The following is a 144,179-nucleotide window of genomic DNA, read 5'->3' on the forward strand; positions in this document are numbered from 1 at the left end:
CAAGGACATCATCAGAAATATTGCACAAAAAGGGCTTTTGCAGAGCCATATTAGTGCATTTCAAGCGAATTGGCATATCCATGACTACGATTCAAGAAATTGAAAACTCTGCAAAGTGCAACTACAAACCAAATTAAGACTGAAGAAATTAGAATATGAGAAATGATATTGAAAGAGGAATTGAAGAGCCTATTTAATGGAAGACTGCAGTTGCATCTAATTCTTTGGCCTTCATGATCTTCCATATCTTATCTTTTCGTATTCCTATTAATTTTCAAGTGTGTGAAATGTCAAAATGTGCTGACATTAATGCCGGGCAGTCAATAGTGCCTGACATGATTAATGATTTCCATGTAAACTTTTCCACATGTCTTCATTCTAGAAAATTACATGCGACTCCAAGTCTTTTCAAGTGAGCGGCCCTAAGATGCATCTACTATCGTTGATCTCTAACTAATCAACGGTCAATAAAACTATTGTATTTACTATTAACATAAAAAAAGTGACAATAGTCGACTTGGAAATTGTGACACTGACGTAATGATGTTATGACATTATTAATAACACACCTAACACAGTACACAAGTTGAAACTTGAAAGTGACTACTCAGCGGTAAGTACAGTCACTAACCAATACATGTGCAAATTTTGCTTTCAGATTAAACAATTTTTCAGTTTACCACTGAAGATTAGCCAAGACCATTATTATTCATTTTCCTACAAAACAAGTAATTCACCTCTGACATTATTAATTCATTTTTGGCAAGAGAAAAAATAGCCATCATTTATATATCCGTCAATGAAAAAAATATTAATTCGCCACATTTATAATGACTTTTTCTAGGGCAAGAAACAAATCGCCAACATATAATATTTTATTTCCCTATATGGAACAAAAAAATTGCCCTCGATATTAAAATTTTCCTGCCCCCAAGATGTTGGATTCGCCAGCATTTTAGGCTTTTTTTTTGGGAGGGGTTTCTTAAAGTTATCCTTGGAACCTATTGGTGAAGTAGAAAAATGGAAGCACAAGATGAAAATATGGAAAAAGCTAGAGAAGGGTGGTATAGCCAACTACATTTCAAAACTTCATGGTTTTGACCCTACAGTCACTAATAGTATGGTGGATTCATGGAAGGATGGAAGGGTGAAAGTGGATGGGATTTTGTTTTAGGTTACTAAGGAAATCATTTCACTAGTAACTAAAATTTTGGTAGAGGGGATGAAGTTTTATAGGGACAAGAAGATGTCAGTGAATGTTGTGAAGGAATTTGCGAAGAATATGGAGAAGAGAAATGAATTAGTAAAGTGTAAAACTTACTATGAAATGGATTCAATCAAGAAGCTATGGAGGTATGTTTTACAAGCCATTATAGAGTATATTTCCTTGGACACTAGATTTGATAGAGTAAGAACACATCACTTTGTTTTACTCAATCACTTTCACTATGGTATCAAGATTTTGTTCCCTTTCTATTTATATACTTCAATGTATAAGAGTATTTCTAGGCATAGGAAGAAACCTTAGTGAATCTAGCCCTACACGAGGGGTTATTACTTCTAATTTATGAGCATTTCAAGGCTTGGACCATAAGCAAAACCTCCTACAAGGTGTAGATGCTTCTATAGATATAGGAAGCTCTAGTTTCTCATCTGTGTCAAAGGATGTCCAAAGCATAAGTTAAGAGGGTGAAGAGAACATTACACCTGCAAAAAAGGCCAAGGGTTCAAACAAGAAGTCTCCTTCATCAATAAAAACCCCAACTAAGAAGAGCCCCAAAGGCCATGGGTTAAAATCATCTAGACAAGTAGATGAAGATTACAATGAGGAAGGGGATGATATGAAAATTGATGAAGAGGGTGAAGAGGAGGAATAAACTATGTCAGTGGGGCCGGTGGCTAAGAAACAAACGAGGTCAAAAGAGAAGTGAGGGGATTGTGGATTTTGGTCTAGAGCTTCGTACTATTCCTCTTTCCCCTATTCATCCCTAGGATCCAGACATGGAGAAGAAAAATGGTGAGGGAGGAGATGTGGTTATTAAGGATAGGCACATGGCATGGAGAAAATTTAATGTAAGAACTTCCAAAATGGGTATAGTAAGAGAGGTAATGAACCCACAAATTTTAGAAGAAAAACAAGGTCAGCTCCAGTTAGAGGATCTCATTGATCTAGCAATGGTAGCCATAATAGATAATGCAAGGGAGACTGGCATGAATTTGGTTAATAATTCTAGGAATAGCATGATTGAAAATTTCATATTGATCAAATGGATTTACCATGAGTTGGAGGAGTTCAGAGAAAAAATAGGCCAACTGGATCAGAAAAGGAAGATGCCAGATTGTGGGAATTTCAATGATCAAGGTGAACGACTTAGTTTGGCTGAGAAGAGAATCCACAATTTGGAAAATTACAACTATAATTTGGCAAGTTATATGCTTACCAGTCTAACCTCTATCAATGATAATATCTCATCCCTTACTAGAATGTTGAAAACAATGGGTCTTCTGGATGAAAATGAGGAGAAGGACAGAGAAAGAGCCAGGATGGAAGAGGAGGTGACTACTGACATTACCTTCAATAGCATGGAGTAGGATAGTTAGAAGAAGTAGGGCTAGGTGGCTAAGGAGATTAACAAAGCCTATGAAGTAGCAGAAATGATGCAGGAGTTGGAGAGAAAGACAGAGGAATAACAATGGTTTTTCTTTTCCTGTCTTTTGGAATGAAAGATTGTTGTAGTTTTTTTTGTCTAGTTGGTTTGTTAGTCTATAGTATTGGCCTTTAGGTTGGCCTTCATTTTTTGGCTGGGCTTTATTTTCTTATTATCAGCCTTTGGCTTTTTGTCTATCTATTGAACTGGCCCTTTGGTTGGCCTTCTTTTACTGGCTAGGCTCTTACTACTTATTATTAGCCTTATGATGTGTTTTAACTCTTGGGTTTACGATCCCTATAAAACCTATTTTTCTTAAAAAAAACATAAATGGATCATCTACTCGATCCTATTATGACTTAATGTGAATGCATTTGATCATTACCTAGATGATATTATGCAAGAGATCTTTACTCAATCACCAAGAGATAATATAATATGTAAGTACAAATTTGAATGAAAGGATAATTTCATGTGTGAATTTGAGACATGAATGATTAATTTAATTTAGTACAAGTAATATGCAAGTGTGTATGTATGCATGTAAAGAAGTTCACATAGTGAACTGATTTGCATACATACATGCCCATATGCATACAATCATCATAACCAGTTATCCTTAAATCTGACCAAAGCTATTATATATGAACAAGAGATACATGTTTAGAAATAAAGAAAAAAGAACATTTACATAGGTACCTCTTCTCCCCTTGAAGAAAATCCCAAAGCAAAGGGATGAATATCACAAGGGAATGACAATGAAATCCTAGATCTCCACTAATCTCCACTTATCTCCACCAAAGTTTAGAGCTCTCCACCCTTATTTGGAGCTTTCCACCCTCTTTCACATGCAACTCTCCACAATCAACCACAAAATGGGGAATGATTAATGTCGTGTTTTCTTTTTTTTCTTTTTAATCCATAATCCACAACCCACAAGATCTCTCTGTATACATACATACATACATATATACATAAATGTATATATACATACATACATATATACATACATACATGAAAACAAAAATGCACTTCTTAATAGTTTACAATTGTTCAACAAAATTAATGTTTTACAAGAAAATGCATGTGAAGAATTGTTACCTCAAAAGAATGAAGAACATGGTGTTGAAATAGTACAAGTGCTTGATGTCAGAGGTTTGCAAGTGAGGGTGTTGACCAATCTTGAAAAATTGAATGTTAAAATGAAAGCTATCGATGATCAAACACCTATGCTAGAGTTACAACACACTATGAAGTTTATTTTACATAAGGTATAGGTAGATATTCAAAAGTTTGATAATCAAAATTTAAGGCACAAGAGTAAAGGAGAAGGAGCGGCTTTAGAAGGAGAACAAGAAACAGTTTTAGAAAGAGACTGCATGACAAAAACAACAACTAGACAACATAGAGGATATTATGGGAGCCACTGGATAGAACCTAGGAAAGTGTTGTGGTAGGTACTATGACATTGGAATCAATTGCAAGTGTCTTTGAGAATTTATAGTCCAAATATCAAATTATTATAAAAGTGTTTCAAGTACTGGCACAATCTCCCTAGGATGATCCCAAATATCAAATGCTTATAAGAGTGTTTCAAGGTTGAGAACCACTTCAACATCCTTTGCATGGTTTAGAGGTAATGTCATTTTGGAAGATGCTTCTCCAAGGGAATGAGCCTCATGATTATGGCATTTACACAGAAGAAAAACTTGCTTCTTCAACTCCTTACACTCAACTCTTCACTGAAGTTATTCTTCAATTCCTTGCATATGCAATTTTATCACCTTGGAAAACTATACTTGATCTTGCTAGCTGGGAACAACTAATTGTTCATTTTATTGCACCTAATCAGATGATAATTCTAAAGGAATTTGTAATCAGCTCAGCTAATTAGCAACTAGATCCATTTAACTGGTTATGGCTAGTTTCTTTATAAAAATATTTTCTATGATATATTTTTGTAATGTTTCTTGTGAACTCTGCCCATTTTTCCTAGTCTACATTATTTTGTGGAGGATCTTGAGGTAAGTCACTTAGCATTGGTTGAGTGAGTTTTTTTGGATTCTATAATATGTATGTAGTTGGATAAAAAAAAATTGTAGCTAAGATGTAATAAGCACCTTTAAAAAGATCTGTAAATATACATGTTCAAAAGGAGATATAAAGAGATACCTATTTAGAAGGAAAAGAAACCAACATTTACATACCCTTGAATAAAATCACAAAGCTAGGACATGGAAACAAAATTGCAAATCAAGGGCACAACATAGAAACAAAATCATAGAGCAAGGGTATGACATGGAAACAAAATCACAGAGTGAGGGCATGACACTAAAATCATAGAGAAAGGGCACAACAATGAAACATAGATATCACAAGGCCATGGAAACCAAATTGTAGAGCAAGGACATGACAATGAAATGTAGAGATATATCATAGGAAAGAATGCACCAAACATATATGCATAATCATGAAGCCCATTCCCTTGCAAAAGCCATAACCTAGTTAAATATACGTATATATCAACCCACCTAGTCAGAAGCTAGTCCCATTTAACTGGTTATGGCTTGTTTCTCTCTAAAAATATATGCTATGATATGATTTTGTAAAATTTCTTGCAAACTTAGCTTATTTTTCATGGTCTACATTATTTCTGTGTAGGATCTTGAGGTAAGTCACTTAGCATGGGTTGAGTGAGTTTTATTGTTTCATTATTTAGATTCTAGAATATGTATGCAATTGGATCATATATGTAATAAGCACCTTGAAAAAGATCTCTTTCAATATATAAAGAGATAGATGTTTAGAAGAAAATCTAAAGACATAAATGTTTACAAGGAAAAGAAAAAAATCTACATACATACCCCTTTTCGCCCTTGAAGAAAATCACAAAGCTAGGGTACGTAGATCACAAGGGCAAAACATGACAATGAAATCGTAGAACAAGGACACAACATGATAATGAAATCGCAGAGCAAGGGTAGGGCAATCAAATGCAGAGATCACAAGGACCAAACAATGTTCATAGCTCTCCACCTCTTGCGTGCGCAACTCTCTCCAAAATCAAAACAAATGGAAAATGATTGTTGTGTTTCTTTTTTTGTTTTGTGTTTGCAAGGGTATCATAATTATGATGCCAATGTTGGTATGTGATGGTGTCAAGGACAATTGCAAAAAAACATGAAAATGACCACAAATTATACTGCTCATGCAAGTTTTCATTGCAATTTTGCCTCAAATGTTGTACTAAATACACTTGATGCCCATTGCAACCACCAAAAAATTTTGTTGCATGCATAATTTGATTGTGCAAAAAAAGATTTCCTTCTTTGGGTGGTTATAAGACAACTCTCCACTTATGTAACTATCATTTTATGATGGTTTTACTAGCTTTGAAAATTGTCTTCACACCATAGATTGTACCATCTAAGACTCTACACTATCATCAATAATACTTATTTCATACAAAAATTTCTAGGTAAAGACTTTGTAGAGATAGAAAATCCTATAATTACTAAGCATCTCCAAAACTACTAACTATTGCAAATATAGTCTCAGAAATAAAATAGATTGCCAAAGGAAAATGTTGGCCATTTTTGCCCCCCCATTCAGCCCATCATTGATAACTAATCTAAGAGATCTTCAATGGGATGAATTCTTTGTTTTGGGTTAACACACTAAAGTTGGCAACTAACATTTTGTGTTAGCTCGTTTCCTTCCTTTTTCAAGGGATAGTTTTGTTTTGGTGACGACTGACTTGATTTCTTCTTTGATCAAGTAGCTTGGTCTTTTCTTTTTCTAAGTAGCTTGGTCTTTTCTTTTTCTAAGTTGCTTGGTCTCTTCTTTGACCGAGTGAACTCAGTTTCTTCTTTTTTTGAGTTGCGTGTTATCACATTTTGCCATTTTGCAAGGGTCATTTTTGGTGGCCCACAAAATTGTGAAACCAATTTTTCCTCTCCACTATGCATTGGAAAATGTGTCAATCATTATATTTGTGACATATGGAAGGTTTCTTATTTATTAGGTTTCTTTTGATCTCAAGGATCTCACATTTTTTCATTGTTGCCTTTTTCTCTTGCGAAGATGTGATGGCCATCAGATTTGGACGCTTCATTTGGAGATTTCTAAATGTATCTCAGTCATCCACTTGATATGAAGAATATCTTTATCTACAGTTGTATTTTAATATTTTTTTGGAAGATTTCCACAACATCTAGGTCATTCATATTTGAATGAAGATCTTAATCGACAACTCTCCAATTTTGGGGCAAATTAGATTTATTCCAACGAGTCAACTCTGTAATTTTTGCAATGGGTTAACATTGCTTGTTATCCCACCCCATGTTTTTTGACAATGGTGCAAATTCATTTTTTGTGGCCATGCAACATTACAAGAACCATTCTTTTATTGTATAATGACATTTGGGGCCTTGTTTCATGACACTAATACACATCTATACCTCTTTAATGCATGCAATGATTAAATCTCATGGGATTTGATCTCTTATAGCTAGCTATATTAATTTTGTTATTTCTTATCACTTCACTACAATAAGTTTATTTAAAGATCAGATTTCATTTTGATATTTATTTATGGTTTCTCTACAATGTGACTCCACCTTAGTTGGGGTTTGAACTTCAAGTTAGATCTGAGTTATGCTTGATCTATAAAGACAAGTTGTAAATATCCTTTTTGAGTTCTTCCCTATTCTTCTCTGGTTCATTGCAAAAACATTATGCTCTATATATGTAACTCCCTTATGCCTTACAATAATATGATTATCTAGTTTTACCTATTCTTGAACCATTTTTTATATGTGCATATTGCTTGCCTTATGCTAGATGTTGTTTTTTTCTTGTTTCTCAAGTTTGTATGTTGAATCTACTTTCTTATAGATGTTATGTAAGTGAACTTACATTACTGATAGCATATCATTTCTTTATATCTTCATATGAGTCTTTATGAAATAAATTGAAGCTAAGAGTGGTGTATATTTTTAGGGTTTTATTGAAGTGTAGTGTAGTTGTAGGTAGAGTTGTAACCACTAGTTCTATCTTGGTGCATCACCATGTTTTTATTTCAACATTTTATTTACTTGCATCCCTCTCCGTTTTCCTCTCAAGTTATAGTTTAGGTGCATCTTTCTAGTAAGAAAGCTATCCTTCTTTGAAGATTTAACCTCAGAGCACAAGTCCCATACTTGGAGGTCATTTCCATGTTTCACAAGGTTGCTTGAGGGTTATACCTCAAGCATGGGTGTAGACTTTTATGTCAAAAAATTCTCATCAATTATACATAAAATCTATCACACTTAAACATAATGGGATCCATGCAAAGATGATCTCCCATACATAAGATTGCCTAGATCAAGAGGAGTCTTAGAGATAGACCACAACCAAGAACACTGAGAAGATATCACTTAGGATGCAAGACTCATACACATAACTGAAATAATATACTTGGATCACACACATATCCAAAAAACCACAACCCTATAAGAGGAAGAACCATAAAAAAAAAACTTTGCACAAGATACAAAACAATAAAGAAAACCAAATTAGATACAATAGACACATAGAAATATCCTAGGATAATCGTTCTATAATTGAACAAAAATCCATACAACAAAATATCATTTTATTGATCATAAAAGTTTGAGTGTATAATTGTTGAAAATAACTAGTTAATTGTGTATTGTCTTTGATGTTACACAAAATGTAATATCTTTGCTAGTCAGTTTATATTGAGCTCACTTAGGTGATGAAGACAGTTTCCTATGTCTATCAAGCATTCCAAATTTTTCCAAGTTCAGAAGATAGTGTCTACTAAGTTCACTCGAGCAACAAAGAGAAGTTTAGAGAAGATTGAGTGTTAACAAAGCTTACTTGATTAATGAAAGAAAAGTTGGATGGAACCAGTGTTAACCATACCAAAGGAACTTTGTGAAAATGCATTGTTAACCAAGTTCACTTGGTTAACATAGGAAAATCATTTCTAAGTTAGTGTCTACCAAGCAGGGTCGGTTGACAAAGGATTTTCTTGTTTTGGCATTTTCAATGAATAGCTTTGCTTGTTGGTTCTAGCCGACTAAGGAGATGAATATTAATTATTCTAAGTTATGTTCAAGCCAACTTGACAATATATATGATATAAATAAAAGGCCAAGTTGAGGATTGGGAGTGTGAAAAAGTGCATAGAAAATTTGAAGATGCTTAAAAGAAGCTAATTAGAAGGATGAGAAAAATATCTTTGTGGAGTTATAAAGATACATCTGATCAGAAAGGATCAAGTATAAAAGCTAGAATTGAGATCTTTGATCAACAATTTAGTTGCATAAAAAATAGATCATCTAGTTGTTACTCTGTAACCATTGCAACAATGATTTAAATCTCTTAACAGATTTGGCTTAACAACCATTTGTAAATCCTCTAACAAAGTGGCATTTATAGATTGAAGTGTCTAAAGACCTCTAAAAAGGTCACTCCTAATAGGGTGATTAAATCCTCTAATAGCGTCACACCTAATAGTGTCTTTTGTAACCTTTAACAGGGTTGGCTCCTAACAAGGCTAACTTTAGAAGAGTGAAAATCAGCAAGCAATTGTAATTGGTTTTTTTTCCAAATTGGGTTTCCATGTTAAATCTTGGTGTCACCTATGTTTATTTATTTTATGTGTATGGAACTAAGTTAAGTAAGGTTAATCACTAATAATATCTTAAGTTTTACATGTTAAGCATTTGCCAAGTTAAAATTGTTATTTTAGTGCTTACCGAGTTACAACAATTGCTAGTGTAAACTGAGTGCTTGTGTCTTTGTTGAGCATCATTATTTTTAGTGAATTTTGTGTTCTATGTTGACATTTGAGTGATCTAGGATTTACTTTAATGTTAATTGATTCACCTCTCCCCTCTCAACTACTCCTCTTATATTTCCAATAATTGATATCAGAGAATTTGGTACTTGCATAAAAGGTTTCAAGGACCTAAGCTAAAGATCAAGATGTCTTATAAAAGGGAGATCCCCAAGCTAAATAGAGATAACTTCAAGGCATGGCAGGAACTCATGAGGCTGAATGTGGCAACCATTGGAGATCTAAGGCTAAAGTATCTAGACACTAATACGTAACACATGCTAGAACTATAACTATTGAAGAAATTACAAAAAAGAAGAGTCATAACATTATGATAATTGATATTGTTTCATCTCTCAACTGTGCCAAATTTGATGAGGTCAAAGACTATGAAACTTGTTAGGTGGTTATTTTGCAAACTGACAATTTTGGGTAAAAATCTAGTTGCAATATAGGATGACCAATCATAGCATGTGAGATGGAGTCTCTCCTACCTTATAGGGAAGGCTCCCCCTTCTCACCATTCCTTGGATCAACTCAAGGTAAGGAAGAATTCAAGAGATTAGATAAAATGGATGTTACCAATATCCTTTCTTCTTATCTTTCAATAAATTATATACTTACTTATGGAGTGAGTAATGAGTGAGGTGAATCTCTAACTACACTTCTATCAAGAGCTAGAAATAGTGATACCGATAAACCTTCACTAACTCAAAGATTAGCTGAAAATGTACTGGTTTGGCTCTAAGTCCAATCATACTTATATATGAAAATGCTTTACAATTAGGGCACAAAGACTATAAAAGTAAAAATAACTTAACTATTTTATGAATTAAGAAAGAGGTATAAGCTACAAACAAAGCTTTTAGCTATACACTTCCACAATTTCTCCTAGTCCAAACTCTAGCTCTAATTACTTCTTAACTCTTTTATATTCAATTCACAAGATACAATTACCAAAAACACAAGATAACATGAATCAAAGATAACTTAGATGAATTATAGACAATGCTTATAACCCACACAAGTAACAATCTCACGTAATCAAAGTTAAGTCTCAAATGTTCCTTTGTATTCACTTTCTCTCAAAATTGTGCTATACAACAAAGTTGTACTTGCACAATATCTCCGAAGCTCTCTTGCATAAAGATGATGATGATTTTACAATGAGGAGGCATTCCTTTATATAGCCACAAGAGTTGTTAAAAAGGTGGAGGAAAAAGTGGGATCAACTCAACCTTCACCCAGTCTAACTAAAAGAGAAAACATAGGGTTACATGCAACCACACATGCAACTCCCATTACATCCTTTTACATAGATGTAACTTGCATTACATGTAATTACATTTTTTCATTTAATGAATCCTCTTAGACCTAAAATCATGAAATAAAAACAAAAACAACAATTTTAAAGATTGTTTCTTAGTGCCTTGAATTTGACAATGATATCATGCACTGTGGGAAGATCAACATTTTACATGGTCTTTGATATAGCTTTGCTCATCACTGCATCTATTCACTTATTGCAAAACTTTATAATTTTCTACCATAGAATCTAAAAAGTGTTTTTTTGAGAATTTATACAAGAAAAACTTATTCATTGTGTGTGAACCAAAGTCTTCAGAATCTATATCAACATTGATCCTGATTGTATATTCTGAGCTTACCCTTTCAACTATAATGAGATTACTAGATTCATTAGTAACATGGCATCCCATCTATTCCAAATCACAAGTAACACTTTTTTCAACTACTTGACAATCTCTAAGTGCTACCTGCAACTTTGTGATAAGCTTCCTCAATGTTTCTTCTTTGTAAACAATAAGTCCTTGAAATCTGAAAAAAATCACATGATAGAAGAATGTCACATGAGACCAAGGCATATAGATCAAAACTTTCCATTTCATCTCAATCATTGAGGATTTCTTTCAAATTATCCTCTTCTTGAGTCAAAGAAGAAATCAATTTTTTCTCCATTCCATTCATTGCTTTGACATGCCTAAGAACTACATATGTCTTAGTGATAGCTCTAACTCATTTAGATATGATCTCTCCTATCCAAGGCTTGGCGGCTTCAACCATCTTTCCCTCCTTGGATGTTTGGGACATAGAAAAAACACTTTGAGAAGATTATTGTTGAATGACCTTGTTAAGTGAGAAACCTCCTATTTTAGTTGATTTTTCTTCTCTCATATCTCATGATTACTCTTTGACACATTAGCCAATGAATCTTGAGCATCTTTCAAACAACTCAGACATGACTATTTTTTGATTTGAACCTTAGTGAACTTGTAATTAGAACAAGTAAGTTCTTCTATAGGTTTTTCCACCAAGGTCTCAAAAACTTCAACAAACTTGGTCTTATTTGAATCAACCAAAATCCTTGAAACAATCTTATCTTTCAATTACTTGGATTTGGTCTTCTTAATAGGGAGATTATTTGGTGGTACGACCACTTTTCTCTCTTTGTTGTGATTCTTCTTAACCATGTAGGCAACTTGAAACCTTCATCCATAGAAGTACATATAGTGGAGACCATTTTCATTGATCTAGATTATATTTCCATTGCAACAGAACAAGATTTAGTCTACATAGCTGAAGGCGTAGGAACATGCTAAGAAGTTTCTATCATGAAAATATCAAAACCCATCAAAGATGTATCAAGTTGGCAAACTGGACCACTTGTGAGAGTTGGAAAATCCTTAAACAAATTTTCCAAATTCTCATATGCTTCATTTGTAGGAATGTGAGGAGCAACAAAGGAAATAGGAAGGGCCATTGTATTAACTTCTAAGATTGGAATAGAAGGAGTGAAAACCATGGATAATGAATCCACATCATCAACTACCTCACCTAGAAAAGGTGCTACATGAATAGATAGTGCACAAGTTTTTGCAAGCTTTGGGGGAGATATGATTATGAATTCCCCTTCTTCATATGTAATATCCTTTTCTGATTATGTCTCTAGTTCCTCTTTTGATTCTTCCTCTGACTCTTGAACTAGTTCAGAGATTTGAGAATACTTAGAACCTTTTCCACATTTAAATTTGAATTTGAGGGAACCCTTAGCATCAAAAGATGAGGCACCATCTTTCCCTATAATCTCTAGTGGCTACTTCCTACCAAAAGGGCCAAAGCTTCCACAATCCAATCTCATCTTAGGATTAACTCTTTTAAGGCCTTTAGCTTTTAATCATTTTTTAGTGTTTACCAAGATGGATTAAAATCTATCCATGATAGATGTACCTTCCTTTCATTTCCATTGAATAGGAAAAGGGCACTTCTTATCAAAGTCGGCTTGATGAAACTTTGTATCAAGAATGTTGCAGTCATCCTCAACTTGGAAATCTAAAGGAATCTCCAACATGTTGAGATCAATTATCTGTTGTAGGGTTAATCTGCAATTTTCCATCTTCATTATGTCAAGATTTTTTCTCATATCAATCCAAATATCCTCAATGCAATGAACATGCATGAAAGGTCTTTTCATTTGAGAATTCATCTCTTGGTAATCAAAGTCAAATTTGGCCTTGAACTTTTTCAAGTGATCAATTGCAACTTTACTTCCATGTTCTTTACTTTAAGCATAGAATTGATTGAATAGTTTCCAATCACCAAGGGTTTAGCTAAGGTAATTTCAAAACCAAGTCTATCCATAGCATTTTGATCACTCTGCATGTTCATGATTTGTCTAGCTAGCTCCATCAACATGATTTGATCTATAGCATGCCTAGGTAAGGTATACAACTCACCTTTGAAATACCCAACTCTTAGCATATAAATGTTGGAAATTGAATGAAAATATAGCTGTATTGATTCAACTTTTTCTATGCTGCATCAGATACTCTTTTGATAGACACCTGTCTATCAAAAAAGCACCAAAAATGCCCAAAGAAGGCATCTTGGACTCTTTTATAATAAAATTTACTATTTTCCAAAGTGATTTGGTCATAGTGATCTCAAATAGGAACCTGAATATGATCTCCCTTGGTTGAGATCCCAAAGAAAGATCCCATGGCAGTAGTAATGTAGACAAGATAGGAGTTCATGTAGAAGGGCATTGAACTTCCCACATTGAGTATCTATTGACAAAGTGCAGTACTAATTAGTTATCCCAAAAAGATGCGCTCTTTGTTTTCCATGATTTGAAAGATAAAATTGTACTCATTTTTCATGCAATAATGCCTTGAAAAACTCCAAGTCATGTTTGAAATCAAAAATCTTCATTTGCATGCATTCTCTTGTGTTCCACCTTCATACATTCTTATTTCATTTTGTTTCATTCCATTTTCCACTTTCATAACACTTCATTCCATAATTCGTTCATTTCATCTTCATTCGCCGCATATGCATGATGATTTCTTTTTGTCATCATTTCATTAGATCTACAAAGTCTTCAGTCTGTTTCTAAACCTTTGTTGCTAATCAAAAATAAACTTGTATGGTGATTCCTTCTAACGATGTGTCTATGTTTTGGGATTTTCATGTTGTAGCACAAATGCAAGAGATGCCCTCATCATCAAAATCCAAAGGAAAGATGAAATATCAATACAATAAAGAGTTTCATTTTGTCACCACAAAATGTTGGTAACAACATGAAACTTTTTCAAGCTAGTCTAGAATCTCTCTAAGTTGAATTTGATATTCAATTTCTTAATGTTGATTGATTGATTAATTTCAATTCATATATCAAATCACTTTACTAAAGACTTTCATGAAGTCTTTTTCGTTTTTTTTTTTTGAGCCTTTGCTTGAATTTTGAGGCCTTCATCATCCTTTTCTTTGCTTTTGAGTTTGTGTTTATTATTTTTTAGTTCTTTGGTTTTGCTCATGTCATGGCTTTCAATTTTCTCTTTGATTTGGTCTAACCTAGAGCGTAGTTGTAGTTGTTAGTCAAGAGATATGGCCATTTTAGTGCTTCAAAAGTGGACCTTTTTGATGTAACAACATGAATTAAAAATATCATGTTATATTTTTAATTTGATATTCACTTTTTGAAATATATGACTTAAATTCACTTTATGTTATATTTTTAAGTTACTTTATCATTAAATTTTTCACTTAAATTGACTATATAAACTATATAGTTTCAATTTAATTTTTGACATTTAAATGAAATGCTCATTTAAATGTTACTTTTAAATGATATTTATGTGCTATATTTTTAATATGATATATAAATATGGTTTATGTCCCAGTAAAATAACATTTTAATGAAATTAAATTGATATATGTTTATTAAATAACTTTATGTTATCAAAAGTGGACATTTTACATGTCACTACATATAAAGTTCAACTTAAAAGCATAAGACTATCAAAAGTGGACCTTTTTGGTGTCATTACACCAAAAATGTGAGCTTTCACTTGAAATGTGTCTATGCATCAAATATATGAGCTTTAACTTAAAATATGCATTCCATCATAAAAGGTCTCATTTTAACCAAATGCATATTTGAAAACATGTTATGCCTCCTAAAAAGTCCAATTTTGGAAGAACGCATATAATGGACCTCCAAGAACCTAATTTCGGAGATTGTGACCGATTTTCTTGATGGTTTTGCATGAGATTTTCTTCAATAGAGTCATTGTTGCTTTGCAATAGATTTTCTAACATCAGAAATGGATTTATCTTGCTAAAAAATACTTTTTCCAAACTCCCTCCAAGTGCAAGTTTTTGGGAAAATCTTCAAAAAACACTATTTTTGGCTCACTTTTTTCCCAAAAAGGAATCAATTTGGCATTTTAAGTGTTTGTCACTACATTGTGATACACAATTTGAACTTTAGAAGCCAAAACATTTTTGTTTCATGCCTTTTTTGAATCACGTTTTTGCTAAAAATGCCTAGAAAATTGGGGTTTTAATCCACTTTTATGCATTTTGAAGCCACTTTTTAACATTTGAATCCATGTATTAGCATTTAGGAAAGTCCTTTTTGTATTCACAAGTCACAAATGACTCAAAAACATGCATTTTTTGGCCAAATTTTTGTAAAAATGACACTTATTTTTGCTTTAAAAAAGTCTTGTTTTTGTTAAAAAAATTCAAAAAATGGCATTTCAGCCCATACATTTGGATCAAAAGGGGTCATTTTTAAGTTTTAATGCCGGCTCTTGTCTTTAGAGACCATGTTTTTAGCCTTTTCATGTCAAATTTGACCATTGAATGTCTATTACAAAAGTCAAAAAGTTGTTTGAAAATTCAGATTTGAGAGAGAATTGGTCTTCATGTCTATAAAACTTGTTATTTTGGCTCTTTAACCTCCAATTAAGTGGACATTTTCAAACTTTCTCATCAAGTTATGCTTATCTTGCTATTTCCATGTATGTTATGGCTTGTTATTACACACTTATCCATATATATACCATGAAAAGTGCATTTCTCCTTTAAAAATGAAGAAATTGTTCATTTTCATATTTTTGGTTTTTCTCCAAATTTCAAATTCGAATTTTTTTGTTGAAGTGCTTTGCATCTTGACATGTTTGAGTCACTTTCCAAAGGTACATTTTTCTTTTTAGTTTTTGTGTTTTGTGCTTTCTTTCCTATTTTCTCCACTTGGAAGAAGTTGCAAGTTCTTTTCTAAGAATTTGTTGATGCTTCACTTCATGCAAAAGTGTCATCACTTTACATTTCCATTTCCCATGTCACAACATTTTGTATATCATCTGACAAATGTAATTACATGTTTTCCATCTCATTCACCATCCACACATGCATGCAATCCCATTTTCTACTTCCATTTTTACTCATCTCACTTTTCACATCCACTTGCATGACACGATTACACAAAAAGCCTTATGTGTAATAGCATCTCAAAACCCTAATTTTGACTTAAAGACACTTTTAAAATGTCAATAAATGTCATGTGCATGTATTTCTAGGCACTTAGATTTCACCTTTCTTCAAAGTTGACTATAAAGTTCATTTCGCCTCAAGTTGTATCGCATTACCATATTTTCATATGCACTTACACCTCCATGAGAAAATACATGCCATTTCACTTCATTTTTCATTACACATTTCATCTCATCCTTCATATGCACTTATATGTAACCTCATTCTCCATCTGCATTCACATGTCATCTCACTTTTCATTCCTCATTACATGTTGCATATACATGTAATCCACTTTCTGTGTAATGCCATCCAGAGAACCCATTTTTTGATTAAAGGTCACACTTTTAAAGTCAAAAGTTGTCATTTACATGCATTCCCACGTGCCAAGAACTTTTCTTGAAAAAAAAAGTTAAAGGCACTAATGGAAAGTTTTTTTGAGTTTAGCAAAAACCATCAAGAAGTTTTTAAGTGTCAGAGAATCAAGTTTGTGCTAATCTACAAAGGAGAATTCACGACAACTTGAGCGAGAAAAGTTGGATCACATCAAGTTTTTAAATTACAATGGCCAATTCATCAAAGAGAGTTAGAAGCTATCAAAAGACATAATACCATGGTTATCAAGGTGAATGTAGTGGCATGAAATACAAGAACTCTCAATCCCGTGATCATCTAGGATAGCATCACCAAATACAAGGCCTTTCAAGATAATCCCTAGGATTGTTTCAATTGTCTTTCATCTTTCTTCTTCTTCTTCTTTCATGTTTGTAATTGAAGAGAATGTATTACATAAAAATGTGTAATTACATGTAATATGACTTACATGTAACCCTATAATTTCTCTTTTGGTTAGACTAGGTCAAAGTTGGTTGAGTTGCTCCGACTTTTTCCTCAACTTTTTTGTCAACTCTTGTCCTTATACAAGGGAGTACCCCCTCATTATAAAATCATCTTTTATTTTTATCTTTATGCAAGATTTCTCTAGAGAAATTGTGTGAGCAAAACTTTGTTTTTGTAGCACTATTTTGAGAGAAAAGTGAATAGAAAGGAGCATTTGAGACTTAACTTTGATTAAGTGAGATTGTTACTTGTATGAGTTATAAGCATTATCTATAATTCATCTAAGTTATCTTTGATTCATGTTATATTGTGTTCTTAGTAATTTTATCTTCTGAATTCAATATAAAAGACTTAAGAAGTAATTGAAGCCAGAGCTTTGACCAGGAGAAATTGTAGAAATATATAGCTAGAAGCTATGTCTATAGCTTGTACTTCTTTTTTAATTCACAAAATAGTTAAGTTATTCTTACTTTTAGGAGTCTTTTTTTCCTAATTGTAAAGGTTTTCTATATATAAGTATGACTAGACGTAGAGCCAAACTAGTACATTTTCAGGTAGCCTTTGAGTTAGTAAAAGTTTATCAGTGTCACTATTTCCAACTCTTGATAGAAGTGTAGTTACAGATTTACCCTATCCATTACTCACTCCATGAGTAAGTGGATTCTTTCTTGAAAGTTAAGAAGAAATGATATTGGTAACACCCATTTTATAAAATCTCTTGACTTCTTGCTTACCTTGAGTTGATCTAAGGAATGGTTAGAAGGAGGAGCCTTCTATTTAAGGTAGGAGAGACTCTATCTCACATGCTATGGCCTATTTTGTGATTGGATTTTTTACCCAAAACCATCTACTGCAAAATATCCACCCAACAGAACTACTTATGAAATGTGGATCAAGCTAAAAGCCACCTATGAAGAAGATGACAATGTAAGAACAGCTAAAGCTGAAAGTCTCAAAGGACAATTTGATCAAATAAAGATGAGAGAAATTGAGAACATTGCAAAGTATAGTGATAGAATCAAAGCTAGTGTTTGTGATATCAAAGCTTTAGGAGGAAATATTGAAGATGAAATAGTGGTAAGTTTCTCAAAACACTTCTTCCTATATATGCAATCAGAGTATCAGAAATTTAAGAAATGAGATGCAATCTAAAGAATGATATAACATTGGATGCAATAGTTGGAAGATTGACAAAATTTGAGCTAGATAACTATGATAATTATGTTCCTAGTTCTAGCAATCTTGAGTCTGCATTTGAAGCCAAGTTGTCACTCAAGAAGAAAGCCAAAAGGTTAAAAACCAAACAATCTAAAAGTGAAGAGGAAGATAGTTATGATAGTGATCTTGAAACCATTGAGGCATTTCTTGCAATAAGTTATCCCAAAGGAAAAGGAAAGTTCAAAGGTAAAATCCCTTTGATTTGTTTCTCTTGTGAAGAAGTTGGATAGATTGCTACAAGATGTCCAAACAAAGAAGACAAAGATGAAAAGAAGCACAAAAAATTCAAAGGCAAGAAAGATTTCAAGAACTACAAAGACTACAAGGAAAAAGGTAAGAAATCTTGTTTTATGGATAAAGATTCAAATAGTGATAAAGATGATTAGATGGTATGTATTATTGTAAAAGATGAATTTGATGATGAAGGAGATAAAATGATACATGGATTATCGATAGTGGCTACTCATATCATATGGCTAGTGACAAAATAATGTTTGAGCATATGGAACATTATGATGGTCGAAGTGTGAGACTTAGAAACAATGAACCATGTTTCATAAAGGGAAAAGTTTGTATCTCACTAACCATTAAACTTAAATGTGGCAATACTTACTAGGTTGAAGGACTAAAGCATAATCTACTAAGCATGACACAGTTGAATAATATTGGATTCAAGGTAGAATTCATGAATGGAAAGGCCAAGTTGTTAGACAGAAAAGGGAATCTGGTTGGGTCTAGTAATCAAACAAAAGGTAACCTATTCTACCTAGATCTTATTGAAAGTTCCTATTTTATTGCTCAAGTAGAAGAAGGTTGTTTATGGCATAAAAGGCTATATCATGTGAACTTTGACAATCTAATTAAGATAAGCTAAAACAAAAGAGTGAGAGTTATTCCTAGTCTAAGGAAACCTGATATGGGCCTATACAAAAACTATCAAATTGGTAAGATGAGCAAGACAAATTTCAAAAGAAAAAACTATCATTCTAAAGAATTTTTGGAGCTAGTTCACATAGACTTATGTGGATCTATTAGAATCGAGAGTTATAGTAGAGATAAGTATTTAATTCTTGTTGTTGTTTATTATTCTAGAATGATGACTATAATGTATCTAAAAGATAAGTCTAAAGCATTTCAAATGTTTAAGTGGTATCTAGCAAGAGTAGAGAAAGAAATTAGAAAGAAGCTAAAGTGTTTGAGGTCAAATAGAGGTGGTGAATTCATTTCCAATGAATTTAATAAATTCTACATTGAAAGAGGAATTAAAAGACAAGTATTAACACCTGGTACACCACAACAAAATGGTGTAGCTAAAAGAAGGAACAAATCCATCATGGATTGTGCAAGAACCTTGATGATATAAAATAATGTTGCAATCAAATATAGGAAGGAAGAAATTAGTCCTACAGTGCATACCTTAAATAGAGTACATCTGAAGAAAGACTTAAATCAAACTCCTTATGAATTATGGTATGGCTACAAACCTAATGTAAGTTACTTGAAATTATTCGATAGCAAATGTTATATCTTGAAAGAATCTAGAAAAGAAAAAAGTTATGTTAAAGGTGATGAAGTCATAGTCCTAGGATACTCCTATAGAAGTAAAGCATATACATGTTTAAAATTTATCAAATCATAAGATCATAGAAAGTGCACATGTGAGAATTGATGAGTTTGTAGAAAATAGTGAAGAAGAAATCAGCAAAGAACCTAAGGATTACAGAAAGTTTGTCTACTATGAACCTAATACATTTCCAAATCATATTGGAAGTAAGTAGAATTTACCTCTCGAGTCCCCAAAATCTCCAAAGGGTACTGAGTTGCAACTAGTGCAACCCAAGTCATAGTCTGAAGGACATGATTCGTAGTAATAAGCTACCAAGTTATTACCAGAGAAATTTAAGTAAGAAGGACCTAAGTCACAGATAGTGGGACCCAAGCTTGAAATAGAAGATCTTGATGAGGCTAGTGGAACAAGTTCTAAATCCAAAGTACTTATGTTAGCAAGATATGTTAGAAGGTGCACCTAATTAAATCATTAGAGACAAGTCAGATGGAAAATTGACAAGAAACAAATTGAAAGGTACATGTTTGCTTGCTGAGTTTGAACCTAGATTAGTTAAAGATGCTTTGGATAATGAAAGTTGGATTGAGGCTATGAATGAAGAGATGGAATAGATAGAGAAGAATAAGACCTAGACTCTTGTCCCTAGACCCAAGGATAAGAATGTAATTGGCACTAAGTGGGTTTTTAGAAATAACCTAAATGAAGATGGATAAGTCTAAAGAAACAATGCAAGGTTAGTATGAAAAGGTTATTCTTAAGAAGAAGGTATTGATTAATGTGAAAAATTTTCTCCTTTTGCAAGATTAGAAGGTGTTAAAACTTTACTTATGCTACACATAGAGGATTTAAAGTTTATCAAATGGATGTGAAATTTTCATCCTTGAATGGAATTCTTAAAGAGTAAGTTTACATAGAACAACCAGAGGGTTTTGTAGATCCTAGCAACAAGGATATGCTTGGTAAACTACACAAGGCTTTATGGACTCAAGAAAGCTCCTAGAGCTTGGTATGAAAGACTTCATAACTACTTGATAAAGATTGGTTTCCAAAGATTAAATGATAATAGTAGCTTGTATATCATAGAAGGACCAGACAAGAAGATTGCATTAGTTGAAGTCTTTGTGGATGACACATTGTTCATAGGAAATAATGACTTATGCAAAACATTTTTAGAAGAGAAGGGTAAAGAATTTGAGATGCCCATGCTTGGAGAGATAAAAAGACTTGTTGAATTGTAGATTCAATAGAAGAAAGATGGTATCTACATTATTCAATCCAAATATATCAAAGAGATACTAAAATATTTTGGAATAGAAGATTAAGGACCAATTGGAATACCTATATCTACTGGACACAAACTTTCCAATAATGATGATTGCAAGGAGGTATAGTAGGCCACATACAAATCAATGATTAGAAAATTGTAACATGTAGTGCATAATAGGCCTGATATTGGATTAGCAGTTGGTATGGTGGCAAGATTCTTAGCAAATCCTAAAGAAAGTCACATGATGGAAATCAAGAGAATCATGAGGTATCTGAAGGGTACTAAAGATTATGGATTATGGTACAAGAAAGGAGGCAATCTAGATTTGAAATCCTTTACAGATGTTGATTGGGAAAAAAGTATTGATGATAGGAAGAGCACTAGTGGAGGAGTGTTCTTTCTTAGTAAAAGAATATCATGTTGGACAAGAAAGAAGTAGAATTGGATTTCTCAATCTACAATAGAAGAATAATATGTGGCAGTAGCAGTTAATTGTTCCAATGTTGTTTGGTTCAAGAAACTATTAATAGGTATGAAAATAGAAATCAATGATCTAGTGGTTATCTTCTGTGAGAACACTAATGCAATTAATATATCAAAGAATCTAGTGATGCATACCAAAACCAAGCACATTTGTATAAAATATCATTTTTAAAGAGAATTGGTCCAAGATAAAGAGGTAAGATTGGAATATGTGAATACTAAAGAACAAATTGTAGACATATTCACTAAGCCATTACCTAAGGATGCATTTTTTTATCTAAGAGGTAGATTAGAGGTCATTCCCTTATCTGAAGCTCACTAAAATGAAGTTTAGTGATGCATCAACCAGAGCATGTTGTAGATTAGTTAGTTGATATAGTATTGAAAAGGGCATATTGCATATGAATCAGTACATGAGGTACACTGATATTCACTAAATAGTGTCTTTGGAATAAGATGTCAAAGAGGGAGAGTCTCTTGTCATATCACAAAATATTTCTAAAAAAGGGAGTGTATACATTTCACAAAATAATTATAAAGAAAAGAATGAAGTTGGTCTAATATCAAAGAGGTAGAATTTGCTACCAAAATAAGTTGTTGAATATAGAGTTTGATGATAGAGAAAGAAACTAAAGGTAGAAGGAGTTTACACTAATAGAGGGAGTTCTTATGGATGAGAATCAAAATGAAACTAAGGATATAGAGTTTGATGATAGAGAGAGAAACTAAAGGTAGAAGGAGTTTACACTAATAGAGGAAGTTCTTATGGATGAGAATCAAAATGAAACTAAGGATATGTTCGTTACTTTATTCTAGCTCTAAAATTTCATTGAATTATGACATGTTGTGTTTCCATCAATGCCAAAGAGGGAGATTGTTGAAAATAATTAGTTAATTGTGTATTGTCTTTGATGTTACACAAAATGTCATATCTTTGCTAGTCAGTGTATGTCAGGTTTACTTGGATGATGAAGAAAATTTCTCATGTCTTTTGAGCATTCCAAAGTTTTCCAAGTTCAAAAGACAATGTGTACCAAGTTCACTTGGGCGACAAAGAGAATTTCACAGAAGATTCAGTGTTAATCAAGCTCACTCGATTAATGAAATAAAAGTTGGATGGAGCTAGTGTTAACTGAGCTCACTTAGTTACCAAAAGAAATCTGTGAAGATGTAGTGTTAACTGAACTCACTTGGTTAACGTGACAAAAAAAAATTTAGTTAGTGTCTACCGAGCAGGGTTAGCTAATGAAAGATTTTCTTGTTTTGGCATATTGAATGTAATAGATTTGTTTTTTGGTTCTATCCAACTGAGGAGATGAATATTAATTAATCTAAGTTGTATTCAAGCTAACTTGAAAATATCTATGATATAAATAAAAGGTTAAGTTTAGGATTGAAAGTGTGAAAAAGTGTAGATTTGAAGAAGCTTAAAGGAAATGATTTAAAAGGATAAGCAACACATCCTTGTGGAGCTACAAAGATACATTCAATCAGAAAGGATCAAGTGTACAACCCAAAATTGAGATCTATATTCAGTAATTTAGTTGCATCAAAAATTAGGTCATCTCATTGTTACTCTCTAACCATTGTAGTAGTGATCTAAATCTCTTAACAAAGTTGGCTTAACAGCCATTTGTAAATCCTTTAACAAGGTGGAATTTCTAGATTGAAGTGTTTAAAGACATCTAACAAGACCACTCCTAATAGGGTTATTAAATCTTCTAATAAGGTCACACCTAATAGTGTGTTTTGTAACCTTTAACAGGGTTGTCTCCTAACAAGGCTCACTTTAGAAGAGTAAAAATCAATAACTAGTTGCAATTTGTGGTTTTTCCCAAATTAGGTTTCCACATTAAATCTTGGTGTGACTTGTGTCATTTATTTTATGTGTATGCAACTAAGTTAAGTAAGGTCAATCATTGATAATATCTTAAGATTTACATTTTAAGCAATTTTCGAGTTATAGTTGTTATTTTAGTGTTTACCAAGTTATAACAATTGCTAGTGTAAACTGAGTGTATATGTGTTTGTTGAGAATTAGTATTTTCAGTAAAGTTTGTGTTCTATGTTGACATCTAAGGGATCTAAGATTCATTATAGTGGTAACTTATTCACCCTTACCCTCTCAATTACTCCTCTTATATTTCCAACAATAATGCCTTTCACTTGAAGCAATATAAATAACACATAAAGAGAGACTCTTCACAATCCAACCAAAAGGTCTCTTTCATTTTCAAAACATAACTCTTCATATTTCCATGCCTCAACACATGTCAAATGACACATGTATTTATATTTAATATTATAATTTAATCATAAATGTCCTCTTTAATTGCAGGTGGCCATAATGATAATAAAATCTAGAGATAAAGATATTTATCGTAGCTACAATCTCTATCATAAAGAGCCCCAAAGAAAGCCAAATACTACCAAAAAAAGAGCTAACAATGTCTAGCATCCCTAAAATAACCATAAAGATAAAGAACAACAACCACCACAAATGAACATTAAGCCCAAATTTTCCATGAGGGTTTTCAAACAAAGATCCTGCAACATGAAAAATATAGGATAAAAGATAGAATTCCCCTTTGTCTCCTTTCTTTTGGAAGAAAAGAGTCATATCAAAAGGAGAATGTTTCTTTTTTTTTTTTTCCTATAGCCAAAATCCAACCATATTCCACCTTTGCAACCTCTTTGTAATAACCTTGAACAGGATTCCCCTTAAATTACTTTTGATTTTCAATTTAGGGTTTGGAATATATTATACTATGAATGATTTCAAATATATTTTATATGAGATTTAGATTCACTTTAAAGATATACAATCTCTCAAAAAAATATGCATGTATGAAAGGTAATTATTTCATATAGAAGGAAAAATGTATTAATATTATGATACTCTCCTAATAATATAAAAATTTAAACTATTTCCCCTTACTTTTCTTTCCACTTAATATGCATTAGATACTCCCCTTACTTAGCCCTTAATATTGATTAGATATCCCTTTAGTCCTTATTTACTAGATGATCCCCACTAGAGCCAATTTGGTTGCTGAAATTAGATTTGGGAATTGGAATTTTATATTATAGCTTTTTATTCTGGATTTTGAAATTCAAACTATGGTTTTCAAATTTAGTTTGGGTCCATTTGGTTTACCAAGAATTCATAATGATAATAGACATTTTCTTTGTTTGGTTGTACATTTTTGGAATTGGGATACCAACCCAAATAATGAGAATAAACCTTCTTCCAATAAGATAACTATGGTTTTCTTTGTAATAAATTCCTCTTGTAGTGACATCATTCTTAGTTTCCAAAATTAATACAAAAAAATCATGAATATTTTGAGTGGGAAATGGGTGTGGATCGATGTTTTCACACAATTTTTTCCCTTGGTAGCATTCAAACATAGGCTCAAATATAGGTCCATAGTTAAATAGCAAGAGCAAAAAATATAGTCTTACAAGATCTTGATGAATAGAAAGACAACAAAATATAAATCTCATTAAAATGCAATTGTTTTGTTTAAATCATTTTGATTTTTCCTTTTATATATGATAGGATTACTTTAATTTTTCTTCATCCACATTTGGCACACATGATAGAACATCATATTTATTATTTTATTTGGTGGAAGATAATACATTTTCATGCATTTGAATGACACACAATATTATTTTAGTTTATTATTTTCTAATTGCATGGTTTGATGGTTTTTTACATCTTCTAACAAAATCTTTTCTATGTAGATCTAGAAATCATCATGTTCCTTGAGACGACATTTCTTTTAGACATTTTGTCACACTTTAGATAAGGTTGTCTTATATGACTATAGACTTCAAGATTTAGGTGCCAAGTTGACGTTGCATACATTTGTATTTGTATTTCATAATACCTCAAAAAAATCTTGTGTTGTACATTTTTAGTTGCATTCTATATACTAGGTTGATGAAGCAAAAACTAATTAAGATGCCTTTGGAAGTTGGTTTGAACTTTTTGTATGAAATGAAATTTCCTTGAATCATTCTCTGTCAAACTATTTAGCATGCTAGTTTTGTTTGATAAGAATTTTTTATTTTTCTTGTGGGAATTATAGTTTTGACAACCATTTTAGTTGGTTGGATGATTACAATGTTCGTGTTGTGGATTGCATTCTCCCCAATCAACAAGCAAGAAGAGGAAAACATGATCATATTATGTAAAGCGAATCTCAATTTTTTTTATTTCAATTAATTATGTAATTCTCATTTTTGTCAAATTGGAATTAGAATAGGAATCTGATTAGTTCCACCTATTTAGATGGAAGGTCAAATTCTAGTTTTAGGAGGTAACAGTGGCCAAATTCTAATTTTCTCAATTCCAATTTCAATTTTGTGCACAAAAACATTGGATTGAAAATTTTCAAAATTACAAATGTCAATTCCTATCTAATTCTTGAAACCAAACAAACCCTTACTTCTTTACCTTTTGGTCACCTTATCTATTTTGATCTTTCTTTTTACTTATTTATTTTCTACACTTATATGTGTGTGCATGTAAGAGTGTCGCTTATATGTGTATTCAGATGCTTCTCCTTTCAATTATCATTGGTTGCAATATGTTATATCTTCACTCCTCTTAATGTGTTTTTTTTTTTGCCCCTTTTGTCTCCAATCACCTGCATCATATATTTCTTACATACTAATGAAGGGCTACCTATTAAAAAGGCACATCTCATTTTAAGGTTTTGACTAAAATAATTCTAGCTAAATTTTCAAAAATGGATTTTTAAGGGATTTATTTAAAAGATAAGATGAAAGTATTTTATATTGTAGACACCCTAAAATTGGCAAGACTCTAGAAATAGGACTTTCATCAAATCAATAAAGATTAAGAACAAAATTAGAGAAATGAGAAAAAAAACAATGGACATTTGGATTAAACACAATATCAAGACATTCACGTAATTAAGTTACTCAATTAATTGCCAAATTCCTTGACCATTTTACAATTCAAAATTCCAAAAAACATTTCAAAAGGGAAATTTAATTCAAAAGGGAAAATCAAAAATCAAACAAAAAAGAAAAAAAGGAAATTTTGAAAAGAAATGAAAAATAAAGCAAATAAAGTCATTATTCTCTCAAAAGTGAAAATCCACCTTTTTGGACTTAAAAAGAAATTTAAGTCCAAAAGAGCAAGTCCAGCAGAGAGGATAAATCGTAATTCCTACATCTTTAGGAAAATCCTATAAATAGTAGGCAAAAAAAGAGAAAAGTACCCAAGTTTTATGCATCCTTACTATAGGCATATCTAGAGCTAGCAATTATCAAGTCATTTTTTAGCATCATTTAGCATTTGTTTTAACATCATTTAGTATTTTTTTATCACCATTTAGCATTATTTGGCATGGTTTAGTATCATTTATGTTCATAACTATAGAACTTTCATGTTCATCTCTCACTAAATCGTGCATTCAAATAGATCTCACTTAACCTTTCATAATAGATTTACACAAATAACATAATCTCATTCTAGAATTATCACTAAGATATTGATTTGAGATTAATTTTAACAATTGTAGTTAGGGAAATATGGGATGATTTTGAATTATTGATGTAATAGTTTGTTTCTTGGGTCTACTTTAGCTTTACTATCATCCTCACAACACTTCACACTAAGGTCTCATGAATACATGATTTCTCTCATGTACAATTTTTATTAATATAAAACATGCTTCTTCAAGACAAATGAGTTCCTCTACTATTATCAGTGCATAGTAATGTAAAGTAGGAAATATTTGAATAAAAATGTATCTAGAACTATGATGATATTATTTAGAGAATTATATCAAAGATAATATAATATATAATTATATTTTAATATTTGATGTGTGTGGTATTATAATACTAATATTTTAATAATATTAGTGCATCATTTTAAAATTGATTATTTATTGATAATTATATGTTATTTTATTTTATTTCATACTTTGATTTTATTATTTTTTTTTATTAGTAAAATATATTTCTAGAAACATGAATGACATAATTAGTGTTTTGAATAGGGAATATAACACTCTTCCTATCAACCCAATCAATCCAAAATAGAGGATCCATCAAACTTGAAGGGGCCAATGAAATCTTGAGAAACATGGACAACAACACAAGAAACTCTAACAAATCCAGTGGAAAAAGTTGGGACAACAATAGACTTCAGGACAAAACCAACTAATCCTTATAAAAAAAAATCATAGCATTTACACATGGATGTTGTTGGCTCCTGAATTAATAATTTTTTAATAACCCAATGATAGGAACAAATACATCTAGGGACGGCTAATTCCTATGTTCAACATACCTATTCAGACAGTAGGCCAACAATAAGGCTATACTCCTTGTTTTTCTTCAGGCTTTGTAAGACCTAGGTGGGTGAACCTTAGATTCTTCATATGGTACCATTTTCAAAGCATACAATTGAATCTATATAAAGAAGATTAAAAACCCCTAAATATTATATTCTTATGCAAATAACATAGACATGAAATAGCTAGTAACATGACATATGATCTTGATAAACTAAATGAGGGCAACTCTTTTCATCTCTTCAACAAGAAGGGAAAAGAATATTGATTAAAAATTGATTTCAACATCACCAAGACATCAAAAAAATACATAGATCATGTAGCTGATTAGTGCCTTGTCTATTGGGAAATTCCATGAATCACTAACACACATCCTTGGAAATCATTGATACATCTCATATATCAAGAGTTCTAGATCTATCCATTCACCTTGTCAATGAGACATCTGCATCATTTATATGTCTCATACTCGACCTATTCCTTCATAAAATATGTAACCTTATGATGATATACTAAGAATTTATATGAATCCTTGAATCACAAGAAAAACATATCAACACATACAACCTAAAATAGATTTGCCCATTGATTTTTTTTCTTTTTGTTCACAAACTACAAAAGATTAGAAACAACACAAACAAGAGACAAGATTTACTTTTAAGATAAACTTGCTGCTACATTTTTATTCATTTCCTTGAAACAAATACATAAAGGATGCATGAAATTAACTCATAAAACCATAGAATAGACCAGAGATACCTATAAAACTTCATTAACTATTTTCAAATACATAGAAATATTGGGCATGAATGGTGGGATCATAGCTAGAGCTCTGCTCAATAGTCTAGAAATAACCAACCATCAACAACCCTAGAGAAAGAGAAGAGAAGAGAATAAAAAGATAGGAAGAATTCTCGGATCAAATCTAATGTTGTCATTTTTCCACTTGAAAAACCTCCACCTGTTGATGAAAAACCTCTCTACCTTCTTCCTATAACTAAAAATCAAGTCTTATCCTTTCTTCTAAAGAATGCATGAAAAATATTTAGAATGATAGAAACACCAAATGCAAAAGATGACAGATTTGATTTTAAAACACATGCTAAAACACTCACCAAAATGACTTTAGAGGAAAAATGAAACTTTCATAAATATTTTCCCAAAATCTAGAGCCAACCAACTCTCATTTCTACTCTCTAACCGATTCGGAAGCTTAATCATGAAAATCAGTCATTCTCCTGAGAATGCCCCAAATTTTACAAAACTTTCTATAAATTTTTTGACTACATATCTAGAAATATAATCTTCTCCCATTTCCAATGGTATATTATACTCTATGTTTCTAATAAAAATTGCCCCTTTGGTATGCATTTGAAAAATCTAGGGCCATGACCATGTTTAGAGAACTTAAATGTTTGGAAATTTTAAAATTCAATATAATAAAAACAATGCAATATCTTAAATTTATTTAAATTTTTTATGTCTGAGAATGCACGTAAATTTGAAGGAAAATAATAAAAATTTTGATTTTTATGATTTCACATTTTTCCCTCTATTTGAATCTGGGTCAAACCTAGTTGACCACCTATGACATGTGGCAGCATCTGATTCATCGATCTTAGCACAACCAATGCCACTTGGGTTCCACATGGAATCTTCTTTACCATTTCCACAAATTCCTCCACAGCTTGATTTGAAAGCTTCCTGTCTCTATAAAAGTCGATCCCCTCTATGTCAAGGCCCATAGCTTCCACTATGATGTCCTCAATAACCTCCATTCTCTAAGTACCCACAAAAATGCTCCCATCCTTCCATGTTTTAATAATTGGTGAGTAATAGAAGGGTTACTACATTTTAGTTTCTCCATAAAACCTGTAAACTTCCCTTGTTCCAGAATATTCTAAATCTCCTTCTAATTTTTTCAGTCCTTATAGCTAGCTAGTTCGACCCTCTTTCTCCTTCCTCCCATTTTCTTCAATCTATTGCAAATTCTCACAATCTCAGTATACACATTAAAAAAGGAATCCCATTGTTGATATCAAAGCAAAGGAAATTGATAAATAAATGTGCCCCCAATCCATGTGGCAATGAATGAAAAGTTCCTGCCAATCTAATCATAATCTGCAAATCCCCAAATCTCCCCAAGTAATAATTGATTATTATAGCCTTATTCATCATTAATAAAACTTTTTTACTTACTTCCCACCTTATCATACTCGATCAAGGATAATCCCTTGAAAGTTATATTATCATCTTGATTCCAACTCATCTTCATATCACTTTTGCAAGCCACATTCGCAGCCCAATCAGCAACATGGTTAGTTTCTCTATAGTTATGAGTGATGACACAATTCTAAAATGTATTAATTAAATAAATGGCCTTAGAAATAATATTATAAATTTTCCAAGAAAGGTTGTTAGATTTATTGAGACAAATAATAATATTGAGGGAGTCTCCCTCTAGCCAAATTTTGTCCAAATTCATACCCTTGGCATAGTTAAGAACATAGAGAGTAGCACTGGCTTCTACCACATGATTCATTTGTCCCCCAATAGGGATGGCCATCACAACCAAACTATCCCCATTCATGTTTCTGATGATGACACCACAACCCACCATCCCTAGGTTTCCCTTCAAAGCCCCATCAAAATTAATCTTACACCAGCCCTAAGGAGGGCAATCCCACCTAGCCAAATTCCTAAGGTTATTCCCATTTTGAGAAACCCTTCTAGATTCCAATTTTGAATCACTTTTTCTTCCCAATCAATCTGAGGTGTATTTCTTATCCATGCATTCCTAATATTCTCAATCACCAGATACTTGATCTTATAGAACAACTAGATAGAGTTAGTCTCTTACTCCTAAACACCTTGTCATTTCTTTCCTTCCACACTCCCCAGCAAAGAAAAGGAAGGATAACATCCCAAAGCTTCATAATCAACTTATTACAAGTAGGATACTTCCATCCTATAAAGAACTCTTGAATAGTAAGGAGGGAGACCCAAACCAAATCCAGTGAACCCCATATTCTTTCCCATAACCTTCTAGTATAACAACACTAAATAGTCAAATGATTAACTGGCTCTTTTTCTTTCTTGCAAAGATAGCACCTGTTAACAAAACTCATACCTTTCTTCATCAAGTTATCAATGGTTAGAATTTTATCCTACAAAAGAGTCCAAAAAAAATTGTTTTAACTTTAGGAGTCATTCCTTTATACCAAGTTTTAGCCCAACAAGGCACATGATAATCCTCAAAAGAATTGGTATACAAAGAAGAAACAAAGAACATTCCATTGGAATTATATTTCCATATTAAAGTATCCTCCTCTTGAATTAAAAAGACAAAATTCAAGATTTTTTTGAGATCATTAAGATTGATATCCACTCTACTGAGGTTAACCCATTTTTCCTCTTCCCAATAATCAACAAATAAGATTCCAAACAGGTTCTTGCATTGACCCATGAATCCATTCCATCTCTTATCAGAACTGAGAGTATGATCACGAATCCAAATATCATCCCAAAAAAGCATAATTCTACCATTTCCAACCTTCCATTTGACTCTTTTATTTATAATCTTCTTTTTTTGTACATGTTTCCAGATTTCAAAGCCCCCTTGGGAAACCTCATTATTAAGGAAGAGGTTAAACTTGAGATTCTGCCTATTATATTTATCATTCCAAATGTCTCTCCACTCTCCCTCCTCTTGATGTCATCGCCAAATAAGCTTAGCAAGAAGAGAATCATTCATATTTATTACCCTTCTAAGACCAAGAACTCCTTTATAGATAGCCATGCATACTTTATCCTAAGCAATTAAAGCCATTCTTTTCTTCTTTTCCATACCCATCCATAAGAATTAAATCTGAATTTTCTCAATTGCTAAAGCAAACTTCCTAGGAATCTTTAAAATAATCAAATCATACAAAGGAAAATTTTGTAATGTGAGTTTGAGAACAATTACCTTACCATCCTAGTTAAGTAGGGAGCCTTTCAAGCCAGCTAATTTTGAGTGGATTTTTTCTATCAAAGAACTCAAAAAAGTCTTAGGAGGGTTGAGATAGAGAGGTAACCCAAGATATGACCCTAGAAGGGTATCACTCTCACAACCAAAGATTCTTTTAATTTTATTTTGTCTAATTTCATTCACATTGATAAAATAAATCACTCTTATTCCAATTTATTATCTGCCTAGTAGCCTGCCCATAATCTTCAAGATGTTTCTTAATGTTTCTCTTATTTCTCACAAAAGCTTCTCCCATAGCAATCAAGTTATCCACAAATTGTTGATGAGAGAAATTAAGATTCTTAGAGGAAGGTCTAAGTTGGCAAATTCCTCCAAAGTAACCATTTTTTCCACATATCTACTTAAACATTCAGCCATAAGAATTAAAAGGATAGGAGAGAGTAGATCTCCTTTCCTTAACCCATGAGAGGCATAGAAGAAAATAGTAGGGGAACCATGAACCAATACAAAGAAGGTGGAAGAGGAAACTAGCAAGAGGACCATGTCGAAAAATTTCTTATTAAACCCAAAAGCTTCCAACCCACATTTTAAAAACTTCCACTCCACCCTATCATAAGCTTTTGATAAATCTAGCTTAAGAAGGAACCCATCTTTCTTAGAATAAATCTATCTTAAGAAGGAACCCCTCTTTTGATAAATATATCCCACTTTATGTTTTAGATTAAGATAAAAATAGGTTTTGAAAGGAACCCAAAACCCTTAACAGGAAAACAAAAGATAAATCATTAAGTTCCACCAGGTTTTACAAGGAGCTGAAACCTGTAGTTTTAAAAGATTCAAAATCAAGTTTTATAGGGACATAAAACCATAAGATAAAACCAAAAAATGAGACCAAGTTTTACAAAGACCTAGAACCTAGTTTTAAAACAACAAAACTAGATAAAAAATTGAGATAATCGACTAGAAACCAGGACAACTACCAAGACAGAGACCAGAAACCAAAAACATAGAAAAATTGCTATTGTAGTTCTTTGATCATTTGGACCATCTCTTTTCCAACCTCCATAGTACTTTGGATGGTATTAACTACAGATCCCATAGTGCCCTCAATTACTTTTTTCTTGGAGCTCTATCTGGTTCATTTACTTGGACCGCCTAGAGATATGATTTCTTCATATTCCTTTAGTTTGTCTAGTATATTACCAACCTGAATTTCCAACTAGGTGGTCTTTATGCAATCAATTTCTTAGTTTTTCTCCATTGTTGTGACTTTTCTTTTCAAGTTCATTAATTCATTATATACCCAAGAGTTAGTTTGAAGGAAAGAGTCTACCTTAAGCTTTGTAGTATGTAGGAAAGAAAGCCTAGTATCTCTACCAGCATAATCATCTTTATCCTCCCCCATATCTTCCTTACCCATAGATTCATTATTCTCTTTCCCTATGTCTTCCTTCACATTTTCAGCATCCTTATTAAAGAGTTTCTCCTTTCCCTTCTCCATAACTTCGTCATCCCTCACTTCTAGGGATTGTTCACTCTGATTGGTATCCTCTTTACAAGCATTACCCAACCCAATATTATTAACATCACTTTCATCCATCTCCTCCTTGCCATATTCACCCTTGCCACTAGGGTAACCTTCCAAATTAGAGCTGAAATCTCCCACATCCATGTTCTCCTCCTCATCCACATTTTTTTCTTCATTATTATCTGAGTTACCAGACTCAGTACCCTCTTCCACATTTTTCTAAGGGGTTTCTTGCTTCAAATTCTATCTTCTCCCACTAACCTCTTCCTCACCTTTACTCTTCCTAGAGTAGGTTTCACTCATAGGGCCCTTCTTTTTCTCAGAAGGAGGGGAAGACACAATAGCCTTGTTCTTACAATAATTCTCAATCAGTAAGATTAACCCTTCATGAAGAGTTAGGCAAGATTTTTTTTTTTTATGAGCTTGGAGACTATGGAGTAAAGAAAATCTCAAATAAAAAGGAAATGAGATTCTATCTTTGTGCCTAAAGTCGTTAAAAAACACAAAATGAAATTTATGAACACATTTAGCTCTACCATCTAAGATAAAGTGCTCACAAATACATGAAAGCACATCCTACCAGATAACCTTGATTTGGCCCAGTTTGAAAAAATCAACATTCTTCTCCAGGTTCTTTTCCTCCTCATCCATTTTTGGGAACTTCTTAAACACTGCATTTGAAATACTCATTTCCTTGCTAAATTTTATGCCTTCCTTTGGCAATCTCGTCACCTCGATAATAAAGTCTTTAATCAAATGCACCATCACTCCATGTAGAGAACCCTATCCTCCACCCAATTTTTGAAGAAAGCTATAGTGACATGAAGTTTACATCCATGAATTCACTCTAGATAATTCTGACCTTCCCCTTCTGTAGAATTTTCCAAACAACTTTTTTGGCCTTCCAATCCTTGCAATTTTTAGGCTCCTGTTTACGTGGTTCTCCACCGATTTTAGAAGACTTAGTTATGCTAAGGAAATCTAGTGTCAAGTAAAGAAGGAGAAATAAAGAAAAAATTAGAACCAAGGTATTCATTAAAATAGCTAAGGTGCTCATTAAAAAAAAATGTGTGAAGCTAGGATTGAAGTCACATTAATGTACTTTCTCGAGAAAATAACACTGACTTCTGTATCTACTCCTCCATATTTCATTATATTTCTAATCTTGGAAAATCTTTCCCTCCATCACGTGAACTCTATCATAATTAATGAGAGATTTCAAATCCATATCCCTGCTTAAATCATCATGCCATATCATCTTGCACTCTCATTGGACAGCTTTGTTGGCAATCCAATCAGCTACTACATTACCTTCACAGAAAGAATGGGAAATAAATACCTTTTCAAATTTATTCATTAATGATTTTATTTCCTTTACACAATCTTCGATTAACTACATCACCAAACTCTTACCATTTAACATATTAACAATGTTTAAGGAATCTCCTTCCAACCAAAGATTTTGGAAACTAGTTTCCATAGCAATCCTCAGAGTATATAGAGCTGCAATAGCCTCAGCTTTATGGCTATTAGATATACCAATAGGTATAGCAATAACATCTATTATATTACCTGTATGATCTCTCAAAGCTCCACCACAACCTACTTTACCTGGATTACCCTTAGCAACACCATCAAAGTTCCCTTTAAGCCATCACATAGGTGGAGCCTTCCATCTAGTCTTTAGTCTAAGGTCTTCTTTCTTCATATTTGAATTTGTGGAAAGCATTGGGTTGTCAATTTGAATGTTTTTATTATAGTTCCTCTAACCCTTAAAATTTTCCTTTATTGCCCTAACAATTTTTTGTCCAAGCACCCAATTTGGCATTTCTTTATTTCAAAAGATTCTATTATTTCTTTCTTTCCAAATACCCCACCAAAGATGGGGGAGGGTAATTTTCCATAGGAAAACAACATCAGTATCCTTAGAGGAACAAATCCAACTTTTAAAACATAGATCAGCATTGTTTTGATGGACCTAGGAAATATTCCAATAGTTAAGAATAGAGCTTTAGACTTGTTGACTGTAAGTACAATTCAAAAACAAGTGCTCTCTATCTTCAAAACCTTCTTTACAAAGACTACACTTGTTAACCACATTAATGCCTCTCTTTTGTAGATGGTCCAGAGTTAGAATTTTATTTTGAAGAAGGATCCAATAAAAGATATTTATTTTTGGTATAAGACCATTAATCCATGCTTTTGTCCAAAATGGTTTATTAACTTTCTCTTTTGAATTGAAAACAGAGGAAACTTTGAACTGACCACTAGGATCAGCACTCTATATCATCTTATCCTCCTAAAGGGGATGCAAGAGAAAGGCATTCAACATGATCTAGATGTTGTGAAAAATGTGGCTTACATCAACAAGGTTGAACTAGTTATTATTATGCCAATAGTGTTCCACAAGAGTCCCAAAAATTTGTTTGCATCTATCAACTTGAGTTCTATCCTGAAAGTCCTCAATCAAGGGGTGTTCCTTAATTCAAGTATCATCCCAAAATCTAACTTTTAACCCATTTCCAATTTTCCATGAGTCACCTTTACTTAGGGTATTCCTAGTTCCTAAACAGCCCCCCAAATAGCAGAAGGGGAAAGAACATCAGGAGAAGACAAAAAAATAGGTAAAGAATGAGCATAAAAGAGATATCTATGTTTTCATATTGTACTCCATTCCTTATCATCATGATATACTCTCCATCCTTGTTTAGCCAAAAGAGATCTATTTATACTTCACATTGATCTGATTCCTAGACCACCTTCCCAAATAGGTTGAAAGATTTGATCCTAGGCTATCAAAGACATTCTCTTTCTTTCCTCAGTTCCAGACCAGAGAAGATTTCTTTGGATTTTATCAATAGTATCTACAAATTTTACTGGTATTCTAAAAAGACTCAAAGCATAAGTAGGGATACCTTGAAGGAAAGCTTTAAGGAGCATAATTTTACTTGCTTGACTCAAAAGGTTACCCTTCCAGCCTACCAATTTCGTGTTGAACTTCTTTATGAAATCTTCCTAGAAAGAGTTTGGAACTTTAGGTCCCAAAGGGAGACCCAAATAAATACAAGGAAAAGATCCTATAGAACACCCTAGAATTTTATCAATTTTGTTTTATCTTAGAATAGGGGTGTTAATAAAAAACAAAGAGCTCTTATTTCAATTAATCAATTGACCTGAAGTAGAGGAGTACAAATTAAGGGCTTTCTTTAGGTTTCTAGTTTCCTTGACATCAACTTTACCCATGAATATGGTATCATCAAAAAATTGACCATGAGAACAAGTAAGAGGTTGAGAAGAAGGATACAAATCTTTAATATCCCCTTGTGAAACCATTTCCCAATATATCTTCCCAAGCAATCAGCCATAATAATAAAGAGGATAGGCGATAAAGGATCACCCTGTCTTAATCCTCTAGAGGGGCTGAAAATTTTAGAAGAGCATCCATTCACCAAAATAGCTATAGAAGTAGTGGAGATCAGCTGAGATATAGCTCTTACAATCTTATGGTTAAACCCAAAAGCTTGCAAAATATTAACAAGAAAACCCCATTCTGCTCTATCATAGGCTTTCATAATGTCAACTTTCATGATAAATCCTTGATTGTTAGAGCAAGATAAGTAATGAATAATCTCATGAGCAGTAATAAAAAAATTAAGAATTTTCCTTCCTAGGATAAAACCATTTTTTTGATCAGAAATAAGAGAAGGGAGCACCAAAAGAAACCTAGATGCGAGAACCTTTGAAATAATCTTATAAAAGGAATTACAAAGACTAATAGGTATGAACTAGTCTGGAGAATCAGCCCCAATCTTTTTAGGAATAAGAGATGAGAAGGTAGAGTTGATCTCTTTAAGCATTCTCTTAGCCCCAAAGAATTCCTTTACAGCATCACATACATCTCTTCCAACCAGATACCATGCCTTTGGAAAAAAGAGCATAGTAAAACCATCTGGTCCTGGAGACTTATCCCCTCCTAATGAGCTAACAGCTTTAAAAATCTCTTCTTCCTTAGGAATGGATCCTAACAATTTGTTTTGTTCTTCATTAATTAAAGAAGGAATCTCCTTCAAGAGATCTTCTTGGTGACCTGCATGAATATTAGGATCAACTGTCATTAAAGAAGAGAAAAAAGAGACCATCTCTTTTGAGATATTCTTTTCCTCAATAACCTTTAGATCACCCTTTTTAAGATATGTTATACAAGTTTTTGCTCTGTGCTTCAGAGTGGAAAGATGAAAAAACCTAGTATTCTTATCTCCTTCGTTCAGCCAAATTGATCTAGATCTTTGTCTCCAATTGATTTCCTCCTTAGTGACAATGTCATGAAGCTCAACCAATTTTTCATTCTCTTCTCTAACAAGATCAGAGGAATAGCCTTCCTTCTTAATCTTGCTCTGAATACTTTGGAGGTCCTCCTTTAAAGTAACTTTATTCTCAAAAATTTTACCAAAACATCATTTATTCAATATTTTAACCTCCTTTTTAACATTTCTTAATTTAGCAGCCACTCTGAAAAGAGCAATTCCTTCAACATCTATATTCCACCATTCAGCTAGTTTACTCTCAAAATATGGATGTTGCATCCACATTTTTTCAAATCTAAAAGGAAAGCTTTTTTTGAAAATGATCTTTTTTGCAATAAATATCAAAGGGAAATTATCAGACCCAATTTTTTGTAAAGCCTCTGATTTACAACTAAACTCTCTAGACCAATTAGGAGAAATAAGGGTTCTATCCAATTGGGCCTGAATACAATCCTTACCAACCCTTTTATTACTCCAACTAAACTCAATTCCATGAAGATCTAGATCCATTAAACCCTCTTTATTGATGAAATCCATAAGATCCAATCTACCATCTAGTTGGCTCGCATTACCTCCCTTTTCTTCATGATCATAGAGAGGAACATTAAAGTCCCCCAAGAAAATCCATCTACCAAAGTAATCTTTACTCTTTATATGAGAAAGAGCTTCCCAAACCTTTTTGTTGTAATTCTTTAAATTCAGTTCATACACTTTTACAATATACCAAACATTTTTCTTGTCAATGCTAGTAATTTTGGCCACCATAAAATGTTTACTAGCATTTAAGATAGTACCTGAGTAATAGGATTTCTTCCATAACATCAAAGTACCCCTTGAAGCTCCTTCTAAACTACTAGATTTTATAAAATAATCTTTAAAAGACTTAATTTGTTCAACTCTCTCCTTTTCCTTTTTGGTTTCTTGAAGCAATAGAAAATCCAGTTTATGCTCTCTAACAAAATTCCTAACAAAATCAAGTTTGTGGCTACAATTCAAACCCTTTATATTCCAAGTAATAATTTTCATATTTGTTTTTTAGGGTAAAATCCAAAATAGTTGCTTGTAGTCCATCAATAATATTCTGCACACTTTCCATTTCTTTGGTTTTCCTTGTAGATTTCCTTCCAGTTTTCTTTGAAGTTCCAACATTTGGTTTCACCTTGGTTTGTTGTTCAAATTTACTACTATGAGTCTCCACTCTTTTAGGAACTGAATTATTCTTCTTTTCTAGCTTTTTCCTTTGATTTAGTTTTTGTTTCAAGTCCTTGCCTTCCTCTTTTTTCTCCTCAAATTCAGCATCATTCTTAAAGAGAATAATTTCTTTGCATAAAGGTGTCTTAAGAATTTTAGGGGAAGCAATGTGATTTTCAAACACATGAAGATTCTAGGCTTCTTCTTGCACCATCAATTTGTTGTTATCCAATAGAATTTCACCCTCCTCTAATTCCTAATTTGGGCTTCTTCTTGCACCATTGATTTTCTACTATCCAATAGAAATTCACCCTCCTCTAATTCCTCCATCTCTACTAGATCTTCCTAGTTTGTCTCAACTTTTTGATAAATAACTATTTTCTTCGTCATGTCTCATAAATAAAATAATGCAAAATAATTAAATAATGCATTAACCTAAGTCAACTTAAGTAAGTATAATAAGTAAATACTTATTTACACCAACACCCCCCCTTAAGTTCAACTTAGGGGAATGCCCTAAGGCTTATGAACTAGGATGAAGATGCATAATGGGTCCGACTACTAGGCCATGTTAGGTACCCATATACATAATGAAGATGTAAATCTCTCATAAAGTGGGGAAAGAGGGAAAACCTCATGAGAAAAACCTTCCCCAAAAAAGAGAGATAAATAAGGATGCATCAATGGATGGAGTAATCAAGACCCCCCCATTACGACATACATCCAGTATATACATAAGAGAATGAAAGAAGGAAGAGAGACATAATAGGCTTCCCCCCCCAAAAGAAGAATGCGGACAAGTGAAAGCCGCTCCAATGAAGAAGCTAGTTCAAGAATGAAAAAATGTGTTCCTCCCCTTAGGAAGAAACAAAGGAAAAGGTACACTTATGAAGATATATGCTAGCCCTGAAACCTACTCAAGTATTCTTGTACTGATGTTGAAGTTCACCCCTTCTAACTGTGCTGAAAAGAATGAATGCAGATTGGTCAAGAATGTCTGTTGAACCTATTCCACTGAACCATTTGTCTCCTCTACTGACAAAGATCCCTCCACTAATTTTTTTTCATAAGGATCCACAATCATTCCAACCTGAGAAGATTGATCATGTAGAGAATGGACATGAGGGTTAGAGTGAGCCCTCGCAATAACTGTACAAGGATCACCTTCATCAATGAGAAGATAGATGTCCTCAAATGTGTCTCCCAAGTCAACTGAAGCTGAAGCTAGAAGACTAGATGTACCATTCTTTGTTGGACCTTTCATTGTGGCAATATAAGCATGTGGACTAGACTAAGGTGACCTCTCACTACAACTGTCGATAGAACCCCACGTGTTTGAACCTGTTGAAGCACTATCGCTGGTGTCACTATCAGTTTCCACTATGTATGAACTATGGAGAGGAGTAGAGGATAAGCTCGATGAAATTTCCTCAAAATGTATATCCTTTTCCACAAAGATCTCATGAGTCTCTGGATCCATAAGTCTGTAAGCCTTCACATTGTCTTCATAATCGATGAAGGTACAAGACCTAGGTGTCGGTGCCTTACAACTCCTGGAAGATAGGTTAGCCCATGTCAGACAATCAAAGACTCTAAGGTGACTCACAACTGGTTTTCTATCACACCATGCCTCAAAAGGAGTCTTGCCATCTAAGGTTGGATGAGGAGACCTATTAAGTATGTGAGTAGCACTACTACTGGCTTCAACTTCAAGTGTAGGATTGAGAGACTTAGCTTTAATCATGCAACTTTCCATGGTCTTGAGAGTCCTAATCCTCATAGCTACAACATCTGTCTTGTGTGCACTAAATGCTAGTAAGTTCTCAAGATCAATCCCCTCAATTCTGCAAAAGTTCTTAAGTCTTCTATCTACATATCTATTCTCATTTTCCACCCTTAGTACTTTGATGGCTTTCCTTGACTTGTGTTCAACATGAGTCTTGAATTCTTGAAGCTTATTAACCAATTAATTATTATGATGAAGGAAGAAGACCCAAGTGAATCTTGAAAAGTCATCAACAAATGTGAAGATGTAGTGGCCTTGGCTAACTAAAGTCACTACAAAGGGTCTTGTTAATACCTTGTGAACTAGCTGAAGAACAACTGGAGCTCAAGAAGACTTCCCTTTATCATACTTCTCCTTGAGATTCATATCCACTGAACAAGATGAACACTCTCCCTTAGAAAAGTTGATATTATGTAGACCTTTGACCATATTTTTAGAGGAAATTTTTTGACGAGAGCAGAAGTCAAGGTGACCAAACTACTCATGCCATAAGTTGATGTGTGAAGTAGAGTGAGTCAACAAGGCTTGGGAAGGACTCTTAGGTACAAAGTGGGAGAAGGAATAAAGCCTCTTATCATCATTGACTTTCCCCACTGCAACCAATGAATCATCTCTGAGACTTCACACCATCACTAAATCTAGAAGGAACTCAACCTTATGACCATCTCCAAGGTGAGTTATTTGGTAAATTGATAGGAGATTGGAGCTAAGATTTGGAATGTAGAGAACATCTTTGAATTCCTGATTTTCCCTTTCTACATGTCCTTTCCCTTCAACTTCCATCTTAGTATCATCTCCCACAAAGATGTGTGGTACCTTTGACTACTTCAATGAAGAAAAGTCTTTCTTTGAAGAACCCATATGGTAAGAGGCACCTAAGTCAAGTATCCATTCCAAAGAAGAACTTTAGTTTACCAGAAGTGCTTGACCTTTACCCTTTGAAGAGGTTGGAGTTGAATCCTTGGAAGTACCTGGCACTTGAATCATGTTCTTCTTGAGTAGATTTTTCTAACTCATTGATTCTTTTTGTCTTGCAATTATGCTCATAATGATTTGGCTTTTTACAATATGCACAAAAGAGTTTGTCCTTCTTTTCATTACTTCCCTTCTTGTTGGAAGAAGAATTGCCTTGTTGAGAGGAGGATTGTTGTGTCTCAAATCGTGTTTTCTGCTTCCACTACTTCTTCTTCTTGTTGCTTTTCCCCCCTTGACTTGATTTGTGATCATCACTAGCCACCAAGGCTTTGGTCTTTGATGACTTGGGAAGTCCAAAATCCACCAAGTGAGATTGTTCAACAATCAACATGTCTGCAAATGCATCAAAGGAAGGCTTCTAGTAAGCAAATCCCATAGTCAACCTATGAGTATTAAAACTCGAAAAAAAGTTAGTGTACTTAGAAGTTAGCCTCTTCAGCATGTGATGAATTAACTTATCATCCTTCATGGGATTTCCACAATCTTTAAGAAGTTCCCTATACTCATTGACTTTAATGATGTAATCCTGAATTGTGTCAAAATACTTAGGATCCAAGAGAAGTGGATCATCCTCAATCTGAAATACCTTTTCTTCATCCACCTTACCATATAACTATTCAAGTTTATCCCAATATTCTTTAGAGTTTGAAAAAAAATTAATGTGGAAGAGAAGATCGCCATGTACACAACTCTTGATAACACCTAAAGCTTGTCGGTCTTGATTTTGCCAATCAATGAGTTCTTTAGCATTAGTAGGTTTCGTAATTGTACCATCAACATAAAGACTAAATCCTTTTTCCAATAATCTACTCCATGCAATATATTTTCATGTAGAATAGTTGCGTGAAGTTAGAGGAGGACATTTAAAACCCATGATGGAGAAATTGAAAAGAGCACAGAAGAGAGACACAAAAAACATAGTACACACCCCCCCTTTTCACTCAATCAAAAGACCCCCCCAAAAAAGATGCTTTTGGCACTTTATAAGTAGTGCATTTACAATGGGCCACTTGTCAAAATGAACAAAGTGGACTTTCTAATTTGGATTTTACAACTACCTTATGAGGCTAAAACCTGTTACTTAAGCATGGTAGCTTAGTTTTACAACAATTCTAAGAAAGAATCAAAGCTTTACAATGTCGAAAAAGGCCTAATTCTAAAAGTAAGAAATTGGTCCACACAACCCTATAATCTAACTTCAGATCTAGAAATTAGATGAAAAGATACGCACTTTCAAAAAAATAGAACCTGAAAAAGTGACCAGATATTCTCGTACAGAGCTTTTGAAGTTGCAATGTAGGATTATGCAAGTTGCAAAAGGCAATTTCTGAAAAATCTATGCACCAAAACTAGAAAAAAACACACCACTAGAAAATTTAGGAATTTCTACCCAATTTCAAAAAAAAATGCACCTGAATTGGAGTCTGGATGTCTGATTTATGGGCTCGCAAAGTCAGGCTGCCAAACTGAAATGCAATCTGGAGCAAAAACTATGAGTCTAAATTTGATGGTCAAATGGCCATCACCACAGTTGTAAATCACCTAGTTTTGATAGTCAAATGGTGTCAAATTTAACTTAGTGAAAATATGACATCAGCAAAAAGATAGTCTCTTGGTGACCTGTTAGCTGACAGTATGATGACTAAGATTTTTGTACTATATGAAACGTATAGGTAGATGACACATGGTAAGTTGAGTCATTGTGGTGACATGGAAAAACATTAGGTTCCACGTGGTGATGTGGTAGTCCTAGAATTACATCTGTACAGCTATCTTTTTGGTGATGATGTGGCTTTTGAGCTATGGTAACCTGTTGTGCACGTGTACCCAAAGAAGATAGCTGGCGGGAGATTATTGCAGACAAGGCAAGAAATTTTAACTTAGCCAAAAAACCTGTGATTTGGCTGGATGAGTTTAACACCTGCTAAAAAGGCCAAATGCACGGGTGGGAAGTTTTAAACTCACCAAAAAATGTGAATGCAGATTGCGTCGAATCCTGTGAAATGCTGGCAAAATATCCAAAGGCGGTCCTGGAACTTGCTGGGCTTGCTGAAATCTCCACACACGGGTGGTAAGATATATGATCGACACCACCCATGTTGTTGGAACAGTTTTAGATGCCCAAAAATATTAATGCTAGGCCAAAAATTTGAGAGGATGGTATCCGAAGACTTAATAAAGGGGTGCCAGATTTTGCAAAGCCATCAAAAATCAATAATGCAAGTTATAAGATTTAAAATGGTCAGTGGGTGTGTTAATATTTAATCCCACATTGAAATTGGGAGTGTGCTTTGTGCTCTTTTAAAACAAGCCCACATACCATGTAAGCCAAAAAGGAAGCCCATCAGTCTTTGGGTGTTGCTTGCATTGGATGTTGGTGATGAAGGTCGTCAAGTTATGCAGTAGGACCATGGTATGAAAATAAAATTTGCCCTGCACCAAATAAAATCTTTGCTACCAACCCATAGGGCTAAAAAAATTTAAAACAATAATGACAAAAAATGCAGAGAATTAAAAAAATTAATGACCCGAGAATAATCTATGAGATCTACAATAGACCATACCCGAATTGCAAATCGAGGCTTCTGGGTTCCGATTTGCAAAAAAAAATTGCCTCACGGTTGACTTTGGGCCAAGGTAGCCAAGTTTATAGTCAATTTTCACCGATTCAGCATTTCAGATGCAATTACAAGGTCAGATCTAGCTCTAGATGCTCTCAATTTCTGTAGTATTTCGGATTTGGGCTGAGGTGATGAAGCAAGCATGGTCTCAAATGATTATGTGATGAGAAAGTCTCCAAGAGCTCTGATACCATGTAAGAATTTGTCTAAGGGAAAAATTCACCCAAGAACTAAGAACTCAAACACAAACACATAGTAGACCAAAGAGAGAGAGTATGGTCAAAATGACAATGTATTCAATATGCCATAATTAAGAGTACACTAGGAGTGCCTATTTATAAACGCCTCTCAGGAAGCACCTAGAATGTCTCTAGAAACAACCAAAAGATAAGACAACTAAGCACCTTATCCAACATTCTAGATGAATGGATAAGAATGATAAAGTGTCATATGTGTGTAGAAGATTCCTGTGTTGTAAACAACATGTTCTTAAAAGAGGTGTAGACCCCTATGATGTCATCATGACAAGTCACAAGAGTGCACAAAATCCTAAGTGTCTCACAAATAAAATAATGCAAAATAATTAAATAATGCATTAACCTAAGTAAACTTAAGTAAGTTTAATAAGTAAATACTTATTTACACCAACAAAAATAAGTTCCACTTTTTTTGGGAGATGATTCAAGTTTACCACTTTCACATATAACCTAGCACTCTGAAGTTTAGATTTTGAAGCCATTTCCTAATCCATTGCAATAAGATCCCCAAAGGATCCAACAATTCCTCTAAAGATATCTTCATGCCAAAACTCTCAAGGAAGGCCAGGAAGTCTAATCTAGATCAGGGTGGTTAAGAAGAAGGTATCATATAAATCCATATTTGGCTCGCATTTTTTAATAGTGAGAGTACTTTTGCCAAATTCCCATGGACCTCCATAGAGAACCATACTAACATCTTCTTTGCAAGTAAATACAAAAGAAAAGAAACCATTCAACATAGGAGTAATATCAATTTGACCACAGATAGCCCATTTATGTTTAACCATTTTTTTCAAAGTTTCTATATTTGGTCTAGCCCCCATAAATTTTCCCACAAGAGTAAACTCCATAGAGGAAATAGATAAATCAAAAATAGGATCTAGAATAAAAATTTGAAACTCACCTTTCTCCCAACAAGCTTTTGATGTTACCAGAGGGAAGGTTGATTTTCCACTTGGTTTCCTACCAAATAGGGATGACCAAGTCTTTTGATCATCAACTCCTTTCCATGAACCTTGTTCTTTCCTTTCAATAATAGCCTCCACACTATCCAAAGGATTTTTATCTTTCTTGAATACCTAGCCCATTATGTGATTTGTAGTAGAAGGATCCAAAGAAGGGTCTTAGACCCCACAACTAGTGGAACCTGCATCTGTAGCTTTTTCAAAAAAGGCCAGATTTTCCTCAAATTGCCCTTCTTTCCCTTCAAAACTTAGCAGATTTCCCAAAAATCACCCTTCTGTCCTACCTGGATCTATTCCTCCCATGAGATTCTCCCCTTACATTTTGCCGCCCAGAAGTGTGCCAGAAAATTCAAAAATGGTCAGAGCGCTAGCCATGGATTATGTTGTTCTACAATTTTTTTGCCATGCCCTAGCTCTCTAGCCCACTTTATGTTATAAGTCAATGTTGAGTTGCTTTTTATTTTTTCACTTAAGTGACTTTATGCACTTTATAGTATAATTTAATGTTGACATTTACTTTAATGTTTTATTTTCAAATATGAAGTGAAATGTTACTTTAAGAAACATATTTGTGCATAATATGTAAAATATATAGCATAAATATGATATTTGACCACTTTAAGTGATATTTTCTCAGTAAATCAATTAGACACGTGCTAAATAGAAAACTTAAGTCATGCAAATTCATTACATGTTATTTTTTGAAATGTGATCTATGTAAGTGCATGTAAATGGATTTCATATTTAAAACATGCAATCACTCCTTGAGAGTTTGATTTTCCAAAGGAACAAAATTTTAATCAAGATACATGCAAATGCATTACATTAAAGTGCAACATATAAATGTCTTCCAAGGACCTGATTTTGGTTTATGGACTGATTTAATTCTTTTTATTTTCATATTTAAAAGCCACATTTGAGGATTCAAAACTCGATTTCACACTTACATACATTTGTATTGTTGACCATTTCCTTCGTGCATTTTCTGTTGGAGAGTGCAATTTTGACTTGTATGATAAGCTAAACAAATTGGAGATCATATTTTTTCTCTTCGAGTTAAAACACTAATATACATGTCTTCCCTTTGCATATTTTAAAACATGTAAATGCTTTTCAAGAGTCTAATTTTACTCTTGCACACAAAAGTGCTTCATGTAAATGCATTTGTAGAACCCATTTTTTCTCTACATGAAAATGCATGACATGTGTTTGTCTCCAAGAGTCCAATTTTTCTCCTTGTAGGGAAAATTTTTGAACATGTGAAAGGAAATACATATTTAAAATATGCTAAAGTCTTCTAAGAACCTTATTGATATTTAGAGCATGCATTTTCACCAAAAACATCAAATGCAATGCCTCTTGGAGAGTGCAATTTGGGTTGTAATACAAATAACACACATTTTCCTTGCATTTTATCTGCAGGAGTTTGGAGTCAAAGGCCCTGATTTTATTCCACATGGAGGAGTTTCATGCATAGAGGTTTGAAGACCCTACTTTACCTTATCAAAGAAAAACATTTTTTAGATAATAGGACATCCTAAATTGGATTTTGCATAAAACATTGGAGGAAAAGTGATTTTCAAAGCATTTATATCAAATACATGAACATACATTTGCCATAGGAGATGATGATTTTACTTTTAAATGCATTTTCAAACATCGAAATCCTTCCAAGAAGTGTGATCTGTACTTAGGATTGCATTTTCAAGTTCATTAGGAACATCTTGCACATGTTTTTTCATATTCTAAACCCAATTTAAAGGCAAGGTTTGAATCTTTTAAAGATGTTTGGCCATTACATGCAAATACACTTGGAGAATCTTATATTAGTAAAACCATATAACATATCTCTTCACTTATTACTTGCCTTGAGTTGATTCAATGAATGGTGAGAAGGGGGAGCCTTCTCGTTGATCAAGAGCATCTTGGGTACTTTGGAAATCTTACATCAACCAATTTATTTATTTGTATTGTTCCTATTTATTGTTTGAGGAATGGTCATTATTGTTTGAGTTTACTATTTTTGCACCATTAGCTCAATGTGGACCTATCATGCAATGAATTCTATTTCCAAGCTCACATAACTTGATTTCATCATTTTTAGGAGCTATCCTTCTCATTATCTAAGGCATGGTTGTTTCCTAGTAGCTCAAGTAATATGTAGGCTTAGATTTAGCAAGATTTTTTTAAATCAAGGTTTTTTGTGGCCTTGGTAAGCCATTCTTGGATTATGTGTGGACCTATCTTTGTCCCTGTCAAAGTTGATATGCTATATTTTAAAGTCTCTAATTTCTCTTTTGGGGCATGACCTATATGATTATGTAAAGTGCAATAAAGTTAGATAGAAGTAAAACTCTTAGATTTGGCTCTATGAGCCCTAGATCTTAAGCTCTCATATTTTTATTTTTATTTATATAGATTCAACTAGGTAATCCTTATGCCTAGCATATACAATGAATATTGTCGCATCATATTTGCATCTTGTGGTTCATCTATTATTGGTTGGCTTCCATGTGTGATTCTAGTAAGAGTAGCTTGGAGTTGGTTTTTGGCACAACTAGCCTTGCGTCAAGTGGTATTAGAGCTAAGGTTTTTTTCTTTGCAAGGTTTTCAAATCTTTGAGAACCCTAATTAGATTACTTTTAGGGTGGAAGACTTGGTTTATGACCTATATTTTGAAAAGGGTTGTGATTATTGTATAAAATATTGTCAAAATGGTTCATGGTAGAGGAAATTCAGACAATACTATTATGGCCATGTTGAGACATATTGCAGCTAGACTTGAAGTTGTTGAAAAAATTAAAAGAAGAAGAGTATATCTTAAAGGTGTTAGTGATGAATAATAAGCAACAATGCCTAATCCTGAATGTAAAGAAGAACAAGATGAGAAAAGACTCTTTAAAGCTTTGGCAAGAGAAAATTCAAGAACTATTTTTGAGATTTCTACCTATAGTGGAAGACTTGATATCGATGCCTTATTGCATTGAATCTCTGAGATTGAGAAGTATTTTAATTATGAAAATATTCTTGATGATAAGAAGGTGAGGATAGAAGCTACAAATTTTATAGGACCTACATCTCTTTGGTAGGAACACTTGCAAAATGATAGACAAAGAAGAGTAAAAGAAAAGATCAAGAATTGGATGAAATTGGTTGGGAAATTGAAGAAGAAATTCCTTCTTTCTGATTATTAAGTTAATTTTTTGAGAAGAATGAGAAATCAGAGACAAAATGATATGAATGTGAAATATTATACTAGGAATCCTATAAGTTGGACATTAGATTTAGACATATTGATGATGAAGTTGAGAAGGTTGCTAGATACTTGAATGGTGTGTGGACTTCTATACAAGATGAAATTAATTTTGTAAAGATTGAAAGTGTTGATGAAGCATATTTGTATGCCTTAAAGGTTGAAGAAGAGTTAGAAAATAAACAAGATCACAGAAAAAGGATGAGAGTGTGGAATATTTTAGTGAAGTAGAGGAAGATCTTATGTGGAAAATATAAGATTTGATAGCACGTATAATGAAAAAGGTAAATTTGGATGGGAAGAAGATAGTAATAGTAGAGGAAGAAGTAACTAAACTAGAGGTAGTTATACTAGTTACTCTAGGAATAATAGTATTGGTAAAAGAGAAGGTAAATCTTGGCTCAAAGAAACTTATTTTTGTACACTATAAATATGTACCACTCTAAACCCTTCTATCCAAGCGATTCTATAAGTTGGAATGCTTGAATGGTGGCTTAGAGCTTCCTATCCATGGAGTGCAAAGGTTTATTTTGAGAAATGTGAATAGCTCTCGATTGAGTCTTTGAGACACAACCCTTGATAGTAAACCATGCAATAGGAGTTTCTTAAGACAAGAGCAAGAATGCAAATTTCCAAGAGAACTCTCAATCATGCAGTGCAAGAATGAGCTAAGCTACAATGAGATGCACAATGCAACTAGATTAAGAAATTGAGAGTATTACAAAATCCAAGCTAGTTAAACTATTTGATCTAAGCTACTATAAGATGAACTAAGATACTATGCAACAGTGATGACAAAATTTAGATAAGAAGTAGAAGTTCTCCACAAACTCTTGAGAAGATTGATCAATAAACTTGCAGCATAACAATACTCAAGAATGTGGATCCTTTGAGAAGGGGAGAGCTCTTTCTTTTAAAGGTGTACAAATAATCAAGATCAAGATCAAGGCATGGAAAATCAAGGGTGAGGGTTGAATTTTGGCATGATCCATGTGTAAGAGAAAGTCAACGAATGAAAAAGGAGTTGACTTTTCATGTGAGACAAAAGCTTTTTCTTTTAATTTGTAAATAGAAAAAGAACTTTATGTGTGCACATTGAGTGGGTTAGAAGAATATAGTCTTTTATTTAACTAAAAGGGGCATGTTATTTTAATCAAATAAGGACTTGGAAAAATATAGTCAAACTATAGGTTATAATCAAATTAATTGATTATTAGCAATTTGGCTTAGGAAAATGATTAATTAATTTAGCCAAAATGATGAGAAGGGGGTTAATAGTCTAGATGACAATTTTTAGTTGATTATATTTTCCCCTCTTTGACTAATATGTGATCAATTTGAGAACACATGATATAAAAGAATATAGAAGCCAAGTAGGCAGCAATAGATAGAGAGGTTTGATTCCGAAGAACAAAATGCAAGAAGAGATAGCAAGTCTTGAATGTATAGTTTGATAGCAATAGTATTGAACAGTAGGATAGAGATGATATCAAAAGTCAAGAAGAGTACTAACACCAAGAAAAGTAGATAGATTGAGAGCAAATAAAAATATCAAACATGTGCTCCTAGGTAAAAGCACAGATCTATGTCACCGTTTAGGATACCAAAACCTGTTTTGGTCAAATCTCATTTCTCTATCAAAACTCTCTTTTTTTCAAAAACTAAAAATACATTTTTGTATATCTTGGATTTAATATCATCATTATATAAAAAATTTAGTGTTTTGATTAGTTATAATATGTTATAATTTCAAAATATTATAAGTCGATATTTCAACATTTCAAAAGATGCTCCCTCAAAAAAGGAAAACAAATAGTAAAACATATTAAAAAATTTAAAAATTATATTCATCTCTAGAGGAGAGAGTCTTCTTCATGAATATGTACTTTTTTTTCAAGAAGGTGTTGATTTGATAGGAAAGTTTTGACAGGAGGAAAAAACTATTGCATTCTGATAAGGTCGAACTTGACTACTTATAAAAAAGAAAATATAATAAAAAATAATTATTATTATTTTATTCCCTAGCTACACATGTCATCTATAAGATATTTTAAAAATCAAAAAAAAAAATGAGTTGCATATACTTGTTTGACAAGAACTATACCTTATATTTTTTATAGTTAAAGAAGGGACTTCAATATAAAATAAAATGAAAAAATTCTTACTCAAAAAAATTATAAAAATTATAGGCATAAAATTTATCTAATTGTATTGCATAAAAATGTAATCAATGGAATAAAACTAAGCAACTAATGCATATTCCTACATGATTATGAAAACCTCAAATTATGGAAGATAAACATGAAAAATAAAGACATGTAACAAAAAGAGATTAATCTACTAATGCAAACCTCATGAAATTACCAAGTGGAGATGATTTCACATTATGAGATGTGGTTGCTCACTATTCCTATAGCATAACAATGAGGTAGATAGTAGATGATGAGGAGAGGACTCTCCTTTTATAGGAAATGAGATGCAACAGATGACTAAGATTGAATGAAAAATGAAGGGCTAGGATCCCTCAGGATCGATGAGGTGTCCATGAGGTGAAGGCCACATAGACTCCATGTGAATTAGGGTTTTTGACCATTCAAAGGGGGAAAGATGCTCACACATGTGTGAGAAAACTTTGATGGTGACATGATCAAGAGGTGTGAGAAGCATCTTTTCTCACACATGTGTGAGACACCTTGACTCTCATGCAAGAGGACAAGTGTGCAAGAGGTGTGAGAAGCATGGCTTCTCACAAATGTGTGAGACACTTTGACTCTCATGCAAGAGGACAAGTGTGCAAGAGGTGTGAAAGGCATGAGGGGTGAGAAAAGTGTGAACATCTCTCACACATGTGTGAGCACACACTTAGGATTAAAAGGGGATTAGCAATTATGATTAGTAAAAGAAAGTGTGATTAAGGAAGTGGGTAGGTTTAGAAAGGTGGGTTAGGTTAGAGTAGTGAGGTTAGATGAGGGTTAAAGGTAGGAGCCATCTGCTCAAATAGGATTAAATTTGATATTTAATTTCAAATGGGATTAGGAAAGGGATTAATTAAGTAAACAAAGTACTTAATTAAAGTGAATGGGTTAGGATTTAAATAAACCTTAGTTTATTTAAATCAAGGAAAGGCTAGGATTTAGATAAACCTTGGTTTATTTAAATCAAGAAAAGGTGAACATAATTAAATAAATGTAAATTTATTTAATTAAGGTAGGGTAATTAAATAAATAATAAATATCTATTTAATTGGCTAGGAAACAGGATTTGGACAATTTTAGGTGTCTACATTTTGCCCCTCTTTGATATAGCATTTGTAATGTTATATCAAAGAAGAATAAAATACAGTGGATGGAAGGATAAGACTAGTAGCATGATGCCCCAATCATGGAAGGATGAGGAAGGATGATGAGGATGGAAGAGTATGCCCCCTCAAGAGGACATGCGGGTTAGGAGAACATGGATGTTCTCTCAAAATGGATTGGAGAATGGAAGTGAGTGGAAAAGTTATGCTGCAATGGCGTGAACAACTTAAGTTTGATATTGTATTCAACACTATGCACCAAGGTATGAGGAAACCAGATGACAATGTGTCAAGTACATGATAAAAATGGTCTAATACAACCATATGCCTTATGAAACCATGATATGGAAGACCATGATTCTTGGGATAATAGGATGCAAAGACCATGATAAATGCAAAAAATACTAATACAGACAAGTAACAAGCAATCATGCACAAAAAACCAAAAGCAAACCAAAACTTTGCCCCTAGTCAAGCTGAAAACCCATTAATAGATTGATTGATGATGATTGATTAAGGATGGAAAAGCTAACGATAGGCATAATGCACATCCAAGGATTGGGAATGATTCATCCCATGATAATGTTCGAATAAGGTTAATGGATGATCAGTTGATTAGGTCAAATTGATGAATTGATTAGGGATTGATGTACAAGATTACAATATTAGATTGATTGGATTAGTATTGATTTAATAGTGAGAATTTTTTTTTTTTGATTTTATGATTTTATGGCGGATAGAAGAATGAACATGGATGAGATTGGAAGAATAACATTGATAGGATGAAGAATGATGAGAGTAGAATAGAAATTTATTTGAAAAAATTAGAAGAAGGGAAAAGTGATTGAAAAATGAAGATAAATGAATTTGATAGAAGTGAGTGGAAGAACTAGATTGAATGTGATATGAATGAATGCATAGAATAGATAGAAATGAATTGAGTGAATGAATGTATGGTAGAATAGATTGGGACCAATGACAAGGGAGAGCCAAGGCATGGTAAATAGAGGAAAAGAAATGTGAGTTGGTGGATGAAAGGAATGGTGGAAGGATATGAGGGGCCAAATGATATGGTATCAAAAAATCCAGAACTAAGGACCATGTTTCGAAGGAGTCCCAATGCCCCATACCAAGGATAGGAAAATGGAAGAAAATATGGTGGGAAATGATGCATGAAAATGGAAAGATGGTGTGAAGGCTAGCGTATGGAGGATGGGAAGGCATGTCTTCTTCCAAAACATGTATAGACCTTTTGTTATTGTACCTCTAGTATTGATCATGAACATGGGCATGAAAGAAGAATGAATATGGGATATGGGAGGGAGGGTATGAAAAAGGGATAATGATATGAAGGGTATGGATGAAATGTGTGATATGAAGTGGAGGGGATGGATGGGATAACCAAGATCAAGGACATATGAAAGAAGGATGGAAGCACATAGATATATGGATGGAAAATGGATGAACATGACAAGGACTATGGGATGCAAGAGAGGGATAGCATGTCAAGATCAAATATATGGAAAATGTATATAGGATAATGTATGGATAACAAGAAAGGGACATGGAAAGTGCATATGGATGGATGAAAGAAAAGTGTAAGTCAAGATCAAAGATGGAAGAGGATGATGAATAGGAGATGGAAGTATGGAAGAGATGTATGGAACTGTAGTATGGCTGGAGCTTGCCCCCAGTGTAGAGTGCAAGTGGAAGAGGAAAAGTGAATGAATGGATAAGTGGATTTGGAAGGCTAAGTGGATTTGGAAGGCAATAAATACATTATAGGAGAATGAAGGGAGGACTCAAGCATCTAGATACATGGATATTATCCCTTGATATTTTTGTTTCTTTTTTTCCTTATTATTTTCAAGGAATTTTTATTATTTTTTCCTAAATGTTGGTAGGATAGTGAAAGGAAGGATAAAGTTGATTGTGGAATGAAGGACAATGACTTATGAAAAATTTTGGATTAAGGGGGTGTAGTGGATGGGAGAAAGGCATGGTTGATGGATGCTAGGTTGGAAGACTTGTAAATGGGTGGATGAAGGAGGTGGAAAGATCGTCATTGGCACACACACCTTGAAGGGTGATGGAAAGGAGGAAATTGTGGAGGATGTGTGGGAGAAAGTTTAAATTTTGGTATAAGGACCCAAAATAGATGAAGGAGATGATGGATTTAGGATGGTAGATTTGGGTATATAAGGACCCAAAATGGATGTGGAAGCCTTTGGATTAGCCAAACTAGATGTCATTTTGAATCTTTCTTTGAGATTCATTGCTACATTAAGTAGCTTTGGTATCCACAAAATTTTTACATTTTTTATTTTGAGCCTTTGTGGCCTTTTGATTTTGTTTTGGATCATATTTTTCTTTTCTTGGATTTTTCTTTTAGAGGGGACATGCTGATCCTTGGGCTTTTGTGGATCTTTGGCTTTATTCACTTTTTCTTTGGTATCCAATTTTCTTCTATTGGTCATGGTATGAGTGCATGAAGGAGAGCATATGGATGGTGAAAATTAGAAGGAATTCAAGGATGTGTTCCTTTGTTGATCTGTAATAGGAGCATGAGGGGATGAAGGGGAAAACATGGATATGGTGGATGGATGTATGTAAGGACCCAAAATGGAAGGAAGGGATGAAGGATTTGGTTGTGGAACATAAGGACCTAGAATGGATGGTAGTGAGAAAGGAAGCAGATTATGGATATAAGGTCCCAAAATGGACTTGGAAGATGGAGGATGGGAACATTTGGCTTTGGATGGAGGAATTTTGGAGTTGGAAGAAGTGGAAGGTATACCAACATCTTGAGACATTATTTCTTCAATGGGATGCTTATCATTTTTAATACAAGATGCAAGTCCATGCATATGGGGTTCACGAGTGGATTGGATAGGTGTAATAGGATCATGTGGAGGATTAGGATTGTGAGGGGTATTATGAGGGATAATAGGATCATGAGATGGAGTGGGATCATGAAAAGAAAATGAAGGGATGCTTTGATCTTGACTTGAAAGAGGATCATGTAGTGGAACAAGTGGATCGTGAGATGGAATAGGATCATGACATGGAGTGGAGGGAATGGAACCATGAGATGGAGTGATTTGATCTTGACATAGAGGAGTATGAGTGGATGGAGTGGAAGGAACCTCTTTATGAAGTGGAGGATCTATGGAGGCTAACTCATGAGATGAAGTGGAATCGGTAAGGTGTGTGGTACATAGAATGTCTTGATCTTGATCAGGAAGGCGATCATGAGATGGAGTAAGAGGGATAAATGGATCTTGAGGGATAAGGCAATGATGGGATGGAGAAATGCTCAGATCTATATGAGAAGAGGAATATATAATATCATTCTTTGGAGGAAGGTCTTGAGATGGAATTGGGGGTATCACTATGGGTGATTGGCTCACTTCATTTTGTATTTTACAATTAGACAAGAATGATGAGAAATACCCCTTACGAGGTGGGGATGTTGTTTTTGGAGTATTAGGATTGTGTGAAGGTGGAACTATGGGTAGGGGATTGCATGGAGGGTTGGGGTTGGATGGGACATGAGGACTATGATCTTCGAAACATGGGGGAAGAGGACACATGGAATGGAAGGTGGCCTCTTTCTGTTGGCTTGCTAAGAGATAATTCTTTAATTGCTCCATTTCCATGGCAAGGGCATTTTCATTTAGGGAAGTGTGTGGGCTATGAATAGAAGCATATGTAGTGTAAGGATAATGAGGTGGATTTCCCTTGTCAAAGGTAGAAGAATAATGAACATCAGATGGATTAGAGTTGGGTATGAAATGTTGAGGATGAAGTTGATATGCAAGTTGAATAGGAGATATAACTCCATATTGCCTTTGAAGATTTTCAACCATTTGATTAAGCAAATTCGGATCCATAGATGTTAGACGAAGAGTGACGAAAGATTTGAGGATGGATGGAATATGAACTTGGGACTAGGAGTAATTTTGGACTTTGTGTTGATTTGATTTGAATTGGATTTGATTTGATTTGATTTGATTTAATATTGAATTGGATTGGATTAGGGTTTTATTTGATATGATAAAAACCCTATGATATTGCAAACAAGTGAATGTGAAATTTGAATGAAATTCCAATGGTGATGAAAATGCTCCTATGTCCAAAGTAGAAGATGTGATGCAAAGTTGAATTAGAAGAAGACGTGAATGGAATTAGAAAGATTGATTATGGATGAAGAGGTAAATGGATCGAATTAGGAATTGATTTGAAAAGAAGGAATTTGACAAGGGATTGGATTAAGAATCATGAGGATGAATCATTAAATGAGGGAATTGGATCTTGATGTGGATTATGAACCATGATTAGGATGAAGATTATGGATTTGATTAAATAATTAAGAAGATGAGGAAATGATTTGGATGAATAGAGATGATTAAGATTTTGAGGAATGATTTGAATGATTAAGAATGTGATTAAGACAAGAGATGCATGATGATGATGGGATGGATGGATAGAAGAAGTGATGGAGAAAATAAGAGCTTCTTTTTGTTTTTTTTTTTGTTTTTGTTATTTTTGAAGTGTTTTGATTTTTTTTTTTGGATTTTTGAACTTTTACAAAAAATAAATTTGGATTTTTGCGTTTTATGATTTTTTTTGGATTTTTATGTTTAAGATGCAAAATCAAACAAGGAAATATGTACAAGGATAGTGTGTTTGAAACACTCAAGAACATCAAACACACCAACAATCTCATAAGTTTGCAACTAGGATGTACAAGGATCAACTAGAGGGGATCCTCGATATACGCAAGGTACGTGAGGCCCAAATCTATAGATGAAAGAAAATGCTACCACATAGCTAGGGGGAGATGGTAACTCAAATCTCCTCCTTCACTTCCCAAAGGTATAAATTTCTTTGGGGCTTAGCCAAGAGTGACAATATTTTACTTCCAAGAGAGGTGTCTTTTGATTCACCTCCTAATTTTTATACTCCACTAGAACACTGGAGTTGAGGTTGTTCTAAGGGGTGATGAAATCCCCAAGTAAGCCTCCTAAAAAAGAAAAAAAATACCAATTATTTCTTGTGCACCCAAGATCACCGAAGGCACGAGGGCAGAGAATACATAAGTGGCCTTGGGGTTCAAAAGACATGTGTTCTTTCCCAATGAAGCTTTAGGTTTTGTAATCTACATGAAGACACTCATGATTAAAACATGCAAAGTTCTTTCTAACTTGAAATAGCACCAACGTAAATGAAAAATGTGGATTCGTCAAAAAGAAAGTAAAGCGAGCATGTGAAAACAAAATGCTGAAAATAAAAATGCTAAAAATGAAGTCAATTTACCTTAAGGCATTCAAGAGTGTATGACTTCATTTTAAGCACCAAATCCAAATGTCATCTAGCCTAGGCATACATGTCAATTGTCCCTTAATGCATTCAAGATAGTGTGAATTCTTTTTATGCACCAAATCCAAATGTTTGCTACCCTAAACATTCATGTCAATTTTATGCACCAAGTCCAAATATTTTCTATGCTAAATATTCATTCATTCAAATGAGAGTGATTAAGTCATATAAGTTCATTAACCCCTAAGTTTAAAGTGATAAGAATCACTACAAACTTCCTTAGTGATAAAAATTACTATTTTTTTTGTTTTAAGTCTTTCAAGGTTAATTACCAAAAGCAATAAAATATTAAGAAAAAATTGTAAAAAAATATGGTTAGGTGTTTAAAATGCTTCAATCTACAAGAAAAAATAAACTTGATTAGCCTGACAAGAAAAACACCAAAATGAAGGCTTTACTATGGGAAAATTTTATTTTAACTTTTTTTGTTATTTTTTCTATACGTAAATAAGCTTAGCATGACTCAATTCCTACGGAACCATCAAAAGTCAATGACCAAAAAAAAAAAATTGCAGACGACAGAATGCAGGCAAAGACAATAGAATGTGCAAATGACAAAACAAAGGTCACTGAAAAAGCGCAGATGACAGAATAGAAAGTTGCCGAAAAAATGCAGATGAAAAAATGTACAATTTTTTGGCCGCCCACACCATAGACGACAGAATAGGTTACGCAGACAAAAGAATGTTAGAGACAACAGGCTAGTGGAGGTGCCCACAATGCAAATGACAATATGCAGAGACGACAAAACAAAGTTCAGAGATGACAGAATAGAAAGATTTTTTTTTTAAATTATAGAAAAATGCAGAGATGCCAATATGCATAGACGTCGATTTGCAGAGACGATAGAATGCAAATGACACTATGTTTGCATGGATGACAAAGCGAGGTTTTGGTGATAGATTATGAATTTTTTGACAGATTTTTGGATGAAAAATAGGGACATGGGTCCCACCTAGCGTGCCAAAAATTATTGCATAAAAATGTAATCAGTGGAATAACACTAAGCAACTAATGCATATTCCTACATGATTATGTAAACCTCAAAATATGAAAAATAAACAAGTAAAATAAAGACAACATGAGACAAAAAGAGCTTAATCTACTAATGCAAACCTCATGAAATCACCAAGTGGAGATGATTTCACATTATGGGATGTGGTTGCTCACTATTCCTATAGTATAAAAATGAGGTAGATTGTAGATGATGAGGAGAGGGCTCTCCTTTTATAAGAAATGAGATACAACGGACAACTAAGATTGAATGCAAGATGAAGGTCTAGGATCCCTCAGGATCCATAAGGTGTCCATGAGGTGGAGGCCAAGTAGACTCCATGTGGATTAGGGTTTTTGACCATTCAAAAGGGTCAAGATGCTCACACATATGTGAGAAACCTTTGATGGTGACATGATCAAGAGGTGTGAGAAGCATGGCTTCTCACATGTGTGAGACACCTTGACTCTCATGCAAGAGGACAAGTGTGCAAGAGGTGTGAGAAGCATGGCTTCTCACACATGTGTGAGACACTTTGACTCTCATGCAAGAGGACAAGTGTGCAAGAGGTGTGAAAGGCATGAGGGGTGAGGAAAGTGTGAACATCTCTCACACATGTGTGAGGATTCCTCACACATGTGTGAGCATACACTTAGGATTAAAAGGAAATTAACAATGATGATTAGGAAAAGCAAGTGTGATTATGGAAGTGGGTAGGTTTAGAAAGGTGGGTTAGGTTAGAGTAGTGAGGTTAGGTGAGGGTTAAAGGTAGGAGCCATGTGCTCAAATAGGATTAAATTTGATATTTAATTTCAAATGGGATTAGGAAAGGGATTAACTAAGTAAATGAAGTACTTAATTAAAGTGAATGGGTTAGGATTTAAATAAACCTTAGTTTATTTAAATCAAGGAAAGGTGAACATAATTAAATAAATGTAAATTTATTTTAATTAAGGTAGGGTAATTAAATAAATAATAAATATCTATTTAATTGGCTAGGAAACAAGATCTAGATAATTTTAGGTGTCTACACTAATTCTACACATTTCATTAGTTTACATCATCTTCAAATTCTAAACACAAATATCATTTTTTTCTCATTAATGTTGACCTATTGCATTCTGATATCTTGTTTCTTTATAAAAGGTGACATAGGTTTGAGGATGAGGACTAAGAAATAGATAGATGTAGCAAGCAATGATAGAGTATTTATGCCTGCTTGGGATTGAAATAGAAATGAGGTAAAGGGAATGATAAATGAGCCAAATATGAGAAAATCAAGATATAGCAAAGTCCATGATGACAAATATGAGATTAGGACCAAAGAGTGACTATTATAGAGTAATAGAATGCCCCAATTTGACTAGAGTTGACCATGAAGGATAAAGTATGCAAATTAGGTCAAATCAGGTAGAAAGATGATTTACAAGTGAAATATGTGAATTGAAGTGGTTATGGAGTGTAGAAATGATGAAGACATGGAGAAATGAAGATGCCCCAATGAAGATTCAAAGATTAAACCTCAAAAGATCAGCTAACTACCTAGAAGAAGGTACAATTTAAAAATGTGATTTTGACTATCAAGATGAACTCAACTTTTGATTTTAATCCCAAAAATGGATCAAGGATGTTGAAATTAGCTAGGCGTGCAATTTTTGTGAAATTTTGAGGAGTTTGAAAAATGAATCAAAATGTGGTCAAGGGACTATACAAGGGGTTCAAGGGTCATTTTCAATTCATTTGTCTTTTGTGGTTTTGAGATATTTTGAGTGATTTGGATAGAGAATATGGCTTTAGTAGACTTTTTGACCCAAAAATGTCAATTTGAGCACCATCAGTTACATAATTGGCCATCTAAGTATGAGGCCTCGATAAGTCATTAAATTTTTTCACTTTTTCAAACCATTTATTGCATTTTTTGATGTTTTAAGGATTTTGAAATTAAATATCATGTGATATTTTAAAAGTATCACATTAATACTTTAAGAAATATCATGCAATATTTCTATCAAATTGAAATTATCACACAACTTCACAAAGTGTATTGCCCTCGATATACCCAAATGTCATCTCACATGGTGCACAATATCACCCAAGGAAAAAAGTTATCACCCATGTATAATAAGAAGTATCATGTGACACTTAATTAGCAAAAGGTATCACCTACACATAGTGACAAATGTTCTACGGTCTATTTTTGAGCTTTTTCTGCATGTCTGAGCCCTTTTTCTACCATTTTACTTGGTTAATTATGTTTATAACATATCTTGATATTTTTTACATTCATTTGACTTGGTTTTGCAAATTATTTTTCCTATGCTTCATAGCAGGGCCCTCAAAGTAGCAGGTTTTTCATCCTTTAGCATCTAAATGATCATGAGAAGGTCACCATATCAAGTATGAGGCTAAAATGGGTGACATGCATGCCCCATATATGGTGAACCATGAACTACTAAGTGCTTTAGCTGAGCAGTGGCATAGTGAGCACAACACTTTATATCTGTTGACTGGTAAGGCTACCATCACATTGGATGATGTATATCGTATCCTTCATGTTTCGTGTTATGGTGATCCTATGAGTTTTTAAGTTTGGTTACTCCTTTGTTGTTAAGATTTTGATAACCATATGAGATGTTCTGACATGAGTTTTTGCATGTCATAGGCTTATTATGACCAGATCAATGTGACCATCTTGGATTACCACTTCAGCTAGGAGAGGTTGATAGATGAGTACAAGATAGAGTATCCATTACCTTATCTTTTATGCTCATTGGTTTCTCAAGCTGTGGTTACTGATAAGGGATAGAAAGGCTTCCCATTAGGATGGGGTAGACTGGTAGAAGATTTCTTGAGGTATCCCTAGAGGATGGCATGGGGGCCTATGATTCTTGTAGATATATATCAGGAGCTTCATGAGATAACCTACTCGTAGGGTTGGACATGGCCTCGTAGTGCAGTGTTGGCCTAGATATGGGTGTGGGAGAATATTTTTGTGATTTTTTCATGGGTACAATTGTGAGAGAACAGTGAGCCCTTCATTTTCAGGTATAGAGGGTTCATTCCACAAAGTCACAGTAGAGATGTGACTTACTACTAACATCTCTTTGATGAGCTCACTTCTTCTATTTTCCAGCCATACCATGAGTTCCATAGATGATTTGATGTGTGGGAGCTTGAGTATATGCACTATAGATGACCACTAGTTAGGAGACATTTAGAGATAGTGGAGTTTTTTGTCATCAGCCAAGTGTGGCATCAGTTTGGCTAGTGACATGGGATCCCAATGGAGACCACCACTTGTGCATAGTTTCATGAGGAGGAGGCACATAGTTGGCTTCCCATGCTAGATTATTAGGCCACTTTTAGGGATACAATAGTTTTTATGCGAGAGCCTTGGGACAATTGCCCAGATGTGGCAGATGCGAGAGAAAACTTGACATATGTATGAGATGTAGAGGCATACTTTCTTTAAATTCACATGATCAGATGCCCAACCTATGGTAGAAAGATAGGAGGAGATGGAGGAGATAGTGGCAGAGGTGGAGGTGGAGGTAGGGGTGGTAGGCATATGGAGGTCAGGAGTAGTTCCCAATTGGTGGAAGGAGATAGACATAGGCCTAGGCTATGAGAGAGGAGGAGGAGGATGTGGAGGAGGACCATCTACTAAGATGTAGGAGAGTGGAATGGGAAGAGGCATGACATGAGTAGCCTACACCTAGAGATGATAGAGAGGAGGATGATTAGGATGCCAGGATCTATGCCTTGGAGGCAAAGCTATAGGGGTTGAGGATGACCATAGAGCTCAAAGACCAATACCTATTGGATGTGTGAGCAAATGTTGATAGGCAAGAGAGATCTCTGAGGAATGATTTACCAAAGGCCTAGTGGGAGGTAGAGTGATAGATAGCCAGGGTGGCTTACTACCACATTGTGTATGTTGTTGAAGTTCCAATGGATTGATAGCTACCTACATACTCAAAGAGGGCTAGTAGATTGGATCAACCACCATTGAGGGCACCAACGGCTCCTCCCCAAGCACAACCTTTTCATGAGGGCGAAAGCCAGTCATAGATCTAAGCTAATGTTTTGATGAAAAAAAATTTGTACCATATGTATTTTGAGACATTCATTTAGATTTTAGATCCCATATTGTATATTACTATGATACATTTGATATACATATATATATATATGAGATACTAGATTTGAGAAATTTTCTTGTGTACTTGCCTTGTTATGTGTATATGGATGTTTCAGCATTTTGAGTGTTTCCATGTGATGTTTTAGTTGTTATAATTTTTTAGAATAACTGAGAGGGGGGGGGGATCAGTTATTCAAGGTCCAATGCAACTTTTTCTACAAATCCTTAATGGCACATAACTGAAATTATCATGAATGCAATTGAACATTAAACAATTATGAAAAGTAAACATGCATCACACCATAATACTGAGAATTTGATAACCTAGAAACCCTCCAGGAATAAGAAGGTAAAATTGGAGTGGGGATGATACCCACAAAATAACTGCACAATTGATTTCAACCACTTCTGATGGTCTGCCCTATTAAAAGCCTGCCCTATTAAAGGCTACAACACATTGTTAAATGTGACCTTCTTAGAGGATTTCACCATACTGTTAGGAATGGGCCAGGTCAAAGGACTTTGGAACAATCACTTGGAATGTCACCCTGTTAAAGGATTTACAACATGGATATTAAACCAACCTAAGTCCATAGGATTTATTCTAACTATTAAAATTGCTAGAGAGTAACAATAATGGCTTTTGATCTGATACAACTTACAACATATCTTGTAGATTATAGATCACACTTCAGTTCAATCCTTTTCTTGGCTTTAATCACTGCATCTCTGTAAGCTTGTCATCTCAAGCTTTTTCACCTTGAGTCTTCTTACTCATCATACCAATGCAATCGTATCTATGGTCACCTATTGAAGCAAAGTATCTATGCTCTCTTCCACCTTAGCACTTTCTTCAGCACTTCATGCTTTCATGCTTGACCCCTTCACTTTGCTTCATGACCTTATGACTCCTTAAATAGAAATCTGGAATACCTTTCCTGCTCAATTCTCCCTTTCCAAATTTAGGGTTTCAATAGATTAAGTAGGATACAATGTATCTATCCCATATCTTTCTTTTATCTAGAAACTTCATCTAGAATCCAATTATATTCATCAAAAATGTTTTACATAGTGTTCTGTCTCACCAGCTCATCATTCTTATCTTCTATCTGATTCACAAAATCTTAGATAACTACCATGTCAGCTCAGATCTGGTGAATCTTCAATTTTCAAAATAATGCAGCAACTCGACATTATTGTTTTATTGATGCTCAACTTCTTCTATGTTACTCGGCACTTGTATCTTTACCTAGCACTTGTATGTTGCTCGGCACCTATTTCTTGCTCAGCATCTGAAGATTGCTCAGCACCTGAAGATCACTCTGCACTTGATCTTCACTCGGCACCTGAAGACTGCTTGACACTTGAAGATCACTCAGTACTTGATCTTCACTCGGCACCTGAAGACTTCTCAGCACTTGAAGATCACTCGGCACTAACTAAGATTTAGTTAATCCTTGCATCTTTGATATGTCTTGGTGTGTCCATCCTCTGTGTCTTAGAGTATGTCATCAATACACTATTTCATCAATGGCTTAGTTGATCCTTATACTTCATTACAACATCATAACTTCAACCTTTCTCTAGTTACTCTAGTTACATCTTTTTTGATTGCCACCTCCTTGTCAATCAACCAATTGATAGTATTTGGATTACTAACGCAATTGTCATTCCTGCAAGTAGCAAGTTTGACATCAATGAAAAAACAATGATTGAAAACATTCTTTACCATTTTCATTACTCTTCATTCATGAGCTTTTCAATCATTTCAAACATTATTTTCTTGCTCATGTATGCTTAGTTGTATGTTCATGTTGATATGCTCATGGATCTCATTCATGTATAGTTTTAGCTCTCATTTGTATGATTTAGACTCATGTTTTGAAATATAATACTTGGATAGATCAGATTTGACTTTTAGATTAACCCCTTGCAATGATTGGATAGTGAAGAGGCGGAGTAAAAGATCAAGAGGATGAAAAGGCATGATTGAGAAGAAAGTAAAGGAAGAATGAAAGAAAATAGTGGATATGTCCATTAACAGTTGAAGAAAGAGCTCCCCCCACATGTAGAAATGCAAGAGTAAGCTAAAATGAGCCTATAATGCAAATTAATATTTTTTTACTTGCAAGGGATGCAAAACATTTAGACTCTGATTTCATCATTGAGTTTTTATTAGGGACATTGTAAGATCATACAATCAACACTAGTGTAACTATGAGGATATGAATATGATCTATATCGGATAGAAATGTGGGAATCCAACCTAAGTGTCAAAGACATGTAAGTCAATATGGAAAATGCAAGTAGATTCCCTAGGTTTGATATAGCAAGATTACACTTGTATCAAGGAATAAGCACCAGGATAACCTTCGAGTGTGGTCTTCCAAAAATAGACAAGGATGATATGTTGTAGGTCCAAAGTGTCAAGTAGGACAAGAATGAATGTTTTAAACACCTTAAACTAACAAAGTATAGCCACAAGAAGAAAACAAGTAAAACATGCCCCATGCCCCCAGTCTTCTAGTCCATGACATCCTCAAAGACTACTAGGGAGAGAATACTCAGCAAAGAATTTGTCATAAATAGTACACAAAGAAGATAAAGGTCAGCATAGCTCAACAAGTTTAATTTTTAAGAGTGTGTGTGTCATGGCCATTTTTAAAAGACTTGAATCTGATAATGACAAATATCACAACTTCCTAGACTATAGGTGGAGTATTCAAAAACTATTGAGAAACACTTGATAACAAGGGGGTAGTTTTGAGAAACATTATTTTGTGAGTTTCCAAAGAAACCCTAATGCACAAGGAGACCTCAATAGGATAAGCATTTGTGCCCCTTAGACAAGGACAAGAGACAATTCCAAGCTAGGAAATGTGTTGCAAACTTAATGAGTGACATTGATAGACATAGGTCTGAGGGTCTCAAGTGGCACCTATTTCTAGGTTTTCACCACCTGGTAGATTTTTTCAGGATTTTTTTTCAATTTTTTGTATTTTTTGATTTTTTGGTGATACATCAAAGTACCTATTGTTAGGTTTTAACTAAGATGATCATTTTTTTAGGACATTTTTTGATTTTTAGAGTTTTTTCAAGATAAATAGATATTTACAAAGAAATGAGTTGTGAGCCTTTAAGAATAGAACTTTTCAAATGTAGCACATTGATAGGCTCAAAAAGTTTTTCCCCTTTAGGAGTAGAGATTTGATATGCACTAGAGCCAAATGTTGTTGTGACAATGTAAGGACCCAACTAGTTAGGCTCAAATTTCCCTTTCTACTCTCTGTTTTGTTGATTTTTGGGATTTTCTCTAAGCACAAGCTCACCCACTTGGAATTCATGGAGATGGACCTTTTTGTTGTAAGTAGTAGACATCCAATTTTGATAAGCCCTCATATGGTCAAAATTAGCCTTGTGGCACTCATCAAGGGTTTCTAGCTCTTGTATGTGCATAGTCCTATGGTCTTCATTAGTTATTAACCCATGTAGGAAGACTCACAGTGAGGGAATCTCAACTTCTAAGGGTAAGTTAGCCTCAAAACCATAGACTAAAGAAAAATTTGAAGCCCATGTAGGAGTATGAATGGTAGTCCTGTAAGCCCATAGTGTCAGATTGATCTATGGGTGCTAATCTTTTCCTGATTCATGAACCGTTCTATGTAGGATTTTGACCAATATTTTATTAAAGGCCTCATCTTGGCCATTCCCTTTGGGATAGTAGATTGAGGACCAATTTTTTTATCTTGAATTTATTACACAATTATTTTTTATCCTTTTTTTTGAATTGTCCTCCATTATTAGTAACAATGGAGGATGGGATGTCATAGCAATAAATAATGTGGTTGAGTATAAATAAGGAAAAATGTTTGCCTGTAGTAGTAGATAAAGGTACAACTTCAACCCATTTTTTAAAGTATTTAGTTATTGTAATGATAAACTTGTGACCACTAGAAAAACTTGGATGAATCTTGCCTACCAAGTCAAAGGCCCAAACCTGAAATGACGAATACGTGGAAAAAGGTATGAGTTCACATCCATGAGTATGAATCAAGATACCATAAAATTAACATTTCTTACCAGATTTATCATATCAAATAGCATCATTCTACATGGTTGGCCAATAATAGCCCACCCTAAGCAATTTTTGAGCAAGTGCAAGACCATTGGAGTGTGCCCCACAAATTTTGTTGTGAACTTTAGCTAATGTATTTTTAGACTCTTCTAACTCTAGAAACCTAAGGAGCATTCCATCTAGACCTTTCCTATACAGTCACCAGGTTGGCAATTTTGGTTTCACTTGGTTTCGCATTAGATTTTTAGGAATAATCTAATCATGTTGATAGAAGAAAATGGTGGAATAGCAAGATGAATTGTGACCAACAATGGTATAGATTGCCTAGTAATTAGAGGAGTCACAAGTGGGGTAATGTGATTCATCCACCAAGAACTCAAAACATGATTCATGTTCTTGTAATTGAAGAATAGATGCTAGGGTGACCATAAAATATGCAGCCTTGTTTTTCAGTCTAGAAATTTGTTGAAATGTCATGAATGTGAAATAGTTTCATAAAGCATCAATCAACTTCTTATAAGGTACCAACTTGTCATATTTGGTTTGATAGTCATTGTTGACTTGGTTTATGACAAGTTGGGAATCTCCATAGATATGAAACTCTGTGATCCTCCATTCTAAAGCCATTTTAATCTTGTTTGTTAAAGCCTTATACTCTGCAATATTGTTAATGCAAGGAAATCAAAGTTTGAAAGACTTTGGGATCGTGTAACCATGAGGTGTGATAGACATTATGCTTGTGCTAGCCCCATAGTGGGCACAAAAAATGTACACTATAAATGTGCACTGCTCTAAATCCTTCTATCCAAGTGATTCCATAAGTTGGAATGCTTGAAGGGCAGCTTAGAGCTCCCTATCCATGGAGTGCAAAGATGTATTTGAAGAAATGTGAATAGCTCTTAATTGAGTCTTTGAGATGCAACCCTTGCTAGTAAACCATGCAATGGGAGGTTCTTAAGACAAGAGCAAGAATGCAAATGCCCAAGAGAACTCTCAATCATGCAATGCAAGAATGAGCTAAGCTACAATGATATGCACAATGCAACTAGATTAAGAAAATGAGAGTATTACAAAATCCAAGCTAGTTAAACTATGTGATTTTAGCTACTACAAGATGAACTAAGATATCATGCAATGGTGATGAGAGAATTTAGACAAGAAGTAGAAGTTATCCATAAGCTCTAAAGAAGATCAATTGATAAACCTACAACATAACAATACTCAAGAATGTCAATCCTTTAAGAAGGGGGTAGCTCTTTCTTTTAAAGGTGTATGGACAGTCGAGATCAAGATTAAGGGATGAACAATCAGGGGTGGGGGTTTACTTTTGGCATGATCCATGTGTAAGAGCAAGTCAACCAATAAAAAAGGAGTTGAGTTTTCATGTGAGACAAAGGTCTTTTCTTTTAATTTATAAATAGAAAAGGGACTTTATGTGTGCACATTGAATGGGTTAGAAGAATGGGGTCTTTTATTTAATTAAAAGGGGGCATGTTCTTTTAATCAAATAAGGACTTAGAAAAATATAGTCAAACTATAGGTTGTGATCAAATTGATTGATTTTTAGCAATTTGAGCTAGGAAAATGATTAATTAATTTACCCAAAATATTGAGAAGAAGGCTATTAGTCTAGGTGACCATTTTTAAGTGATTACAATTTTAAGTGTGGTGAAGGACATAAAGATTTTGAATGTAATTTTTTTAGTAAAAAGACAAGAAGTAGTAGTATAAATTATTTGGTTCATGAATAAACTATTGATGCATGTAATGGACATGAGAAAGGAGGGAACTCAATGATGACAGGATCTTTGTGGAATGAGGAGTTAGATAATGAACTTATTTTGAGAAGTCTCTTTAAAATTAAATAGATGTAATATTTAATATAAATGTTTCAAATTGAATTTTTTTTTTTTTAAAGAAAAAGTGGCAAGCCACTATAATATTTATTAATCTGATTCAACAAGGTCAACTGGGAAAGATTAAATAAGCCTAACCCATATCACATTACTTGGATCAAGGATGAACATAAATTACTGTCAAGTGAGAAATGCCTTGTGACATTCAAGATTGGAAATTATTTTGATGAATTTTTGTGTGATATTGCACCTATGGATTGTTATCATATAATTTTGGGAAGACCTTGACAATATGATAGGAAAGATTTACATGATGGTAGATTGAATCAATATACTATTTGGGTTAATGGGAAGAAGAATATATTATTTCCTTTGATTGAGAAAGATGGGAAACAATATTGTACTACTATGAGAGTTTGGTTCGATGAAGAAAAATAGTTTGTCAAAGAAATGAAAAGACATAATGTTTTATTTTCTTTGATCCCTAGAAATATTGAAAACCAAGATGAATTTGAGTATTCACCTAAGTTTAGATAGTTGTTGGCTAAATTTCAAGATATTATTTCTAATAATTTACATAATGGATTACCCCCATGAGAGGTATACATCATTGTATGGATTTGATACTTGAAGCAAGTTTGCCTAATAAATCACCACATAGACTAATACCTATAGAGAATGAAGAATTGAATAGACAGGTACAAGAATTTATCAAAAAGGGTTTGATCCTATAAATTATGAGTTCTTGTACAATACCTACTTTATTGGAGCCTAAGAAGATTTGGGAATGGAGAATGTGCACTAATTCTAGAGCTATAAACCGAATAAAAATGAAATGTAGGTTTCATTTTCCTAAGATGGATGATATTATGGATCAATTGAGTGGAGAAAAGTATTTTACAAAGATTGATTAGAAGATTGGCTATCATCATATTAGGATTAGAGAAAGGGATGAATGAAAGACTACCTTTAAGATTGATGAAGGTTTGTATGAGTGGTTGGTCATGCATTTTGGTTTAACTAATGCACCTTTTACTTTTAGAAGATTGATGAGTGAGGTTTTGAAGAAGTTTTTGGGTAAGTTTGTGTTGTATATCTTGATGAAATACTAATCCATAGTAAGACAAAATATGAACACCCTTAACATTTCAGACAAGTTTTGCAAATGCTGAAAGAGGAGAAGTTGTTGATAACTTCCTAATATCCCAAGATAGAGTCCTCATTGACCCTTGGGAGGGAACTTCCCCCTCCCTGCATGAAATAGATTGCTAATCTTGGTTTGATTCTCCAAATTCCTATCTTTAATCCTCAATTCACATAGTGATTTCCTACCTCTTTTATTAGTGATCCTAACACATTTTGGTTTGATCCCCTCATCATCAGGCAGTACCTAACTCTGGGTCCTTATCCATAGCATCAAGATCTACCAGCTCATCTTGCAAAGTTTGTTGATCATTTTCCATAACATCCAATACTCTAATTTTATTGATAAGTATTTATCTTTCAACATTAATAATATCCATATCTATGAATCCCTTAAAATATTATGTAGATTAATAGTTAAGATCTCTTCTTCCATGGTATTAACCCTTGGTTGGATATGATGATCTACAACATTAGCTGAACTTACAACTTGGTTTTCATTGATATGTATATGTAGAGGGATAAAGGAGGGGATCATATGCATGATAGAAGGAGAAAGGGAGATAGTTGGAGTGAGTTGGAGATCATCTTTTGGTGGAATATTGGATTCATTGGGGTTGAGATCAATAAGAGGTTTCAAACACAAATAGGAGTAGTAGAGTGGATGGGGGAATGTTCTATTGGTGGATCTTGAGTGGAATGGTTCAAAGGAGGGTTGGTTATTTCTTCTTCTTCTAAAGATAGAATAAGAGGCATATAAGAGAGATTTTATGGGGTATAGTTGATGGTAGCAAGAGGTTTGATGTTATGTTGAGTAGGAGAGGAAGAAGTATTGATGAAGGGTGCTCCCCTTAATAGCATAAACTCATAATAGAAAAAAAGTGACAATAGCAAGTGTGAGAAAAAAATATGGACTTCTTATTTGCACCACAAATGTGGAATTACAGAATTCATAAGTACAATATGCTAACCCACATGGGTGCCTTCATTACAATTAATTGCAAGACAAGTTGGGAACTATCACCCAGAGTTGTCCTAGACAATGTTCGAGTCTTTCTTAAATAGGCACTTTTATGCTGTCTGGGAAGGTTCTAGACATTGAAACTCAATACCTAGGGCCCAAAAATCCTAACAATACATATAGAGTCAGCCAAATACATCTATGACAATTATTTTAGATATTTCAGGTAGCCCAACTTTGAAAGGCCATAACTGACAAACCATTGCTCTGATTGGCTATTATAACCACTTTTCAAAAATGTCGGCTCCTAATCTACAAACTTGGAATCATGCTAGTTTTTGGACCTCATCTAGGCACTCTAAAGACTCCAATGGTGAGCCTACAAATTTTTCTACAAATTTTTCCACCGAAAATCCGCAATAACTTCTGTGATAATTATGCTTGAGCAATGAGATTTTTATTGTAGGCTTACAACTTTAAAATGAACCTTCATGTAGAAAATGAGAATATTCTGAGCTCATATAAAAAACTTACTAAAATATCAAGTTCCCATAAATAGTAACCCCCCTATCTACTAGTCCTTATTAAAATAGAAAAGACTAAAATGAAATTATTTTTGGGTGATGCAAGATTGCTTTAACACCCAGGATGCTCTTGCATCAAGTATGGATGTGAGAGGTGATCACAACAAGAGAGGGTGAGGCAACATGAGAGGGTGAGGCATAAATATTTTTAATTAGTCTTATTTTTAATTTAATTAATTAAATCCTCTACTCCATTAACAAAAGAAATAGTATAATCATATTTAAAGTTGACTCTAAAAAGTGAAATAAATTTTATTTTTTTTTAATTAAAATCTTATAAAAAAAATTAGGAGGTTCATTAATGTAAGTAATGAATTTAATGTTTCTAGGTAAACATCTATTATTATCCAATTACTCTACTTAAATCATAATGCTTTAAGATAGAAATTTGACTAAATGTAAATATTATATTAAATTTTTTAATAAAATAAAATAATATATTTCTTTACATATTAATAATCAAATTATTTTAAACAAGAACCTACAATGCAATGGCAAATTGTGATCCTTTTATCTTGGAGGTTTTTGGTTAGAGTCTATTCGAGCTTAATAAATAAAAATAGCAATTAATCACAACACACAATAATAATAATAATTAATCTTGGTTTTGACCTCTTATTAAAATTAAATTCAAATAAATATTTTTAACATTAACTTTTTTATTAATATTGTCACATCTTTGAATCCGTAAATAGTGCATTTATTCAAAAATATATTTTATTTTCTCATTAACATGACATTTATCTTTTTTTATTTTGAGTATGCTATTTTAAATAGATTCAATTTTCTTTAAAAAATTAACTTTATGTTTTAAAACCTTACACATGTAGGGGAAAGGATCCTGTAGCCACACAACCCAACTTCATGCACCTACGAATACTAAACTATATATCATATTTCAATAGTTTTCTTGGTATGTCTTCGTTTATGAGTTAGCTACTTAAAGATAAGGTTTTGGTAGAATTGGGTATTCATGGATCTCTTCATAAAGTCTATTGAGCATAGAGTGATGAAAAATTGGTCAATCCAAAATGGCACCCAATACCTACTATATTTTGCACCAATGATCATGAACTTGCTTTAAAAATGTCAATACTTATGGCCAAATGTCTCGATAGGTGTAGAATGTCTCAATAGTGGTGCACAAACAAGCTAATTATCAACGATAAAAGGTAAAAAATTATTCACTATTAGTACTCATGTAATTGACTATTGGTATACACATAATTTTTAGGCCTCCTTTCATATGAGTAATTGGGAGGTCAACCTGACAAAAGTTTCTATTTGTTGAACCCCCTAACAGATATTGGATCCCTAGATGTGCAATTCTATCCAAGAAACTATTTGAATAGGTTAAATGTTTTTTTACTTTGTGTCATCTTAAAAAGTGCACACTTTCTTTGTAAGTCCTTTTAACCCACCCTTTTGGTGATCTCTTTAAACATGGATGCATTTATGCTTGATCTGATACTTTTCCTAAGTTTTTGCCCATTTTTTATGATTTCTTATTTGTCATGAGATCCCAGAGAACATACTAATGTAAATGGTCTTCTATGTTGAGGTCAAGGTCAAGCTCAATCTAAGATTGAGTTCAAGATTGACCTCAACTTGAGGCAAAATGCTTTGGGTTTTTAAAATTCATTTTTCCACCTAGTATAGCCATCCCTTTCAATTTTAATTCTGAAATCACTATAAATAGAGTCCATCTTACTTCATCTTGACATCCATCATAATCTAAGGTGATCCATTCCATATGCAAGTTATCCATTACACACACTTTCAAGCATACAAGCTATTATTTGCAAGAAAGGTTTCAAGGTGCATTCAAGGAGTTAAAGTCTAGAAAGAGAGGATTCATTGAAGGCACTTATTTTCATGTCACTATCCATGCATTTCATTCTCATTATCTAGCTCCTTTTTCCAATAGAGATCATAGGGCTAGCCATCAAGGAAGGAGATCTGCATTCATCAACTTGCATGAGCATTCAAACATTCAAGAGAATACTTACATCCATGGTTCTATAATTTAGCACTTGTAGATCTATTATATTCATGGAGACATCCTATAGTTGACATTCATATACATAATTTTAGAGATATCTACACATAGGTTGAGATTTGGTGTAGGTTTGGCATGGCTTATTAGGTGATATATATATTGATTTGAATGGTTTATGACGTGTGTTTGTGTATGTATATATGTATGTATATGTATATATGTATACATATGTATATATATGTATATGTATATGTATGTATGTATATATATATATATATATATATATATATATATATATATATATATATATATATATATATATATATATATATATATATATATATATATATATATATATATATATATATATATATATGTATGTATGTATATATGTGTGTGTGTATACATATATTATATGTATATATGGATATGCATATATATATATATATATATATATATATATATATATATACATATGTATGTATGTATGTATGTATGTATGTATATGTATACATTTATGTATATATGTATATACATATATATACACAGACACACATATATATGTATATACATAGATGTATATATATACACATATACATACATATACAAATGTATATGCATATATGTATACATGTATGTGTGTGTGTGTGTGTGTGTGTGTGTGTGTGTGTGTGTATGTGTATATATGTATATATATACTATGGTAACATAGTGAGTTTATGACATTGTATACTCACCTTATATATCAGGTCAGTCTCATTATGATATGGTTATCAGTGTTTGGTTTGGATATGTATAATGACTTTTTGTATCTACAAGTTGTGCAATGTTGTAAGTGATTTGTACTTACAAGTTGTATTTATGACTTGGACATGGGTTATTTTTTCTCATTGGTCTTTCATTATTGAGGCATATTCATATGAATAAATCCACACATACCATTCCACATGTTTTACCTTCACAAATGCTCCCTTGGCTAACCTATCTCATCTTATTGTGTTTGACTTTACTTGCTTGCCTTGCCTCTACAACTACCCTTGTGGTTTCTTTTATAGAAGAAAGCTCTCACAAACACACCAAGTGGTATTGCATAAAAAATGTGCTACCAAACCCCCATTTCCCCACATTTAATATTGGGAATTTATTTTATTTTTGTCATATTAAATAATTACATCAAATATTAGCACAATGTTACAACACAACTCATCAAGGATATTCTATGGGAATCTCTCCACATTGCACACCCATCTAGGTTCTCCTAGATATACTATTACATGATAAAATAATATAATACAATATAAATAATACTATTCAATATGTGCAACACACATGATCTCAACACATAAAAGAATTCATACATCTTTTAAGATAGTGGCTTTGAATCTATCCATAGGGATTTAGCTAAGGTGACTATTTATATATGTCTTAGTTTTTTATGCTTTCTAATTTTAGTGTTAAGTCTTCAGTTGGGGCTTGACTAAGGAAATCCCCTCCCTCCCCCACCCCAAAAAAAAGTTATTTTCATGTGTGTAGGAGTATATCTATAGATTTTTAAAGCAACAAATTTGGTTATCTAGACCTTATATCAAGATAGGGTTATCTAGACCTTAAGTTGACCTAGATTATCTAGGTCAAATTTTACTAGAGGCTCCTAGATTTTTAAGGTCACCATATCTATGTTTCAAGGTGCCAAATCTATTTATTATGTTTTAGTTTTTGACACCAAATTATATATTTGAATTGAACCATCCTATTGTCCCTTTAGGTGGTTTTGATTTATCATTTATTATTTCATAGAACTTATTTTGATGTTTTAGATCTAGGTTTCTTTATGCATTTAGTTATCATATGTGTTTTTACATTACTTGTCTTTCAATTGGTCAATTTACTTTCATTATATGGTGATTTCTTCTCTTAGGGAAAGGAATAAAAAATGTAAGAGACTTTCATATTGAGAATAATACACATTGGTACTTCCTTGCAGAGGAAGCTTGGTGTTCATCATATACTTATGTGTGTAAATGTGATATAAACCATTACCATTTTGGTGCATCCCATTACACCCATTACAATTTGGTGACATAAAATATTTCATCTCCATTCTTGAACACATGAAAAGGAAGATAGGGCATGGAAATGGAATTTTTTTCTCAAGGACTATGGTTGGTCCCATCATAAGAGGTGCCCATTTTCCAATAAGTTCATGGAAAATGGCTATCCAATGTGGATATTGATCCCCATATAGCCATAGAAAGTAAAATGAGAGTAGAGTATTCTTACCAAAAGAGTAAGATATTTTAAAAGTAAAAATAATGTCATTTGCATGTCATCTATAAAAAAAAAAAGGCTAAGCCAATGCTAATTAAACCATCATAATAAGGTTATTCATGAAGTGTTTGGAGTATAGTTTTCATTGTTGGAAAATCATTGAAGAGGTAAAATAATTATTGACAAGTTAGACCATTGAGTAAATAGGTAGAGACAATAGGTCAACAAATATACCTTATCATTGAAAGACACTAAATAGGAAAAGTTTTATCGATAAATTGGAATACATAATTAATCAATACAAAGGAGAAATATTTTCTATCATTGAACCATGATTATTGATAATTAGATAATGAAACAAATAGGTAAATAGACCTACCAACCAGTTAGAAAATAACTTATGTATAATTTTTTTTAATGAAATCAGTGAACAATCATGAGGGAGCAATGTTCACTAAATCTAGACAGAAGATGGAATGTGTTACATAGATTGAGAAATAAAGGGAAATTTTATATAGATATTTGTGAATGGAATCCAATGATGAATTTAAGGAGACTTTAGTGAATATAAATAAAGTTATTCTAAACCTTTGTAATGAGAGAATGGATTAGATACAACCAAAATGATCAAAGAGTCACGAAAGATTTTTTAAAAATAAGATGGATTTTAGAGGAAGCTAAGAAATTTTTCAAAACCCTAACTAGGTTTTCTAATTAAATACACGATCATATTAAAGAGGAAAATAGTAATGAATGGGTAAGAAATAATTATGGGATTAAAGAATGATCATAGATAAAATCACAAAAAAAGAAACAAAAAGATTGTTTGGACAGAGACAGAGCATAGAGGATTTGAAAATCATTAGAAGGAAGCAATTACAAATGAAACTCTTGTTGTTTTTCCTAATAGTTTGTGACAAGATTAGGGTATTCTTTAACAACAACATACACCACTTAAACTCCTTCTTTCTCATCTTCAGTATCTAACTTGGTGTGCTCTTCTATAACAATATAGCATGATTTCTTCCCTTTGTCCTTGTAGTCATTATTTTTTATGTACTTGTGATCCTTCTTTTCATTTTTGTCACTCCTCTTTTTAGAACATCTTCTAGAAATATGACCTACTTCTTTGCATTTAACACATATTAGAGGTAATTTATCTTTAAATTTACCTTTTCCTCTTGCTAATCTCCTTGCAAGAGATGCCTCAATTTCATCCATGTCATCTTCTTATTCTAACTCACTTTCATCCTTCTCTTTTCTTTCATTGAACTATCAATGGTTAGTGAAGTCTTGAAAGCATTCCCAAGTGTAGGCACACTATTATTAAAATTAATTAATTCAAATGCAATAAAATGACAAACTAAACTATAAAGAGTAAGATCATTACTATCATGCCCAAAATATATGAGCAAAGCACACAATTTTTTTTTTTTTTTTTTTTTTTAAATATAAGAACTATGATTCAATAAGATAATATGGTTGTAAAGATTTTAGATGTTTAACTATAATGGAATTAATTGCTTGAGCAGTTAAAAATTCAGATTACCATAGATACTTTGAAGATAGATACAAGTTCCCATCGATATAGAAGGTTACAACTCAGTTTGAACATTTCGTAAGAAGGGTTATATTGGGTGAACTGAAGTTTCTTAATAAATCAATTAATTAAAATAAACAGCTAATTCCATTTAACTAAAGTCCTAATGCATCAATTTGTTTTAATAATTCCTTAAAATATTACCTCCTAAGGATGACAATAGATTAACACAACTTATTTGTTACGTCACAATGACCTACTAACTAAAGTGACATCTATCTCTTAATTACATAACCTTGTTTAGCATCAATTTATTTAAGATCAATATGTTGCTAACCTCATAATGAACTAATTAACTAGTCCCTTCTATTAACTTGATAACTTGATCGACATTACAATTTAAATCATTTAACATTAAGAGAATTTGAAACTCTAGAAGATCAATTAAATTTAACTATTCAATGCATGCTAACTATGTTTTAAAACTTTAATCCAAAATCTAATTCACCTTAAATATGCACATACAATAGAGGTAAACTTTATCATCAATTATACTATCTACATTCAAATTAAAAATTTTCTCTAACATACTTATAACAATCTAATTTATTAATTTATCGTTTACAATTAAAATTGATGGCTAGAATTAATTCAATAAATCTACAAGTTAATCTAAACTTCATTTAAAATTAGTATAAATTTAACTTCACAATAATAATGCCAATATTAAGTTAATCTAACTATCTCACAATAGTATAAAACTAATTAATAAAACACTAAAATTATTTTAATTAAAATATACTAATTTCAAATTAAAACTTTTAAATTAGAACTAATTAATCATCTAACAACTAAGTTACTATTCTATACTAACATCATTTTAAACATTAGATTTAAAGCTTAACTAAACAAACTTATATATATATATAACTATAAACACTAAACTAACCAAGCACATGAAAACATTACACTACTTTCTAATGTCAAAGAAAAAGCTAGTATCTTTAAACTATTAAGTTAATGCTGGTCTTATTTAAAATTAAACATAAATCTAAATCCTAACAAACATTTACTAAACTAACCTAAACTACATACTAATTATTACTATTAAACTACACCACAAAATAAATATAATACTAACCCCCACACACACTAAAACTAACCTAAACTATACCCTAGCCAAGTGGCCTAGCCACCACTTGGCTTTCCCCACCTACCCTCCATGTTGCCCCATGGTCCTTGTGCACTAACCAAGGTTTGTCAGCGCAGACCTGTCCCCTCTACCCCCTTGTGTGAGTGATGCTCATGCCTTAAATCAAGCGCATGGGGGATAGGAACATGTGGGGGGGGGGGGGGGGGTTAAGTTTATAAAATTTGTTTGATAAGAAACAAAAACTTTCTTTGCTCCCCCTTAATGACATGACATTTCATTAGTGGCATGAAATGACATCAGTACCCTTGCCCATGCCTAGCCCTTAAATGGGATAGTAGAAATAAGGTAAGAGAATGGGGGGGAATAATTAAGTGGGTGAACTTGAAATTTTTTTTTTGATTTATAAAACAAATAGATTGTAAATCCTAGGCAAGTACCTTGCCTTTAGCTACAAGGATTTTAATGCAAAAATTTTTATGGTTGAGAGGAGGGAATAAGAAATGAATTAACATATGCATTTAGATATTTTGTTTTTTTGAATTTATTTAAGTTATATTGTTTAAAGAATTAGCAAATGATTTTACTTGAAAATCAAAGAGGAATAACTCAAAGAATATTCTCTATGAACTTGGGGGAATTAAAATTTCCTCCATACATTTTCCAGGGAGCTTTTTACTCCTGGAGATGCACATTTTTTTGAAGCCAATTTTTTTCTAAGTGTTGATATGTGTATTTTTTTTTGCTATGTATTTTTTGTTATACAAGGATTGATTTCTCCCCTAGTAACAACATTGTCTCCTTTTAACAAGCATACTAATACAAGGATGAGAATAAGATTATTCTTTTTATAACTTATGTTTTATAATTCACCATACAACAAGGGTATATGAACCTTTCATTTGGAAATCAAGGAGATGCATAATTCTTAATCAAATTTGATTTTGTCAATTATATAATTTAAAAAGGAGAGAGCTAAATTTTTTGTCCACAAAGTAGGATTATTCATTTCCTCTTAATACATAAAACATTGAATTGGAAACTTCAACATATTCAATTACTTTTCCTTAACATGAATGAAAGCTTGAAAATTCATAATTTGAAGACATTATCTATTAATCTATTTTCTCCCATACATATCATGATTTGAAATCGCATAAGAACAATGAAAGGAGGTTTTCACAATCTTTTTCTTTCTCTATTATTCATCCTAGTTCAAGGCTCCATTGAGAAAGAACCAGTAAGAAAACCCGATGTCCTTGCCAATACATCAAATTTAAAACATTTTACATAATATTACAATTCAATTGACTTCTCTTCTAGATCCTTCACAATAAATTTCTCCCAATACCTTCATTACATCAAGGAAAAAGTGAAGAAGATGAGAGCTGACCCAGGGTAAAACAACACAACATCAAGAACAATTCAAGCATACACCCCAACCCAGTTTTACACAATAAGTCCAAACATTGAACCTGACTAGGGAGGAGGTGGATTTTTCCAATGGGAGACATCAATCACCATACCATAACATCGTCTTTTTGGGGCTAAAACTTCAATAATTTTTGTTCTTCTACAAATCCCTTTCGAGGCTAATACCACAAGGATATTCATTCATTTCCATATTCAAGAATTCACAATATCAAGCAAGGTATGTGATGACAAGTAGGGGCCCATACACCCTACCCTCTTTCCCTCTTCTCACCATGAGAGGAGACTCTACACCATTGAGGTCCAACTAAGGCCCTTCCCCCATACATGGCCACTTCTTCCCTATCCAAGGGTGAGTAATGCCAAAACAATCCCCATGAAATCCCCTCAAAAAAAAAACATCAAGCAAGCATAAGAATATCATCAAGAACAAGTTAAGATCCCTCCAAATCAAACCCAACACACAAGCAAGCAATACAAAGAACAACACAATGCCTTATGCATGATTAAAGCATGAACAACAAGAAGAACAAGTTCAAAAGAGTGAAGAACTCCTACCTTCACAAAAAGTTATGGCAAAATGGTGGGTTGAGAAGAGCTTTTCCTTTTCTTCCTTCAATCTTCAAACTTTCTCCAAAATTAGAGATTGGGTAACTACCCCAAAACTACTCCAAAATGCCTCTAAGTATGATCCCTAACTCAACTAGACTTCAAACAAACTTCAAGATGGAGTTTGAGTCACCAACTCATAAAGGAGACAATCAATTTTTGCAATCAATCAAAAGTAGAGTTTTTGAGTGACCCTAAAAGTCAACCAAGGAGGCTAAGGGAGTGGAAAGTACTCCCAACCCATACCCTTACCCCTAGGGTGCTTAAATTTAATGTTCTTAAGCCTTAAAGACTTAATAGGAACCAAACAAAAGCTAGGAAAATAGTGAGACCAATTAACAACCTTCAAAGAAAGACAAAGCAAGATAGCACAAAACAACAAGGGGTTCAGTTTCGTCCTTCCATTAGGTTTCTCGGCTAAATTCCCTACACACTCATTGCACACATCAATAGTTCAAGAATCACATGTATATATATATAAATACATATCAAGAAATTCATGTAAATTAAAACATCCATCTTTCTACAAACCAATTGTTTATCTCATTCTATTCATTAAAATGGAAAAAATCAAAGTGTTAGTTCTGCATTCATTCACTTCATCATCATACATGTTCATAAAGCATTAAATGACAAAATCAAATATCTGAAAGTAAAGCATCACCCATCATAAATAGCATAATAATGTTCAGTGCATCAAATAATTTTTTGACATATTGAGTCATGAGTATCAAAATAATAATGTATCATCGATGCTAGGATGGGTCAGGGCGAGGCCTCACAATTACCAAGCATAGATTTGAATTCCTGAATTGTAGATATTTTATAGCATAAATAGGTAAGAGAGTTCTAAGAATCTTACTTACAAATTTAGTATCACTGATGATTCTTTTAGAATATTTCATAGCACTCACAAATTTCTTGATTTAGTTCACATATTGAACAATATTTTAACCTTCTTTCAGCCTCATGTCATCATGATTTCCCCTCAGACTTGCTTCTCTTGCTCTTAGGATATTCTGATCATCACCATGTGCAAGTGACAACTTTCCCCTCATTTCCTTAGAAGTAGTAAAGTTATTGACATCATCAACCTTAGAATCATTTAGGGTAGATGTAATCTCAATCATCAAATTATTATGCTCTGACTTATGAGTTATCTCCTCCACAATCATAGGAGGAGTAAGAACAACATATGCATTGTCTAGCTAGTGTCTAGCATTGTCTCCATATCCATATAAATTTATCCTCATCCTATATTTCCATGAGGAGAAGTTCTCCTTGTTCAACTTTTCTACCTTTCTCTTATATATATTTTAAATCTTTAGCTCATGTCCCTTAAAAATTATCCCTCTAAGCACTCAGCTCTTATACCAATTGTTAGATAACTAAGAGGAGAGTGAATAAGTTATATATAGTTATCCTTCATTCCTTTCAATCACTTTAGTACCAATTAAAACTTCATAAAATTTTGTATCAATAACTTGGTAACTACATCTATCATCTCAATCATACTTGTAACAACTTTACTTCAAACTATTATCTCATTATTTCTTTCTTATACTGAGTATCAGTGTAATCTCTTAGCTTATATCAAGTTGTATCATTAAAAAAATAACATGAAAGTAAACTTTGCAATACATAAGCATTCACACAATTGACACAGATATTTAACATGATAACCATGTAAAGAGAGAGAAAAATACCTTATAATTAGCAACCCAAATATTTCACTCTTCTAAAGTGAGCTTTGCTAGGAGCCAACCTTGTTAAAGGTTACATGCACATTTTTAGTGTGACCTAGTTAGAGGACTTTTACCAAAGGTCATCTAGTCCTTATCACTCATTGAAATTTTTAAATAGTGGTATGCTCTAAAGGACATACAAACATCACTAATTGATGCTACCATATAGGATATCAAAGACTTTTAATGTCCACCCAATTGAGAAAGTAACATTCAAGTGATCTATTCATTTTAGAACTAACTTTCTTGTTCAGATCTATGCTTCATTAGATCTCTTCCTTTTTATCTTTTTTAGAATGATTTTGTAATGCCCCACCCAGAGATTCTTGGAAACAAGGATGAAATACAAGAAAGACAATTTATTTTTTTACAAGTGTAAGTGCACATAACAACAACATGCATAGATCATAAAGATCGTAATGGAAGACTGACAATCATCCAAACACCAATAGATCTCCAAATGCCACTACTAACCAGAACCACCAACAAAAAAACATAAGAGATCAACCAAGCTAACAAAAAAAAGTTGACTCCTGATTAATTGGCTAAGTTTGAAATCTTGAAGCCCTGAAATTTCCTAGAATCTTTATCTTAGTTTATAGAGGTCTGGAACCTATCTCAAATGACTCGTCGCATATATTAAAATATATCTTAAGTATAAGGAATTAAATTTTTACTTAAATGATATATTTTAAACCCCAGAGGACTAACTATGGAAAAACACACAACCAGAATCAAAATACAACACCAAAGGATTGAAGAACATCGAAAAGGGTATCTAAAACAACTCCCAAAAAGTTTGGGTCTTACCAAAAAGTGCTTGTTGCCCACCTGCATAAGTTTTTGCAAAATTCTAGGAAATACTTTAAATTAGCATTGGGCGATACTTTTCCGTATCGCATGATACTTCTAAAGAAGGAGGGTGGCATTTTTAAGGATTAAGCAATACTTCTCTCAAGGGCATGTGATACATTAAGGGTATCTTATGAAAGTTCTTCTAAGGGGGTGCAATAATGGAAAGTATCACATGAAAAAACTCTAAGAGGCGTGCGACACTATTAGGATATACATGATACAATTCTAATGGGCACGTGATACATTATTGTATTGCACCATGTTGACAAATGGTCACCCAGGAAATAGAAGAAACACTTAAGGAAAACACAAAAGGGAAAAACAAAGAATAAAACCTCCACATCAGGGAGTACCAAATCCACATTTTGAGGCAAGAACACTCAAACCATAACTTAATGACGGGAAACAATAACTAACCATCTAACGAATAGTAAGTAGTAAAAGTATGGAAGGAAACATCGCAGTAACACAATTAACATTGCAATGAATAAAACAACAAAGTACGCGGTTCTTACCAACCATTAATGGCATCATAAGACCATCGTGGGCCCTAGCCATCCCCCGCGCATAATATCCCAAGACACCGATTAGATCGTCGATACTATCGTAATAGGGACGTCACTACTAAAACATGCTACAATCATTAGTATAAGGAAATCTAACATTCTAGTGAAAAGCATAAGATAATCCTACAAGTAAATAAAATCACCTATCACATGCTAATCATCAATGTAAGGAAATGCATCAAATCTAACATCATCTAAACATGATATAGAAGCATCGCAATGAAAGCATAAGTCACCAGAAAGCATACTCCAGAAACTGAAGTACCAAATAAAACATCCAGTCACAATCATGCTAGAACAATAGACCATCTCTATACACCAATCCCTAGTAGTGATGTAGGTAGCTATGCCTCCCAACCATGTGGCACCCATAGGTCCACACTTGTCATGTTGATGGAGATAATCATCCAACCATAAGCACACAAAAACAACATCCATGGCTAACACACATGCCAAGCAATATGATGACTGAATCCAAGACATAGATAATGCATAAACTATAGGTCCTGGTCAGACATCTCAATGGGCTACTTTGTAAGGACTAACATCATGGAGAGTCACTTGGAATTGACAAGCCCAAGCTCAGATTGTGTGGATACAACATCCCTCAATGGAAAGGCTCTCACACATACATTTTATTATCTTTAATTTTATTACCACCCAATATTTTCTTTAGTTATCACTTAATTAAAACTCCCTCTACCATACCTGTGGCATCATGATCTCCAAGTTGCAAGATAGGAGCCCCCTCCATATGCTACCCTACCCTACCCATGCTCAGCCAATGATGAGTGCCCGTAGGCATGCAAACTCCCAACCCAACCCCAATGATCATAACTACCAAAAGAAACACGAAAGATCAGGCCCCACAGGTCACTTGAAAAATGTATGCATACGTACTCATGTGTGGCACACCACCATCACAAAGATCAACACAAGGACTAGCTAAGAACACAAGCATAAAGTCACTCAATTGAAACAGACTCGAGAGGACAAACACAACATGCATCCCAATGCAACAAAAATATGCAATAGTGGTATGACTAATATCCAAATGGATCATCCAAGTCCACAAACCACATTATGCCGAGAAAACCTAAGAAAATAGGGTGGCATGTAAAATGAGATAAAAACCCCAAATTTTGGAAAAATTTTAAAATTAAAACCCATTTGGCATTTGGGTGCAAAAACTCTAAAAATCCAAAAATAAATAAAATTGGACACTATATGAAAAAATAGCCAGCATAACGGCTCAAAACCCCAAACCCTCATCCCAAAAATAGGGAAAACATTCATACCTGACCAACCGAGCAGAACCAACAAACAAAAATAGAGGGGAACACTAGTTCTCAACCTCCTAACATACTGCTAAAAGAAATGGAAGCTAAAATAGAGTAAAAACAATAAAATGGGAAGGCCCTACCTGATAGCAAAAGGGGCAGAAACTAAAACCCGCAAAATAAAATAAATCACCCACCAAATATGCCAAAAATTATGGCAAAGCATGGTCTACCCAAGCTGAATCCGATGAGACCAACCTCATGAAGATCCCACGCTCACAACTCCTAGAATGAACAAAAGTCTAATCCTTCAGAAGAGGATTTTGGAAAATGCTCTCCAAATTCTCAAATCCAAAATTAAAAAAGTGAGGAATTAAATTCCTCTTTCAACACTTATTCACTTTTTGAGTGAATAGTCGATTAGGGAAAATAGCCAACTATAGCAGCTAGACTCTGAACTGACCTAAACAAAAACAAGTTATTCTCTGCAATAGGAATTCATCTAAGGAAAAGCTTCCAAAAATTAAATCTAAAAAGATTTAAAGCCCAAAAACCCAATATCATAGAAAATCACTTAACACTTTCGCAACCATGTGAACTCCTAAATGCACAGACATGCTCATTGGTCTAATCACATAATGCAAATAAGTTTGGATTTACTAATCACCAAAAGGTTTTAATTAAAAAAATTAAAATAAGGATATGTTGACCATACAGGGATGACATTGGCAAAACATGAATAGTTGAATCACTAACTCCATGTGCCACTTCCAGGGATATAATTATTGCACACTAAAATACACAATCAAGTGCAATTGCATATAATATCATAGCTAAAGCAACATGTATTAAAATACCTATTTAATCCATTTACATCACTCACATTCATAGAAAGTGTAAAAATACAAGAATGAAGTAAATAACCATGGCATAAAATTCATCTCATAACATAACCAACAAATATGTCCACTAACGATAAAACAAGATATCATCATAGATCTACTATCATCTCAAAATAGCATCAACATGCAAATATGATAAATTGAATAGTATAGTAGTAAAGCATCTATGGTACTGAATCATAGTATAACATTTGACACTTAGGTCATCTCAAAATACATATAATAAGAGTATCAAGTATCTTTCGAATCAAAATAGACAAGGTATAGACTACAAACACGAGAGGCACTACAGATTCACACACTTTCACTATCACTTAGGACTTCCTGTTGCTTCACCTTTCTACTTCTATTCTGCTCGATTCACCTTCTATGTTCTTCTTCAAATTCAAATTTCATAACCAACAACAATCAACAACCAAAAGTAATCTTATTTGTCTCCTGAAATAGAAAACTTTTTCCTTGTAGAATCTTCCAAATTTTGCCACTAAATCTCATATTCAATGAATTTAATCACTTGGGAAATAGTTATTATTGGAAATGTATGTAGGCCTAGCTGATTTGGGTGGGGGGGGAGAGGGGGTGAATTAGGAACCAATAAATGTTAACTTATATTCACCAATTAATCCTTCATAAGCTATTTTGATCTAATTGCATGCATGAAAAATTGAAAGCAATAAAACATTCATAACACTTAACACGATATTTGGTAACCCAAAAGCCTTCCAAAATAGAAAGTAAAACTAAGGTGAGGATGTTACCCACAAGCTTTATGATTGTAGTATCAAGTTAGCATGTTGAGGCTTACAATTGATCACTTCTAGTGATCTACCCTATTCAGAGCAATAAGAACTATTAAGTCCACCTTGTGAAAGGATTTATAAATTGCAATGAAGTATCCACACTTAGTTAGGATATTCAACATAAGACTAGTAAGTCCACCTTGTTAGAGGATTTAATTGATGCACTTGTTAGGATGAACTAGTAATTGATCTCTACTCTGCAACTTAATTTGTTGTATGAGATTCCTTTGATGTAAACTGATCACCTTTATGTGATGGATGAGACTTTGCTTTTCCTTATAGTGCATGTAGCTTTTGTCTTCTAATTCACATTCATTCTACTTCTTACTTGTAACACATTCACACTTGGATATGATAAGATGTATTACATATATACCAATCTAATTAATTAGCTTCTAGAATAGACTACAACACCAAATTCAAACAATCTTCACTAAGTTGGCTCATTGTTGATACTTGGGTTCTAAAGACCACTCGAGTGATATTTTGAAACTCAAAAACACTGTCAACTAAACAAACCCTAACACTCAGTTGACACTGATGCATGATCCATATTGATCACTTAGGAGTAGGCATGAACTTGGTTAGCAGTGAAGAATTAGTGAACACTAGAGAATTCGGTTGACACTAAAGGGCTCAGTTGATACTATAGCTTGATTAACACTAGTTTCTACATGGTTTACACTATTGAGCTCAATAGACTTTGTGAAGCTTAGCTTACACTGATTTCTACTTGTGAAGCTTAGTAGAAATGTAACCATCCAAACTAATTAAGTTTTTAGTCACTAATAGACAAATAATTTGACCATAAGGTCAACAATCCCCCCCTTTGGCATTAGTGACAAAAACACTTATTGTACCAAAATTTTGAATACTCAAAATATAAGTCAAAACTTCCCCTATCAATATGCTTGGGTTTGAAACTTAGTTTTGAGTGCTCTATTGACAACTCAGTAAACAATAACTCTATTTTTTTGAAATTTCAAAAAAAAATTGTAGATCTATTGTATACATATATTCCCACTAAATAACCATATTTTCTCCTTGTATATATTTCTTCCTTTTTTGTATGATATAACTATTTCCCCCTTTTTTGACACAAATGCCAAAAAAAATCTACAAGGAAATACTAAAATGTGAGAGGAAATCACTATGTACCTTCAAAAACATGGACATGGATTTTTCCCAATTCTCTTGCAAAACTTTGGAACTATGCAAAGCTATTTGCACTTCATATAATAAATCCATCATGTGATCAACAATTAAAAAGGTGTTGTCATGGATTAATGTTTTTGCATGTACAATATGTTTTTGCATTACATCCATGTTGGGAATTATCATATTCTAAATATCTACTAGTGTAGCCCTTATCCTAGCTTCTTTCTTCAACAATTCTACCTATAAATCTATCAAATCTATGATCTTCACAAAATGTGCAGAACTAGTGCTAGGGTCAAGTGACAATTGTGGACTTTCTTTCAAATCAGCATCAATCTTCAATAACTTATCCTTTATTTCCTTTGTAAAATTTGTAGTATCACTTAACTTTACAAATAATGAAACAACATTATTAACATAATTTTCAAAATTTAAAGAATAGTGGACAATTCCACTTGATCAATGGCAATTTTATGTGCCATTTTCTCCAAAAATTTGTTTTCAAATTTCTTTTCTACCCTCTACAAAAAAATTTCTTGTCCACTCACTTCTTCATTAAACTTGTGCACAATTTCAACAAGTTGATTTGATATAGGTTTCTTCTCATCAACCTCTATGCTTAGTGTATCAACCAATATACCCTTAATGTCTTCAAGCACTTGATTTTTCTTCTTTTCAACTCTGAGCTTCTATTGTCTTACTCTATTCTTCCAAAGCTCTCTTAGAGTTTCCATCTTATCAGGAGTTATATTGGAGAGATCCCAATGTGGTATGACTATGTGTTCCTCTAGATCAATCTTGTCATTGGAGGCTTCTACCTCTTTACACTTTTCTTTCTGAATAGTAGAAGGAATAATTTTTTTTCCTTTATTCAAAACCTTTGTGCTCAGTTGAGGCTTAACCTCAACTATTATTGCACTTTGAATAGAAAGAAAAGTGGTAGAAACAAGATTTCTTAATGGAGAAATAACAACTATAGTAGGATTATTTACCATTCCTTGTTGAGACTTAGTCTAGCCTATTGCTATGAAGAGTGGAGCCCGCTACTTGGTAGATAAAGTGGTGGAAACAATACTCATCATTGCACTCAGTAAAATAGTTCCAATAGTAAATTGGGTGCTTGGTGAAACTATATTTACATCAATTGGTTGTGACTTAGTAGTAGTCTTCTCGAAGCTATATGACATGGAGGCTTTTCTCAAAGATTTAGGGAGGGAGGCCATTACATCTGTTACTATCTTCTCATGATCAAAATCTTGGATATCCTAAATGTTAGGAATATTCTCACTAATTGATAAAACCTTTGAAGAATTCACACTAAATCACTCTAAATTGCTCAAGGGCTTAGGAATGCTCTACTTTGTTGCTCTAAAATTCACTGTGAAGAACAAACCTTTCAATTTCACCTTTTAACCAAAAGATTGTCTTCAAGACACTATTAATGCATCATACGACATTAGCTCGATGAAAGCCTATTCAACTCGATAGTCATAAGATACTTAGTTAAGTCCATCAACTCGAAAAATACCTTCGATAAACATATGCTCGATTAGTCTTAATAACATGGTATGCACCATCAACACTTAAACTCACCATCTACATCTAAGCTCAGTTTGGTCATTGCAACCCAACCTTGCTCAGTAAGTTCTTAAGACATATCTTCAACTACCATCCAACTCAGTGATCTCAATGCATCTATAATGTTACTTTGAATCTTCTTGCTTGTTGATTAAAGCTAATATGATATGATTCCTTTGAATCACAATTCCAATGATTTTCATGGATAACTAGTTTGAAATGTTTGAGTTACCCAACTCATTGACTTGGGTGTCAATATTTTCAGGATTTTGATTTGTATTCTCTAGAGATTTCTCTATCCATTGTTGCCTCATTTGACTTCATATATTTTCAACCTTTTCATTCTTTTCATCTTCAACTTGACCTCAATTCATATAGTTTCTAGCTAGATGTCTAATTTTTGTACATACATAAAATCTCTTTGTAGGGTCTCTTTTCCTCATGTGGGTCCTTATGCAATTTGGTCCAATATGTCCATGCTCACCACATAAGTGACATCTACACCATGTGTTATAATCCCATCCAAAGATAGCTTTCACGATTTGTTCGTTTGGGTTTCATCTCTTGGTCTTGCACTTTAAGATTTGTGCCCTTGTTTGTTGCAATTGAAACACTATCCTTCAAACTTCATTTTCTCTATGCATTCACTTTCTCTGTATCCTGGCTTGTTACAAATATAGCATTTTCTACTAACTTTTTCTTTACCATTGCTCCAACACTTGTTTAATGTATGCCCTATCTTTCCACAATGATTACAAGTAGGTCTTTTTTTCTCCTGAGCTCCTTGCTGAGATGATTCACCTTCATATAGCCTAATCTAGCTTTGCCTTTGTGTCTATATTGAGTTTTTTTGTTCAACTGATTCATTCTTTTTTGGGAATTCATCATCCTCTCATTGGTTTTCTTTTCTATGTTGAGATCATTCTACAATCTTTCTTTATATATCCTCAATTTGATAAGCTCTTGATTTGCAAAATTAAATTGACTTATCAAGTCTTCTTGCTGAAGAGATAGGTGTTAAATTTGATTTCCCTTTTATTCTATATATTCAGTTAGCAATTTCTTCTCTTCATTTTCTTTGTCCTTTTGTTCCATGTCTTCACACATTCTGATTGACTAAATTTTTTGTTCTCTTTTTAGCTTCCTAACTTCTTCATGGAGAGTGAGATTCTTCTCAAGTAGGTTTTTGATTGCTGCATCAACTTCATCTAAAATTTTGTCTTGGAAAATGTTTTCAATTATTTATTCAATGTAGATATTGTCATTCATCTATGCTGCTAGGTTTTTTCTTCTTTTCAAGAATTGAGAGAGTTGCTCCCTCATTTTCTTGAATTGAGCCATGGCCAATTGCAGATAAAACTTTTCATTCTCAATAGCTTTCTCTAGTTTGTACACTTCCATTACCTCTAATCTTTTCTCAAGCTGCTAAAATTTTGATGTGAGAACCGACTGCTCTATTACCAATTGTTGGAAATGTATGTGGTTCTAGTTGACTAAGAGGGGTGGGGGTGAATCAAAAACCAATAAACTTCAACTTCTATTCACCAATTAATCCTTCATAACCTATTCTAGTCTAATTACATGCATGAAAGACTAAAAGCAATAAAAAATTCATAACACTTGACATAATATTCCATAACCCAAAAACCTTCCAAATAGAAAGTAAAACTAGGGTAGGGATGATACCCACAAGCTTTATGATTATAGTATAAAGTTCGCTTGCTAAGGCTTACAATTGATCACTTCTAGTGATCTACCCTATTAGGAGCAATAAGCACTATTAGGTCCACCTTGTAAAAGGATTTATACAATACAATGAAGTACACACTTAGTTAGGAGATTTAGCATAAGACTATTAAGTCCATCTTGTTAGAAGATTTGACTGATGTACCTATTAGGATGAACCAATAGTTGATCCCTACTCTGCAACTTGATTTATTGTATGAGATTCCTTTGATGTAAACTAATCATCTTTATGTGATGGATAAGACTCTGCTTCTCCTTATACTACTTGTAGCCTTTGGCTTCTAATTTTCATTCATTATACTTCTTACTTGTTACACATTCACACTTGGATATGATAATATGTATTACATATATACCAATCCAATTAATTAGCTTTTGCAATCAGCTACAACATCAAATTCAAATAATCTTCACTAAGTTAGCTCACCATTGATACTCAGGTTCTAAAGACCACTTGAGTTATATTCTAACACTTGGCAACACTGTCAACTTGACAAACTTTGGCACTCAGTTAAAATTGGTGCATGGTCCGCATTGATCACTTGGGAGTAGGAATGAACTTGGTTAGCACTAAAGACTTGGCAAAAACTAGATAATTTGGTTAATACTAAAGGGAATGATTAACATTATAACTCAATTAATGCTACAGAGCTCGATTAACACTAGTTTCTACATGGTTTACACTATTGAGCTTAGTAGACTCTATGAAGCTTGACTTACACTAATTTTTACTTGTGAATCTCAGTAACAATGTAACCATCCAAACTAGTTAAGTGTTTATTCACTAATAGACAAATGATTTGACCATAAGGTCAATAGTTACACCTTGAACTTTGTGCTCATCTCTATTTTATTAAATCTCCTTCATTAAATCTTCATTATAGTTTTCCAGCCATAGATCTCATAACTAGCTTTGACTATACCCTTTGAGCTTCTTGAACATTCTTAATTTTCATCAAATGTAAGCCTCAAATTAAATATTATCTTAACTTGTTCTTCCTTCTCATGTTCAGTAAACACTACAACTTTACTCTAGAAATATATCACTTGTTTAACACATAGATTACTTAGTTAACACTAAACTTCAACTCTTCTTTTCTAGTGCTTGGTAACAACTATAATAGCTTAGTAAATATTGTATTTCTTCTTTCATCGACCAAACTATCTTGCATATACATGATCTTCATCATTTAAACAAAAAATTATATGATTTTAAAAAAATTAAACCAACATTATACAATCATAGTCCAACTCATTCAAGTACCCACTAAATATCATACGCTTATCAACATACTTTCTTCAAACCCTCTTCACCAATCAAATGATATAGTACTCTACTGAATGAGCATAGTGTCTAACCAACTAAAGCTTGAGATCAATAAAAACATAACAAATGATATCACTCTTTTAGATACAATAACAATATTATCATTTGGTGCTAATAGCTTACTATTATGTTTCTAAGAGTTAAATCTAATGCATTTTGAATGTTCAAGTGGTACTAGGTAAGAGTGGAGAAGGAAACTAGTGAATAGGTGAAATATTTGAGACCTGATAGAGGTAGTGAGTTCACCTCTAATGAATTTACTAACTATTATATTGAGCATGGAATCAAAAGGAAATTATCTACACCTAAAACACCTTAATGGAGTGGTATTTTAGAGAGGGGGAATAGATCAATTATTTATTGTGCTAGAACATTGTTGATTAAAAAAGGAGTTGCATAAATATTATGGAGAGAAGCTATAAGAATTGTTTTATACACCCTCAACAAAGTTTAATTGAAGAAATAAAAAAGACACCATATAATCTTTGTTATGGTCATACACCAAAAGTAAGTTATTGTTGGCCATTTTCATCTCCATTCAACTCATCACTAATATTCGATCAAAAAAGCCTTTAGTGAGTTGGATTCCTTGTAGAGGGATAACACAACATTTCATGTTGGCTTGATTTCTTCATTAATCAAGCTGGCTTAGTTTGTTCATTAACTGAGTGAACTTAGTTTCCTCTTTTTTCTAGTTATGGGTTAGGCTTGCATGCATAAACATCCTACATGTTTTCACGTAATATCTCAACATCCTCCCAAAAGTGTGAGATGTTACCATGTGTCCCCATTCTATCATCTCTTCATGTCACATTGCTTCCTCAAGGCTCTAAAACTTGAAATTACATCACACTTCCATGTGTCTCAATTCCAATGTTTCTTCATGCCACTGTATTTCTTCAATGCACCGAAACCTAAAATTGCACCCTATGTCTTTGGGTGATCATGTCCCATCTCCAACATTTAAGCCAACCTAATATGAAAATGTGCAAATTGATGGTGGAAGTTCAACAAAAAATTAAAATATCATCATTCATTCTGTCAAACAACAAAACACATTGATAGCTCCCATGTTTTTGTGGAGTATCAACTCAGGCTCACAAAAATATGAGATGCTACCACGTGTCTTCATTCTAGCATTTCTCCATAATGAAAAGTCTTTGTGGGGCTCCAAAGATTGTAATTTCATGATATTCATTAGATTTGGTGCATCTTTGGGATCTCCTTTTTACATCCTAGCCATTTGTTTCAAATAGAAGATCTATATAGACTGTTACAACATAATCCTTTCTTGGGAGGAGTTTCCTCACTGCATTTGGGTTGTACATCTCAAGGGGAAGATCTACATCGATGGTGGTGACTTAATCTATTGTTGTGGGAGATTCTCTTGCCATCTAGGTCATCCATTTTAAAGGGATGATCTACATTGACAGTCAACATTCAATTTTTAGAAAATCATATTCCCCCTACCATCAACCCTACATTTTTTGTACGGTTAACATGTCATGTTATCCCTTCCTACAATTTTCTATAGTGGTGTGAATCAACTTCTTGTGGGCATCACACATTATTAGGGCTTGTTCTTCAATGTCAAGCAAATTCTTGGGCCTTGTGTGCATGATACCATTGCACTCCATGCCTATTTAATGCATGAAATGATCAAATCTTGCTGATTTGATCTCTTACGACCAGATGCATTTATTTTTTTCTTTCCTATCACTTCTAGAAGATGATTGCACTCCATGATTAGATTTCCTTCTAATTCTTAGTTATTTATTCCTCTGTAACTCAAATCCACCTTGGTTGGGGCTTGAAATTCAAGTTAAATCTAAGTTATGCCTAATCTATAAAGGTAGCTTGTAAATACCTTTTCTAGGTTCTTCTCTATTGTATTTTTGCATTAGCCTTATGCTCTACAACTATAGTCCTTTTTCCTTCCATTAATGAAATCCCCTCTTATACCTATTCTTGCCATTCATGATTATGCATGTATTTTTCCTTTTTTTGAATGTTTCTTTACTAATTCTTAGAGTTATATGTTGTGTTTAATATGTTGATGATTGTTGCATTTTGAAGATGTCTTTCCTTTCATTATTTAATTAACTCTAAACTTGCATGTGAGTTCTGAGAGGGTAGAATAGAGTCAAGATATGTGTATTTGGGTATCTCATTCATGTGTTGTTCATATGTAGGTAGAGATTTTAACCACTTTCTACCTCAATGCATCACCTCCCTTTCCCTTTCTCATTTAATTTTTGTAATCTCTCTCGCTTTTCCTCTCAAGTCGTAGTTTAGGTGCACCCTGATATTAAAACTTTTGGCCTTCTTTGTAGATTCAACCTCAAAGTGCAAGTCCCACACTTCAAGGTCATTTCTATGTTACACAAGGTTTCTTGAGGGTCATACCTTAAGCAAGGGTGCAGAATTTTGTGTCAACAGTTTTTGGCACACCCAGTGGGATATAGATTCAACTTCATAAGTTCACTGGTTAGCCAATTTGAAGATCTATTATGTAATATCCTTTTCCAAAACTAACTAATTTTAGCTCAAGGAATATTTTCAAACACTTTTGTGCTACCTTTTAATGCTAAGAAATTTGCAAATGATATTGCAATGCCTCTTACAATGAACTAATATGCAAGTGCAATTCTTTTGGTACTTTAAATGCATATACATGGAACCTAGATATGGAATGCATACCTATAGCCAACTGATATTTTCACAAAAAATTGACATACAACTATTATGCTGATCATATATATTATTAGATGGACATTTCTTCAAATAAATGGTATGTAACATGTATCTGCTTTATTGAATTCATTCTCACGTACAATGTTTCTATGAGTTTGCCAAGAAAAATGGACTTAAAATAATGACTATAGTAATGCCAAAATCTAATTCTAAATTATCAAAACAAAATCATATGCCTAAAAATTACAATGCTAACTACTAATAGTTGCAAGAGGAACCTAATAATAGTGATGCCCAAGGATGGAGATGAATCAGACATAAGAACTATAGCGCAACATCATTCTTGCATGTTGTAGTAGCCAACAATAATTGTATTCTCCAATTTAAGCACAAATAGAACTCTTGAATTGAAGCTCACTTAAATACCAAATTTTGTGGATATTTCACCACCTCGAATGGTTGCAACACTAAAGAGTTAACGTACTCCAATGGCTTACTAAAATTGAAAACCTGAGTTTCTTCTCCCAATTTTATATCAAATGCAATTCATAATAATCAGATGATTAATAATGAACCTCTCCCCTCTATTTATTAGTTTCCTTCACCCTTCTAGAAGGAAATAAAATATTATTTAATTGCATTCTCTAGAAGCTTCCCCCTTTCCAATACAATAATTAGTTGTATTTCTAGAAGCTTCTCCCTTGTAATACAATAATTAATTGTGCTTCTAGAAAATTAAATTAATTAAATATAAAGTAACCTTTTAATTTAAATTTTTTTAATGACTTTATAAGAAATTAATTTAATCAATTTCTCCTTATCTCTTCAATTAGCCTTCAAAGAATGTAAAGGATAAGAACTCCACTAAGATGCTAAAAAGATGGGGACATTACACATTCACTAAGAAATTGGGTGTTTTTCCTAGTGCCATTAGCCTTTGGAGGCACTCATTCAACACCATAGTGACTCTATGCATCTTTCAATTTCAACAAACCAAGTGTTGATATGATTTCAATTTTTATGTTCCTTCAGAACCTTTATGAAGATGTTTACTTAAATACTTTATCATGGATCCCCTTCATAGAGATGCCTCCCACTTTCCCTGATGTCATGAAGAGGATATTCCCTAGCCCTCCCATCCTCTATGTTAGCCACATCCTAGTTATGACCAACATGATTACCTAGACCACTAGGAGGCTGATTTTATTTTGAGCTGTCATTTCATCTATGACCATGAATATGTGAAAGTTTCACCCTCCAATATTATCATAATCGAGGAGTTCTAGGAGCATCAAGAGAGGAGGATCGAATTAGACCTCAATTCAAATCTTTTTGAGCTTCAAGAGAGCTCAAGTAATTTGGGGTCTAGGTTTACTGACCTTTCCAAGGTTTTTAACTATGTTGAAATCCCATACATAGATATCGTATGTAGGAATTTTTCCTATGTTATGCTCCTTATGACTTCTTGGCTTATGGAGTTGCATGATGACTATGAGATATGGGAGAATGAACCTTATGTTCACACCATGGTGTCTAGGTATTTGATATTCTCAATAAGGCTCAACAGGTCCTCCTTAGGTTGAAATAAGAGGAGGAACTAAAATAGATGAAAATTGAGGAGGAGGCAAGACTCAAGCTTCTCACAATGCAAGAAGTTGAAGCTCAAGAACCTCCAAGGGGAAAATTTTCTTGCTTTGGAAAAAACATCCCTCTTCAAATACTTCCACATGCTGATGACTATGATCCTCTAAATGATTATTGTCCCTTCTTCATTATTGATGAAGTGGACATGCCTCTTCCCACATCAAAGAAAATAAAAGAGCACCTGTAAATTGAAAAACATGTGTTACAAAAAGGGTTCAAGGAGGAAAAGAACAATGAGGTTGTTCTTATTCTTGAGGAACAAAATTTGTCTTTTGAGCCTATAGTGGAACCTGAGAGCCTACTACATGAAGAAGAAAAGCTAGACCATGTGTTATAGTAGGAGGTCTCACATGATATGGTGGAGAAAGAAAAATTTCCTAGGTTGTCCCAAGTACATGAGGTATAGGTTGTTCCTTAGGAGCCAACACATACTAAATAGGGAGAAATTTTATTGTAGCAACTAGAAGCACAACAAAGGCAATTTGAGGCAAAGCTTGCAAAGCAATTGGAAGCCCAACAATAAGAGCATGAGGCAATTCTTGCAAGGGAGTTGGTTGCACAAAAAGAAAGGTGTGAAAAAGAACTACAAGTGAAGTTGATGAGCATGTCTACTACAATAAAGAAATAAAAGGAGGCACATCTAACTCTTTCTTCCACATCACAAGAGCTTGCACAAGTGCAGGAGGTGTAGCACCTTGTTTGCAAGGATTCACATGGGCTAGAGGAGGAACATATGTTGTAGTCGCAACATGGAGAAATATGCACACCACCATCCATAACATCAAAGCCAACCCTTTTTGGCCATAAGGATTTGGAGGTTGCAGAGGACAACATGGTCAAGGCTGATTGCTTAGACCCAACACCATTAAGAGGATACCCCATCAAACATCTAGCTCTATAACAATGCAAATTTCCCCCATTCATGTTCATTCTAGAGCATAAGGAATATTTTTACAAGAAGGAGCAAGCAAGTTTTACTCAACAAGATAATACCCCAGTGCTAGAAAGTTTCATTGTTTTCAGCATTGAGAAGAAGGTATTACATGTAGTAGTATGCTTGTCATACTTGTTGATCTTTTAAGTTTCCCATGTGCATGGGAAAATGAATCAACTTTTAAGGAAGGAAAACTACTTCAACAAGCCAAATAATGGCTTTGTTTGATTTTTAGTTTTGTAAATTCTTGTACATATTAGTGTAGGTGTTGTTCTACTTTCCAAGAGGTGCATGAGAACAACTATTCTCTCCTCAATATAGAATTTTTTGTAAAAAAAAAATTGTAGAGGTAGATTTTTGTAAAGTTTTAGGTGGAATAGTATCTTGTTCATTTTTGTCACTCCATGCCCAATGGATTTCTTAAAGCCATTGATCTATGCTTACTAGGCAAGCATCCCTAGGATTTTCTCTTTACATCTCAGTCATCTATTTCAAATAGAAGATCTACATCAATGGTTGTGACTTAGTCCTTCATTGGGAGGAGTTTAATCACTCCACCTAGGGCATTCATCTTGAGGGGAAGATTTGCATCAATGATGGTGACTTAATCTATCATTGGGGGAGAGACTCTCACCATCTAGGTCATCCATTTTAAAGGGATGATCTACATTGATGACCAAAATTTAATTTTGAGAAAATTAGATTCCCCCCTATGATCAACCCTACATTTTGTGTGGGTGATTAGTGCATCATGTTATCCCTTCCTATGATTTTCTATAGTGGTGTGGTTGTGGCCATCACACATTATCAGGGCCTATTCTTCAATGTGGAGTGACTTCTTAAGCCTTGTGTGCATGAAATCATTACACTCCATGCCTCTTTAATGCATGAAATGATCAGACCTTAGCAATTTGATCTCTTGGTTGGATGCATTTGTTTTGTCCTTTCCTATCACTTTCAGTAGTTGATTGCACTCCACGATCAGATTTCCTTCTAATTCTTAGTTATTTCTTCCTCTATGACTCCACTCCACCTTGGTTGGGGTTTGAACTTCAAGTTAAATCTAAGTTATGCCTAATCTATAAAGGAAGGTTGTGAATACCTTTTCTAGATTCTTCTTTGATGTATTTTTGCAGTATCCTTATGCTCTACAACTGTAGTCCTTTTGCCTTTCATTAATAAAATTCCTTCTTTTACCTGTTCTTGCCATTCCTGATTTGTGTATGTATTTTTCTTATTTTAAATGTTTCTTTCCTACTTCTCAGAGTTATATGTTCATGTGTTTAATCTGTTGATGATTGTTGCACTGTGAAGATGTCTTTCCTTTCAACATTTAATTAACTCCAAACTTGTATTTTTGAGAGGGTAGAATAGAATCAAGATCTTTGTATTTGGGTATCTCATTCATATGTTGTGCATATGTAGGTAGATATTGTAACCACATTCTATCTTGGTACATCACCTCCCTTTCCCTTTCTGCATTTACTTTTTGTATTCTATCTACCTTTTTCTCTCAAGTGGTAGTTTAGGTGCACCCTTATAGTAATGAATTTGGCCTTCTCCAAAGATTCAACCTTAAAGTGCAAGTCCCACACTTGGAGGTCATTTCAATGTTAAACAAGGTTGCTTAAGGGTCATATCTCAAGCAAGGGTGTAGACTTTTGTGTCAACGGCTATTAAAAAATATTTGGAAGTATGTGTTATATTCATAAAAATGAAATAAATGGAAAATTTGATTCAAAAGGAGATAAAGGTATATTACTAGGTTACTCTACTAGGAGAAAGGTATGCAAATGTTTGAATAAAGTGACTAATACAATGGTTGAAAGTGTAAAAATAAAAATTGATGAGTTTGAAAATAAGAATGATGAGAGAAAGAAAGAGCCACAAGATTAAAACATATTTTATTATGAAAAAGATGATGCACCTAATATGTACCTGTGTACCTGAACAAGTCACTACAATGGTACACCAAGCAAGAACAAAGAGCTACTGAGTAACTGCCTGCATTACATAATTTATAGATGGAGAACACCAAGCATAATTTTGAGGCCCAACCAAGTGATGATAATGCAGAAGAACAATGAATTAAGCCTATTTTAGTAAATTATGTTAGAAGGCACCATTTATAAGATTAAATTATTAGAGACAAGAGTGCTAGAGTCATGACAAGAAGTAAGTTGAGAGATAATACATGTTTGATTGTTGATTTGATCCTAGAACTGTAAATGATGCACTTGATAATGATGATTGGATTAATGTTATGAATGAATAGATAGATAATATTGAAAAGAAAAATAGATGGATGTTGGTACTGAGAATCAAAGAATATATTATTGGAACTTGTACTCACCCAATAATAGTTATCTAGACTATGAGCCCCTTTCTAGCAATTTTGCATAATTTATCCATTGCTTATTCTTGATCAAATCATTATTTTTTTATTTATTCGATTATAACCTATGGTTTAACCACCTTATCCTAAGTCTCTTATTTAATTAAAATAACTTTCTCCCTTTTAATTAAATATAAAGTCCCACTTTCCACTTATGCTAAAGTGTGTGCACATAAAGCATTCTTCCTATTTAAAAAATAAAAAGAAAATATCTTTGTCTCACATGAGGTGCACACTTTCGAAGGTGGGTGGAATCTTCATTCTCATCCATGTGTCTCTCACCTTTTTGAACACCCCAATTGATCTTGATTAGGTGAGATGCTTGTGCACATGATCACTCAAGATGCATCATCCACCCTTGATTAAAACTCTCTTGGCTTCTAATCTCAATAGTCCATTTTTCTTTAAAAGAGAGGGCTCTCTCTGAATTCTCCATCTCTTATGCTTTGTATTAACATTATGTTTTATGATTTCTAGGTGCTTTGGAGCTTTGAAGGACTTTGGATTTCTATTGTATTTGCATCTCGTATGCATTTTCATACTTGCATCATGACACTCTTCATTTAGATTTATTTTATGCTCATAGCTTAGATCATCTAGTCTAAATAAGAGCCTTTATAATCTTTCATACTTGTTATTCTGCATCTTTCATCTTATTTACTTTAGCTTTCATCTTGTTTTGTATCGCATAGTGATTCTTGGATGCTAGTATTCTTGCTCGAATCTTCTATTCTATAGCTCACCTTGCAAAGGATGCATAAGCTATATTCATTTGAGAATCATCATCTCATATCCTTTGCACATCATAGATAGGAACCTATAAGCAAACTCTTGGGACACTATCATGGATATTCTCAAGAATAAGGGTTTATAAAAGTGTGTCAACATTTTGGTGTACATTTTTGGTGCCCACTCTAGGGCTGGACTACCTTGTCTAGCTCTTATTTTTGCATTTTTGTCACTTTCTTTTCTTTTCTTTTCAGGCATTTTATTTTACAAATAAAAATAATGTACGATACTTTTCTTGTATCATACAATACTTTCTTTGATAGTAGTGTGATACACTTCCTATTTTTTTATCATATTGGCTCTATGTATTCTATCACCCTTCTTTTTTGCACTTTATTGCACTAATATTTCATACAAAGTGTCACACCAAGAAGAAGTATCACCTAGTCATGTAGGGAAGTATCTTACAATATTGTTGCAACTAGAGTTATCACTCAATCTATGTTAGTTAGCTAGTTTGGTTCTTAGTTTGCATTTTCAATTTTTAAAGCTTTCTATTTTGGATTTTTGGTTTCCTAATAGTCCTAACAAGTGGTTTTATAGGGTATATTTCAGATTTTTCTAATCTCGTTGTTCCCTAATGCTTATTTTGTAGGTGTTATTGCTTTCTTTTCTAAAAAGAGGAAAAATTTCAAGAAAAGGGGGCTAAAAACATTTGTTGCAGGGCTTCCCAAGCAAAGAAAAATAATAATAAAAAGCTTTTGTGCATCTTCTTTCATTCTCAAGTGTGGTTTTAAACTAGTTGTTTCATTTCATTAGGCACATAAACTCACAAGTAAGGTTTCATTATTAGTATGAGAGTGTGCTCTTCACCAATTAAGTGAATCAAGAATCTTGACCCTTCATTGAATCATGAAAGTGGGTGGGATACTCCATTCTTTAGTGGTTTTAACTAATCTTCTTGGCATGTTTGACATAAAACATTAAGGAGTAGGAGAGTATGCTCTTCACCTAAAGGGTGAATTAGAAATCTTGACCTCCATGGTGTGGATCCATTTTAAATCTCCTAGAGAGATTTATACCTTTAAAGGGTAGTATATTGGTGGGAAAGACACCAATAGGAATGTCTCAAAGTGAGAACAAGAAAAACCTAGCTAATCTGACCCACTATAATCACAAACCCCTTGAGAAAGGCCAAACCCTTTGGGGGGCATAACACTTGACTTCACTTAGTGAAAGTACTTATGGGATTGGGACCATGAGGAAAACACTAGGTGGGTATGCTTAAGGTACTCTTATGGTCGTAAGGCCTTCATCCTGTATCAGGTGCAAGAGGGGTGTATGAACAAGACCCTTACAAGACACGCTAGGATTTAGAGGACACCTTTTTTAGCTACTCAATATCTTGGTACAAGGATCAATACTAGTGGACTGCCTAGATCATTCCAAGATTTTACACTAGCCATATGTGTCCCTTTGGTTGTGTTAATAGCACTTTCATGACAAAGCCAATAAATATTACAAGAAACCACTTTAATTGAGGTGAGGCGGCATCATGTGTGGGCCAAGGTATTAAGTAATAAACTACGACCTTTAGGTAGATATTTCTTGGTATATTTTTTGTTTATGCTAGAACCAAAAAAATCTATTGAACATACACATGACAATAGTCTTCATATGATTTTTACTTTTAAACTTCCCAAGTGTTTGTATTGGAAAAATTTCTTTGTCCCTTGTCAAATTTCTTGAAGATGTGTGTCCATACCATGCATTTCTTTCAAAACACTATATTTCTATAACCAATTGAAAATACTCTAGTACAATAGTCAAATTTTCCTGAATGAAAAAAAAATTGAGTCAAAACTTAGGTATTTTAGGCACAAAGTCACAAAATACTATCTCAAATACACTTCCATCATATTGCTTTTCTAAGAAGTATCGTACAATACTTTTGGAACCTAAAAAATATCACACTATCATATAAATTGTATTACACAACTATATTGGATTTTGTCATATTGCATTTGGTAAAGTATTGTATTGTCCCATTCTATCATACTAGTATTTTATAAACTGCCACATGATATTATTTGTTGAACTTATATCAACACGTCTATTGACCTCATTTACCTAAATCTATCACTTGAAAAATATGAACTTTGACTATGTTCCAGCTAAATAGGGGTGTTTTCACTTGGTCCTATTGTGTCCCTAGGCTGAAACTTACATGTTTGGATATATTCTAGACTGAAAATATTTGCTTGACTCCTTGGATGCAAACTTAATTTCATAGATTGTTCACTTGTCAAACCTATTTATCATACTTCTTTGGCTATTTTCTATTGGGCTTCTTACCTAGCTCCCCACTCTAGTCACTAGTGTCATAAGTTACATGGACATTTTTGAAAAGCTACTATCTTTTCTATATTTCTTGACAAGCCAACATCTTGACTTTACAAATTTAATTCCAAGTTTTTTATGTCATCTTATCAAGCTAATTATTTTCTATTACATGTCAATTACAACTAGGCTACAATTTGGTCAAGGTAGTCACCCTTCCTTTGGTTTGAAACAATTGGCTTCTCCAACTAGGTGTCAACATAAGCAAAACTTTGAAGGTGGACCTATTTTTGACAACATTGAGGAAGACAAGTGTGACACTTGGTATGACCCTATTAGTTACTTTGGTAGCTTCTTTGTATAATGCTTGATACTCCTAGAGCTGAAAATAATGTGTCCTTCACCATGAACTAGGAAGAGAGATTCTACTGGTTAGATGAGGTCTTCCATATTAGGAGAGAGGTCATTGAAATAGGGAAAAGGGTTGCTCAAGATGAACAAGATAGACTAGAGAAAGGGAAACTTGAACAAACTAGATGAATAGCCTTTAGGATAACTACGCATGCCCATGAAGAAAATGATACTCACAACAACACCCAAGAATTTGGGAATACTTACACATATGGCTATGAGAATAGAAATGTTAACGCTGCCTTTAGTAGCCCCTTTGAAAATCATGTGCACTTTGTCAATAGTGTATATAATACCCCACCAAGAACCCCGAGATCACATGTTGAGGGATGTTTATCTCCACCTAGATGCTCAAAACCTTCACATCACAAAAGTGAAGTAGATAATGAAGCTCCTAGTGAAGAACTCATTAGGTTCCAAAAAGACAAACACCTACAAAAGCTCATGCTCAAGGAACTAGAACAAAATGGTAATCAATACTTTGCATATATGACAAATAGAGGTTAGAGGATTTCCCATGACTTTGACATACAACAAATCACTCAAAAGAGAGAACCAACTAGAAGTGAGATCTTAAAAAATAAATTCCAAGACATACAAAATCAAGTCATGCATAGAGAAATGGAAAAAGAAAAACCTAAGATCTCATTTGTTGAGACCATATGTGATCTTCCCTTCAACAGAAGTATTTACATGGTTTTTTTCCCAAGGGATATGGAGGTTCCCAAATATGATGAATATGATGGAAATGGTGACCCCCATGATCATGTTAGAAAATTTTCTATACTTAGCATGGACTTTCTGCAAGAAGACACATATCTCATAAGGCTATTTCCAAGGTTTTTAAATTGACAAGCTATGGAATGGTTCACTAAGATATCTCCACCCCTCAAATATATTGATGACCTTGTGAAACAATTTAATAAACACTATTCTTACAACATACAACACTCCATCACCATGTTATATCTATGTAAAATTAAGAAAAAAAAAAAGGGGGAATTTTTTGGTACCTACTTGCAAAGGTGGAGAAGATTACATGCTAGATATCCCTGACAAATCCTCAAGAATGAGAAGAATGATATCTTTGTTAACATTCTTGTACCTAAGCTATACTAAGACCTTAGAAAATAAGTGTTCACTATATTGAATGATATGATTGAGAGTATATTTCGCATTGAGGATGTTGTTATTAAGAAGGGTGAAATAGTGTTGAACAAGGATGAAAATGGAAATGGTAATGGAAAGGATAAAAAAAAGTCTTGTAATAAAAACAAATGTGTTGTTGATGATGGGGTGGTATATGGTACTGAGACAAAAGAACCCTCTTTTCACTTGGCTAGTGTTATTCTAGCCTCCAAACAACAAAAGGTAACAAGATCAGAACCAACTCTTGACTTTAGTTTTTTTAAGTTTGGGGAGTTGGGTCCCCTTCAAAACTACTTTTACCTAATTGAATAGGAAGAAAGTAGGACCTATCCTCAACCCAAATTCTTAAAATAAATGATCCAAATTGATTAACCATAAGGAAGTGATCCATGAACAAATGGATCAAGCAATGGAAAATATGAAGAAAATATTAGATCCTATGGTCTTGCTATTTTAGAAGTATGTGCTTAAATATTAAATAGATAAAAGACAAATACTAACCTTGAAGTAAGATAAATCTGGAAAATATTGATTTCTGATGTTTGTGTCCAGTTTTGGAGAATTCTACAACTTTATCTAGATTGGAAATGTTGAGATAGAGAAAACCCAAAAAACTATTGTCCTTTTGAGGGTACATTGACCTTGACCCAGATAGAGGGGCACAATCTTATCCTAGGGCACAATTGTACCCCAAAAATTTGACCTTAACTTGCACTACTTTGACAAAAATTATGTTCACAGATCTCACAAGTTCAACAAAAAGGTTATCCAATCTATACTTTAATTTGTTTTTCCACACGTTTATTTATAAGAAAAAGGGTTTGTTTGTTTGGATGGGGGGTTTGCCTTGGTCAAAACCTAGTTTGGAATTAACCTTTAAATATAATTGAAATTGAAATATGAATAAACAAATTAAATGGAACTATTCACCTTGCTTATGTTGAAATCCTTGTAGAGGATTTGAATCCTTGAATCCACAGGTATGAATGCTCCAAATGAATGCAGAAATGTATGTAGGATGTCTCAAATCAATGGCATTAGATCTTCAACACCAATCTTGAATTGATATTTTCATATAAAAAGGCTTGGATGAATGTAGATGGATAAATTTTCAACAAGAGGGCTCCATAGAGATTGAATCCTTCAATAGCTAACAATGGATCTCCTTGATGAATTGGATGCTTGAACACTTGAATGCTTGAATTCTTGATAGGTAGTAGATCTTCACTTCATAGTAGGTATAAGATGCTCTCATGAAAAGTACATAATAACTTTTCTCACAGATAGTGGATAATAGATAGATGTCAAAATGAGTGAAGAAGGCTTCCTTATATAGAGATCTAGGGCACAAACTTTTAGAGAAGGCCAACATAGGCACATTAAATCCCAATTAACCTTAACTTCTAGAAATTGACCTAGAATAAATGTAATTTAAGAGTGTACCATTCTGAAACCCAAAACAACTAACCCAAAAGTGAGAAAATGAAACTTTCCAATTCCCAAAATCCTAAAACTCCCAAAAATTGAAAATTGGAGTTGGGTTCAAGGATTAGGTCGACCCTACCCTAGGTTGAGGTCAAGGTCATCCTTGACCCAAAAAGTCAAAGTCCTCAATTTCATAGAGAAAGTTATCAGAATTAGACTAGAAATAGAAAGAGAGAAGCAAAATAGAGGGAAAATAGCCAAATCCATGCAAAGACCCATTCGAGGCACTTGACATGACCCTAGACCACTTACTCGAAGGGATAAACACTCTTAACATGGAAGTTCTTTCATTTTAATATGATACATATTTCCCCCACTTTACCAAGAGTATGGACACAATGCAAACACTTGGTAAAGTAGATCGTAATGAAAAGATAATCTTATTAAAATCAAACATACAAATAGATCCTCAAGCTCTTAGAGACTCAAGTCTTCATCAACTCCAAGATCACAATAAGAGAGACATCTCTATAAAAAGAGAAAAGGAAAAAGAGTGTGATTATCTCGCCCAATGAGAACTTATGTCCCATTGTGAACCACATAAGGAAATTGCACAATTAGAAAGATGGAATTGAACCACCTAGTCAATGTGGCTACTCACTAGTCAACCCATCAAGGATTTACCCTCAAGAATATTCTATTCTATAAGAGTAAAAGCAAAAAGAAAAAAGAGATCCAATCTTAAGGATACCTTTGACCTTAAGGGATCAAAAATATTTGAAACTAGAGGGATCAAGAGGTCCTAAAATATAAATGTATGCTTTAAGGATTAGTTACTAATCACAAAAGGGAGAAAGGGTATCTTGAAAAATAATATATGTGTTTTGAAAAATGTGTGTGCAATAGGTGAGTAGAGTGTATGACCCGATGTTAAAGTCATTACTAACACTTTAACAAGAGCAATTGATTTAACAGAAACATAAAAAACTACACTGATTATATTTCCACTACAAGATGGCCCCAGACAAAGACAAATCAAGGTAAATACTACATAATCATATAGAGAACACAGAAGGGATCTACCTACTATGGGGTCAATATGATCATAAGATAATATATGTATGATATTATTGAAAATATATTGATATCATTCCCCAAAGAAAGTATAACTACAATCACAATGGAGGAAAGACCACATAAGCGATAGAAAGAAGAATCTTTTCAGACAATGACCTAGAGACCGAAAAAGAATCAATGCTACCAAGTCACAAATCCAAGAAGATTACAAAAGGAAACATGTACAAACAATAGCAAAGGAATAACATAACATGAAACAACATATGGAAGAATAGAGATACATATAGAGGAATAATACAATAGGTTTGATTATTTTATCACCTTGTACTTATAGAGCAACAAAGATCGTATAAAAGAATCTAACAACATTTAGCAAATACATCATGGGAGAAATATAGTACAATAGACAAACACACAACAAAGACTACCATGAAGGAGTAGCCAATCAAGCATATTGCCTACTCTCTGTTGGAAATAATCTAGACTAGCTAGGTTACTGAGAGGGGAGGGGTGAATCAGTAACCTCAAAAAACTTTAAATCAATTTAGCACTGAACCATATAAATCATTCACCATTCAATCATCTAATCTATTGCATGCATGAGAAGATAAACATTCATAACACATGAACACAATATTTTGGTGACCCAAAAACCTTCCAAATAGAAAGTAAAACTAGGGTGGAGATGATACCCACAGAACTTCACTACTACAGTATAAAGTTGGCCTATTAGGGCTTACATTGATCACTTCTAATTATCTACCCTATTAAGAACAATTTGGACTACTAGATCCACCTTGTTAGAGGTTTTACAAACATACAATGAAATATGCACTCTGTTAGGAGATTTATACAGAGACTGTTAAGTCTACCCTGTTAAAGGATTTAGAAAACTGGTTCACCTATTAGGATGAAATAGTAGATCTAACTTACAACTTGATTGCTGAATAGATCTTGAAGTACATATCACCTCTTGTGATTGATATGTCTTTGTTGCTCCTTGTAGACCTTGTTGAATACTCTGCTCTACTGCTGATTCGCATTCACCCTTCTCAAAACATTATAGGTCCATTCCATTAACATACTCATGAAAATATATTGCAAATAGTGCAATAAATTACATATATATACCATTTCAATATTTACAATTGCAAGGTTGCCTAAAACACAAGTAAACAAAATATTACTAAGTTAGCCAAATAGTAGAAAACTCAGGTTCTTTAAGCTGACTTGGTGACCTTCTGATACTCAGCATCCACTGCATTACTCGACATCATCATGCACTCAGTAGAAGTAGAAGCTTGGTCCATAATAATCACACAATGTAGCTTGAAACTCGGTAACCATTGGAGACTCAGTAGATATAGTGTCACTCGGTAAATACTTAATCCTTTGTTTACCTTTTTGTCACTTGGTAAACACTACACATCCATCACTTGGTAGAAACTGACTTCACATCACACAAGTTGATGACTTGGTAGACACTATGAAGCTCGATGACCATTACCTATTCGGTAAAAATTGTAAGCTCAGTAAACACTGTTGAACTGCACATGCACTTGGTAGCTTCAAGAATACTTGGTGTGAATTGCTTAACTATTGAACTTACAAGGTTACCACTAAATGCTCGGTATAAACTATGGACTAAGTGATGAGCTCGGTAAGCATTCAAAATTGAATAAGTGTTGTCACTAATGAAAAATACAACATAATGCCAAAAATCTCCCCCTTTGAAATTAGTGACAAAAACACTTATGAGCCAAAACTTATGTACATTGACATTCTAATTTTTTATTTTTCAAAATTGATCTTTGTAAAGCTATTGTATCTACATATCTTACATATCTCCCCCATACATATGGCATAATATATACATAGCTTTTATTTGTACATATATCAATCTATTTTCTCCCTTGATTTCTCCACAAGTCTCTTACTATCTCTTTACTCCCATGTGATCTTAGTATCGTCATCCTCCCCCTTTTTGACAATAATGCCAAAGGGTATATGCAATATATTCAAATAGAGACATCAAAATGTGAGAAAAATTTAGAGTGTACCTTGAGAATAAGAGCCAATGTCTTATCCCAATTATCTTGCAAAATTTTGTAGGTGGAGAGTGCCACTTGAACTTCTGCAGAAAGTTCAATCATGTGATCTACTATTGAAAAATTGTTATCTTGGACCAATGTTTTTGAATATGCAATATGTTTTTGCATTGGGTCCATAACTAGAAGGATCATATTTTGGATATCAATCAGTGTAGACCTGATCCTAGCTTCCTCTCTAAGTAACTTTGCCTGCATTTCTGACAAAAATTTCACCTTCAAGTGATGTGTTGAGCTTGAACTCAAGTCAAATTGTAAACTTTGAGCACTAGCATTCATGTCCACATCAATCTTATTCAATTTCTCCTTTATATCCTTGGTATACTCAGTAACATCACAAAGCTTGCCAAAAATTGATGTTACATTAGTGAAGGATTGTTCAAGGTTGCTCAAAATTGTAGATGATTCTACTTGATTTATTGTGATGTGCTGAGAAATGTGCTCAAGCACCTTATTGTCAAATTTCTTTTCTGCCTTCTCAATGAGCTTCTCTTGGCTAGAGGTGTCCTCATTGAATTTATTCACAGCCTCTTCTAATTGTAACAAAATGTGTTGAGATGAATCAACTTCAACACCTATAGCCTCAGTAATTATGTTTTTGGCATTCTCAATTATTGTAAATTCTTTGTCTCTCTCATCTCTAAGCTGCTTATGCCTTGCTTTTTGCTCTAAAAGCTGACTAACTAGTCTCATTTCATTAGTTGTGGTAGTGTCCAGATCTATCTTAATAATAACAATTTCTTTGTCCAAGTCTATTTCTTCATCAATTGCCTTGCCAGTAAGTAGAAGTTTCAAAGGAGTCTTTGGTTTTACTTGTGTGCTTACTTCCTTGGACTTAGAAATACAAACAATAGTAGAAGTAGCTAGACTTGCAGTAAAAACTTGAATTGGTCCAACTAAAGGAAAACTAAGAGAAGTACCAACTGTATCCAAAATTGATGTGCTTCCCAAAAATGAAGTACCAGTAGCTAATGTACAAACAGGAATATTTACAACTAAAGAGCTAAATAGAACAAAAACTAGTGTAGTTAAAGTTGTAGTAGAAAAAGTTGTAGAACAAACTGGCAAACTTACTAAACAAGCTACAGTGGAAGTTGACACAATTATAGAACTGGCATTTGTGCATACTACTAAAGTAGATTGCTCGAGAGCTGATGAAGAGGGTTGCAGCTCAGTAGATAAAGTGACTGACACTTCCATTGAAGATACCTAGAGCTATGAGGTAGCAAGTGCAGATGATATTACTAATGTGGTTGCAATCATTCCTACTAAAGCTAACTCCAACCCCGATGATGTTGTTGGCTTAGGTGGAGAGTGAGGAAGGGAAGCAATGAATTCTACTACAATTTTCATTGGATCGTCTTCTTCATCTTCCAACTTGTCTTCCTTTTCAGCTTCTTCCTCTTTTTCTTCATTATCAACCATTACTGCCTGATAGTCTTCAACATCAAATGTAATACATGGAGTGTTTATCCTCTTCATCATCATCACTGTCACAATCATCATCCTTGATCTCCACTAGATCATCACTAGACTTATGTAGATGATAGATGTTTTTCCACATGTTTGTTGCATCTCTAACAACATGCTCAATATCTTTGATTAAAATCAAACATGTATGGAATCTAATCATCATTTTACCTACATTATTTTTCATGGTTGCATTCACTTTTGCATCTATAAGATTAGGCAATAATTTCTTCAAAATTTGGGGAGCAATCTGGCCTGGGGAATACTTCCATTTTCCCATTTTGGTGAGTACCAGCTCCTCAATTTGCATCTTCTCAACATCAGTCCTTGTTTCAAACTTTAGAGCCTTGAAGTTTGTGATGTCAGCTCCTTCTTCCATCTATTTATGCATTTCCTAGAAGGTAAGTGGAGGATTACTAAGCACAACTTCACCTTTGCCTTTGCCTCTCCTAGTGAAAATAGTTGTGGAGGTCTTTGGAGGTTTTGTAATGATTACCCTCCCTTTCTTCTTGGCTAGCTCTACCTCCTTCTCTGATTAATGCTCTTCTCCTCCTCCTCCTCCTTCTTCTTCATCCTCTTATTTTCCCTTGGTAAGCATTAGAGGACTAGTGGCATTTTTCATCTTTGCTATCTTCCTCTTGCCTTTTCTAACTGCATGAGGTAGCTTGATTTCCAATTCAATTTTGGATTTTGCCTCATCATATGTACCAAAAACTAGTTGCTTAGGGTCTATAGGTTAATTTACCAATGCTTCAATAATGTCCCTAGTTTCATCAATATTGGCCTCATAAAGGAGAGGTTTCACCCATGCAACTTAGGGCCTGACTACTTGAATGTATACTCTATCACAGTCAACCATGAAACACACATCATCTTTATAATCCTCAATAAGCTTAGGAGGAATCCTAAACCTATTGCTCATCCTTTCCTTCAAATCTTCAAAATAATTATCCATAATACTATCAAAATTTACACCCATTTCTACAATAAACTCATTTATATGGTATAAAATAGGAACATCCTTTCTCCACACAAAAAAACCTTTGGATGGAAAGAATTTGTGTACATAAAAGAAAATACATGTCAACAAAGAACCAAATTTATAGGGGTTGTTCTTTTATGCTCAGATGTTGTCCATATTCTTATTTAATTGCTTCAATAGTAACTCTAACAAGTCAAATTCCATGTTTTTCTTTACAACCTTAAATGCTAAGTCCACTACCTCACATGGCACAATGTTCAATCGATTAGAGCTATAAATCTTGTGGAAAATTACATGAATACCAAACATTAACTCCACATTAGAAACAATGTTAATTTTAAAACCTCTACCGTCCCACTTAGCTAGGGTTTTCTTCTGGAGTTCATCCCAACCTAGGGTTTTGGTAGATTTTTCTTTCCTTAGCATAGGAAGGCTAGTAATCTTATGAATCATCTTCTTGGTTATCAACATGGGCTGCTCTAACCATAATTGACCATTGTGTATGCAACTAAGAATATACCTAATCCATTTTATCTATAAACTCCTTGGCAAGTGTGTGATATGGGTCAACCCTTTTGTTTCAAGATGCTTATGCTCGAGTTTCAATGAGCCATCAACACACATTTCCTCTAAAGCACTATCCATTTCTAGGGTTCCTATCTCCTAAATAGAACACGTAAAATGAGTGTAGATGTCATTAATTAATAGTAACTTTGGTGGAATTTAGGATTGAGCACCATTAAGGTCAAGTGCCTTCGCCACTATTGGAACTAGCTTGAAATTTAGTGCTTTCCATTCCACACCCTTAACCAACATTTTTGAACCTCTTTTCACCTTGCTACTACTGGTGCTTTCAGATTCTATTTATGCTCAGTAAGTGATTAAAATTTTTGAACAAATTCTTCGTTGAAAATTCACTCAAAATCACTTGGAATTGCTTGTGTGCACCTGGAAATCTCTTTTCTCTATGAGTATTGAAGATGCGGTGAAAAATGAAGTCAATTTTTTTGCTTTTTGATGAAAATTTTCTATTAATGCATGGTACCATACTGATGTAATGTGTGACAAATTTTCATCCACTCACTATCTCAATAGAAACTTGTGACTCGACGATCAAACAAAACTTTACTTCTCCCAACCTAGCTCGGTTGAGTCTGTGACTAACATTGCTCGGTATAAATTGAACTCATGTCATCCTTTTGTATCTAAAATATTGATTTGGATCTTTTTCTTTCTTCCATTTGGAATTGGTTGAGATATATCTTGAAGATATAGTTCCAGTCCCTCCTTTGAAGAATCTAATTGGAAATGGTGGAGTTACCCACTTCTTGAGTGACATTGCCATCATTTGAACTATTCAGCTTGGTAGATTTAGGAATCCACTACTATCTCATTTTCTTCCTGATGCTATCAACTTTAGTTTTCTTCTCATCTTCAACTCTTTCTATGTTCATGCAGTTTTTAGCTATATGACCAATTTCAGTGCATGTATAACATCTTATTGTTGAATCTCTTTTTCTTAAGTGATGCCTTGTGTAGTTTATGCCAATGTGTTCATATTCTCCACAATAGTGACATCTACACCAAGTATTATAATCCCAACCAAATGTTGCTTTGATAATTTTTTTAGCTAGATTGAATGGTTTGGATCTGCATTCAGATGCCTTGTGACCTTGTTTCTTGCATTTGTGACATTTGCCTTCAAATTTTGGTTTCTCCTTGCATTCATTAGCTTTATGACCATGTTTATTGCAATTGTAGCATTTTCCATTGAATTTTTCCTTTCCATTGCTCCAACATTTGTTTGATGTATGGACTAACTTACCATAGTGATTACAAGTAGGTCTTTGATTCCTTTGGGCACCTTGTTTGGAAGATTCACCTTCTTCTTTGTAACCAAGTCCTGCTTTACCTTTTTTCCTATGAAGATTCTACTCACTTTGTTGATTCAATTGATCCATATCTACTTGTGATTTCATCATCCTTTCATTGAGTTGCTTTTCAAAAATTAGATCAGCTTTCAATCAATAATTCCTTAAGCTTTCATTTTTAGATCTCAAATTTATGATTTCCTCATTTGCATTGGAGAGCTGATTGATAAGACTTTCTTGCTAAAGGGATTGGTTTTGATTTGCATTTTTCCTTGCCTCCAAGTCTTCACTTGCCTTATTCCTTTGTTCCAAGATTTCACACATTCTTATTGACTAAACTTCTTGTTCTCTTTTCAATTTCCTTACCTCTTCTTGCAGAGAGCCATTCTTTGCTAGTAGTTCCTTGATTGCCTCATTTGCTTCATCTGAGCTGCTTGATGGGAAAAGGTCTTCAATCTTTTCTTGAACATACTGAAGGTCATTCATTTGTCTTGCAAGTTCCTTCCTTCTTTTGAGGGATTGGGAAAGATGCTCTTTTGCTTCATTGAGTTGAGCTATGGCCATTTCCAGATCTAGCTTCTCATTCTCAATAGCTTTATCAAGTTTGAATATCTCCATTGCCCTTGATCTTTGCTCAAATTGTCAAACTTTATCCTAAGAACCACAAAGCTCTTATACCAATTGTTGGAAATAATCAAGATTAGCTAGGTTACTAAGAGGAGAGGGGTGAATCAGTAACCTCAAAAAAACTTTAAATCAATTAAGCACTTAACCATATAAATCATTCACCATTCATTCATCTAATCTATTGAATGCATAAGAAGATAAACATTCATAACACATGAACACAATATTTTGGTGACCCAAAAACCTTCCAAATAGAAAGTAAAACTAGGGTGGGGATGATACCCACAAAACTTCACTACTATAGTATAAATTTTGCATGTTAGGGCTTACAGTGACCACTTCTGATGATCTGCCTTATTAAGAGAAATTTGGACTACTAGATCCACCTTGTTAGAGGTTTTACAAACATACAATAATATATGCACTCTGTTAGGAGATTTATACAAAGACTGTTAAGTCTACCCTATTAAAGGATTTAGAAAATGGATTTACCTGTTAGGATGAAATAGTAGATCTGACTTAAAACTTGATTTTTGAATAGATCTTGAAGTATAGATCACCTCTTATGATTGATATGTCTTTGTTGCTCCTTGTAGACCTTATTGAATACTCTACTCTGTTGCTAATTTGCATTCACTCTTCTCAAAACATTACATCTCCATTCCATTAACATATTCATGATAACATATTGCAAATGGTGCAATACATTACATATATATACCATTTCAATATTTACAATTGCAAGGTCAGCTAAAACACAAGTAAAAAAAATATTACTAAGTCGGCCAAATAGTAGAAAACTCGAGTTCTTTAAGCTGACTTGGTGACCTTCTGATACTCAGCATCTACTACATTACTCTAGATCATCATGCACTCAGTAGAAGTAGAATCTGGGTCCATATTAATCACACAACATAGCTTGGAACTCAGTAACCATTGGAAACTCAGTAGATATAGTCTCACTCAATAAATATCGAATCCTATGTTTACCTTTCTATCACTTGGTAAACACTACATATACATCACTCAGTAGAAATTGACTTCACATCACACAAGTTGATGACTCAATAGACACTATGAAGCTCGGTGACCATTACTTATTCGATAAACATTGTAAGCTCGGTAAACACTGTTGAATTGCACATTCACTCGGTAGCTTCAAGAATATTGAGTGTGAACTGCTTAACTATTGAACTTACAAGGTAACTACTGAATGCTCAGTATAAATTGTGGACTGAGTGAAGAGCTCAGTAAGCATTCAAAATCAAATAAGTGTTGTCACTAATGACAAATACAACATAATGCCAACACACTCCCCATCTCATTGTATATCATTTAAGGAAGGTGGGTAACTTGCAAGAGGGACTATATCCAACATAGTAGGAATGATAGCCAATTCCAAAAAAGGATCCACTTGAGAATCACAATGTTCAACACTAAGTGTAAGTGTCAATTGTGAGGAAAGCATATTAGGTAAATCAATGTCAATGTCAAAAGTTTCATAATCATCATTAACATCATCAATATCAGCAAGAGTATCTTCTTCATCTAGATTAATTAAAATAGGATCAAGATATGAATTAAATCATCAAAATCATGCATCTTATCATCATTATTAGCAAAACTTCTTATAACACATCATGCATAGTTGTATCCAAAGAAGGTAAAGATTTTTGAAGAACATAATTATGAGCTTTAGCTTGATCACAATTCTTCTTATGATGTTCATTAGCAAATCAAATATATTTTGTCTTTCTTGAAATGTGTTGAGAACTAGGATGAACAATTATGGGATCCTTCATAGGTTCTATAGGAGGATTAATAGGATTATCAATAGACTTACAAGAAATTAGAAGAGCTTGAGTAATAGTTGTAGAAGCTAGAGATAAAGGAGGTATGGAAGGCATAGGAAAAATACCATGATTAAGATCCATAAAAGGTAAACTTAACTTGAAAATATTATGATGCTTATAGGCTTGATATGAGTGGAAAAGATGATCAGGTCAAGTGTAGCACAAACCCTGGGCCTAGAAGTATAATATAAACTATGGTTAATTGTCTTTACTTTGTCATCATAAATATTTTTAAGAAATTTACGAATGGGTGAAGCAATAGCATGCATGGAATTTAACCATGGAAAACCAAGCTTAACTTGAAATTGATCAGAAGTAGGAACAACAAAAAAGGTAGCTTTCACAATTTTTCTACAAAGTTCAACAAGTAAATCAATAGAACCAAATGATGGATAAAGAAAACCATTAAAAATTTGAATCCACACATTAGATGTATCATAAAAATCATGTTGCATCCTTTCATAAAAATATTTTCTTCTATAATTACATTAACTAAGGAGGTAGAATCAACAAGTCAGCCATGAGTGGATATCTCAACAATCTTACCATAAATATAAAGGGTATCATCATGAGCTTTAATAGTCTTAGAATCATCAAAGATAATCAAAAGTTCCCAAGGTCATTTTTTCTTAGGTTGTTGTTGAGTTTTAGGTTGAGGCTTCAATTTAGGCTTAGGTTTTAGTTGAAGTAAAGATGAAACTTGAGATTGAAGTAGAGGTTGAGACTGAGGTGGAGATATAGATTGAACCACATGCTCCACTTGATGAGCAAGATGATTAAGATCATCCATCTTTGAATCATACACAATATCCATAGAAGATGGTTGAGCAATAGTATTAGTGTCATGTGTAGGTAAAGGATTTATATATATTTGCTTATTTTTATTAGGAGGAGAAACACGTTTATTCCCACTACCATAAAAATTATCAATACATAAAGCATTAGAATCAATTAAATCCTGAATACTATGTTTTAAAGAATAACATTTCTTAGTTTCATGACCATTATGATGATTATATTGACAAAAGTCTTTCGGATCAAAAGATTTAGATGCCATTGTAGTAGGTAAAAGAGGTTGAATAGGAGGTAAAGTAATCATATTAGTAGTTAGCAACCTATTCATAATAGAATGAAAAGATTCAAAAAGAGAAGTAAACATATGATTTAACCAAAAAGCAGTGGATGTAGAAGTGGCACTATAAGATGCAACAACAACTTGATCAACAATTGCATTTTCTTGTTAATTTATCTTGACATAGTTATTAAATTTTTGAACTTTATTTGGATTAGAAGTAGCATCACCTTTATCAAAAAGAATAGGAGCCACTAGAGTGGTTCTCTCAAATTGACTCACTTGTAATTGATAATCATGAAGTGTTGCACAAAGTTATTGAAAAGAAGTAAATTTAGTAAGAAGAATCTTATCTCTAAAATCCTTTTGAAAATATGAAACAAACATACATTGAATATCAATATCAGGAATAGGATAGGAAATCTAAGTGTACAAATGCTTAAATCTACTCATAAATTTAGTTAATTTTTCTTTAGAAATTTTTTTACAGTGTATCAAATCAATCAAAGACACTTGCAAGCCAATGTTGTTTTAAAATTGTTGAATAAAAGCATTAGCAAGTTGAGGAAATAAATTAATAGAATAAGGAGGCAAAACTAAAAACCATAGTAAGGCCTTGTCATGAAAGGTTTAAGCAAAAAAATTAGCTAAAATCCTATGATCATGAGCATATTCATTACAAAGGATCTGAAATATTTTAACATAATGAATAGGGTCTCACTTACCATTATAATTCTCAAGATGAGGCATATCGGCTTGCTGAGGAATGGGAGTATGAATAATATACTAGAACAAAGGATTTCCCATGTCACACATAGGAATACTAAACTTATTTTGAGTCAAGGATATGATTTTTTGTTGTAAAGATGACACAGTTTGAGCCAAATGATTGATTTGGAATCATGAGAGGAAATAGGAGGAATAGCAACATTAGAAACACTAGGTGAAGTGTAAGAAGCTACAGGAATGGAAGACACAACTAGAGGAACAATAGGAGCTACAATTGGCAAAGGAGTAGAATAAGTAAAAGGAACATTATGATAAGAAGGTTATGATATAGGAAGGGAAACAAGAGGAACAATCATAGGGATAGAGGGAATCGTCATAGTCACCAAAGAAGGAGTATAGGTAGGAATACTAGGGAAGGGAATAGAAGAAGGTTCTACACTAGTGATAGGTGGAATCAACCCTAAATCTTGAGCTACTTGAGCTAAAGGTTTAACATTGGAATGCATAAGGTGAGTAATACCATGCAAGAGATTAACACCTTGATCACTATCATGAAGAACTTTCTTAAGAGCCTCTATAGCTTGAATAGAATCTTGATTATGGTTTTCTTGAATAAGCCAATTACCTATTTTTTCAATTTTAGTTGAAAGTTTTTAGACTTGTTTGGGAGGAACTCTTAAAGCATCATGCTCATCATGAGATGAGTGAGAAGAATTTTTCTCCATAAGAGGAGTATAATTAAGAAGAATCAAAGTCTCATCTACAATCCTAAGGAAATGAGAAGAAGACTTAGGCTTAAAGGTACCCATTAGTCTACGACTGCATCTAGCCCTAAGATTAAAAGTAGGACTAGAAGTAATAAAGCTCATAAACCAATGCAATGCAAATGAACTAAACTAATAAAACATAAAGCATAAATATTTTCATATTTTGAAAGAGATTGAAATTTTTTTTAGTATTTTTGAATTTTAAGATGCAAGAGCATAAACTAAATCTAATCTTAATGCAAGAAAAGACCTAACAAATATAAAAATGAAATTTAACACTACAAAACACAATAGGGCATATAATTCCACAAGAGATAGGGGGTAAGCATGTTGGGTTCACCAAAATGAATAGGAATAAAATAGGACCTATCCTCAACCTAAATTTCCAAAAGGAATGATCCAAATTGATTAACCACAAGGAAGTGTTCAATGCACAAATGGATCAAGTAATGGAGAATATGAAGAAAAGAATAGATCCTATGGTCTTTCTATTTGAGAAGTATGTGCTTAAATCTTAAATAGATAAAAGACAAATACTAACCTTGAAGTAGGATAAATCTAGAAAATGTTGATTTTTGATGTATATGTCTAGTTTTGAGGAATTTATAGCTTGTTCTAGACTAGAAATGTCGAGATAGGGGAAATCCAAAAAACTTTTATCCTTCAAGGGTAGGTCAACCTTGACCCAAATAGAGGGGTACAATCTTACCCTAGGGCACAATTGTGCCCCAAAAATTTGACCTTGACTTGCATTTCTCTGGTGAAATTTTTGTTCATGGATCCCGTAAGTTTGACAAAAAGGGTATCCAAATCTGCACTTGAATTCATTGCTCCACACCTATATCTACAAGAAAAAGGGTTCATTTTTTTGGATGGTAGGTTTCCCTTGGTCAACCCTAGTTTGGAATTAACCTTTAAATATAATTGAGAATGAAATATCAATAAACAAAGTAAACTGAACTATTCACCTTTCTTATGTTGAAATCCTTGCAAAGGATTTGAATCCTTGAATCCACAAGTACGAATGCTCCAAATGAATGCAGAAATGTATGTAGATGTCTCAAATCAATGGCATTAGATTTTCAACACCAATATTTAATGGATCTTTGCATAGAAAAAGGCTTGGATGAATGTAGATGGAGAAATCTTCAACAAGAGGGCTCCATAGAGATTGAATCCTTCAATAGTGAAAAATGGATCATCTTGATGAATTGGATGCTTGAACACTTAAATGCTTGAATGCTTTATAGGTAGTAGATCTTCACTTCATAGTAGGTAGATTCTCTCATGAAAAGTAGATAATAACTTTTATCATAGATAGTGGATAATAGATAGATGTCAAAATGAGGGAAGAAGGCTTCCTTGTATAGAGATCTAGGGCACAAACTTCTAAAGAAAGCTAAAATTGGAGCATTAAATCCTAATTAACCTTAACCCCCAGAAATGGACCTAGAATAAATGTAATTTAAGAGTGTATCATTCCAAAATCTGAAATAGCTAACCTGGAAGTGGGAAAATGAAACTTTCCAAAGCCCAATATCCTAAAACTTCTAAAAATTGAAAATTGGAGCTAGGTCAAGGATGAGGTCAACCTTGCCCTAGGTTAGGGTCAAGGTCATCCTTGACCAAGGTCATGGTCAAGGTTTACCTTGACCCTTTAGGTCATCCTTGACCTAGAAAGTCAAAGCCTTAAATTTCATAAAGAAAGTTGTTAGAAATAGACTGGAAATAGAAAGAGAGAAGCAAAATAGGGGGAAAATAGCTAGATTCATGTAAAGACCCATTCAAGGTGCTTGACATGATACCAACCACTTACTCAAAGGGCTAAACACTCTTAACATGGAAGTGCTTCCCATTTAAGATGATACACTAATCAAAACAAAAGATAACAAGATCTAATGACTCTAACAAATCTCAAACATATGACAAGCCCAAATTTACCAAGTTGTCTAAGCCTAGGCTTAGATTTATGTCATTAGTTGATTCATATAATGTGATCTTGGACACATTTCTTGCTAACAAGCTCATATGCTACCCAACAACTTGAGGCCCATGACCCCATTGTCAAACCTTTCTTGGTGAAGAGATGATCATTTTTGTGATTACCATAGAAACAAGGGTCATAGTACATATAATTGTCTGAAGCTTAAGGATGTGATACAAGATCTCATTGATGGGGTAAATATTGTCACTGATTCATTGGTTAAGAACTCCAACCATAAAGAATTTAAGGACCTTATCCCACATTATGAACAAGGAGAGACTTCAAAATCAAACAAAAAGGGTACTGATACTAAGATCAATTACACATATACCAACACTAACAATGTCATAAACATGCTTGAACCAATTGGGGGATTGTCTACATGATGGGACCCAAATTTGATGAAGAGCCTCACTATGACATGAATGATGAAAGGCCTAAGGTAATCTTGAGGACCCATGATCCTTTTCAACACTTTGATAACAATGGACCTATGGTTTCACTTAGGGTAGCATATTTCTCTTCCTCTTATGGTGAGACACTAAATGATGTTACTAGGGAGTAGTCCAAGGTTTTCCTTAAAGTGGTAGATAATTCTAAATAAGCTTCATCCTCTAAGAAAACTACTACTTCTATATTCGATTATGATCTTGTGTGTCAGTTGCAAAGAACCTCCACTCAAATATGTATCTTTGAGTTGCTAGAGTTGTCTCCTTTACACAAGGAGATCTTAGAAAAAGCCTTGTGTGCAACAAGTGTTCCTATGGATATTGATGTAGATAAGTTCCAAGATATGGTGAACCATATATACTCACCATATTACCTTACATTCTCTGAAGAAGATGAAAAAATTCTTAGTGACCCACACAACCTTCCATTACAAGTTGAGGTTCAAATATATCATACTCAAGTCAAACAAGTATTGATAGACAATGGTGTATGGTTGAACATTATTTATTTTGGTGTTGTTAAATAGTTGGGGTTATCTAAAAATTTTACTGAGGCTAGGCACAAAATCATTGTAAAAGCTTATGATGGGGTTGAACATTCTTCCAAGGGTCTTGTTGCATTGCCTAATTGAGTTGGTCCCATGGAGAAGGATGTGGTGTTTCAAGTCCTTGACATTCCACTTGTATACAACCTTTTGCTAAGAAGATAATGGATGCATGAAATGTAAGTTGTACCATCAACCTTCCATCAATGTATAAAATTCCCCTTCAATGGTACTGAAGTTGTGATTCTAGGGGATAATTCTATGCCCATAAACATGCTTATTGCTATAGAATCACTAATTCCAAACAAAAAACTTTCTAATGAAGTTAGATCCTCACTTTCCACTTATGAGGAGTTAAAGATGACAGGCATTGGTGTGAGGGAATATACCCTAGACTCCATTGTTGCATTGTTATTTTCCCCATGATCTTATAGAAAATCATCTAATAATATGAAGCCAACATCCTCATATATGACCATCTATGGTACATTTTTTCAATCCTTGGTTCTATTAGAAGATAAAAAAGAAGACCAATCTATTAGGGATTAGATATATAGAGAAGAAGATCCAATTGATGAAGTTATACTTGCTATAGCTATTTCTCCCAAGAGATATTGAAAAGGTTATGAGTTTCTCAAGAAGATGGGTTACCCTAGACATGGACCTTTAAGTAATAATAAGCATAACCTTGTTGAATCTATGCATCACACTAAAGGTCACAAGTGTAAGGACACAACTAGCTTAGGCTATGGACACAACTAGCTTAGGCTATGGGTTGAGAATAATCTTCCTATCTATAATGAAGAACCTACTACAATTAGCAATTCAAATGATGATGTTAAACCTATAGTTACTACCATTGCAGGGGATGATTTCATTCTTCCCACTTCCATTCTTTGTGGAGAAGATGAGATACTTAATGGTCACACTACTTAGGCTTCCACTTCTAGGCAACTTGAATTTGATGAGTCTAGCATAGAATATCCTAATAGAGAGAGGGTTAGAATAAATATTGTTCATCTTGTAGCTCATAATCAAAGCACTAATTCAAATGAATATGTCTAGGACTTTCTTTCTAACACATCTCATAAAGTGGGAGTAGATGTTTTGCATGCTTATATTAACTAGACCAATGTAGTTAATGAGTCTTTTGTATAGTTTGAGGAATCAAACTCTCAACTTTCTTTAGTGGATAACATTGATGCTCATAGGTCTTACCCTAATTTAGGTACCTTTGGAGATTTCCTTATAGACTTAGACTCTCTCATCAAAAGACATAATTCCTTTTGCATTAATAACCTTGAATCTTCCTCATCGCTATCACTCATTTGATCTCATTGATTGATCCATACAAAACCAAAGACCTAAGCTACCATCATTCCAAAATGACTATTAGATCACTTGCTATCTAAATTTTATTAAACCAGTAGTCTCTTCCATGAGAAAACTAGTGACAAATATGACTTAGTGAGATATCAAGTACCCTAGTCATAAATTTTTTTAAAAATGAAAAAAAGGATCTTTAATGGCAAAAACCACTTTATGGTGATGTCAAAGGAAAAAATAGTAAAAATAAAGATGTATTTGAGAGTGAAAACCACTTCAAGGTGCCCAAATATGAGGTACTTGGTACTTTTGGCAAGATATTTCCAAGATAGATCATCAGTCTTAATTGAGCCTATGCAACCTATTAATTTGCATATAGAAGAGTCTCCTAAGATCATACCTCTAGCCCAGTCACTATCAGCTGAAGAAAAGGAACAATTCACTAAATTCTTAAAATAAAAGAAAATTAATTTAGCTTAGACATATGCAAATATTCTTCATCTTGATATATATCTCATTATGCATCATCTTTCTTAGGCAACTTTGCAAAAAGTTCAAGATCAAGTAGCATTGGTCCTCTATCTATTATCCCCAAGGGAAATTTCAAGGTAAGACTTTGATTAAGGCACTAATAAAAATCTTATATATGATTGTACATAAGTTTAGGAGAGATTGGCATATATAGATTAATCCTGCACTCTAGGCATATTGAACTAGCATACACACTCTCACTGGGGCTACTCCTTTTTCTCTAGGTTATGGCTCTAAGGTCATTTTACCACTTGAGGTTGAGATTCCATCCTTACAATTCTCCCTAAAAGGGCTAATCAATGATGAAGATGATAAGGCTATAACGGTACATAAGCTTGAGGTCTATTGGTAAATAGTTTGTCCCTCAGTTTGAATTGGCTTTACCTTGACCCTAGATGTCCAAAATGTGAGGAAACAAAATGATGTTGCTAAAAAATGGGTCAGTGTGTGTGTTATATCACTACCCTTTGAATTATAAGGTATAGCTCCCTTATATGTAATATATACTTGGAATGATGTTTTTAGTATATCAAAAGGGTGAGTATGGGTATGCTCTTAACCTAAGATTGGAAGAGGCTAACTAGATTGCTCATAGACATAAGCAACCTAGGTGAGGTTTTAGGTATCACACTAACTCTACTCCTAAATGCATCTGATACTATGGGATGCAAGGAGATGTAATGGAAGAAGAACATCCATGACCCTAAGTGGCTCTTTGACTAGTCAAGGTTACCTAGTGGAAAACTCCTAGCACACTTCAATCCTAACTTATCATCAAAAATGCAAGATGTTATAAGCATGCTAGTTCTAAGTGGAATTAAAACATCACATTTTCTAGGCATGCTAGTTCTAAGTGGAATTAGAAAAATTAAAGAAACCTAGGCATTCTAGTTATAAGTGGAATTAAAACATCACATTACCTAATTGTAGACATTAATCTAATCCTTCATTCTATACACCTCTCAATTCTCACTCAATAGTCTTTGCTACAAGGGGATAAAATGCATGAAACTTGTTGATCCTTTCTATTAACTTATAAAATTAAATATATAGGCCCCTTCTTAGGGTTCTTGGCCACTTATAGATTCATTAGTTACATAAACAAAGCACTTGAATCACTCAAAATCCAACAGTCATTGGTCATAAATCAATACATCAGAGAAAAAAAAAATGATTAGAAACCCTCAAAATGGTTCATATTCCACTTTTATTTGTTGGTGCCAAGTTCATATCATATGACTCTCAATGACCACAATAGGTTTAAATATTCATCGTCGATCTCCTATCAACAATCACAATTAAAGCATAAAAACCCATTCATCTTTACCGTGTTGCTTCTTTGCAACTTAAGATTCTAATTGAGTGTTTAACCCTATGAAGCCACAACAATGGGCTTTTGCTATATTTTAACATTAACCTCAAGTAAACTTTAACTGCCAATGAAGATGCAATCAAATGAATTCTTCCTTCCAACATGACTATGTCGCCTATTCACTAGCTTGATAACTCTTATCCACTTAAACTGCGTGACTAAGATAACAAAAAAATTTACACATATTATAGTCATATTCACCAAGTCACATCTTATCTAGTATGTTATGGCTTAACTACCATGACTACTTGAAAAAAAATAACTTTGAATGCTTTTAACCTTGTCGATACTTCCTAGTTAGACCTCTTGATTATATGCTTACCCCTGCAATGATGCAAAATCTTATCTCCTTATCTATCAAATGTGTTTTTCCTATTCACTCCCTAGAATGTATTGATTTTTTTTTACCCTACGACATTGCAATGACCTTTTAATGTTTAATTGTTACCATTTTCATCAAGTTGCAACTTAACATGTCTCCATCTTACTAACCATAGTGAAGTAGCGATGAATTCCACTATGGTTTCCTTTGTGTACATCTATCAAATACTAGTATCATGCATCAATCTAATTTTGTTGGACAATCATGATGTGTTGATGATCTAGGTTACTATTTGTAGCTTTGCCACTTAAAACCTCTTAACTATATAACTTCATGCAATGTTGTGATCACCTTACTCTTAACCACCAAATCACCATTCACAGCTTCACAACCTTATTTTGGAAGATAGTCCTAACATCAATGATGTTGCGTTAACCATGTGAAATTGACTATCGCCTTGTGCGTAACTTCGCAACTTGAATTTCTAACTTCTCGTTTAACTGTGTGATGTTCTGATAACCTCCTTTCTAACCTCTACACCACTTTGCACCCATCAAACATACAACATTTTATACCATGTGATAGTGCGAACATTGTTTAGAAGATTCTTTCGCCACATTGTAGATTTTTCTTTATCAAAATAACAAGACACTTCTTCCTTCAATCATTTAGCTCATTCAATCAATGACTTTAGGTTGACCTTGTTCACATTATCAGAGTTTTTTCCACTGATTAGAGATTAACTATTGTGACCATGCACCCATAGGTCCTCTTTGGCATTTTGTGGCTTCATAACCTTATCTCCTTGTTAATCATTTAGGCTTGCAATGTTACAATCACTTCTTTTTATGCTTTGTCACTCCTTCACAAGTATCATCCTTAAATTGCTATATAACCTCATGATCATTTGATTTCTTTGTTTTACACCTTTAGAGATTCTCACACTAGCTTGGCTCTTAATGTGTGACCATGCGATGGTTGTTTTAAGGTTTAAATATTACCATTTTGCCAAATCGCAAAATAGAATATCTTGAATGCCTTTAACCCTGGAAACATGTGATCACTTCCTGACTTAACTGCCACTATTTCTTGCACCTTTACAACTTGAAACTAGAGTTTATTTGACCTCTTGTGATGTTGTGAATACGTGCTCTCACTTGTTCACAACCTTAACCCAAGATTGATTTTAACCCTTTGCAAAGATGTGACTATATATAATCATATTGCCATGGTTACCCTTTTCACACCTTCACAACATTATCTTGAATGTTAGCACTAACTTGTGTGATACTGCAAAAACTATGGATCTAATTGTTGCTAACCCTTTGTAAATTTTTCCTTAGTAAAATGATCAGATATTGCTTCCTTCGATCATTTCACTCATTCAATCACTATAAGTGAAACCATACAATGTTGTGATCACTGGCTATCTTAACTGTCATGTACTCTTCATCATTTTGCAACCTTAATTGTGGGTTACCTTTATCCACCTATGATTATGCGATAACTATGCAAAATTGACATGTACCATTCATTACACCCTCACAACTTGGAGCCTTAACTCATCATTTAACCCTATGATGGTGTGGATACATACTTTCACTCTATCGTAGCCTTAACTTTGGTTTACATCTAACCACCTGCAATAATGTGATCAGTGGCTTTCATAGCTTTGTTGTGTTAATTCTAGGTTAGCATTACCTTTGTGTGATGGTGTGATTACTTAGGCCTTAACTGTTGTGGTTGGATCTTTGCATCTTTGCAACTTATTTTTCATTGTATGGAACATAGGCTATGATGTTACAAAAACCTATAATCTGATCCTCATCTAATGGTCTAGACTTAACCTCTAAGCCATTTGAATTGTCAACTTTACAAAATAGATGCACAGATTAAATATTAGCCATCAATTGGACTTTAAAAAGAGTCATACCACCTTTAACTGGGTTCTTTCACCATTTCTGAGGATTCATCTACTTCTTCAACATTTAACCTGACCCTTCTCTTGCTCCCTTAATGCTCCTATGATCTATGCATTGGTCCTAAGCTTTAATCCTAATGCTTTTCGTCGCCATATTCTCTAAATGTAATGTGATCTCTCCCTTTAGATGTATCGTTCCTTCAATGAAATACTTGATCATAGAGTTAGGGTTTTTGAACACCTTCCCTCCCATTTAGGAAATTCATAAACTTACCCTCCCTTCCCTAATCACCTAATATGAATGAATGCATTAGATTTCTTTTGAATGCCCACCTAGCTGTACACAAAGGGATATATGAGAAGAGAAGTTCCTTAAGGTAAATCTAGACACAGACATGACATCACATTAACTCAATTCTAATCCTAGAAGTTTGAAAAATATAGGATATTGAAATCATGGCAAGAATTGGCTCTAACTTGGGGTCTTAGGCATGTGAGTGCCTAAGCAGGGACCTAGATATATCATGGTTTTGCAAAAATCTTGGCAAAAACACACCTAGCAATAGACTACGTACTTATTTTATTACATAAAATACTAAATATAAAATATTAGTTCCTAGTTCATTAGGTTGCAAATTCTAAGCCAGCATAGGGAGATGTTATGCATTTGGGTGGTGGGGAAACAAGGCAGCTGATACAAAGGATCGTAAACTAAAAAAAAGTAGGAAAGCAAGGAAAGATAACTAAACTAAACACACACCTAATCTAACATATTTGTAGATGTGAGATGAATCCACTTATTGATTGACTAAAGTAGGGTCCCTCCCTCCACAATTTATTTTTCTCTCTAAGAAGGACTCCTACTTGTAGTGATAGCAACAACATGGCAACTCAAACTCTCCAAGTAGTGTGTAGGACTTGACTAGATGCCCACTCATATCCAAACAACCATGCTTCATCATATATTAGCTCATCCTCCTCAGGTCCTTTTATAGTATCCTTCTTATAATCTTCTAGGAGAGGAATATGGTCACACACCTCCTTATTAGGAGCAAGGTGATTAGCACTGGGGACTTCAATTACACTGTCACATAACTAGGGTTCATCAACTAGTGTAGAGAAAGGATTCTCTTGCACAAGTTCTATTATTGGATAGGTACCCACTTCATTGCATTTAACAGTCAAATATCCCTCAGTTATACTATAATCTCTATTCTCCCTATCCTCCAATGCATCCTTATTATCTTCAGGAATGGAAATAGCAAGTATAATCATAGGAGAGTTAGAAGAAATCTCAACCATTAATGACCCTTCTTTAACTTTATTTGGTTTTGTACTTGGGCCATCAAGTGATTCTTTTGTTTTGAGGGGTAGTAAGGACCAATAGACAATCTCCTCTTCCTCACTATAAGAAAAATTTGCATCTACCAATGGAACTAATTCTTCTATAGATTAGTAGTTGATCTTAGGACTCTTTTCTTCAATCACATATTTATCAAGGATAAGAGTCTTACCAAAGCATTCATGAAGTTCATCCTCATGCTGATACAACCATTCTTTGGGTTGAACTTCATTTTTTCTTTCTTTAACTAAATTCAAATTCATAGCTATTTGCAGATCATAAGTGGAATGCTCTAGTGCAGGCAGATGATCATCAGAAGATTCTTCTTTAGAAGTCTCTAATGGAGTTTTTTAACCTTGATTTGTAACACTAGGAATAGTCTCTTGTTTACCAAAGAATGCAATAATATGAGAACTAGAATCAGGTGAGATTATGATGGGGGCTTCATGATTAGGTGTAGATGTTATCTTCAGCTTTAGCTCCTTTCTATTGTCCTTTTTTTGATCATTCAACTTGTGGAATCAATCACAGAGGTGGCTTCAAATCTTACTTGCTTTGAGTTTATCTCCTCAGTTGAGGCTCTCTACAAGATTCAACAAGATCTTCTCGAAGACTTTATCCTTAGTTGTATGGAGTTCTTCAAAAATAGGCTTAGGCCTGGCCTCTCTTTAGTGTTCACATCATAAGGAATAGTGTTAGGTGACTTCAAGGGTTATTTATGCTCAATCATCTGTACTTGTTTCAACTTCCTTCTTTCACTTTCTTGTAGGTCCTTTAGTCTTCAAAAATGAGCATAGACATAGTTCTAAAGAATCTTTGACATATGATCATCTTCTATGTTGATATTTTCTTGGACTCCATAAGAGATGATCTCTTTATAAGGATCAAAAAGCTCATGAAGCACCTTTCTTGAGCTTCAACCTTTCTTTTTTCAACCTTAGTTCCTCTCTTTGCATGTCTTTTAGCTTGTAAAATCTAGCGCATACACATTCTCACAAAGATGCAAAAACATGATCCTCTTCAATGCTAATATTCTCTTGTACGACATGGGAGATGCTTGTTTTAAATAGAAGTACAAGTTCTTGTAGTATTTTTTCAGTAGTTTCATTGAGTTCTTGGAGAGTGGGTTGAGGCCTTGGCCTTCTCCCAGTCTTTAAATTTGGCATGTTCAGTGAGTTACACTGGACCTTCCTAGACCAAAGAAAGTAGGTCCTTTATAAAAATTCGCTAGTCTCCATCCTAGGGAATACACCTTTAGATTTCTAAGAATGAGAAACCAAGAACTACTCTTTGATTTAGATCCCCAAAAGAGTCACCAAAAACTATTAGTAAACGATTTTTCCTCACCTTGAATTAGATATACCTTGACCCTAGATGCCCAAAATATGAGGAAACAAAATGATGTTGCCAACAAATGGGTCAGTGTATGTGTTATAACACTACCCTTTGAATTATAAGGTATTGCCCCCTTATATGTAATATATAGTTGGAATGATTTTTTCAGTAGATCAAAAGGGTGGCTATGGGTATGCTCATAACTTGAGATTAGAATAGGCTAACTAGATTGCTCATAGACATAAGCAACCTAGGAGAGGTTTAGGTCTAAAGCTAACTCTACTCCTAAATGCATCTAAGACTACGAATATAAGGAGATGTAATGGAAGAAGAACATACATGACCCTAAGTGGCTCTCTGACCAGTCAAGGTTACCCAATGGAAAACTCCCAGCACACTTCAATCCTAACTTCTCATCAAAAATGGGAAAATTACTCTTTCCCATCTCTTGTGGGGTATTTGGAAAGAAAGAAATAACAAAATCTTAAGAAATGAAGAAATACCAAAGTGGGTGCTTGGCCAAAACATTGTCAGGGCGATAAAGGAAAATTTTGAGTCCCAAAGAAAATGTAATAAAGATTTTCAAATTGACAATCCAATATTTTCCAAAGGTTATAATATGAAGAAAGAAGACCCAAGATTGAAGACGAGATGGAAGGTTCCTCCTATGGGATGGCTTAAAGGGAATTTTGATGGTGCAACTAAGGAAAACTTGGGAAAAGTGGGTTGTGGAGGAGTTCTAAGAGATCATACAGGTAATATAATAGATGCTATAGCTATACCTATTGGTATTTCTAATAGTCATAAAGATGAGGCTACTGCAATTCTATATACAATGAGGTTAGCAGTAGAAACTACCTTCCGGTACCTTTGGATGGAAGGAGATTCCTTGAACATTGTGAATGTGCTTAATGGTAAAAGTTCAATTACTTGGTCAATCAAAGCTAATGTAATGGAAATTAAATCTTTAATGAATAAATTTGAGAAAGTATTTATATCTCATTCTTTCCGTGAAGGTAATGTTGTGGCTGATTGGATCGCTAACCAAATTGTCCAACGGGAGTGTAAGATGACATGGCATGATGACTTAAGCAGGAGTGTGGATTTGAAAGCTCTTATTAATTATGATAGAACTCACGCAATGGAGGGAAAGATTTGCTAAGATTAGTAATTTAATGATATATGCAAATGGGGTTATGGAAGTCAGTGTTATTTTCTTAAGAAAGTACATTAATGTGATTTTTATCCTGGCTTCACATGTATGTATTTTTATGAGCACCTTAGTTGTTTTAATGAATAGCTTAGCTTTGATTAATACTTTATTTATACCTGTCCACTCAACTTTGGTATTTCATGATGAAACGAAGTCTTTGGAAATGGGCAAGGAATTAAGAAAATAGGAACCTAAAAATTGTAAAGCATGGAAGGCCAAAGCCTCTATTTGGTAGATTCTATAGAAGGATAATGTCACCACTTATCTGGAGTGCCTTCATGGCTATAAACTACATTTCATAAAGGCATTCTTCAAAAATTGGATTCAGAATAGGGTTTCCATGCATGGGGTGACGGTGCATTTGTCTAAAGATTTCATAGCCGAGGTGATGGGTTTGCCTAATGAAGGGATAAAATTTAGTAAGGAAACAAGTATTTCAAATGCTGCATTTAAGAAATTTCTGAAAATGGATGAGGAGGAAAAGAACTTGGATAAGAATGGTGACTTTTATGAGCTGGGTCAAATTAAAGTTATCTGGCAGGACATGCTCTCTTGCATCCGTGAGTATTCTATTTTAGATGTTAGAGATAAGCGTGTTCATAAATTTCATTTTGTGTTCCTAAATCACTTTAGGCACAAGGATAGGATCTCATTTCCTTTTTATCTAAAATTTTCTTTACTCCAAAGTCTTCAAGCCCATAGGGAAAAAGAGTCCCACCCAATTTTACATGAAGGGTTAATTTTACTAATATAGAATTATTGTAAGAACAAGGCTTTTGTGTCTTCCCCTCCCTCTGAGAAAAAGAAGGGCTCTATTAGTGATACCTACTCTAGGAAGAGTAAGGGTGAGGAAGGGGTTAGTGGGAGAAGGAGGAGTCTAAAGCAAGAAACCCCTCAAAAAAATGTGGAGGAGATTACTAAGTCTGAGAAATTAGGTAATAATGATGAAAAAAATATGGAAGAAGAGAATATGAATGTGGGAGATTTCAGTTCTAACTTGGAAGGTTACCTTGGCAGTAAAGGTGAGACTGGTAAGGATGAGGTGGATGAAAGCAATGACAAAAACACAGGGTCAGATAATGTTGGAGAAGAGGAAATTAATCAGAGTGAACATACCCAGGGAGTGAGAGTTGAAAAAGAAGTAATGGTGAAGGAAAAGGATGACCTCACTAGCAAGGATGCTATGAATGTATAGGAAGATACAAGGAAAGAGAAGGATGAGTATACTAGTAAGGAAGAAATGAGAAAGGAGAAGGATAAATCTACTAGTAACTGCACTATGCTTTCTCTCCTGCATACTACAAAGCTTAAGGCTAATTCATCTCTTCAAGTTGACTCCTAGATGTATAATGACTTAATGAATTTGAAAAGAAAAGTGGGAAAGATGCAGCAGGACCAGGAAGTTGATCGTGCAAAGATCATTCATATGGAAGTTCAAGTTGGTAATATACTAGATAAATTAAAGGAATATGAACACAAACTTCATATATTGATAAAAGAGAGTGGCAATAAGATGGAGCAAGTTACATCTAGCATTTGTGAAGTCGATGCAAGCTTAGGGAAGAGAACTAATGAACAAATCATGTCTCTGGGTGGTCCAAATAAAAGAACCAGACAGAGCTCAAGAAAAAAGGTAGCTAAGGTAACTAGGGCATCTACTACTAACACCATCCAAAGCATTGTGGAGGTAGTCAAAGAGGTGGTGAAAATGATCAAAGAGTTGTAGTAGCAGCTAGTAGTATCTGGTCTCTGTTTTGGTAGTGTTCTTGGTAACTAGTTGTTGGTCTAGGTTTTTTATCTAGTTTTTGTTCTTCTACTTTAAAATTTAGGTTCTAGGTCCTTGTGAAACCTAGTTTCATTTTATGGTCTTATTTTGTGGTTTCAGGTCCCTATAAAACCTAATTTTGTAACTTGTAAACTAAAGGTTTTAGGTCCTTGTAAAATCTAGTTGTGCTTTCTAGTTTATCTTTTACTTTTCTGTTAAGGGTTTTGGGTACCCTTCAAAACCTAATTTTACCTTAATCTAAAACTTCTCATCACAAATGCAAGATGTTATGTAGCTCTAGAAAAGAGCATAAATAGTTATGAAAGATAATACTATGACTACCCATACTATTAACACTGTACTAACACTCCGATTAGCTCAAATACTAATAGCTTCAAAAGTACTTGTCCTACAATTCCAGAAAGACTAATTTATGTGCATGTTAACTCAATTGAAGGAGACAGTGAAACAAACCTAGGCATGCTAGTTCTAAGTGGAATTAAAACATCACATTATGTAGTTGTAGGCATTAATCCAATCCTTCATTCTATACACCTCTCAATTCTCACTTAATAATCTTTGTTGCAAGGGGAGAAAATACATGATACTTCTCGATCCTTTCTATTAGCTTAGAAAATTACATATATAGGCCCCCTCTTAGGATTCTTGGCTAGTTATAGATTCATCAATTATATAAACAAAGGAAATGAACCACTCAAAAATTTAATAGACATTGGTCATAAATTAATACATCAGAAAAAAAAAAATAGAAATGACTAGAAACCCTCAAAATAGTTCATATTATTATCTGATCAGTTGGTGCCAAATTCATATAATTTCAATCTCAATGATCATAGCAAGTTTAAATCTCCACCGCCGATCTCCTATCAACAATCCTAATTAAAGCATGAAAACCATTCATCTTTACCTTGTCACTTCTTCACAACTTAAGATTCTAACTCGGTGTTTAACCCTATGAAGCCATGACAAAGGTCTTTCACTACTTCACAAACTTAACCTTGGGTAAATTTTAACTACCTGTGAAAATGCAATCAAATGAGTTATTCCTTCAAACATGATTGCATCACCTAGTTGTTGGCTTGATAACTCTTATTCACTTAAATTGCACGACCAAGAAAACAAACAAATTTACACATCTTGTAGTCATATTCACCAAATCGCATCTTATCTAGTATGTTATGGCTTAACTGCCACAATTGCTCGATTGAAAGTGACCCTGAATGCTTTTAACCTTGTCGATAATTCACAATTAGACCTCTTGATTATATGCTTACACCTACAATGATGTTATGTCATGTCCCCTTTTCAAATAATTAAAAAATAATAATCTTTGCTAAGGCAGGCAGGCCCAAGAAAGTGAAGTTTCGGAAAAAGGGGGTTAATCTTTGGAAACTGTTGGACTAATAAATGAAAATTATTATTAAAATACATTTCATTAACCTCTCTTGGACGTGAGTTATGGTTATGCCCTCTTTTAAGGGGTTTGGATGCATTTTGGGCTGATTCCAGAACTTGATTTTGCTCATTTCTTTGTTATTCTTCAGAGGCTGCCAAACCTGTGGAGAAGGAGACCCAAGAACGGGAGTTTATAGGTTTCCAGGGAGACCCAAGAATGGGATTTTGTAGTTTTCTAGGAAGGCTAAGGATAGGAGTTTGAAGCCATTCCATGTGCATGCTCATACAGAGTTTGCCTTTGTGCTGAACAGTGCAAATTTGTGGGTTTTCGAGTGTGTTTTTTGTATGAGTTTGGTGTTTTCAGTTGAGTATTTCATATCAGTTTGGTTTGCTGCTGTATTTCAGACTTTAAGGTGTTAAAGTAGAGCTGAATATATGTATTGGGACGTGATTAAGCTTTTTAGATAGATTATTAGTGTTTTTGTGGTGTTTACGGGCATTTTTGTGTTAATTTCGGGAGCCCGATGAGCATAGTTTTTGTCCTACATTTGAGAACTGTTGTGTAAAGGCTATACGGATCTAGAAATTTCATTTTTTAGGCTGTTATTCTGCTGAAATTTTTGTAAAAATGTCCACTTTCAGATTTATTAATAATAGGTGAAGCTGTGAAGCTTTTGGCACAATTTCTGGCATACCCGATTTGGGGTTTCTTGAGAAATTTGGTGGATCTTTGTGATATTAGTTGTTTGATCTTAAAGATCTGATTAGAGGTTGGAAATATCATATAAAATCAGAAAAAGGGACATTTCAGTGGTATCAGAGCCATGATCTTGCCAGCCTAAGGGTATGTAGAAGTTGTATGTCAGTTTTGACAACTACCCAGATCTTGCATTTCAGTTTTGAGAACTACCCAAATCTTGCATGTCATAATTTATGATTGCATGTTTCTTCTAATCAGCTGCATGTCAAAATTTATGGTTGCATGCTACTTCTAATAATTTTCATGTTAGTTCTTGGTGAATTTGGTGGTTGTAGAAGTTTTCATGTCAGTTTTGACAACTACCCAGATCTTGCATGTCAGTTTTGACAACTACCCAGATCTTGCATGTCAGTTTTGACAACTACCCAGATCTTGCATGTCATAATTTATGGTTGCATGTTGATTCCAATCAGCTGGATGTCAAAATTTATGGTTGCATTCTACTTCTAATCATTTTCATCTTAGTTCTTGGTGAATTTGGTGGTTGCATGTTGCTTCTAATCAGCTGCATGTCAAAATTTATGGTTGCATGCAACTAAGTGAAAGAGAAAAAAGATATTTGCAGCGAGAAAAGAATAAAGAAATTTTGATCAAACCTCCAGTTGAAAGTAAAAGTACAAAATCCAAAGAAGGGAAAAGTATGGCTGATCCAGATGAGATGGCAAAGAAATTCTTCCAAGACATCCAAAATACTCAGAAGCAAACAGTGGATAGTTTGGCAGAAACTAGAGAGGCTTTGCGAATATTGACAGAAAAACTACAAGGAGTTGCATCTATTAATGAGAAAGGGAGAACTTTAGAGGAGCCAAGAAATCTAAAATCCACACCATCTAAATCAACCAAAACTATTTTCTTGCCTGTAGATGAGCCACTAGTACCAAATCCAGCCATTAATCCTGTGGAAGAGGTTACAGGTAACTTGATTACATTAAGAGCTACTTACAATGGCTTAGATGATGACTTTCGTAGTTCAGTTCCTTTTAGAGAATATGTGGATATGATGAACACTTTGATGCCCAAGAAAGAGTACAAAAGGGAGCATGACATAAGTGGAAGAGAGCTCAAAAATAAAATAAGCAAGTTTATAGCACCTACTTTTGATGGAACAAATAAAATTTCAGCTAGAGCATGGCTACAAAAATTATAGACCTTCTTCAAACTTAACCTCATGAAGGAGAGTGATGTTGTTCAAATTGCAAGTCTACACTTGGAAGATGCAGCCTATGATTGGTGGTATCATGGAATGACTACTCAAGGTCATGATCAGGTAACTACATTTGATGATTTTAGTCAAAGAGTGATAGATAGATTTGACCTCAAGGATGATGATTATGAGGATGTTGTTGTGCATGATGGTGAGATACTTGGTAGAGATGAGAAGACATTGAGCATTCATGACTTTTCTGAGAGAGAGTACCAGGCACAGTTAGATGTTTCGTCACATGAGGTTGAGGCTAGTAGTACTTCACATGATTTATCCTGCCAGCTGAAGGTGAGTGAAGATAGTATTGTGACTACATTATCTCATCATGACAGGTATGTGAAATTAGTTGGAATTGGTCATATTACTCAAGTGAAGATTTTTCTTGAGTTACCAGCTAATTATAGTTTATGGATATGGACTCAAGATTGTTATATTGGCATTTGGGATTCAATTGACTGGAAATCTTTAACACTTTTTGGTAGCAGTGATTGTTTGGGTGCTATCATGGATTTGATTAGCAGATTGCATGGTGTTGTCTTTTCTTGTGTCAGGAGCTTATCCGATGTTGGTATTATTTTTTATACACCGTTGTTGGGCTTTGTTCATATATCCAGTCAACCATACTTGCTGGAGTGTGTTGATGATATTTCATATTTGGCAGTGTGTATAGATGAGTCCCATGATCATATTGGCATTGATGACATCCAGGAGGATGCAGTGGGCAGTTTTGAAGACTTAGTTTCCCTGGGTATAGATGAGTTGGATAGCAATGCTAATGCTTTTGATACTCTATATGTTGATATGAGCTTTAGATTTGATTCACACGATATGGATGGTAATACTCTAGAGACTAGTAACTTTGAGGATACTCCTTTACACAGTGCATCGGAGGAGGTTTGTAGGAGACAGTCAAGCCAGTGCCATCATGTGTCTAATCAGTTGAGAGTTAGTGACCGAGCCATTGCTATCACTTGCCAGCATTTCGATGCTGCTCGTCAGTTGTTAGCAGTTTATGGATGGGGTTCTCCTACTAGTGATGAGCAGGAAGGCAGTTATCTTTCCTTGACAGAGATCCACTCTTTATGGGAGGCTATTCAGATTTTGAGATAGAATTATATGCAGTTGGCAGCCAACAGAGATTATCTTATGGAGTGGGGAAGTACAGCATATGATGCATTGTTGGCCAAGGAAGATGAGGTGAGTGAGCTTACCAAGCAGCTCGAGGTGACTTCTAAGATTCTTGAGAGTACACAGTTGGCTTTCAAGGAGTCACAGTTTCATTTGGCTAAGGTGACCATGGAGTTAGAGCAACTACAGTCTTTACCTAATTCTATACAGTCACAAGCTGTGGTGTTTGGTGATCCGAGGATGTCCATGGCCGAGATTGTCAGAGACAGTGGAGATGGGGATGCATACATCCTTGATACTAACATTGGCATATCAGGTTCATTTCCACTAGAGTCAAGTTCAGTTGAGTTGGGTGTTGTAGCAGATTGTTGTATGCCTGACATAGTGGTGGCCTCTAGTACTGATGGCACGGAGATTAGAGATGTATCAAAGATCATGTGTGATGTTGGTGAGTCGGCTGTTGGCATGGTTACTGCTAGTAATACTACTCCCTTGGTGATATCTTCGGAGGTAGTAGTCAGTTCCAACATGTTTAATGATCAATTGCAGTTAGTTTTACCTAGATTATAGTCTGAGCCACTGACTGAGATTGGCGAATTCTATCGGCATTACATTGTGAGGTATGCTCATCAATTTACCTTTCATGACCATGTTGATGAGATGATGATACAGAGATGTACTTTGGTTCCTAGTGCTTATCATCAGTTATGGGATGGTTTGATGCCTCAAGATGAGAGTTGTGATGGGCATGACATGGTGATAGGTTTTGCAGTTGACAGCTTGATAATATGTGACTTAGAGCAGGAGTTTGCGAGTGATGCTTCAGTGGGTGTTGTTATTGATTCTACTCCTTTGGCTATGACATTTCTTGACTTAGCTAGTGATCAGTCACAGTGGGTTGTATCACTTGTTCATGGTGAGCTGTTGACTGAGGTTGGTTTTTTTAATCGACATTATATTGCAGGGTATGTACATCAGTTAGCATTTGATCCTTGTTTTGAGGAGTTGATGGCAGGAAAATTTGGTTTGGATTCCATTTCTTTCTCTTTATCTTATAATGTCTTTTCACCATCAGCAGTGCATGGGAGTTATGGTTATGAGATAGTGATCGGTGATTTGCAGAGTTGTGTTGACTGCAGGAGTTGTACAGTGTGTGGATTCTCCATACTTGGTATAGTTTCATTTGAGAGCATTCACCATTGTTGCAGAGTTGGATTGTACATTCTGTATAGGCCAGTGGGATGCGTTGATGGTATTTACTGTGTTGGTAGTTTGATTTATCCACTTTACTTGGGTTCTGATGTTCTAAAAGTTTGTGTCTCATGGGTTTTTGACTGTGGCAGTGGTGATTTTGGATCTTGGTTGAGCTATAATTGTCAGTTTGATTATGGATTCCTCTTGGTCATATTGCAGAGGATATTGCAGGAGCCTGTGTTAATTGGTAGTAGTATAGTTCATGACTACATTTGGGATCCAGGTGGATTGATTGGTTTATTGTTCAGCCATTGCTTGAGGACAAGAAATGTTTGGGAGGGGAGGACTTGTCATGTCCCCTTTTTAAATAATTAAAAAATAATAATCTTTGCTAAGGCAGGCAGGCCCAAGAAAGTGAAGTTTCAGAAAAAGGGGGTTAATCTTTGGAAACTGCTGGACTAATAAATGAAAATTATTATTAAAATATGTTTCATTAACCTCTCTTGGACGTGAGTTACATTTATGCCCTCTTTTAAGGGGTTTGGATGCATTTTGGGCTGATTGCAGAACTTGATTTTTGCTCATTCTTTGTTATTCTTCAGAGGCTGCCAAACCTGTGGAGAAGGAGACCCAAGAACGGGAGTTTGCAGGTTTCCAGGGAGACCCAAGAAAGGGATTTTGCAATTTTCCAAGAAGGCTAAGGATGGGAGTTTGAAGCCATTCCATGTGCATGCTCATACAGAGTTTGTCTTTGTGCTGAACAGTGCAGATTTGTGGGTTTTCGGGTGTGTTTTTTGTATGAGTTTGGTGTTTTCAGTTGAGTATTTCATATCAGTTTGGGTTTCTGCTGTATTTCAGACTTTAATATGTTAAAATAGAGCTGAATATATGTATTGGTTCATGATTAAACTTCTGAGATAGATTATTAGTGTTTTTGTGGTGTTTCCGGGCATTTTTGTGTTAATTTTGGGAGCCCGATGAGCATAGTTTTTGTCCTAGATTTGTGAGCTGTTGTGTAAAGGCTATACGGATCTGGAAATTTCATTTTTTAGGCTTTTATGCTGCTGAAATTTTTGTAAAAATTTCCATTTTCAGATTTATTAATAATTTGTGAAGTTGTGAAGCTTTTGGCACTATTTTCAGCATACCCGATTTGGGGTTTCTTGAAAAATTTGGTGGATCTTTGTGATATTAGTTGTTTGATCTTGAAGATCTGATTAGAGGCTTGAAATATCATACAAAATTAGAAAAGGGACATTTCATGTGAAATCTTATCTACTTATCTATCAAATGTTTTTCACTTATTTACTACCTAGAATGTATTGAATGTCTTTTAGCCTACGACATTGTAATGACCTTTTAATGTTTAACTATTACCATTTTCATCGAGTCGCAACTTAACATGTCTCCATTTTACTAACTGTAGCAAAGTAGTGATGACTTCCTTCGTGGGTCCCTCTGTGTACATGTTTAAATACTCGTATTCCCGTATTGATTATTTCTCATGCAACTTTATAAAGCGGGAATATAAGATGTGTCAATCTAATTTTGTTGGATGATTAGGATGTGTTAATGATCTAGGTTACTATTTATAGCTTTTCCACTTAAAACCTCTTAATTGTATTACTTCATGTGATATTTTGATCACTTTACTCTTAACTACCAAATCCCTATTTGTAGCTTCACAACCTTAATTTGGAAGTCAGTCTTAACATTAGTGATGTTGTGTTAACCATGCAAAATTGACTATCACCTTATGTGTAACTTGGCAACTTGAATTTATAACTTCCCATTTAACTATGTGATGTTGTGATGGCCTCCATTCTAACCTCTTCACTACTTTACACTTGTCAGACATGCAATATTTAATACCATGCAATAGTGTGAAAACTATTTAGAAGTTTTTTTTGTCACATTGTAGATTTCACTTTATCAAAATAACAATATACTACTTTCTTTGATCATTTAGCTCATTCAATCACTAACATCAGGTTGACCTTTTTGACATTGTCAAAGTTGTTTCCATTGATCAAACATTAAATGTTGCAACCATGCACCTAGTGGTCATCTCTAGCATTTCGTGGCTTTAAAACCTTATCTCCCTATTAATCATTTAGGATTGTGATGTTGTAGTCACTTCTTTTTGCACTTTGTTGCTCCTTTGCAACTGTTATCCTTAAATCACTGGTCAACCTTGTGATCATGTGATTCCTTGCTTTTGTACCTTTAGAGCTACTCATACTAGCTTGGCACTTAATGTTGCAACCATACAATGATTGTTTTAAAGTTTAACTATTACCAATTTCACCAGGTCACAACTTAGAATGTCTTGAATGTCTATAACCTTGCGAACATGTGATCACTTCCTAACTCAACTACTACTATTTATTGCACCTTCACAACTTGAAATCTAGATTTTATCTAACCTCTTGCAATGTTGTGAACACATGCTCTTGCTCATTTGTGACCTTAACCCAAGATTGACTTTAACCCTTTACAAAGATGCGACTATGTGTTATCTTATTACTATGGTTACCCTTTTCACACCTTCACAACATGATCTTGAATGTTAGCACTAACCTGTGCGATATTGTGAAAATCATGAATCTAACCATTATTAACCCTTTGTAAATTTCACCTTATCGAAATGACTAGATATAACTTCCTTTGATAATTTCACTCATTCGATCACTATAAATAAAACCATGTGGTGATACGATCATGTACTCTTCATCATTTCGCAACCTTAACTATGGGTTACATTTATCCACCTACGATAATGTAATAATTGTGTGAAATTGATTGCTACCATTCATTGCAACCTTGGAACTTGGAGCCTTAACTCATCATTTAATCATGTGATGGTGTAGATACACACTTTCACTCTATTACAGCCTTATCTCCAGGTTAAGCCTAATCACCTATGATAATATGATCAATGGCTTTCGCAACTTCGTCATGTTAACTCTAGGTTAGCATTAACTCTGTGTGATGGTGCGATTGCTCAAGCCTTAACTAATATGGTTGTCTCTTCATAGTTTTGCAACTTATCATTCATTATATGGAATATAGGCCATGATGTTGTGAAAACCTTTGATCTGATCCCCATCTAACCAGCATTTGAATTGTCAACTTTGGAACATAGATGCGTAGATTAAATACTATCAATTGGATTTCAGAAAGAGTCATACCACCTTTGACCAGGTTCTTTCACCATTTTTGAGGATTCATCTGCTTCTTCGACATTCAATCTGACTTCTCTTACTCCCATGATGTTCCTATGATCTATGCATTGGTCCTAAGCTTCAATCCTAATACTTTTAGTCACTATCTACTCTGTAATGTGATCTCTCCCTTCAAATGTATCATGCCTTCAATGAAATACTTGATCATAGAGTTAGGGTTGCTGAACAACTTCCCTCTCATCTGGGAAATGTATAAACTTACCCTCCTTTCTCTAATCACCTAAAATGAATGAGTCCATCAGATTACTTTTGAATTCCCACATAGGTGCACACAAAGGGATAGATGAGAAGAGAAGTTCCTTAAGGGCAATCTAGACATAGACATGACATCACATTGACTCAACCCTAATCCTAGAAGTTTGAAAAATATAGGACATTGATATCATGGCAACAAGGTCCTAGATGAGTGTTGTAAGGCTTCTTTTGATCATATGAGAACCTACCAAAAATTCATGTCTACCACCTATAATAAAAAATTCCATCCTAGAGAGTTTAACGTTGGAGATCTTGTCCTTAGAGAAAATCTAAAAAATTAGCAAAATAGAGAACAAAAGGGCAAGTTCAAATCTAATTGGATGGGTCCCTACACTATCACTATTGTAGTTGGATCAAGGGCATATAAGCTCTCAACACCTGAGGGAAAAAGGATCCTTGACCCCTTAAAAAATTTTGCACCTCAAGAAGTTCTATGCTTATTGTTTTTTCTACTCAGTGCTTGTACATAACTTATGGTCTTAGGTGTGGGGCAAGTTTTATTTTTCTTTATGTCTTTGAGTGTACCTTTTTGATCTTAGCTATCTTGAGATTCTTGCTTGTCCTTCTTGACACTTAGGATCTACAATGTATCATCCTTATATATTTTGCAAGTGTGTGCTTATGGTCATCTTGACATTGTGTGTCTCAATATAAGAACAATCTTGTTATACTAAACCTAGGAAATCTAAGTCATTATCATCTTAACTTTATGTCTTTGATGCATAGGTTAGGTTCCCACATTCCAATCCAATAGATCATATTCATATCCCCATAGTTTATGGTAGTGATGATTATATAATCTTCTGATGTCCTTAATCGGTCTTGATGATAAAAACTAGGACCTACCTATATAACCCTTTCAATTGCACCTTTGCATACTAGTTTACATTTTAGGGATCATTTTAGCTTAGTTTTTCATTTTAATATTGAAAGAGTCCTCTTTATCTTTTTATGGATGGTGTTAGCTAACTATGTTCATCCTCTCCCACTTCTTCCCAAGCATATCTTTCTCTATTTCTTCAGTCTTATCAATGTAATGCATCTTTAATTCATGTCATCGCAAGAGGTTAATCTTATCATCACATCTAATATATCTAAGTGCTAAGTTTTCAAATCATGACTCTATATCATCACATATCACTAAGAAGAGAGATATATCCATACATCCACAAGCATATAAACATAAGATGAGCATATATAAACATGAGCATACATATTAATATCACATGAGAACATAAACATAAGCGATGAAACATAGATACATCCATCACATGAGCATGTAAAGAAAAGAGGAAATTACACAATGCTAATTCAAAATCAATAATCTCATGTATATAATGGTGAAATATCAAATATGCATCCAACATAAGTACAAAATCTAGAATAGGGTCTTTCAAAATGATACATCAAAATATTACAAGGAAATAAAACCTAAGGGACCTAAGATTGACTCCATCCCTCCTGGGCCAGATGTGGTCGAGGAGGAGGCATCTATCTATGATTCAGTGGCTATGTAGCTCCCTCTAACCTCCCTACTCTCTCTAGATAGAGATGCACTCACTGATCTATTGAAACTACAACTATGTACACACCTTAGTAGTAGGTCTCCCTTACATCCTTCTTCTCTACCTTTCATTGGGTCTATACTAGATTACCTTGTAGGGCTCGCTCTTGTATGTTTGTCTCTTCCTTGGCATTGATCAACTATTAATCTATTAGAACTATTATAGTTAGTGTCTATTGTAACTCCACCTCTAGGGCCCTAATCCTCTAATCTCTTGAATTATCTCCCCTAGTTGGTACCATTTACTCCTACCTCTTCTCTCTGCCCCTCTCTCTCTCTCCACCTGAGGTCGTCTGATAAACCTCTCCTCTTCTACTATGTGCACTCTTCTCCTATACCTAATCCAATTGACTTATGGACCCCCAAAGTGTCTAAGACTATCCTTGCCTATCCCCCTCTCTACCATCACCTCACTCATCTTCATCATGCCCTCCTTTCCCATAATCCCCCAATATTGTATCAAGAATCATAAACCTAGGGAATGGCCTCCTCATCTCCCATTTATAATCAAAAAATACTCATGTATACAGCATTACTAGGAGATAATCCAGGCCACCTATTATAAGCCTTATGTCTCATGTAAACATGAGACATAATACAACATGAGTAGCCAACCCATATCCTCCTCCTCCCAGACCTTGGCATAGGTCATTGTCTATGTGGGCACTCTTTGCCTCTGACCAAATTGTCTCCACACATGGCTAATGAAAAAATAATCCAAAATCCATGTGTGCCTCCCTAGCAG

The sequence above is a fragment of the Cupressus sempervirens genome, chromosome 10 (genome assembly GCF_028749045.1).
Source record: "Cupressus sempervirens isolate cs-2001-9-10 chromosome 10, ASM2874904v1, whole genome shotgun sequence".
NCBI classification, from domain to species: Eukaryota; Viridiplantae; Streptophyta; class Pinopsida; order Cupressales; family Cupressaceae; genus Cupressus; species Cupressus sempervirens.